At 46.8% G+C, this 141,821-nt stretch overlaps 5 protein-coding genes and 1 long non-coding RNA gene across 11 annotated transcripts; 2 read left to right on the top strand and 4 right to left on the bottom strand.

Moving 5' to 3' along the window:
* The first annotated feature begins 20,471 nt into the window (after positions 1–20,471).
* On the top strand, positions 20,472–81,086 carry DNMT1 (DNA methyltransferase 1). The gene is made up of 34 exons (XM_044443512.1): positions 20,472–20,588; positions 27,096–27,138; positions 27,269–27,376; positions 29,742–30,015; positions 31,873–31,945; positions 34,404–34,503; positions 35,900–35,940; positions 39,209–39,260; positions 40,949–41,032; positions 41,124–41,233; positions 41,964–42,082; positions 47,170–47,262; positions 47,766–47,917; positions 49,050–49,237; positions 54,402–54,591; positions 55,972–56,069; positions 57,352–57,499; positions 57,992–58,107; positions 58,904–59,108; positions 59,780–59,913; positions 60,142–60,315; positions 61,274–61,495; positions 63,416–63,608; positions 64,244–64,334; positions 65,034–65,168; positions 65,713–65,995; positions 66,259–66,400; positions 67,601–67,767; positions 68,931–69,108; positions 72,897–73,092; positions 77,244–77,407; positions 77,962–78,078; positions 79,001–79,091; positions 80,548–81,086. Exons 1-34 carry the CDS (start codon positions 20,542–20,544, stop codon positions 80,583–80,585), a joined length of 4,566 nt encoding a protein of 1,521 aa, XP_044299447.1. The 5' UTR covers positions 20,472–20,541; the 3' UTR covers positions 80,586–81,086.
* LOC123030010 lies at positions 66,964–83,156 on the bottom strand. 4 transcript variants are annotated; one of them, XR_006416024.1, is made up of 5 exons: positions 83,051–83,156; positions 75,275–75,386; positions 74,939–75,085; positions 69,555–69,614; positions 66,964–67,821 (listed from the first exon to the last, which is right to left on the bottom strand). It is a non-coding gene; the product is annotated as an uncharacterized LOC123030010 (long non-coding RNA). The 4 variants fall into 4 exon arrangements; XR_006416022.1 differs by lacking the exon at positions 74,939–75,085; XR_006416025.1 differs by lacking the exon at positions 74,939–75,085 and having other exon boundaries at positions 83,081–83,156.
* Positions 83,157–83,205: 49 nt separating this feature from the next.
* Positions 83,206–91,351, top strand: EIF3G (eukaryotic translation initiation factor 3 subunit G). The gene is made up of 11 exons (XM_044443513.1): positions 83,206–83,340; positions 85,225–85,271; positions 87,280–87,402; positions 87,493–87,581; positions 88,041–88,100; positions 88,998–89,102; positions 89,367–89,556; positions 89,673–89,780; positions 89,966–90,102; positions 90,199–90,305; positions 91,250–91,351. Exons 1-11 carry the CDS (start codon positions 83,321–83,323, stop codon positions 91,263–91,265), a joined length of 1,002 nt encoding a protein of 333 aa, XP_044299448.1. The 5' UTR covers positions 83,206–83,320; the 3' UTR covers positions 91,266–91,351.
* Positions 91,352–94,103: 2,752 nt separating this feature from the next.
* LOC123029963 (P2Y purinoceptor 11-like) lies at positions 94,104–95,096 on the bottom strand. Its single transcript, XM_044443432.1, has one exon. It carries the CDS (start codon positions 95,094–95,096, stop codon positions 94,104–94,106), a length of 993 nt encoding a protein of 330 aa, XP_044299367.1.
* A 19,170-nt stretch (positions 95,097–114,266) lies between these two features.
* LOC123030095 (P2Y purinoceptor 11-like) lies at positions 114,267–122,526 on the bottom strand. Of its 2 annotated transcripts, XM_044443706.1 has the most exons (3): positions 122,048–122,526; positions 121,535–121,913; positions 114,267–115,606 (listed from the first exon to the last, which is right to left on the bottom strand). In XM_044443706.1, coding segments are annotated over exons 2-3 (993 nt in total). In that variant the 5' UTR covers positions 121,537–121,913; positions 122,048–122,526; the 3' UTR covers positions 114,267–114,615. The 2 variants fall into 2 exon arrangements, with proteins under 2 accessions (XP_044299641.1, XP_044299642.1); XM_044443707.1 differs by lacking the exon at positions 121,535–121,913.
* A 733-nt stretch (positions 122,527–123,259) lies between these two features.
* PPAN (peter pan homolog) lies at positions 123,260–139,938 on the bottom strand. Of its 2 annotated transcripts, none has more exons than XM_044443704.1 (12): positions 139,836–139,938; positions 138,969–139,139; positions 138,077–138,178; positions 136,557–136,607; positions 135,025–135,195; positions 134,418–134,494; positions 133,037–133,144; positions 132,114–132,237; positions 131,860–131,938; positions 127,326–127,455; positions 125,958–126,121; positions 123,260–125,342 (listed from the first exon to the last, which is right to left on the bottom strand). In XM_044443704.1, exons 1-12 carry the CDS (start codon positions 139,851–139,853, stop codon positions 124,909–124,911), a joined length of 1,629 nt encoding a protein of 542 aa, XP_044299639.1. In that variant the 5' UTR covers positions 139,854–139,938; the 3' UTR covers positions 123,260–124,908. The 2 variants fall into 2 exon arrangements, with proteins under 2 accessions (XP_044299639.1, XP_044299640.1); XM_044443705.1 differs by lacking the exon at positions 139,836–139,938 and adding an exon at positions 139,223–139,238.
* Positions 139,939–141,821: the final 1,883 nt, after the last annotated feature.

Genomic DNA, 141,821 nt, shown 5'->3' with positions numbered 1-141,821 from the left:
ATTTAAAGAGATATTCAACCATGGTGATGAAGACAGACCGGGAGACCAGTGTCTGCTGTCAGTCTGCTGTCAGCTCTGCTGTCAGCTCAGTCTGCTGTCAGGTGTGAACTGAGGAAGGGTGACTTCAGTCCTCTCTTCCTTCTCCCCCTTCTTTTGGGGCTCTTCGACCATAAACCAGCAGAGGACTAGGCAGCCCCTCACACAGAGGATGCCCTCAAACAGCGGGCTGTCCTCAGTAAACACCTGGACATCCAATCCCTGGCAGTAAAAATATAACCCTAATGAATGCTAAGGAATTATAACATGAGATGACTGACAATCTGTTGCCCTTTAATAACACCCCAAATCAGAGCTCTGCCCGGTGGTCGGCCCCGGCTACCAAAGAGCACAGCTTTGCACCCTGCACTGATTTATGGGAAGTAGAGTGCCTTCTGGATTTTTAAATTCTGATAACAGCATGTCTTGGGCTTAGAGTGGCCATTTGTGAATCACCTAAACAGAGAACATGCTGCACCAAAAAAGACCACTGAGGATACCTATTTGCACAAAATCTGCATATGTTGATTTATATGTTTAACTGTGAGCTAAGAACTATTTATTTATGATAATTTAAACAGAAATACACTGTTTCATCACAGTGTGGAAGAATGTGACCAGGTGACATCCATGCCTCATTCAATGAGCTGCCCTTGTGCTAACTGTTGATAGGCAGCTTCAAGGCACAGCTCTTCCTTCTGATGGTTCTTGATCTTTATAGCAGAGTTGGATTGAACAGTCCTTCATACAGAGGATTCCTCTAAAACAGAGGGGCGCCCCTTCAATGAGACTGTAAAAGAGGGCATATGGCCTCACCACTTGAGTATCTCCTCTGTAAACCCCTGTTGCTTGCTTTGTGTCTCCTGAAGGAACCACGTTGAGAATTAATCATCCAGGCCCTTGTTACCGTCTGAGGTCTATGAAAGCAGCCATGGCCAATCCCTGCCAGAGCCTGAACTGGAAGGCAAGGGGGCTCCCCCTTGAGATCGGCAGCAGATGCCCTTCTCCGGGAACCCTCTGTGAATGATATTAGGAGGGTGAGTACCCGGAGGAGGGCTTTCTCTGCAGTGGCGCCCCATCTATGGAATGCGCTCCCAGAGAGGTCTGCCTGGCGCCGTCGCTATTTGTTTTTCTGCACCAGGCTAAGACCTTTTTATTTAAAACTTATTTTAATTGTTAATTTATTGTATTTATAGGATTTTAAACTTTTTAAGCTGAGATGTCACCGGGGTTTTTAATTTAATTGTATGATTGTTATATTTATATGTTTTATTTATGTTGTGAGCCACCCAGAGGCTTTGTTGCGATGGGGGCGGCATAGAAGTGTTTTAAATAAATACATAAATAAATAAATAAAGCTGGTCAGCCTTAATAAGCCACCACAACTACAATATTAGGGGCCAACTGGGGAATAGAGGTATTCTGAATGGGAGACATGTGGTGAGACAGAGGCCTTCTTTAAGGCTGCTTACAGAGAAATAAAACAGCAGCTGGCTGCTGCCCAGAGAAGAGAGAATCCTGCAGCAGCTCTAAGAGAGCTACTAACCTCCTAAAGGTGCTGCTTGAGAAACCAGACATACCTTAGACCACAACCACATCCCACCAAGTCACTTTACTGAGGCAACATGCATTTTTTTCTCAGGAAAGAAACAACCAGTTGATAAAACACAGCTGTCTGCAGCCATTATTCACTGCCATTGGCTGGGCCTCTCAAAACAGCTCAGCGGGGACTTATAAAGGCTATTCATGCGCACACGTGCACATCCGCTGCGGCGTCGGCTGCCGTCTCCATTCTCCTCATCCTAATTAGGGAATAGCTCCTGAAAAGCAGTTAGTCTTATTTCTGCTAAAAGCATCACAGATGGGTTCCGCACTGCTTTGCTGGTGTTGGGGAGCTTAGAAAATCCAAACCTGGACACAGTCAAAGCTCTTTTTAAGAGGCAATGCCTCCTTCCTTTGCTGAATCCAGTGTAACATTTTAAAAAAGAGGCTGAGCTGTTTCTTCCTCAAGCTATGCACCCCTCACTCTAGAAATGCCACGTTACCAGGCATGTATTGAATGCTCCTGTTGTATTGGATGCAATCTGGAAGGGCCACAGTAAGAGTTATTTATTTATTTATTTATTCATTCATTCATTCATTCAGAGAACTTCTATGCCACCCCATTCGCTGAAGCCTCAGGGCGGCTCACAATCATAAATAAATAACATAATATAAAACAATATAATTTAACAGTGTAACAATAAAATTACTCTCCAGAGAGCCCAGTCAGGACTCTGCGGCCTAATTTCAACCCCCTGGAAACAGCCCCCAGGCTGCACCCCACTGCATACCATTGGACTGTGGCAGAACAATCAATGGTTTGCCTTAACATTTGTCCCCTAACCATGGCAGTGGTCTAGAAAAGTCAAATATAGCCACTAATTTTGGCCTTCTTGGCCACTCGTGTAGTTTAGTGCCACATTTCAGTGACAAACCACTGATAGTTTTGCCACTGCTGCTGCTGTGACAAGTTTAGGGCTGGAAGGGGGTCACATGTTGCCCATCTCTGATTTTGAGGCAGGGGGTCGAATGGATAGTAGCACTAGCCTGGGAAAAGATGTTTATTTCTAGCTAGGATGCTGTCCGGCCTGGAAGTAAGTCCCTCTGCCTTGATAGATGCCACAACCGCGCATTTCACTGTCCTGATATAGCAGCACTTCTTGAGCAAAGACAGGCATTGCTAAGGGAAGCAGAAGCTGCATTCCGATGCCCTTGTTTTCTAGGTGCTTTACACCACTTCCCAACATGCTTAAATTTCTCATGCCTTCCCCCTTGCCTATCAGGGCATTAGCACTTGACAATTTGCTCAGTGCCTCCACAGCAGGTGATTGAAACTTGCCCATCCCTGCTGATTATAAGCAAGCAGCCACAGGTTATGTGCCTGTCAAAGCAGATCCTGCAGCAGGGGTGGGCAAGTTGTGGCCCTCCACATGCTTCAGCTTACAACTCCCATCAGCCCTTGCCAGACAGCCAGTGATAAGGGACCTGAGAGTTGCAGGCCAAATTTCTGAAAGTCTGCTCATCTCCCTCTCCTGCCCTAACCTTTGCACCTGCTTCTCATTTCTGCTGGGCTACTACTTGTTTGCTGGAGGAGAGCTCTGCAAGTACCCTGCACCAACAGAAGGACAAACAAGTGGGTTCTCCGTGGAGGCAAACATGACAAAACTGAGGCTGTTGTGCTTTGGACTCATCATGAGAGGGCAGGGCTCACTGAGGAAGACAGCTGTGCCAGGGAGGGTCAAAGGCAGAGGAGGAAGGGGAGGACCAAATGGGAGATGGATGGACTCAATGAAAGAAGCCACAGCCTTGAATTTGGAAGAACTAAGCGAGGATGTCATGGATAGGCCATAGAGTCACTTCAAGCCATCTTCCACTGCAAGCCACTTTCTGTTCCTCTCTTTAGGTGAATTCTTCAGTTAACAACGCTCCCTACAAATAATGTGACATGTTACAGCAAAATGGCAAGGAACCCTTATGAGAAGCATAAAACTTAAAGCAGTTTTAAAGGAAATTTAATTTATTAAAGGAAATAAATCATACTAGATAAAACAAGAAACATAAATCATGAAGATACTGAGCAATATCTGTAGCAAGACTGACTATTAAGCGAATTCTTATTTCCCCGGCCACAGTTGTTTATAGGTGCCCAAGAAGTTACCCTCTGTTGGCTCAGAACTGATTATCTGAGCACTCGGAGTTTCTCTACACAAGTCCTTGATTGTGCACTTGTGCTCTTCACTCATGAAAGTTTGCATGTCTTCGTCACATCCTCTTCCTCCTCCAGGGCTCTCCCATGTTTCCCAGCTATTTTTGTGGCTTTATTTTAGAGTGAGGAAAGTCTGGTATTTTCCTAGATGGTGCAGTTATTTGCTACAGAGGTCTGGTATAATTTTGTAATTCTGCTCTATACTGCAGCATCACACTGCATATTATGCAATGGAACATATAGGAATGTATAGAAAAGCAGAAGAAAATCTCAGGGGCGGGAGGGGGGGAGAGATCTTGTATGAAGGATGTTCTATTCCTCCTTTAAAGAAAATGAAAGAAGCCTCAGAAAAGTGCTGTGTTGCATGCCTCATGTAGCAAGCCTTCACTTTTATTTAAATTCAGTGGCGGGCAACCCGCAGCCCTTGCTGTCTGCATGCAGTCAGTTCAGAACACCGGCAAAAGCAATCTGTCCCTTGCCTGACAGCAAGCTAAGGGCTCCTCTTACTAGCCATGTGACACCTCCCTAATGCTGGGTCTACCAGCCTGTTGCCACCACTTCCTCTACTGTCCAGGACCCTTATCCTGATGTATGTGGGAAATGTGGGTTGCATCTCTCAGGAAGACAGTCCATCCTGTGAATTTTTTTCACTTGGAGAACAACCTTGCCCTGCCTGAACTGTTCAGAGCCACACATTATAAGATCCTTACATTGTCAGCCAAGCCACTTGGCTTGAGAGCCTGTGCCTGGCCCAAAGGTTAACAAAAGGCAGGTTAACAAAAGACAAATACAGCAGGCCAAGCTCTGACTTCTAGCCAATTTCTATGCTACAGTATTTCCCCTGAGTCAACACAGACTTCATACTCCAGTGGACCAGGGCTGGGCAACTTGTGGCCCTCCAGAAGTGCAGACCTGCAACTTCCATCATGCCTCAATAACTGGCCATGCTGCCTAAGGCTAATGGGAGCCATCAGCCAAAACATCTGGAGGTCCACAAGTCGCCCAGCCCTGCTGGATCAGCCTTCCAGATGTGTTGGACTACAATCCCCATCCACTCCAACTGGGGTCCCGATAGCTATGGTGGCTGGGGATTGTGGGGCTTGTAGTCCAACACAGATGGAGGACACCAGATTGGGAAAGAATATAACAGGCATTTGCTTAGGCAGCACCTTTCATCAGACAGCCAGATGCAGTTGTGCTTATGCCCATGGAATAGATCTCCATGCGGGTGGTCTCAAAGATGTTCTATCCACCTTCCCTCCTGGCCACACCATTGCAGCGTCTCCTAAAAGTTCCACCTTCGGTCATGGACCATATATATAGTGGCTTCCTGGAGCCTGTTGTATGTTTCAGTAGAGTGGTGAACAGAACGCCACCTCCTGCCTATTGAGAAAATTCAAGCATGAATGCAGTTTGGTGGACAGACTTGGTAAATAGCCCCATCTTCTGCTCAGCAAGCAGCATGGCTCGATACTTGCTGAATTTGTTCAGACACCTGTAACAGTTCACTGACTCCATCTAGTACAAATATAATCTTCAGCATGCAACATACCCACTGGGTTGGCTTTATTTCATTCATGTATGCACATGGTTATGCCATCCAATAGCCATTGTGTTCCAAACAGTTCACAACAGTTAAAACCATAAAATACAAAATGATTGAATTCAATGCAGAAGTGTGTGGCAGTGGTTAAGAGTACAGGACTGGGACTCTGGCAATCTGGGTTCTGGTGCCTCTCAGTCTGAAGCTCGCTGAGAGATTGTGCCACTCACAGTCTCTCAGCCCAACCTACCTCACAGGTCTCTTGTAAGAATAAAATGGAGAAGAAACTTGTAAACCCTCTTCAGTTCTTTGCAAGAGGAAGAAAGGTGGCATATAAATGCATTATAAAATAATGAAAATAGTTTAAAACTGCAATATAAAATCAAAACCAAAACTGATATAAAATCTAGTAGCCATGGAAAGATTTAAAATACAGCAACGGATTTAAAACAACAGAAACTGAAAGCCTAAAATTCCTGGGAGGATAAGGAGGCCAAAAAGAGCACAATGTACCAAGGGAGTCTCTTTGGGGAGCCCATTCCTCAACCCAGGTGTGGCAAGAGAAAAAGCCCTTGAGTGGCTACCTGCCTTACCTCAGTTGGCGGGGCTCCCAGAGAAGGAATCCTGTGCCCCGGCAGGTATCTATGGGAGGAGGTGACCCTTATGCAGTTTTCCCGCTTTTATGCTGAATTTAGAAAATGTTCTCAGCAAGCATCGCAACAGGCATGCTAGAGGTCCCCTTTCCACATTCACGGGTTGCCCAATAGCCAAAGCCTTCAGCTGTTGGTCAGGGCTGGTGCCACCACTGGGCAGAGGGAACCAGCTGCCTTACATGGTACATGGAAGCAGGAAGCAGTGGTGATGGGCTGGAGGACGGGGAGGGGGGGTGGCATACGGTCTGCGTCCTGTGCTGCTTTCACACAGATGTTCACAACCAAAAGCTGGGCCTGGGTATGGTGGAGGATGCTCTCCTGTCGCCAGCATGGGAAGAAAGAGTGGAATGCCAACCCAGTCGCACCAGATGGAGGTGCCATCTTGTCCTTAGCCACAGGGAACAACCCTGACATTGATTTTAATGGGTCCTGCAGATAAAAGAGCACTGGGCTGTGGGTTTTGTAATTACCCATAGCAAATTTTACATTCCCTGGGTTTGAATGTATGAAAAGTTTGGGGAAGGGTACAAAAACACAAACTGAACCCCGGCCAAAAGCTGATGTTGGAATCAAACCTGGCAATATTTCTGCAGCATGGAGCAGAGTTATAAAAGCTTCAGACCAACTGTTGGACAGTTTGCCGCTGTGCTGTTGCTGCTAGACATTTCAGTCCTGTTGCCTGCATGAAGTGACCAGGAGAGAAAGAGACGGATGGGCATCTGCCTGACAGCACCTACTTCCTCCCACATCTGGTGAATCTTACCCTGGAGGTAAGATCCTTCGCCCTTCCCTGATCCTGCTTGAGGAAAGACACATGCCACTGGCTGTCCTCCAGCCATGCTAACTCCAGTGGACTCCAGACTGTGCTTGCCCAAATTAACCCGCATGCAACACTACCAGATGAGTACAAACCTTGCCCCGTCTCTCTTTCTGGTAACTAGTTTGGTTTACTTTTAAACCAAAGTAAAGAGCCTTCCAGGTCCTGACAGATCACACAGCAAACAGCCTGGCAGTTGAATAAGGGCAGCATCCAATGTGGGTGCCCGTAATCCTCTCAACTCAATGATTATGGATATCCAGTGGAAGGTGGGAGGCGCACAGACACTAGGATTGCCTTTGTGCACCCCTTGCCCTCCAAAAGATTGAGACAGTGAATTCAGCCAGCTCAATGCTTTTCCTCTCCTTGCAAGGAAAAGTAGCTGAGCACTGCCAGGATTCCTGAGGGGACAGCAGTGCCTTGCTCATCCTGGAATAGCCCCACATCAGCTCTAAAGATGGCTTTCTGTCTTTGGAGCCCAGCCAAGGAAGAAGGAGCTGTGTTGGCTGCAAGGGTGGAGGGGGCCCCTCCAAGGTTGGAGTTCCAGTGCCAACCTTGGAGAGTTTTTCTGAGATTGCAGGTGGGACCCAAACTGCCCTATACTTCTCCGGTCAATGCTGGGGAGGGGGCATAGAATTGCACCCTTCATGATTATGGTGTCTCCCCTACCATGTAAGTATGGACTGCACCCTAAATGAGTAATTGTTATTGTTGTTGCTAGTCACGAAGTCGTGTCCAACCCATCACGACCCCACGGACAACATTCCTCCAGGCCTTCCTGTCCTCCACCATCCCCTGGAGTCCACTTAAGCTCACACCAACTGCTTCAGTGACTCCATCTAGCCACCTCATTCTCTGCTGTCCCCTTCTTCTTTTGCTGTCAATTGTTCCCAGCATTAAGCTCTTCTCCAGGGAGTCCTTCCTTCTCAATAAGTGGCCAAAGTATTTGAGTTTCATCTTCAGTATCTGGCCTTCTAAAGAGCAGTCAGGATTGATCTCCTCTAGGACTGACTGGTCTGATCACCTTGCTGTCCAAGGGACTCGCAGGAGTCTTCTCCAGCACCACAATTCAAAAGCCTCAATTCTTCGGCACTCAGCCTTCCTTCCTTCCTTCCTTCCTTCCTTCCTTCCTTCCTTCCTTCCTTCCTTCCTTCCTTCCTTATTTATCGATTTATATCCTGCCTTTTTCCTACAAAGGGCTCAAGGCAGGTTACATCACTCTCCTCCATCTTATCCCCACAACAACAATCCTGTGAGGTATGTTGGGCTGAGAGTCTGTGACTGGCCCAAAGTCACCCAGTTGGTTCCATGGTGGCGTGGGGACTAGAACCCACATCATCTGAGTCCCAGTCCCATGCTCTTAACCACTACACCACACTGGCTCTCTCTGGTCCAACTTTCACAGCCATACATTGCAACTGGGAAAACCATAGCCTTGACTATACGCACTTTTGTTGGCAGGGTGATGTCTCTGCTTTTTAGTATGCTGTCTAGATTTGCCATAGCTTTCCTCCCAAGGAGCAAGCATCTTTTAATTTCTTGGCTGCAGTCCCCGTCTGCAGTGATCTTGGAGCCCAGGAAAATAAAACCTATCACTACCTCCATTCCTTCCCCATCTATTTGCCAGGAAGTGATGGGACCGGACGCCATGATCGTAGTTGTCTTAATGTTGAGTTTCAAGCAAACTTTTGCGCTCTCCTCCTTCACCCACATCAAGAGGCTCTTTAGTTCCTCTTCACTTTCTGCTATTAGAATGGTATCATCTGCATATCTGAGGTTGTTGATCTTTCTCCCCTCAATCTTAATTTCAACTGGTGATTCATCCAGCCCCGCCTTTCTCATGATGTGCTCTGCATATAAGTTAAATAGGCAGGGCAACAGTATACAGCCTTGCCAAACTGCTTTCTCAATTTTGAACCCATCTGTGGTTCTGTGTCCAGTTCTCACTGTTGCTTCTTGACCTGCATATAGGTTTCTCAAGAGACAAATAAGATGGTCTGGTACTCCCATCTCTTTAAGAACTTGCCACAATTTGTTGTGATCCACACAATCAAAGGCTTTAGCATAGTCAATGAAGCAGAAGTAGATGTTTTTCTGGAACTCCCTAGCTTTCTCCATGATCCAGCGTATGTTGGCAATTTGATCTCTAGTTCCTTTCCCTCTTCAAAATCCTGCCTGTACTTCTGGTAGTTCTCCATCCACATACTGCTGGAGCCTAGCTTGTAGGATTTTGAGCATAACTTTGCTAGCATGTGAAATGAGTGCAATGGTGCGGTAGTTTGAACATTCTTTGGCATTGCTCTTCTTTGGGATCCGAATGTAAGCTGACCTTTTCCAATCCTGTGGCCACTGTTGAGTTTTCCAAATTTGTTGGCATATTGAGTGTAGCACTTTAACTGCATCATCTTTTAGGATTTTGAATAGCTCAGCTGGAATACTGTTGCCTCCACAAGCTTTGTTGTTGCTCAGACTTTCTAAGGCCCATTTGACTTTACATTCCAGGAGGTCTGGCTCAAGGTCAGTGACCACCCCATCGTGGTTATCAGGGACGTTAAGCTCTTTGTTGTATAGTTCTTCTGTGTAATCTTGCCATCTCTTCTTAATCTCTTCTGCCTCTGTTAGGTCCCTGCCATTTTGGTCCTTTATCATGCCCATCTTTGCATGAAACGTTCGCTTCATATTTCCAATTTTCTTGAAGAGCTCTCTGGCCCTCCCTATTCTATTGTTTTCATCTATTTCTTTGCACTGTTCATTTAAGAAAGCATTCTTACCTCTTCTAGCTATTCTCTGGAATTCTGCATTCCATTGGGTGTATCTTTCTCTTTCTCTCTTGCCTTTCGCTTCTCTTCTTTCCTCAGCTATTTGTAAAGCTTCCTCAGACAGCCATTTTGCTTTCTTGCATTTCTTTTTCTTTGGGATGATTTTAGTTGCTACCTCTTGTACAATGTTGCAAACCTCCATCCATAGTTCTTCAGGCACTCTGTCTATCAGATCTAATTCCTTAAATCTATTTGTCACCTCTACTATATATTCATCAGGGATATGACTTCGGTCGTACCTGAGTGGCCTAATGCTTTTCCCTACTTTCTGCTATTTAAGCCTAAATTTTGCAACAAGAAGCTCATGATCTGAGCCACAGTCAGCTCCTGGTCTTGTTTTTACTTACTGTACAGACTGTATAGACATGGGTCGTCAAACTACGGCCTGTGGGATGGATCTGGCCCGCCATGGCCATCCATCCGGCCCGCGCTGCTGTTTGCCGCCCGCACAAGCACTTGCTGCGCAGGTGAGGAGGTGGCGGCTTGCTTTCTTGGAGATTGTTTTGGACTTACTGGGAGATCTCTGAGTGAGCAAGCCACTGCCGCGCGTGCCCGACGGCACCTCACCGGCCTGTACCCCCAGGCACCCCCACAACGCTCACCACAGCCTTTCAACTGGCCCCCTATTCAAAAAGTTTGAGTACCACTGGTATAGAGCTTCTCCATCTTTGGCTGCAGAGCACGTAGTCAATCTGATTCCTCTGTTGACCATATGGTGATGTCCATGTGTAGCGTCGTCTTTTGGGTTGTTGCTATGACCATTGTATACTCTTGACAAAATTCTGCCAGCCTTTGCCCTGCTTCATTTTGTACTCCAAGGCCAAACTTGCTTGTTATTCCAGTTATCTTTTGGCTTCCTACTTTAGCATTCCCATTCCCCATGATGATACAGACATCATTTGTTGGTGTTAATTCTAGAAGGTGTTGTAGGCCTTCACAGAACCGGTCAACTTCAGCCTCTTCATCATCAGTGGTTGGGTAATAAGCTTCCATAAATAATCTGCTGTGCGATTAACTGTGTTCATTTGGTATCCTGTGATTCAGTGGCACCTATTTACATGAAACAGTAATAATTTTGTGTTATCTAACCTGCTTTGTCTTGATTTGTTGGGCGTGTCTCTTAAAAAGGGTGGTCATGCATGTGGATAAAACTGTCCATGTTCAGGCTGCAGTCCCTTACCTGGGTTTCTAGGAAGTTAAGGCTGCAGTCTTATACATACAAACTTGGAGAATTATGCCATTGAACTCTATGCAGTTTACTTCTCAGGACTGAGAGAAGAAAGGTTTAAACAGTACTGAAGAACTCAAGGGGTCTGGACTTGACACACTTTGCCCAATCAAGCATGACATGAGCAAGACTGTATTTTATTCTCAAGAATAAGTTTGTTTGCTAGCAAAAGGACAATTGACTCAGAGCATATGTTGGAGTCCCCTTTCATACTGATGCTGACCAGGTAGTGATGTCAGATGTCCGTTGGTTCGAAATTCCTGCCACAAGTACTGATTCTTTGCTACGGCTAAAATGAAAATCCCCAGCTAACAACAGCCAGAGTGGGGTGAATTTGATGGGAAAGGGAAGAGTTAGACCCCCTAATCCAGGGGTCCTCGAACTTTTTAAGCGGGGGCCAGTTCACTGTCTCTCGGACTGTTGGGGGGCCGGACTATAGTTTGAAATTTTATAATTAAAATAAATTGAAAAATAATTAAAATAAAAATAAATTGAAAAAATAAAAATAATGAAAAATAATGAAAATTTAAAAATAATGAAAATTAATGAAAGTTTAAAAATAATTAACAATAATGAAAGTTTAAAAATAAATTACAAATTAAAAAATTTTGCTCTGCTCACTTAGGCTGAAGCAGAAGCCCAAGATGACGCCACACCACCTGCTGAAAGGGAGAGAACAACACAAGCGGGAGCCATGAGGGCACACTCCCCTTAGTCAAGGCCTTCCTGGCTCTTTGCCGCCACCCCGCTTCCAAGCCAGAAGAGGGTCCTCTCGCAGGCACTCGCTCGACTCCAGGAGGGGGAGCGGGAGGTCAGAGAGGCGAGCACAGGGCGGCTCCCAGTGAAGAAGGAGGTAAGGGCTTCTTTGCAAGGTGAGGGATGGGGCCATGGCTGGCCAAGCGGAGCACCTCCCACCTCTCCCCACCATTGGGGGAAGAAGCATGGTGGCTGCTTGACAGTGGTGGCGGCTTTCCCAGAGAAGGCCATGGCTCCCACGCCTCCATCGCGGCCTTCTCTGGGCAAGCCGCCACCGCCGCCACTGCTGCTGTTGAGTGGCTGCCCCTGGGCTCAGCAAGGCAGCCGCGGCTCACATAATTAAAAATAGATTTAAAAAGTTATATTTTTCTTAACTTCAGTCCTTTTTTAGCATGTTTGTCTCTCTCTCTCTCTCTCTCTCTCTCTCTCTCTCTCTCTCTCTCTCTCTCTTCCACCCTCTCTCCTGTTTCCCACTCCATATTCCCACTCTGTATATGCATGGGTGGGGGGAGCCGGCACATGTGCAGTTGAGCTGTTGCAATTTGGCGCATGTGCCAGCTCTCTGCTCAGTTTCAAAGAACTCCTGCGCCAACTTAGAGCTTTTGGACTCACTCAGAGATCATTTTCTCTGAGCTAGTCCAAAATCTGAGGCAGGCCAGATAAATGAGCATGGCAGGACATATGCAGCCCACGGGCCATAGTTTGAGGACCCATGCCCTAAACTATACTTTTAAACAAAAAATAATAATCATTATTTATTCAAGGATAATATTGAAACTCGGGAACTGTTGCTCTGCTAAACATTCTTTAAGATGTCTGCAGAAGGAAGTGCTGTTTCAAAGAAATGAAAAAATGCAGATGAGCACCATGTCTATAATGACAAATGGACTACTGAGCACTTCTTCATTTTAAACAAGAATAAAGTAGTTTGTCTGATATATCTTGAAACTGTCTCAGTATTAAAGGAGTACAATGTTGAAAGGTAATTTGAATCCTGTCACAAGAGCTACTCAGTACACCAAGGAGAGGTGCAAGTGAACAAGACGAATTCTCTTTTAAAAATCAATGGTTTTGCTGCAGAATAGTCTTCGAAAGCATGTTAAGGAGAACTTGCCAACTGTGCGGGCCAGCTATCATGTTGCTAAATGTATGGCTGAGTGGTAGGCCATTCTCTGATGGTGAATTTGTTAAGTGCACAGTTAAGGGAATGGAGAAAATGTGCCCTGATATGGTATCTTGTGTTAGTTGTGACAGTTTTATCTGCATCATGAGTTTTGAAGAACTAGGAGAAGAGCTGCAAATGTCACTGATTGTCAAGGCAAAAGTTTTGATTCTTTCTTTGGCATTAAATGAGAGCAATGACATTACAGACACTGCAAATTTATGAGGTATAGAGTCCAACTTCAGAATTACAGAAGAACTGTATGCACTGCCGAGTTTGAAAGGCACTACAACTGCAGAAAACATTCTTCAAGGTGTGTGAATCAGTAAAAAATCTCGGTCTGAGTTGGGATAAACTGAAAAGCATCACAACAGATGGTGTAAGAAATATGGTGGGAAGAAAAACTAGTTTAGCTGCAAGGACCCGTGAGGAAACATTGAGATTAAAGGGTCCGCTTCCCATACAATGTCAAGGCATCATCCACAAGCAAGCCTTGTGTTGTAAGTGGGAAAGGGTGTGCGTATTGTTGTATCCAGCATTAATTACATCAGGCATCATGGCCTTATTCATCATCAGTTTCAAAATTTTCTCTCGGAGACAGAGGCAGAATATGGAGATGTGTTGTGCCATGCAGACGTCAGGTGGCTTAGCAGATGCAAAGCCCTTCAATGTTTTTTCAGTCTTCATCATGAAACTGATGTCTTTCTCAAGCAGAAGGGAAAATGTCAAGAACCTCTTTCTGACCCTGGATGGATTTTTGATTTGTCTTTCGTAACTGATGCCACAGAGCATCTGAACACAATGAATCTGAGGTTGCAGGGAAAAGGAAAGCTTGTGGTGACATGAATTCTCAGTTGAAGGCTTTTGAGGCAAAACTAAACATTTTTGTGAAACAAGTTAGTGAAAGTAAATTTTCAAGCTTCTCATGTTGCATTTTACTAAAATTTGGACAGGAATTTACAATTCAACGTTGAAAGGCACATCAAAGCACTGAACCTGTTGCAGGTGGAATTCCAGAACAGATTCAATGATTGCCATAAGCATGGAAAGGAATTAAGAATGTTTCAGAATCCATTTGAGGTAGCACCAGAAGATACAATTATTTTTTTCAGTTGGAACTGATTGATTTGCAAACCAGTGATCATCTCAGAGATATTTAGAAAGAAAATAGTCTATTAGATTTCTAGTGTGGGCTACCTGATATATTTATCATGCTAAAGAAACTTGCTACCTGCGTGTTCACAGTCTTTGACGCCACATACATCTGTGAACAAACTTTTTCCAAGATGAAACTTGTGAAATCCAAGTGTAGGTCAAGACTTACAGATGAACATTTAGATGATGTTTTAAGGGTGTCTGTCACAGTCCTTGACTGGGACATCAATGCCTAACAGGAAACAGCCACAAAAATCACACTTACTAGGTAAGCATATGAAGCTAGATAAAAAGATTCCACAGTAAAATATTGTCCCAAAATGGATCACATTCAAGTTAACATTACTTCATTCACCTCTGAAGGTTTACTTTCGATCTAAATTGGCAGGTTAATAATGTTATTTGTTTTAATTTAAGATATGGCCCTCTTTTGGCATTGGACATTCTAATGTGGCCCCCATGTCCCAGAAGGCTGACCCCCGCTTGAAGGCTCTTTCCCATTCTTGGGCAAAACTGGAGGGGCTTTTCCTCACAAACAAACTTCTACTATCTCTGGACTCAGCCTTAGCTCTGTCCTCATCCTGCATAGCAAATCTTGACCCAAAAAGGAGATGGGGCATTTGGGCAAGGACAGAAACTGGTGGTTCTCCTGCACCTCTCTCTTTTCCAGGGTTACTTCAAGTAGGGGGCCTGGTCTCCTGGGAGCCCCTCCAGTCCCCACAAAAGTGGTAGTCTGGTTGGTTGGCGGTGGGGAGGGGCGCAAATTCATTACAGAGTGAGCTGTGCTGGTGTCCACCAGGAATAGGTACACCTCTCTTCCCACCATGAGTTCAACCAGGGGATTTGTGGGAGATACTTTTACAGTTTTCCCCAGCTCTTGTCAGTCTGACCAGACAAGGGCTGATCTCTCTGGGCACTCATTCTTCCAATGCCCTTTCCTTTTCAAACAGCACACTGATCCTTCTCCAACCTTCCTTCTCTTCTCCAGTCCTTCATCCACTTCACACCTCCCTTCCACTTGAGGTCCCAACGATCCCCAGCTCTCAGGTAAGCACCTGTCACCCTTGCAATGCCATCATCTGCGCTTTGTGTGTTCTCTCCACTTTCCTCTCCCTCTCTTGCTCTCTGCTTGTATATACTCAATGGGCAATTTCAACCAGCTTAGGAGCTGGCTCAGCCAGACCATCTTCAATCTTTTGCAACTTCCTTCTTATATCATCCACACTCTGTCCCATGAACATATTCCAACAGCCTTCTATTCCCTTCGCCTTCAGTGTCCAAATCAGCAAACAGGTAAATAGCATCCTTCATTCTCTCTAAAAACTCAGGTGGTGACTCATCTGCCCTTTGAGACACTTGGTACAACTTGACCAAATTCTTCTATTTCAGAACCCTGCAGCTAATTGCATCTATTAACAGTTCACAATATTGGATCAGACTCTGGTCATTAGGGTCCCAACTAGGAGGCCCATTGGTAGGAAAAACATGATCTGCTTGCCCAATTCGCTCTGGCCTTGGCCCTTGCAACCAGTCTTCAGCCAGTTTAAGACCTATTTGCTTTACCAGGCTTAGCTCTTCAGAAGTCAGGAAGGCACTCAGCATATTCTGGCAATCTCCCCATGGGCTAGGCACAGGGAGTTTATGGCTTCTGCCAGCCCATGTGGGTCTCCCCCCAACCTCTGCCTGAGGAAGTGGTGCTTCCAATTGCACAGATCAGAAGAGGTAAATGGGACATCTGCCTGCTGGGGTGCCTCATGCCCATGCGGGACCTGGCAGAGGGGTGCCTGGACTGTCCCCAGAAATACCTCTGAGCCAGTAGTCACATTGCTAGCCCCCATGCTACTTGAGGCAATCCTATCTGGCAAAACTGGGGTTGGGGTGGCTGAGCCACATGCAGAGGGGGTTCCAGGTCACAAGACCCATAACAGAGTGTTCAGGGGTGCTTGCTTCCTCAAAAAGGAGAGCAGAAGGGGAGTCAAGTGAAACATGTTGGGGGCAGCAGGTTAAGGCAGCGGGGTGGGGTGGGGCTCTGCATAAGGTTCATCCTGCTCATTATCACTGTGATGCGCATACCAGGTCTGCATTTTCAGTGCTGTGTTGGCACATTTATTAATGTTATATTGTTGATTTTATTGTAATCTCATTCAAATTTTCTGCAAAACGCAAATAGAAATTTAATAAAGCAATTATGTATTACATTTGCTCACTTTACCAATTCAGACATTTCCCCAAAACTCCACATTCATTTCAAATCTGGATATAATTTTTGAGTTTTCCCATTTCTGATCATGCTACCATTAAAATATTTGCAGTTCAGCCCTATGCATTGAACTGTAAATCCCTGCATGTCTATTCAGAACTAAGGGCCAGTGAGTTCAACAGGTCATATTGCCAGATAAGAACAAAGGGTCTTATGGTACCCTAAAAACTAAAATTTATTTTGGCATAAGCTTTTGTAGCATATAGCCCACTTCTTCAGATGCCTGGAATATTATGAAGAACATATATAGCGATGGAAGAATTGTAAACAGTGAGGTCAGAAGGAAATTAAATGGAGAAGTACTGATAGAGATGATTATACTCTTAAGCATGGCCATCCACAGTTAAACTGCTGCTGAAAACATCTTGGCGGTATATGACCAACTCATATATGCAGTGTGGTTAAAGCAAACTTTATCCTGATGCAAGCTTCTAGTGATGGAATTAAACAAGTTGATGAAGTGTGACTCAGCAGTCTCTTGCTCTAATTTTTCTTTGTCGTGCCTTTCCCCTACAATGGCCACTTTAACATCAGTCGGTCTTGCTGTGAATTGTAGGCCTTCCTTCTGTCTAAACATGCACAGGATTATGGTTTGAAGTGTCCTGGGAGGATGAAATGTTCTCCCACCCATTTTTGAATATTGCCATTTCTAACCTCTGATATTGTCCACGTATTCTTTTTCTGTACAGACTGGCCTGTTTGCCTCATGTAGAAAGTTTAGTAGTGGAGAAGTAATACTCACTGGCAACTGCTGGAAGGTGGGACAGCCTTTCATTTCCATCATTACCACCCAGTGAACCCTAGATTAGAGAAGGCAGAGAAGGGAAATTTAATTTCAACCTTTACTCCACTGAGAGGTGTGTGTTTGTGCATGTTCGAGCACACATGGCCCCCACCACTCCAGCCAACATCAAATGCATGCAGCCCCCTGGAAAGCCCCCTTCCAAGGCTGCAGAGAGCAGCTGGCACAGTTCTCTTTGTGAGATGCGGGGAAGGGGGGGGGGGAGAATGCGACTCCCAGTTGTGAAGTTGAATAGCAGTCTCTAACTTTGAAACTGGAAATCCAAAAATCCTGCAACCCTTCAGATTCTAGGGACCAGATCACTCCCTAAATCAATTTCAAAAAAGGATCAACTAATCTGGCTTGTTCTGCAGCTGGTGAAAATAGTTACCTAGTTTTATGAAACAGGAAGGTAATTTAACACCTTCTAATTCAACTGTGGCTCTCAGCAAAGGGAGGAGGGTCAGGGCTGCACTTGCAGGCAAGATCCTTGAACATCTGTCAGTTTACTAGCTGGAGATTGAATTATCAAATCATGGTCACTGTCTAGAGTTTTAGTCTGCCAATACTTAACTCCTTAGTTGCTTCCCTTTTCGGTTCCTTAGCAGAAAATGTTCCCATTTTCCTTCCTTGTACAATTGTGGATCTTCCATGCTTGGCTTATATGTTTTTGCTTTCTTTTGTACGGTGTTAGCTATCTTATATTGCTCAGGCAATTATTTCCCTTCAGTCACAGAAATGTGGCTATCCTTTTGTCAATAACTGCCCTTTATTTCACAAAGTCGACACCAGATGTGAACAGTTAGTTACCCAACAAAATGCACAACTATTAATACCAAATGCTACTCTCTCAATGGATTAGGTTGCTTCCTGTTGAGGTTTTATGGCTCCATCACCTTGCTTCAGTTACAGGGTATCTAGAAAAATGTTGTACTTGTGCTTTCTTATGTTTTTTCCTTATCGCAGAAAAACTGTTAAGGAGAAAGAACAGCTGTACAATGCATTTTAATTGCTAGCATCAGGATGGCTCAGCCTGGAATCCCCCTTATTTGTGCTAACATAGTCCAAATTCTCTCCCACTTCCTTTATTTTCTGTTCTGGTCATGTCCTTATGTATCCGTCCTCTTTTTTCAATCCAGTCAATTTCATTTATCGTTTAGTGCATTGTAACAGACTGAGACATGGACACTCCACATTTTCAGTAATATAAATCCCCTCTTTTAAAAATGATATAAAGCTTCAGGTTATATAACCACAGGACAGTCTGATTGGCATGGACTATGTGGCTACATTCAGACACCACAATACACCTTGTTTCCTCATGACAGAAATAAGGGTAGGCAAGCTGTAGGCTAATGAACCTCTTCTGTTCTCCCACACTAGAGTACAGAACCTATTTTGTTCAGAGGGGCCCAGTTGTTTCAAAGAAGCTCTCAGGGGCTGCATTCCAGTGGCAGGCAGGGTGAAATTCAATAAAGACAAAAGCATGTTTTAGCTTAAAGCTCTTTAATACCAGCAAAGAGCTATTTTGAACTTAAACACAGGGGGACATTGCAAAAAGGCTGAGAAAACACAAAGGACTGGTGGTTGGGAGAAGAGGATAGTGCCAGGGAAAGGGGAAGTGGCCTTCTGAGGAATTTGGACCCTTTGCCTTGCACCCCCGTTTCACAACATGATCACATCAAAGCACCACAATATAAAAGGATACTATAAATGGATGGGGATATCCTACATCAGTGGTTTGTGCTCTCATAACCTCTAAGATTACTGCAAGGTGTTTTACATTGGCCTACCTTTGAAAACAGCTTGGAAATGGCAGATAGTATTGAATTTGCCACTCAGGTTGCTGATAGGAACTAGTCATCTTGAACATATAAGCCCAGTCCTCGCTTGTCTGTTTGCCAGTTGTCTGCCAATTTATTTCTGAGCCAAATTCAAAGTGCCCAGGACCCCAGTACTTTAAGGACCATATAAACCTACTCACTTCCTGAGGTCAGCTTCAGAGATTCTTCTCTGTGTCTCAGTCCCATCTAAGAGAAGCTGGGAATGGGCTTTGTCTATGATAGCTCACATTTATGGAACTTTCTCTCCAAGGAAGCTAGTCCAGTACTGACTCTGTCATCTGCTCAGTGCCAGGCAAACACATATGCATTTTCCAAGATACTTGGATATTTGTTAACATCCACTTATGGGGAGCTTTTGTGATGTTGTTCTACACTGTGATCAGGGGGCAATTTTGTCTATTTGCAGATAAATGCTTCTCATTTTAAAAAACAGATTGTGATTTCTTGGTCTTTATTTTTATTTGCATTTTTGTACTGATTATTATTTATATAGATTTGGGATTTTCCATTATTACATTGAGTATGAATTTCTGCAGTGTGTATGTAAATTGCACTGAGACTACTTTTTCAGTGCAAAGTAATGTATAAATTTAATAAATAATAAAAGGCAGCAGAAATAAAGCAAATATAGGACAGCAGTAAAGAAATTAGTAAAGAATTAAAACATAAAAAGACATTTGTCTGATGCTAAAATGACATCAAAGTAGAAGCAAACGAACCTGCCAGAGTAAGGCCTTCTACGTTTGGAGTGCCACCCTTTCTGCTGTGGCCTGTCATGGCTGTCAACTACAGAGGAACCCACAGGAGATCTTACCAGACGGGTAGAAAAAGATATAGGGAGAAGTAATTCTTCAGGTATCCTGTCCCCAAGCTTAGGGGGGCTTTAAAGGTCAACAGCACCGCTTAAAATTGAGGTCAGCAATTAGCGGGAGCCAGTACAGTGCGCACGCACAGTTGCAACGAGAGATCTGAAGATGTCATGATGCAAGCTGACGGCCCTGCCTAATGCCCTGCTACGCTGAACTTCCCGGGGTGCGCGCGGGGGAGAGGGAAGCCCCTCCGGCTGACCGCCAGGAATCGGGCTGATGAACGGCAAGCGACGGTCCAGCGAGGCTCTGATTGGCCGAGTTCGCCAGGCATGGAACCTCCACGAACGGAGGCCGTCTACCGCTGGACGCGGAGCCCGGAGGCGAGGAGCTGCCGCTGTCATCCCCCTGCTTCTCTGAGCCTCTCGGGAGCGCCAGGCTGACGGCTGCTGGAAGCGAGCAATGCTGGGGCATTTCGCGGTTCAGGCCCGAAGCCCCCCCCACAACGGACATTGCTGCTGCCGCTCTCACAAATTCTCTCGCTGTCTCGATATATATACATGCACACACATATACACATGTGTTTGTGCGCGCATCATAGTTCCTCCCTGTGTGTGTGTGTGTGTTTGTGTGTTTAAGCACACAGCCAATTAGCCTGGCTCCGCCTTAGCGCCCCCCGCCCCCGCCGGTCTCTGCTTAGCCTCTCTCCCCCCCTCCGTCCCTTGCTTTCTCTCCCCCCATTGGCTATTTGGTTTCTCCCTCTCCATAAATGGCATCTTGATAAGTCCCACCCTTTCCTAACCCCCTTCTGTAATCGCGGATGGTCTGTCCCGAAGCCTGCTCCGCCTCCTGCCTGCTCTTCCCCACCCCTCCCTGCCCGGTGCGCGCGAAATCGCCTCCCGTCGCCTCCTTGCCTGCTGTCTTGCGGTCCCGATGCCCGCCCGGGCCACCCCGCTGACCCCAGAGGAGCTGCGCAGGCGGTGAGTGGGTTCCCCGCTTTGAGCTGGGGACGGAGGGTGGCGGGAGAGGGAGGAGCTAGCCCCTCTTAATTCTGCGAAGAGAGAAGGGTACTGACCTCCCCCCACCCCGATTTTAGCTCGAGGGCACGTCGACCTCCCCTCCTGCACCCTTCCTATGGGGGGGGGTTCTCTCTCATTCTGCGGCTCCCCCTTCTCGCATCCCTGTGATTAGAACCTGGTGCAATAGAAAGGGGTGCCTTAGCGCCGTCCTCCCGTTTCACGCTGGATTATGAATCTGCCCTCTTTCTCCTAACCTATCCTCCCGTTGTTGTTGTTTTTTTTAAATTATTATTCTACCTTCGCCAAAGATGCTGAGTGCCCGCACCCCACTCACCACCAAAGTTCCCAAACAGGGAGTGAAGGAGGGGACCCGGAGGTCAGGGAGAAAGAAGGCACCTCAAGAAGGGAGGGGGGAGCTTCCCCCATCTCATTTTTATAGCCAATATTGCGATTCGTGCCTACCTGTGTGGGTTCCCTTTAAGAGTGGAATGTCCTCTGTACTTCCTTATGGGCACTGATTCCCTTGTGGGATGGGGGCAGGTTTTTCTGGTGGGTTTCAACTCCATTGCTCCCCTAATTGGGGGCCTGTATACTTCTTGGGGGGAAGGTTTGGGACGGCTCAGGGTTCCATGGCGCTTGGATTTCTCTCAAATAGAAATGCCTTTTCCTCCAAGGCAGAACACTGTTCTCTAAGGCGGGAGGGGGACCCTCTTTTATGCTTACTGTCTCTATCTTCCTCCCCCCTGCTTTCTCCTCATGGTCCTGCGTGCCTGTCAAGGAACAAAAGTTGTCAGCAGTCTCCAAATCATTCAAACAACGAAAAGATCAAGTTTTAGGCTCCTCTGATTTCATCCCTTTTGGAACAGGGCTGAAGCTCCCCCATCAGGATTGATTTATTTTGGTTAGAAATAAAAGGGGAATAAAGAAGTAAGGTGAGATTATTGCAGTTGCTTGCTAAAAAAAAAAAAAAATCAAAGGCAGGAAGGATGCAATGAAGAGTCACCATTTTCCTACTTTTGCATCCAACCCGCTTTTTATTAAGGATGTGTGTAGGTTTAATAAAGTCTCAGAAATCATGCTTTCTGCATCTTTAGGACGCTGTCCTTTCCTCTCATCTAGCCGATGTTTTTCTCTGCTTATGCCACGGCTTGCCATCTGGGACAGGAAGTGAAAACGAATTTCTTATCCAGTTGAAAGCGCGGCTTGGCGGGAACATTTGTTTGTGTGTGCTTAGGACAGGGCTTAATGCACATGCAGCTAAGGAAGCAATGGTTAACATGTCCTGACTTCTGCATATATATAAGCGGGGTGTTCCATGGGTTGGGTTCACTGGCAACCACGAGCTTGCAGGGCGGGCTGGTTGGTTGGTTGGTTCTCTGCTTTCTGGCGCCTCCAGGAGTGCGCTGCATTTCAATGGAGCCCGTCCCTTCCCTTGGGAGGCGTTTTTGTGGCCTCTTTCCTGGGCCATTCTCTCCTGACAGTCACTCCAAATGGTCAGATCTGTACGCTTTCTTCTATCCGTTCAGAACAAATTGTCTTTGTCTTTGAATGCCCTGACTTAGTTGCCGCCTCTGGAACAGAGAACCCTCCTCTGTCACAGAAGCATGTTGGCAGTTGAGAGTGAAGTGAGGCACTGCTCTCTCCCCCGCTCCCCCTCCCCTGGCCTGCTCACCCCAGCAGAGCCTGTCCTCCACCAACTTTTTCTGTGTGCTAAAGTGACATCATGGCTCTTACTGTCCCTCCAGCTTAATATTTTTGAGATTCTGCTCCACTCTCTGCAATTGCAGGTAAATCCTTCGCAGTGACTGGAAAACAAAAGACAACAATAACAAACTTTTCCTTTTCTTCCTCAGAAAGAAAATTAAACTTGGAGGCACTAATCACTGCTTTATTTCCCCCACTTCTTTAGTCTTCTTATTTCTGTGTTCCTGCTCTCGTGTCCAGAATACATGGTCCTTCAGGCCCAATGGCAAAATGGAGTCCAGAAAGGTGTGCTTATTGAAATGAACTGGCTGCTGTACAGCCGTTGAGAGAAAGAAGGAAAGTGTTCTCTTTTTTTTAAGCTTCTCACTAAATTGCATGAATGCTGGCCTTCCACCACAGTTACCGCCATGAGCCATTGTGAATGCTGCCACTGTAGCATAGGCCACATGGTATGTCCTGTTTACATCTTTCTGCTTCCTCTGAGAGCGGCGCAGGCAGGCAGCGTCTCCACTGCTATTGTCCGGAGTCTGCAGTCTGGGAGGGACTTGCTCACCATTCCTTCATGAGAGCCTGGGCTGCTCCACAACTTCAGCTCATGGATTTTCCCAGACTTTTTACCACAGTGTGGGGGAGTCGTTCCCTGTTTTTAGGCCATTGACCTTCATCTTGGATGGGCTTTGTGGTGGAATCTCATTCCGTCTAGCTGCAAATGTGTGAGAGAACACAATCTCTTCACCTTCTTTTAACTTTCATCTCTTTATGGTTGCTGCACATGTGTTTAGGCCTAGTTTGTGGTTGCAAGACGAGAGCCACCCAGCGGCAACTTCCTCAAAACCATTCTCATACCTTAAAAGCACCTCTTAGCCCCATGCTGCTTATTATTAGGAGGGTGGGAAATGCCATCAGTTGCACTGCTCCGAGGAACTACTACTAGAGACTAAAATGTGTACTGTTTTAGTCCAAATGCTATTGCAGCCTTCCCCTATCTGCCACTTTTCAGGAGTTGTGTTCTTACATATTTGGAGGATGCCAGGCTGAGGATAGTTGTCCTTCCTTCCACTTTAAAGTGAATCTTTTGTTTAGCTATTTTGCTTTCTCAAGATGGAAGTTTACTGCCAAGTTAAAATATTATTTAGCTAAGAAGACAAGTCAAAGTTAACTTCAGTAGTTAATGTGAAAGGTCAATGGCCCAGTGGGGGACTGCCACTTAAAAATGTAAATTTTGTTTGGAAGGTAGGGGAAGAAAGGGAGCAAAAGTAGTTACCCATCTTGTACAATTGATAGAGCAATAAGCTTGTTAGGAATGTGGTATTTGGGTTCTGTGAAGTGGGAGCAGCCAGTTGCCAGGTATGTGAATTGCTTTTCATGGAGGATTTATTTTGGGAGCTGAGTTAGAGATGGTCTGCCAGCAGTTCACCCCAGATGCCCTAACGTGAGTTTTCCATGGGTGTTATTGTCACAAATTCACTTCAGTGACAGCACTTTTACATATTTTGGAGGAGGGGATTGACTGCAAACGCCAACTGACCAATTGGTGGACTTAAGGTTTGAGGATGTCCTTGCAAGGTGAGGCTGAACAGCCAAGTAGTAGTACTAATATACACAATGTAAATTAAAAGGCGATCCAGACGGAAGACTAAAAGATTCAATCAGAATGGATGGGACCTATTCCCAGTTGGTGAAAAACTGGCAAGCAGAATGAATAGTGCATGTGAAACACCTAAACAGTGGCAAGTCTTTCCTGTTGCGTAGTTGGCAGCTTCCGTGGAGCCCAAGTCTGGTATTGTGAGGCTCTCACTAGAAGCCTTAAAGAGATCCCAAGGAGAATAAGCATTGCTATGCTAATAACAAGGTATTTTGCTTAAAAGAAATGTCTATGCTGCATAGAGATGTGAAGGCTTGTGGCAGATGGGGAGACTGGGAGAAAAGCAGAAAAAGTTGGTTTCCTGGAAAACCTGTTTTCCTTCAAACTTTTCACAAAACCCTGGGTGGAGAAAGCAGTCTCCTCCCCTTCTGGGTGTTTTCTGGCCCTTTCCCCACTTTTTCTAGTTTTCCAAGCTTTTCCATCTCTAGCCTTATACTCTGCTAAAGCTGGCTGAAGCATGCTGGGAGTTTAGACAGAAAAAAGCCTTACATGTATAGGATTGCGTCCAGAATCATAAAACTGAAATGTAAACTACAGGGCTTGAGGAAGTGTGTATACATATGATGGGTGGTGGTAGCCTCCTTAGATTTCGGGAAGGCAAAAAAAAGAAAAAGAAAAAAAAAGATGGATAGAAAAAAATAGAGAGAGATCCCACATGTAGTGGAAGCGTTCTGCATCATGGTGTCCCAGAACAGACCAGGAATTAAGCATGCAAAGTGCAAGTAGATGGTACCTCATTTGCTTGGCCTGTGTGTCTTGGAGTAGCAGAAGAGTGAGTCTTTTTCCCTCTCTCTCCTTCATTCTTGGTCAGTCTTTCTTTTTTGGTTGAGGGTTGGTTCCCTAGTACACATCCAAAGGAAACATTTGGCCTTAGTATGGTTAGAGAATTACTCAACTCTCCTAACACCAACTTGGTTGCATTCTTGCATGAACACATGCATGTGTGCATAGTAGAAACGGACATGACAGGAAAGAAGATTTTCAAGTGCTTTTTGGGAGCCTAATGCTGCATTTGTGTAACTGGGCCCATGGTGGTTGCCATGCCTTGATAGAAAAGATTCTTCTCTTTTTTGATAACCTGCAGTAAGAGCTTCTAGCCAGAAATGCTTGTCTCCCTTTCTTTCTTTTTTCAGAGTGGGAGGTAAGTCCATAGCTCATGGTCTACCCATGAGTTCCTTTAGATCTGCACACCAGCCTGTCCCTGAACATGCACAGAAAACAGCAGCAATGAGAGTGGTATGGGTTACACAGGCAGCCCTGCAGAAGTGTTGCTTGGGGCCGTGGAAAAAGAACTCCTGTTCCCCATGCTTGCAATTCAAGCTAGACTAAGAAGTGCAGGACAGCTCTCCTGTCATGCACCCTTGATTTTTAAGTTCAGTAGCAAACCAGCTGGCACTGCAGGAGGGTGCTGGTCACAGGAAGACATGTTGATTGCATAGCTCTGGTAGTTGCCCACTCATGAGAATGCATTGAAACCCTTTGCAAGATTTGATGGAGAGGGTTTGATGTCTCTCTGCCCCGCACTATGCTGGCCTTTGGCAACTGAACTGATCCTTCCAACTTTTGCAGTTGTGAGCCTCTACTTGAAAAAGGCAAGTTTGGCTTTACAGCCACCCCCAACCCACTCTTAATGGAAGGTAAATGAAGCACCCACACTCCCCAGTTAGAAATGATTTTTGCTAGCTAGAGCCATCTTCAAAGTGTGCATTTAGGTCTATGCACTACTGTTACCCACTACTTTTGTTTCCCATCCATGCTTGCTTGCTTGCCCTAACTTTCATTCCATCCATGTGAATATTTGAAGTCTTTCTCCAACCTGATGCTGTCCACTTATGTTAAACTACAATTCTCTTCATTCCCAGTCAGCAGGCATGCTGGTCTTCTTGCCTGTCTCTTTCCCTTTCCTGGTCTTGGATGATCAAACTTAGCTGACAAACTTTTCTACTTATTTCTGTGTCTTAACTTGTTGCTGGGGGACCATTCCCAGCTGTGACCTAACAGGCACGGGGACTAAAGGAGTCAGAAGCAACTCTCTTTCTCTCCCAGGCAGCTTGAGCAAAAGCAGGCATAGCTGCTTCCCTCTGCTGGTTCTTCCACGCTTTCAAAAAAGGAAACTGCAGACCAAAGAGGTATCCAAGGCACATGGGCTGGAGCCTGGAGGGTTGCAGGGCCTGAAAGAGAAACGAAGCAAAACTTTGTATACCTTGGGCATCCCTGATGAGTGACTCTTCAGATTCTTAATAACAACATTGGGTAGAAAGAACACCTGCTACATGTTTGTCAATGGGTGGAGGACAACTGGCTATTCATCAATAATGGCCAGTCATTGATACTTTGATTATGATCAGGGCAAGTGCTTGATCCAACTGTATTTTCCAAAAAGAGCGATTCAGATTCTCTGTCCCTTCCCCACCTGAAATGTCATCTCCCAAAGATGGCATTGTCATAGCATGATACAAAATCAAACTCAGCAGTAATTATGTGCATTAGCATGTGATACAGTTGTTACCTCCAGCCAGGGAATGTTCTCACTGAAGTTACTGACCTTTGAGGCTGCACCCCATCCTCTTCAGTACATCATAGCAAAGGGAATACATGTGGGTTTGTTGCTGCAGCTTCAGGAGGCCACGTCAGCTGCTATTCTATTTCTGTAATTCTACCTGCAAGGTGAGGAAAGAGCAAGGACAGGTTTTAGGCTTGTGGGCTCCCTCCTGTACTCCTCCCTGCCTCCTTCCTCAGCATGTAGAGCAATGAACAAATGAAAAGCTGAGACTGTTTCTTTTTATTTGGATGCAAGTTCTCCCTTGATTAAACGGAGGGAGCAACTTTTGAGTTTCTACATTTCAAAACATGCTGGATCCCCTTGGTCAACTTTAGCCTGTTGTAGTGTCAGTTAAGGGAGGTCTGTTCTTGGAGGCTGCAAAGGCTGCAGTTGTTCAACCCATAGGCCACTCCTGCCATTTGATTATCCAGGGGCATCTAGATTCTCTCTCCCATCCTGGGACCACCCAGACAGAGAAATTTCACCTGTCTGTCTGAAACTTGGGGGAAAAGAAGAGGATGCTTTCTATTGAGGAAGTGTTGTTGGATTTTTTCTGTTTTGTTTTGATTTAAAACAGGCTAAAAGACCTGGAGAGGGATGAAGATGGACTTAGTGAAAGAGTAAGTTTATTAGTCTTTCTTTCTCTCCACCCCTGTCCCTTAATGGAGAACTGTGCCTCTTTAGTTATTCCCCAAGAAGCTTGTGCAGGTCTGGGTTGCCAGCTGTATTATTCTCTTTCTTTCCCCCCAGGAGTGTGTTAAGGAGAAGCTGAGTCTAATCCATGGCTTCTTACAAGCAGATGTTCAGAATCAGCTGAAAGACCTGGAGTCCAAGTTTTGCAAAGAGGAGCTTTCTGAGGTGGGTAATTACTAGAGATTAACAGATTCCTACTGTTTCTTTCTTGATGTTCTGAGTGTTCGCTCTGCCTGTCTTTTCAGTGTTACTTGGAGAATTTCTAAAATTAATTTTTAAATGAATGCTTGTACAGTTTGCCACAATTTTCAGTACCTTGCTGTGCAAGTTACCACTTACATGCATTTGGTCAAATCATGTTGCAAAAGGGTATTTTGATGCCATCTTATTTATTTTATTTATTTAAAACATTTCTGTGCTGCCCCATTGCAACAAAGCCTCAGGGCAGCTCACAACATTCATAAAAACTACAATTAATAATTTAAAAACTGGTACCATCTCAGCTATATATATTAAAATCTATAAATACAATAATAATAAATTAACAGTTAAAATAACTTTTAAATAAAAAGGTCTTCGCCTGGCGCCGAAAAGCAAATAATGACGGCGCCAGGCGGACCTCTCCAGGGAGCACATTCCATAGGTGGGGCGCCACCACAGAGAAGACCCTCCTTCGGGTACTCACCCTCCTAATCTCTTTCACAGAGGGTGCCCAGAGAAGGGCATCCACTGCTGATTGTAGGGGTTGGGAGGGCATATATGGACGCAGACGTTCCTTTAGGTAACCAGGTCCCAAGCACTTAAGGTTTTATAGGTCATAACCAACACTTTGAATTGGACCCGGACTTCAATAGGAAGCCAGTGAAGCTGACGGAGAACTGGGGTTATTTGAGAACAATGCCCAGTCCCCGTCAGCAACCTGGCAGCTCTATTTTGCACCAATTGAAGTATCCGGACCGTCATCAAGGGTAGCCCCACGTAGAGTGCATTACAGAAGTCTAATCGGGAAGTTACCAACGCATGTGTCACAGTCACCAGGCAGTCGTTCTCCAGGAAGGGACGCAGCTGATGGATCAGCCAAAGCTGAAGGAAGGCGCTTCTCGCCACCACTGTCAACTGAGCTTCCAGTGACAGCTCAGGGTCAAGGAGCACTCCCAAGCTGCGAACCCTGTCTCTCAGAGGGAGTGCAACCCCATTCAGAACAAAGTCCAAGTCACCTACCCAGGAGCTCGAACCACCCACCAACAGGACCTCTGTCTTGTCTGGATTGAGCTTCAGTTTATTGGCCCTCATCCAGCCCATTACCTCGGCCAGGCACCGGTTCAGCACAGCCACTGCCTCACCTGGATTGGTGGAAAATGAGAGGTAGAGCTGGGTATCATCAGCATACTGATGATTCCGCAGCCCAAACCTCCTGATGACCTCTCCCAGCGGTTTCATGTAGATGTTAAATAGCAAGGGGGAAAGAATGGACCCCTGTGGAACTCCATGGCATAACTGCCATGGCGCAGAGGTAAATTCCCCCAGCACCACCTTCTAGAATCGGCTGTCGAGGTAGGAGTGGAACCACTGCCAAGCAGTGCTTCCTACTCCCAATCCCACCAGCCTATCCAGAAGGATACCATGGTCGATGGTATCGAAAGCCGCTGAGAGGTCCAGGAGAACCAACAGGGACGCACTCCCCCTGTCCTTCTCCCTGCACAGGTCATCGTACAGGGTGACCAAGGCAGATTCAGTACCGTACCCGGGTCTGAAGCCGGACTGAAATGGGTCCAGATGCTGTCTTCTGCAGCGTGATTTCATAATTGGTTCAGATCTCTGGTGTGTACCAGCAGCCTGTAAGAAAAAAATACTTGAACTAAGGACCTGTAGGAAACTGCATATATGAGGTTTCAACAAGATGTGGAAATGAAAAATGGAAGAATTTTGATGCAAGAACAGGGATTGAGGACACTCAATATGTTCCCCCAGCTTTTTTCACAACATTCCCTCTTGTCTCCTTATTGGGAAGAACTGCTAAGACTCAACATTCTGAATAGTAAATTTTGTCTATAATGTAGTTGCCATCTGGTATGAATGCAGGCATCTGTTACTCTGTCCTATGTGGGGTGGTGATTGGTGTGAATCTGAGTCTCACACGTGGCATATAGCACTTGTGTACTCAGAGCTTAAATCAAATCGGGCTTGGATTGTTAGTGGCAATCAGGAAAAATAGATGCCCCTATTCCTTGTTATGTAAAACTCTGCATATTCATAATTGGAGAGCTGAAAATGGCAGAGCTTAAATGTGCAAGCTCACCCAAATGAGCCTATTGGATGATAATCTGGAGCCTATTGGATGATAGGCAGGAGCTGGATCCCAACAACTGTGATCCACTGACATCGCTCATGCGATGGGGCGGCATATAAGTTGTCTAAATAAATAAAATCTGTTTGAATGCTGCCTGCCCACCCCCAGTGCCAAATCTCCATTAGCAGGCTGAAAGTATACATGCTCAACCTGTTTGTTGACCTTTGCTTCCTGCTGCAGGAACGGTACTTGGCCAAAGTCAAAGCCCTGCTCCATGAAGAACTCTCTTTGGAAAATGGAGATAACCTGGAGCTCACCCAGAAAACCAATGGCTGCACAGAGAATGGCACCTATGGCAGTGATGAAGAATCTGAGAGAGCAGGTGGCAGGGAGGAAGAGGACAGTTCCATGGAGATCGAAGAGTCCACCTCAGTGTCTTCGACGCTGTTGGCCTCACCATCAGTGCCAAAAGCCCGTAGGGGCAGAAAGAGCAAGTCCAACAGTGAGAACAGAAGTAAGAAGTGATTTGGGAGCTGCTTACAAGGCACGTGGGAGGCTCCATTGCTTTGACTCTGGGCGTGCACCTTGAACCAGGGGCCTCAGAAGTTGGTACCTGGGGGCAGCTGACTCCCATCCATGCTTTTGCAAGTCAGATGGCAACAGAGGGTGGAGCTTCACCCCCATGGCATGCGGTCCTCTGTTAGAAATACTGGTGTAAGCTGCTCCAAGGGCCTGGCTTTAATGTGCAGGAATTTTCCCAGGCAGGGGAGGCCCGTCTGCAGAGAAGCTGCCCCAGGCAAAGCCACCCATCAGGGAAGATCTGCTGGGTTCACTTCAGCTGGTTCAGATTTGCCCTGCCTGGGTTGTCCTTAGGTGAGGAAAGTCCAGGTGGGATGATGCAGTCCCCTGTCCACCCAGCTTGGGTGTGTGTGCTTTCCCTGGCCTGATAAAACCCACATGCCCCAAACCCCTCCTGGCTACCCAGTGTCTCAACTGGGGCCCTTTTGCTTGCCCCACACTATGTTCCATTGGGTAAAATTTAGAGCAGGTGAGGCCAAAGGAGTTGCCTAGCACATAGAGGAACAGTTCTTTGGTGCACTAGCTGAGTTGGGAAGCAACTTTTTCTCCCCACAGGGGCAGTGCACAGCACCAAATAAACTGGACACTTCACGGGCCACTTGGTATGCCATGGGGATGGCATGTGTAGGGAAGTCCCGGATGTCATCCACAATAAAAAGGCCATCTGGGATTCCTCTCAGGAGGTGGCAGCGCATGGAGATAACACCCTGGGCTTGATTTGAACATCTGGCAGGCCAGATGAAGCCCTTGGGGCAGGGGGTGACACCCTCTCTTTAAATGGGCAGCATCTTAAAATTGCCTCCAGGAACAGAAGCTGAAACTTCCTGGAAGTTGGAGCTGTGGATCTCAAACAGCTGATATAAATATGTATGTGATTGTTGTATAGCAGTGTCTGTGAATTTAGTTGCTAAACTGGAATAGAGAGTCTGCAGACTTTTTCTTAGCAAAGTTTTGTGGATTCTTACTGATATTCAGCTTGGACTGAGTAGGCCACCTTTTCATGGCACATGTTTGTGAATTGGCTTACTCTCTGTTTATCCACAAATATATCATTGTCTGTCTTTGTGAGCTTCAAATTATGTTGTTTGGGCATTTTGAGGGGGAGGTGTTAAAGAAAATGGATAAGCTTCCTGGGTTTTTAATTTCTTTTCTAAAATTGAGCTATCCTTATTATTATAGCTCATCTGCAATTGCTCACAAAAAATTGCCTGGGAATGCAAGTGTTCTGTCATTGTTTTCTTTCTTCCCTTTGGCTCAGTGTGATATGAAAACAGCAGTGCTAAAACACTTTCTGTGTAGTTTTGTGGATATTGATTTTCACTGGGGTGCAAAATTATTTGAAACACAGACACAAAAGCAGAGAGAGCTCTTACTGAGAGTAGTACCAGTAAGATAAGGAAATCCTGTCCTTGCTGGTGTGTTGTTGTCTACCCCCTTCACTCCTGCCATTCTGCCAGGCAGGAGAGAATAGCCAAGACTCAGGTCTTGATGAATATTTCGACCCCACTGCTCTCACACCTCTGGAGGGCACCAGGTTGCAGGAGGCTGCTGTAGTCAGGGATAGCAAACTCTGCATGTGCATGCAAGGAAACCTGGTCCTCAAGCCGCTTGGAAATGAAGATAATACAGTCAGTGATGGAAAACAGCCCTGTTGAGGGATGGGATTGGAGACTAGTTAGGGAAGAGCATCCTCTGCTTTTAAGCATTTGGGAAACTGCAGCAACAATTCATCCCTGGCAACAGCACCTATTGTTTCTTCCCCCCCGCACCCCCACTCCTGATTAATCTGCAGAAACCCCAAGCAGCTCAAGGATCACCCGTAGTTCCGGCAGGCAGCCCACCATTGTGGCGATGTTTTCCAAAGGGTGAGTAGGTTGCCTGTAAGCTTGGTGTCTGTGGCTTTTGATTTTCTGCATTTTGTGCCTCTTTGGCTTCATATTGATTGGCTGATTGTCTCATAACTGGTTATATAAGGGATAAGTTGAAGAGTAGACAGGTGGTGGGTGGGGTGTGGGTTGCCTATGGTGTTCAGAGGAGGGACAGGCAGTCCCAGGGAGAGAAGTGGTGGCAAAGGGAGCTCTCACAGGAGTTCTGCTTCTCAGCTGAAGCTTTTCGCATCAGTGCCCTCTGCCCTTTCCCAGCCTGAATGCAAGAGCCCTGCTAGACCAGTCCAAAGGCCTATCTAGTCCAGCATTGTGTTCACATGGGGGCCAACTAACTGCCTGTGGGAAGCTCACAAACAACTCCTGCCTGAGTTCCCCAGCAACTGGTATACAAAGATACCTGAATGGCTTGGGACCAGGATTCCTGAAGGAATGCCTCCTTTCCTATATGCCCTTGTGCCTCCTAAGATCTGCACTGGAGGCCCTGCTCCAGGAATCCTCCCTGAAGGAGGTAAAGAAGGTCTCTACGCAGAGGAGGCCTTCTCTGCCGTGGCACCCAGATTCTGGAATGCGCTCCCAGGAGAGGTTTGCTTTAATATTCCTTCCGGCACCAGGTGGAAACCTTTCTATTTACCCATCATTTTAAGAATTAGATATTTTAATTGGTTTTAACTTCCACAGTCGCTTTTTGTTTTTAATTTTGATTTTGTTTCTGATTTTGTTTCACATTTTGATTTGGACTTCTGCTGATATTATGTTTTTGTTGTTTACACTGGTTATTTGCACATCATCTATGTGCCCCAATACTGGAGATAATCTAGATACCAGGATTAAAACCATTGTTTCTCCAAATGAATTCTTCCCGAACTTGAGAGTCAGTGTGGCACGGTGGTTAGGGTTAGGGACAGGGATTTCAGAGACCTGCATTCTAGTCCCCACCTGGCAGTGAGGCTCACTGGGTGGCTTTAGCCCAGTCACTGACTCTCAGGCTAACCTACCTTACAGGGTTGTTGTGAAAATAAAACAGGGAAAGCAGGAGGGAACTATGCACATCATCTTGGACTCCTTGCAGGAAATGCAGGGTACAAATATAATGTAACAGCTTAAATGAAAACTTAATATAGACAGTGTGGTATAGTAGTTAAGAACACAGATCTGGGACTCAGGCAATCTGAGTCCCCGCTCAGCCATGGAGCCATCTGGGTGACCTGCCTCACAGGGTTGTTGTTGTGGGATAAGATTGAAAGCAGGAAGAGAATAAGCTGCTTTGATTTCTCTGTAAGAAAAAAAGGCAGGGTATTAATCTAATATTTAAAAGTGTGTCTAATCCACCATAGCACTTGATGGCAATCACTATATTTCTGGTAGTGAATTCCACTGTTTAACTGAGTACTCTGTGAAGGAGTCCTGGGACAGTAATGGCTGAAAATAGGCCTTGATTGATGGTGTGTTGGACTTAACAAGGAGAACCTTTTTCACATCTTCACTTAGTCATGATGCTTCAGGACAAGCTCTGTGCTCCATGCAAGGATGTGTAATGCAGCCTGGACAGCTTTTGTTCTAAAAAAGAAGCTGCTTTGGGGAGAAGGAATGCCAAGTGCAGACTTTGGGGGATGAGGTTGCTATGTAATCTTTTCCCTGCCTGTGGTTTCTCTGCTGTAGCTCTCTCTTGGCTGCTTCCCCAGCATGGCCCTGTGGGGTTCTGTGTATATTTGCATGTAATATAAACTTAGCCCATCATGGCTGAACTTGGGCTTCTTCGTCGTGGTCTCTGTGCATCACACATATATGGGTGCTGTGCCTGCTCAGTGCCTGTCGCTGGCAAGATTTCGTAGCTTTAACGGTTTTTGGCAGGAACTCCGCACCCCCTCCCCCCCAAAAAATAAATGAGCTGACTCCCTGCCTTCTCAGCCTAATCTACCTTGCAGAGTTGTTGAGAGGATAAAAGGTGTGGGGGTGGGGGCGGAGGACTCGGAGGGATGTGCGTGCTGCTCTGAGTAGAATAGGAGTGTGTGCAGTTCCTGGTGCGAAGGAAAGAGACAGATCCAAGCCCCTGAGTGATCTCTTCTACTTCTGGCAAGGTCAGGGCAGAGAGCTTGTGGGGGAGCCCTCAATGGCATTTCATCTGCTTCCAGACAAAGGCCTAGTTCAAAGCCATTCTTTGGGTCTTGCAATTTCACTTGTAAGTCCTCCAATTAGACTTGGACTTTGACCTGGTCTTGAGAGTAAAAATCCTTTACCCTGCCCAGCCCCCAAAAAAGGATATCCCAAAAGCTCAAATAGACTATCCAGATATTCACAGCTGCCCAGTACATCCTGCTTAACAAGAGTATGCGTTGCAAAATTAAAACACATTTAGTTTTTCCTGCTTTCATTAATAAGTATAGCAAATAAGTTGTGGCTTTCTGTATCTAGTCCAGTTTATGCTTTATTGCAATAGGTCCAATAAACGCAAATCAGAGGAAGTTAATGGAGAGCTGAAACAAGAAAATAATGCAGAAAACAGGGAAGAGGAAGAGGAGGAGCAGTTTGGAGAGAAGGTATGCATGTGAGATTCTGGGCCAGTCTAATAATGCATGAGGAATCCAGTTTGGCGGTGGGCATCCATTGAATTTTCTTGAATCGACTGCTCAGAACCCACTTTCCCTCTGACCCAAACCTGCCTCAGGCCAAGTATTTGCATGGGCCTCCGGCAGGAAGCAAGTCTAAGCGAGTCAGTGAGGGCGGTTTGCTCATATGCCCCCTGCATACCATTGTTCGAGTGGAGTTCTGCTTCCACGCACTTGATTCGTGAGCTTTGTGTAGTTTGTCCAAAGAAGCAGCTTGCATTCATTGCAGGCAGGGAAGGAAGTCCTGCAAGCACAAGAGAGCCAAATTCCAGCTGGATCTTTGCATCCCTAGGCCAGTCTTCACTTGCATTTGATCTTGGTACTGTGATCTCTGGCTCACCTGTGGGACACACTCTGAACTCTCTGGCTTGTTGCCCAGACACTATTTCTGCCTCAGTAGTTTGGTTTTCCATGTCACTTTTATGATGTTTGCTTCACTGATTGCAGTTTCTAGTCTCTACCAAGCCATATGAGTTCCATTCTAGTGGGATTATTACACTTACCAGTGGGAGTAGCTTCTGAGCTGTAGAACCTGTTCTGTGACATTTTTCCTCACCTTCACCTTGTAGGGAGGAAGTCCATAAATTGTCCTTTATTTATGTATGTATTTATTGGATTTCTGTCCTGCATCTTGAGCCTCTCTTTCCATAGCCAGGGTGGTTGGTTAGCCATTATAATTTGGGGTAGGAGCAGCTATTTTTCAAAGTGCACCTATACAACTGTGTAGTTGTGAATAACCATCCAAAATGCATTTTGAAAACTGCATTCCTACACAGCGGTGCAGGCCTGCCTTGCTTTGGGGTTAAAAAGAAGAAATGTGAAACAGCAGCACAGATTTCCGTTTCTCCCACATTCACAGCACTCTGTCGTGGCTTATGGCATGTGCTTACACTATAAATGCAAATACCAAAGCACCCATGTCCTTTCATGCTCCTCTTCCAGCAGTCGCAACTCTGCGCATGGGCATGTGCAGCTGGAATTGTGTCATAACACAGCCAGTGCTGCCTCTTTTCATTAGCAGATGCCCACAGAACAGCAATTGCATTTGAAATATATATTGGCAGAGCAGTGCCTCAGAACAGAAGGGACTTCTCTTGAGATTTATGAAATCCTTTGTAACCATATAGATTTTTTATCTGCAAAGTGCTTGAAATGTATGCATAAAACTCAGAATTATTCTGGGTGGCGCAAATTGCATTTGGATTTAATATTGCTCCAGGGGACAAGGGAATTTATTGACTGTAGATGATGTGTACATTGTAGCTGCTAGAATCAAGCTTGCAGTTTATTTTTAAGTGGGCTGTTTGTCTTCTGCTTCCCTCTTAAGGAACAAGATGAGAAAAGAATCAAAATAGAAACCAAAGAAGGGTAAGTGCTGTCAGTGGGGCAGTCATGATCTGATCAGCTTTCTTCTTTCTGCATTTTTAACAAGGAATGTAGCCATTTAAAGGAACTCATAAAAACACAAACTTGTATAAAGAGTGTTTTCCTCTTATTTTCAGGAGCATATGTGAGGTCGGACTAAGCATTAGTGATAGGTCTGCCACAGAATACAGCAGCCATCTAGGATGAGGAGATGCCAAAGCTGGTAGGGTTTCTGTACCTTTAATAGTTGTGTAAGAGAAGGAACTTCAGCAGATGTAGCTTGTCATGCAAATAATAGCTCTCTTCAGCCAGTATTAACATGTGTGGCAACACACACAGACATTCACTTGCACACATTTGCCCTGAAGCTTGACATTTGGAACTTTTATTCTCCATAAGGCAATTTCGGGGTTGCACAATGTCTCCTTTGCATGGTGAATGCTCTTGGGACCTTTGGTCTGCATTGAGCAAGGCATGACATTTTGGTGCCAGCATTCAAAACTCCCGATCATAGACTTCATTGTGCAGTGCAGCCATTGTCTGCTTTCTTGCCTACCTTTCTGTTTTTTAAGTTTGCTTTGTCTTCTGTAGAGATAGGAATGTTTAGGAAACCTTGCTTCCCGCCATTGTTGCACTGGAAAGGAGAACCCAGCTGAGCTCTCCCTTCTGTTTTGAGCGTGGAGGGACCCCACTAGCCACTTTTTGTGCTAGAGAAGGATCAACAGTAATTTACCATGACACTTAACAGCTAGTGCGGTAGAAACTCTTGGGCAAGCTGTGTATATTTACGAAGAAGTAAATCCCATTGAGTTTTACTCCTAAACAGTGGTGTACAAAATTGCAGCCCTAAAATATCATTTATTAGTGTGGCTTGAGGCAGCAATACAACTGAGTATTTTCAAATGTCCACCAAAACAGAAGCCTCTGTCTAAAGAAAGGAGACACAGAGAAAATTCCAAAATAGTCATGTTAATTAATTTTATACTGCCCAACAGCTGAAGCTCTTTATTAACATGCCAGCCCTGTTGATTTCAATACATTGGCTCCAAGACATTGCATTGTAGCCCTGAGGTGCTCTTGATTAGCTGACTGAAAAGTGGCTGAATCTGAGATAATTATCTGTGCAGGAGCAGGGCAAGAAAAAGGAAGAAGCCGCAGCTCCCTTGTTGGCTTCACACTTTCCACCACCATACTGGAAGGAAGAATACCAAAGAGTCAAGAGTGGCAATGCTGGGGAAGTGGTGTTGTGGGGGTGGGCGGCGGAATGATGGCATACATGCAGTAGCAAAAGGAAAATGTGTTTAAGTTTACTGGCTTGGCCCACTGTTTTGGGACTTTGCTTTTTCTTCTCTTCTTTACTTCCAATTCCTCCCCACACCAGCTTCAAGAAGATAAATTGTGCAGGTGAAATGGGACATTCTCATATAAATTCCACTTTTTGCTGGAACTCTCACTCTTACAGAAAGTAAACTCAGAGAACTCTTCTGTGAAGAGTCACAACAGTGCTAACACAGTCAATAAATGCTCCTGAAACTATTACATGTTAGTGGTGACTGGGCATGGTTTACTGGGATTGTACCCAGCTTCTTGAAGCATTCCCAGTTATTGCAGCAGCTGGCTTTGCCCAGCACACAAGCAACTGAATGTATGTGTGATTGTACAGGAGCACAGGGTATGTTGCATGTGTGTACACAGACATGTGTGCGTACTAGTTTGCCACGTTTACATGAACACCTGAACAGGGCTTATGGCTGCTGAAGCTACTTTTTTTACAGCACTGTGAAAAGTGCAGGAGCTTCTCTTAACCTGGCAACTCTATAGCCACCTACCCGTGCAGTTTTGCTAATACTTAGGCTAATATCTCTCAGGAGTCAAGTGATTGTTTTGTTAATTGCAGGTCAGATTTCCTGGCTGTTTTGTAAAGCCATAGGTAAAAAGAACTTTGGCATTCTCCTGATGTTTTGAACTATAACTCTCATAATCTTGAACGTTGGCTGGGGCTGATGGAAATTTATATATTTGTGATAATTATATTGGGGTTTTTTCCTTCTTTCAAGGAACCCTGAGTGACTGACATGATCCCCCCCCCCATTTTACTGGAGCTACAGTTCAAAACATTGGGGGGGCACCGCAGTGCCTTGCCTGTTCCTGCCCCATGCTGTCCCTCAGTAAGAGCAATGACAGTGGCAGCTGCTTAGAAAACAGTGGAGCAAGTCCTGATCTTCACAGTGCTTTGGCAGTAGCATGTTCCTTTTCCCCCCTGTCTCAAAAGCAGGGAGGGCTGGGGGGCACAAACCTTTGTCTTGTCTGAGGAAAAGTGCACCTAGGTTGGTTTCAGCTACACTGTACCAAAATAGCTCTGAGAAGGAGAGGGGAATTTGCATATGGAAGAGCAGGGAATGTGTGATCTCACCTCCTGGAGAAGATTGTAGCCTCGCTAGGTCTGAAAAGGCCATGGGTGTGATAGAAAGCCCTCCCTTCTAAGGCAGGGTTTGGAAGAAAGTAGGGATCCAGATGCTTTGTCAACATGCCTGGGAGTTGAAGTCAAAAACATCTGAAGATTTACTTTCTTCCTACCCTGTTTTAAGGTGTGTTTACCTTGAGTATAGATTTAGTAGTATGCATCAACTGTTATGTTCCCCAGTACCTTTTTATCCCTTAGACCATATTTAAAACACAACAGCATAACAGGGTAGTACATTACCCTCTTAGTCTCTGCCCCATTTGTGAAAACTATAGTGCAGGATATAAAATTGCCAGAAAATTCAGTTTATTTGTTGTACCTGGGCATGTGTATTTGTTTTGAAGTTTTGTATGCTGCCTCTTGTTTACAGGAGCCCCAAAAAGGCTTACTGTATGGATGAGAAACATAGAAACAGAGCGAGTCAGAAGGGGCCTCCCGGGCCATCCAGTCTGACCCCCGGCTCCAGCCGGCTCTGCTCACGATATGCCCACCATGTGCATGTCTAGCCTATCCTTGGACACCCACACCAATGGGGCCTCAACCAGCTCCCGTGGAAGCCCATTCCACACCCTCAGGGTCCTAACTGTGAGGAAGTGCTTCCTGGAATCCAAGTTGAACCTTGGTTCCCTTAAGAAGCACATGCCAAGAAAAAAAGAGGAGGAAATCCCAAAAAATCAGAATACAGTGTTGCTGTTGGGTAATAGAATTTGAGTACTTGTTTTTTCAGAATACCATTCTTGTGATAGTTACTATTGCTCAGTTTGACTTATTGCGTGTGGGTGTATGTTTGTTTTTGCTTTTACCCAGGTTGGAGATCAAAGATGATGCAACCCAGGTTAAAACTGTGCCACTTGCTAAAGTAAGTAGGAATTTGCATTTTTTAAAAAATAGCTGATTATGCTATGTTGTGAGTGTTTCTGGGCAGCCCCGTCCCCAAATTATCTGAAGTACCATCAGTTATGGAAAAGACGGTTCTCTGACTTCCGAAACACAGATGCATCCAAAATGCAGAACAAACGTTAGGGCAGAGTTTTTACGTTAGAGGAAATTGAGCTCAAATATTCCTTGGTGGTTTTGCCCATAATTGCCATCACTTGGTCTTTGTTTCCAGTCTTTGAAAGCAGCATTATTGCAGGGTCATGAATAAGAAAGATGGCTAAGGGCACAATCCTGTAGACGTTTGGGCCTTACAGGAAAAAGACTGCAATTTTTAGCATTCCACAACTAGAAAGGACACTTCACAGCTTTCACAAAGTGAGCATGGCTAGCTAGGGAATGCTGGGAGTTGTAGGATTTTTTTCTTTCTGAATGTAAGTAACATTATGCCATAATTAATTTTGTACTGAAAGTACTTTATCAGTTCTGATTACTAAAGTGAACTAGAGCTTAAGAACTGGATTGGTGCAGTTGTTCCTTTCCCTCTCAAATAGGAAGCCATATTGCAGGACAGTTTTAGCTGTCAAATGTGTTTTAATTACCTAGTTCTGCCAGTTACTACAAATGCCACTTTTGCAAAAGCTGTCAGATTTCTGGCTAGATTTCCGTGATTCATAGAAAGTACATGGTAGCAGCCTCCAAAACTTGTCCCAGAGGACCTTATAACCACATGGAACATGGTCCTCCCTAGCATCAGGCCTTCATAGAAAGCTTCTTAGAAATGTAAAGAAGTGATAGAGGAGGAAACAACCGTATGAACAACAACCCATGTTTCTGCTTATTCATGTGGCTATTTAAAATTATTTTTGTTTGCAACTTTTCAAAGCTGCCCTGAAACTTTTTTCTTTTTTTGTTGAAGGACAGGTTATTATGTCGTGAAATAATGCAACTCCTTATGCCACAGAGTCAGGTGGCTGCCAATTTGGCTTCTGGAGATCTGAATTCACCCACTGAATGAAGGCCTGGTTTTATGCTTTTTGGGAAACCTTTTCTAAGAAGGCTGTTGCTGTTCTTCCATTCTTTAAAAAAAAAAACCTTATGGCACTGTGGTACTTGGTGGTTTTTTGTCCTGTCCCTCTTCCCTAGCAAAAAATTACTAGCTCCATCCAGGTCTTAGAATTGGCAAGTCTTTGAAAGACTCACCTAAACAGTGGGCATTTGAGGCTTCAATTCAATTAAAATGTTTTGTTTTGTTGAAATTTATAATAACAGAAAAGAAAAGAAAATTACAGTTGGTCATGTTGCTCTGGAATAAGGGTTTTTAAGCCTCTTTCTGCATCAAAGGGCAGCAACTACTGAAAAAGCACAATATTCCTCCTGCTCTGTAGCTTTGCAGAGCCTTCTGTAAGCTGACGACGTGGGATGTGTTTGACTACAACTCCTGTTTTCCCCCAGACAACTAATGGCCATGTGAGTTGTAGTCTAGCACATCCGGAGGGCTAGCTTACATAGGATCTGCTCCACACTTGTAAATACTGGTATTACCAGTCGTGTGCAAGCAGAAGTATTTTAGCTGCCGGTTTCCTAGTTGGCCTGACATTTCAGAAGCAATCCTTCCTTGAAGACAAATGACATGAGCTGATATAGTCCTGTTGCACCTTTTCTTGCCAGACCACCCCTCCCAAGTGTGTCGAGTGCAGGCAATACCTAGATGACCCTGATCTCAAGTTCTTCCAAGGAGATCCTGATGATGCAGTAAGTCAGTGCACATTTTGCAGCTGAAAGACAAGGATGCTGCCTTGCTGGAGTGCCTCCAGAGTAAATGCAGAACCTTGTATCTTCTCAGCTGGATGAACCAGAGATGCTGACCGATGAACGGTTGTCCATTTTTGATGCCAATGAAGATGGGTTTGAAAGTTATGAGGACCTGCCCCAACACAAAGTAACCTCCTTCAGGTGAGGCCTGGTGCTTATTCACTGTAGAGCAAGGTACAGGGTGGTGGGTAGATCGTCCATGAATCATCTCAGTCGGCCAGGTGACTTGCGCGGATGTGGGTACAGCCACTGTGTCATCAGCCCAGCTGTCCTGCATCACTTCATGCTGGGACAGGCACTGAGTTCTGTGCCTCTTCCAGCACAGAGAGGTCAGAACTGGCCAGCACCAGGGGGAGCAGCTCCTCCTCCTGGTGCTGGGTGAGTCCCTTCCCACCTGCCTGCATCTCCACTGGGGGATTCAATCACTGGGAAGTCTTGGAGGCCATTGAAACTTGACCAGTCAGAGTCTGTTGGGGAGCTGGCTGTAGAACATCAGGCGCCTCTGCAGGCTGCATGTGGAATCTCTGCAGGCTGGACGTTTCTCGTCCTTACTGTAAAGTCTAGTTTGACTGGAGGCAGTCATCAGTGTCAGAACCCTGGGAGCCATCTGCTGCCTCTCTTTGATACACATCATGTGGCAGAAAACCACAGCAGTGAGTTATGTCTTGAATCTCCACTCCAAATCTGTTTTTTGTTGGATGACAGTATAGTGGTATTACGAGCCTGGGAGGGAAAACATCCATGTGTTAACTTGCAGTGTGTCGACAGTTCTGTGTAGCTTAAAGGCACACTGGTGTTATGGATCTGGCTGTAATACAGGGCAAGGAAGCCATTGATCTGTAACTCTGCAGTTTTTCCCTTCTCTGTACAGTGTTTACGATCGGAAAGGTCACCTATGCCCGTTTGATACTGGTCTCATAGAAAGGAATGTTGAACTCTACTTCAGCGGTGCTGTGAAGCCAATATATGATGATAATCCTTGTCTAGATGGTGAGTACGACCTTGTACATGGGCTTTCTCTGTGGCAAAGGTGCACAGCCTGCAGCCCCTCAAGAGTGCTGTGACCACCACCACCAGCTGCTTCCCCACTGGCTGCACCCTTCCCCATCTACACATGGATCCTTCCTAGCAATTGTTAGCAGCAAGGAAAAAGCTCTCTGTACTGGGGCTGCCTGTGGAGGAGGGGTGTTTGCATGCATACATGCAGCCCTCAGCCCAGCATCACATGATGGCCTTGAGGCTGAAAAGGTTGTGCACCCCTGCAAAAGGGCCTCCTTGTTTCAAGGTTCAGGCAGCATTAACTTTACTCTGGTGCTTATTGCTCCTTTTTTTGGCAGCTTGAGATGTGCATTACAAGCTGGGTGCCTAGACTTGCAGTATGCTAAATTTGCTCAGCTGTTAGTTCTGATTCTTGCAGAGACTTCCAGATGGCTGAATTAACAGATGGAGCCTTTTAAGCAATTGTATTCTGATCTTCAGCTGTACTGAAAGTATTCATCTTAAGTAGTGATCGCAGTTACGTACAGTGAAGGCCAAATAGTGCCAGTTCTAACTTGGTAACCCTTTGTGTCTGCTTGACATGAACTGAGTGCCTGATGTAGGGCTTGGAAGCCATGCTGGCTGAAAATGAGGAGAGTGGTAGTCCAACTTGACCAAGGGCATCAGGTTAGAGTAGGCTTTTCTGGATAGTCTGGTCTGCCTGACTTGTAGGGGCATCTGCACCATGACTGCTCCTGAGCATTGCCCAGAAGGACTCAGCCTGGCCCCCCGGATCTTTTGCCTCTGGGAACCCCAGAGACTGCTTAAGCTTTTTAGTGTTGCAGCATATTTGCCACCAGTCACATTGGCTGGGGATTAAGAGAGTTGCCACCCAACACATCTGGGCAGCCCCAGCCGGAGAAAAGGCTGTACTAACAAGCAGCAGAAGGTTGGTTTGGGAAGTGTTCTTCCATCTACTTGCTGAAATGTCAAGCAGAGACTTAACACTGTGCTTCCTGGTTCCTTCCTGAGAAGAGATGGCATTTGCTTTTAAAGTGGGAAAGTGCTGTTTTCTTTAGTACGGGGATTTCAAAGTTTGGTCTTACTTGGTGAACAAAATATTTGAGGCTTTCTGAGGACAAAGACGAATCAGCTGGTAGAGTACACTCAGGGCTAATTTGTTTTACTGGGAAAGGAAGGAATTTCCCAGGGAGCCCATGCATGCTCTGGTGCCAGTAAAGATGCCTGAGGGAAAAAAAGCGGGTGGTTGAACTGTTCCTCTGGCTTGATTTTTTTCTACTTGACAGAGATACTAGAAGGGATGTCATCTTTCCCTATTGGTATTCAATTTATGTTTGAAAGTGCTGGCATGTGCTGTCAGACAAAACTCTAATATCTGTAGATTTGTGCATAACGTGTTAGAATATAAATTTATTCTGTGTGCTGATGATCTTCAACTGCTTATTTTGGAACTCTTGACATCAATTCTGGCCTTGATGCAGGTGACTAACCAGATACGTGTCCAAAATCATTATTCTGTTTACTGGTCAAAGCCAGAACTTGGAAGGAATACACCCCATACTGTGTTATCCAGTTGGCACATCAGATTGTTATGCTGAATTTATTACTGCAAATTCTTGTCCCAAGAGGCATGTCACAAATGATTAAGTTAAATTTGTATAAGTTGGTTAATGAGATCTCAAGGGACATTGACTGGAAAGCATCTATAAAGTTCAGTTTATGGAGTAAGGTAAATACACTTAAAATGAATGTAATACCTAGAATTGTTTGTGTTATATGTGGCATTCCTTTATATCTTGCAAGTATTTTCAGAAGTTTGTCTGTTTTGCAAATTATTATGGGGTGCCACTCGGAATATCCTTGAAAAGGAAGTAACTTTAGATCAAAGAGGGTGGGTTTGGCCTGAGTTTCCTTTATATCATGGGGCCTATTTGTTGACTTGTACTAGATTTTGGTGTTTTCCCTTTAGATTCCTCTCTCTGATCTGTTTTGAAATCTTCATCTTGGAGCCTTTGCACAAGTGGATTGCTTGGGCTGTCACCATAGATAATGTCCCTCATTCAGTTGTGGTGGCCAGAGAGCAACAGGCATATGCTTTCATATCAATTGCACTTAACATATTTTCACATGCAAAATTAACCTTAAGGGGAAATTCAGATTTGGGCATTGGCGAGAAAGTTTGGCAGACCTGGGCAGATATGCTGATTTTTTTCTTTGGATCAGCTTGCCAGTCCTGATGATAATTTTTTTGCCATCCCCTGCTTTGCAGACTAATATAAACCCTCAGATATGACCTCATGGCAATACATTACATTTGTTAGAATCTAGCTTTCGTCTCGTTGCTTTTACAGCTTCAGAATTGCTTGTGTTATTGGAGGTATTGATTGGAGCTGGAAAAATACATCAGCCTACCATTTATGTTTATAAGTATTTAATGTCAGTGAATCAATATGACACCTGAAGTCTCAAGCAGGAACAGAATAATGAACTGAAACATCTCCCACTGCCCAGACAGTGGAGTTTTTCATTATTACATCTCACAAGGGAATACAGATCTCAGGCTACACTTAGCAAAAATTAATCTTTCAAGGATATTGATGCTACAATGTGTCTTTAATAAGGGTTTGCTGAAATAGGCCAATTGTCGGAGGTATAATGCTGCTAATGCTTGTCTTCTTTATATGTTTTGGCAATGCCAAATGGCAGGTTCCTTTTGGGAGGAGGTAATAATCCAGATAAACCTTGTGATAGACAGTTCTTTAATATTTAATGATATGCATGTTTTTTTGAATTACCTACCTGTCTCTTGGAATCAAACACAAGGCCAATGTAAATGGATTTCCCGTACCCTTTTGAAAGCTAAAAGACTAATACTGCAATATTGGAAAGATAAACAATTGCCTATTTAAAAATGGGTGGAGGATGTAATGAAATTTTCTGGTTTTGAACAAGTGACTTTTAGGCATAATGAACAAATGGATAACTACATGGATATGCAGTGCCTTTCTCGAAGTATTTGCATAATATTAATGACAATAGTATATCCTATTACAGGACGGTCTAACTTTTTGTACCTCAAGGGCCACATGAGGACTTCAACACTGAACCCGGGAACTGCACAATGAATTACATTACCATATAGTAAATTAAAGTGTTCCCAATATATTTAATTTAATAGACACAATTAATATATCTAACCATTAAACAAGGGAGAAAACCAATATGAAGTCTCAGAGTTGGCTTGAGAATGCTTTGTGGGCCAGTGATCCCTGCATAGTTCACAGGCAGCTCCTCCCCCAACCACAGCCCAAGCACAATGACCGCTTCTCTGGGGTGGTCTGTCCTTTCCTTCCTTGCTTCTCTTGTCCAGAAGCTCTACCATGTGACCCCATCCTTCCTTCTTGGAATTGGTGTGCTGAGCCTCTTGTACTTGAGCTGAGAAATTCCCCAGCGTGCCCTCCCACTCTTGCCGATGAGCGCAGAGCTGCTCGGCTCCTGGGCACCTTTGCACTCATTAGCTGGACTGACGAGGGACCTGCTGGGGTGCGCTCTCTTGAGGCCGCCTGCCTGTCCCGCTCTCTTCCTGAGGGAGCTGCTCCAATGAGTGAGTGGGGCACTTTGAAAGGGCAGCTCAAGGCCCTCCACATGGGGACTGGGCAGCCAAAAACAGCTTGGTGTTGCAGCAGAGAAGCGAGGAGCCTGTGCCAGCCACTCCCAAGTGCTGCTTGGGCACGCCTGGGACGCGTGCCAGTGGCCAAGGACAGCACAGCAGAGGGGGTGCTTGCCACTTTTGCAGAGTGGAATACTGGCTGTGGGACTTCATGTGATCTGTCACCCAGGTTCAGGTGTCACAACAACCCACTACGCTCAAAATAGAACCCCAAACAGCCCATGGATTCTCAGCATGGCTGGTCTGCAAAACGCTACCCACAGTGGGTACCCTGCACTTGTGTTTGTATGACACAACAACCAGCTGCTGATTATCATCACTGATTAACCAGTCAGTGCCATGTGAACCCAATTGATGACCTAGTTGGGACAACATGAGAACACCCCCCTTGTTTGTGATCATAGATGGGTTGTTGTGTGGTGTGTGACTGAGGGCAGCTTCACCAAGCATGGCTTCTTGTGTCAAACGTAGTACCCTCCAGTGCTCATGGCTTGTGCTAGGGTTGTTGTTACCCATGTGAGGTTATCATGGTCATTCTTGCTGGCAGCCTGAAAGGAGACCTCTCAAGCCACTGGCCAAGATGGTCGGGATCCACCACTTCTTGACAAAGGGTCCTTGGCCCACTCAGCATGGCAGAGCAGACACTAGTTGTGGCTGCTGGAGAGGTCTACTCTTGGGCATGAGGTGGGAGGAGGTGAGGGTGCTGGGTTCATTCAGTGGCCACAGCATGACCTCGGGGACAGGCAGCAGTGCCAGGGGATTGGGCATGCCTGCCTCCTGCCCAGTGATCCCCTTGGCAGTGCTGCCCCATGTCCTGCTGATGAGCACAAGGGCGCTCAGCTCCTGGGCTTAGTGCTTTGTGCTTCAGCTGGAGTTGTGCAGGGCCACCAGATCAGCTGGGGAGAGATTGTCAGGCTGGTGGCCCCGTGCTGCTCCAGCTGATTAACATGAAAGTGCTCAGGACTTTTGTGCTCATCAGCAGGAATGGGCAGGACATACTGGCACGAGTTCTCTCAGGGCCACCAGCCCAAGCCAAAGAGAGCAGGACAGGTCGGTGGCCTTGAGAGAGCTTGCTGCAATCGTGCCCATTCCATTGATGGGATCTGGACTTGGGGTGGGGCAGTGGTGGGGTCCAAGTGGCAAGAGGGCTGTGGGACAAGGCCTCGGGGGCTGCAAGCGGGCCACGTGTTGGTCCGCCCCATTTTATAATATGCTGATAAATAAGGATATGTAATGTATATGTAACCAGTACTATGAGTCTTTTTTCTTAAATAATACTCAAATGTTGCGGTGGGTGTTTTTGTATTTGCATTTATGGTATGGTTTCATTGTTTTTGTTATTTTTCATAACAAAAATAAATATTAAAATAAATACTAAAAAACATCCCCATTCTCCTCACTGATTCAGGAGGTGTTCGGGCCAGAAAGATGGGCCCCATCAATGCATGGTGGATCACTGGCTTTGATGGAGGGGAGAAAGCCTTGATTGGTTTCACCACAGGTAAGTTGAACAAGGACATGCTGGAGAAACCAGTGGCATTGATCGAGTTGCCAGGTTGGCCAGACCCATTCCCCTTGCATCAGGACTGTTAAACCTCAGGCCTGTGGACCAAATCTGTAAGAGGCTAGTGCCCCATGTTGGTCGTCTGGATTTCCCCAGATGGCCATGCCCTTTCCCTTTTGCTACTCATTTGGAGGTTTCCTAGCTTTTGCACGCTTCCCCTCCCCCCAGTGTGTCTCCTAACTGGCAGCCAGAGTTATAAGTTAAAATATACTGGTGTTATTTGTTCTTCTCTTTTTACCTCTGGCTCCCACTCTCTGCTGGAGCATGTCCCACAGGGGCTTCTCCAAAATGGGATTTGGCCCTCAGGTTGAGAGGTTTGACATGCATGGTTTCGGTGGTCACACTTAAGTTCCTAATCAGTCAGCTCACGCCTAGTTGTGTGTATGCATCCATAGCTCAAGTCACATGCTCCAGACCACATACTTGCGTTTGTATTCTAGCGTTTGCGGATTACATCCTAATGGAACCGAGTGAGGAATATGCCCCCATCTTTGCACTGATGCAGGAGAAGATCTACATGAGCAAGATTGTAGTTGAATTCTTGCAAAATAATCCTGATGTCAGCTACGAGGACTTGCTGAACAAGATAGAGGTTAGTTAGATGCATCAGAGGAGCTATGTTTTGTGTTTGTATGTAAGAAGAGGAGGAATGCCAGCTTCTCGTACTATAATCATGGTTTTCAAAATGGATGTTGCAGTCCTGAGGAGCTGCAAAAGCAATACTGAATACTGGGTTCATCAGACCTTCAGCGATGCAAAACTGTGGTTTAGCTGGGAATGGAAGTCAAAGGTCTTTACATCCTGTTGTTACCTTGGAGAAGTTGCATTGTTCCGTAGTGGAGAATGGGGTTTGTGTGCGTGATGTCCCAGGCTCCATTCCTAGCATCTCTTGCCAAAGGTTCCCATGTAGCTTAATGGAGACTTCATGCATCATATCCCTGAAAACAGCAGCCAGCCTTTGAGTAAACGAAAACAAACTGGTGGAATAGCTTCCTTTGAAACCATGAAACTGCTCCTGCATTCCATAGAGATACTTGCAGAAAATGGTTCATTGCTATCTTTCCCAATAGAAATGTTATATGACTTAAAACTCATTTTGATTTTATTATATTTCTATCTTGCCTTTTCCTGCAAAGAATCCTCTCCTCATCAGACTGGGAATTGACAGCTGTTCTAAAGTCATCCATTTAACTTCATGGATGCATGGCAATGAGAACCCAGGTCTCCTGAGTCCCAGTCCAACACTAACAGTGGCTCTCATAACCTGTTCATAAAATAAATTGGTAGCACAAATTGGTCGGCTTCAAATTTGTGATTAGCCCTATTTAAGGGAGTTGTGATAGGAATACTATATAGATAATATATGTAAAGTTTTTTTGCTGTGCTAAATTTACAATGAGCTTGTCTGTCCTTCTCCCACTGCCTCCTCTTCCTTAAAACATATTTATTATTTCAGTTTATATTAGCCCACAAGTGGACTCTCTGAGCAGCCTATAAATATCTTATGAGGAGGGTTATTCTGAGAGCAAGAACCACCCTGTGAGCAGCAAGGTTGAGCAAGAGTTTGCGCCTGGGTCTCTCCACTGCTAGTCCTGGCCCACTAGTCCTGCCACTCCACTAGGCTGCCTTTCCAGCTGGCTGAACAGCTGCCATTGCAGTGACTTTTCTTTCTTGCTTTTCTGCTTGGAAACAACAGAATGGTTACATCCTGTAATTCTTTCCAGACCACAGTCCCACCTGCCGGGCTGAACTTCAACCGCTTCACAGAAGATTCCCTCCTCCGACATGCCCAGTTTGTGGTGGAACAAGTGGAAAGCTATGACGAAGCAGGAGACAGCGATGAGCCTCCTGTTCTCATCACACCCTGCATGAGAGACTTGATAAAGCTGGCTGGAGTCACACTGGGAAAGAGGTACAGCAGCAGCAGCAGGTTGCACCCTGGACCAGAGACAGGTTTCCTGAAAAGGAAAGGCCAGCAGCTTCTTATGAGAAATTGTTCTTACTTTGCTAGGGATTAAAGAGGACTTTGCATTCTCTGCTTTTAAAATGAGCAACAAAAGCGGTCTTGGGGAGGCACAGGTTGTTATGCACAGCACTTACCCCCTGCCCCAAATCCAGCCATTCCAGTGGCTTTTTGTATTTCAGTCCATGTTGCCTGACAGGCCATTGGCGCATATCCAATGGCACATATCCATTAGCCTTTTACAGGGCTAAAAGCTTTCTGTAAAAAAGGAAGGTTCCATGGAAACAGAATTCTGCATCCCCTAGCATGTTCTGGCCCATATATTCCTACCGGTAGTCATGTAGAACTAAGTCGGACTGTCCTGTCTGAAGATGAGGATGTAGCTGAGCAGTTTCTAGGTAACTAGGGTTCCCTGCTCGTGCCTCTATCCAAATGGATCTTCTTTCTAGCCTGGGCCAGTTTGCGCAGAAGTGGCAGGCAAGTGTGTGGGGATGCAGAGGGATGCAGAGACCCCAGTTGTTCTCCATGCCTGTAAGCAGTGAAAGATTCCACTGAGGCAGTTCACTTGGGGTGGTGGTGTGCGGCTTTAGGTTTTCTTAGCACAGAATGCCCTTGATACTCTCTCTGAGCTTACCTGGTTCCCACTTAGAATCAAGGCCTGGACCCTTTTCCCCAGAACTGTGCTCTCCTGATCTGTTGGACTAAAGAGCCCATCATCCTGACCAGTTCTGCTTGTCTGGCTCCCATGTGAAATTAAGACCTAGGTCAGCATTTCTTAACCTGTGTCCTCTTGTAACGCTGGTCTACAAGGAGAAAGCCTCAGAAATGAAAGTAGCTACATTTTACCAGAATTGGGACACTAATAAAGGAAAAGTAAGTCCCGAGTATTAATTGGCTCCCGTTTCCAAGATACAGCTTCAGGTACATATTGCATCAAAATAATTCAAAATTACAAGGGGGATGTGTGATTGTGCTCCATAACTTTTCTGCAAAATGTGATACAGCAATGAGAATGGTCATTTAGTTCACTCTGTGAAATTAGATGTGGTTCAGGAGGAGCATATGGTGGGCTAAAGTTTGGGTCCACTGACATCGACAGCCCCGGATCAGTTGCATCCTGCTCATCGTCTTTATCATCATCGGAGTCTAGAGAGTAGGATTCTGGTGGATCTGGAATTGGCAAGTCCTCACCATGGGGTACAGGACGCAGTGCGGATGGAATGTTTGCATGTTCCACGGTCCACTTTTTCTTTCTTGAGATCCCTTTTGCAATTGGGGGAACCATGCAAAAATAGCAGTCACTACTATGATTGGTGGGTTCCCTCCACACCATTGGGACCACAAAAAGCATGGACTTTTTCTTCTTCATTTTTTAAAAATAAGTTTTATTTGAATTATAATCCTAAAAAACAACAAACTACAAAAAACATCCATCATCAAAAAAACATCGAGCCTGCTGGGTCAACCCCCACACCCTTCTTTTCCCATTTATAATAACTTTAAAAACATATTTAAATCTATGCAAAGTCCCGTTTCTCTAGCCAATAATAAAAAGAGTCCCAAATTTGATAGAAGTCAATATCTTCCTTCTCCTTCAATGATAAAGTCAATCTATTTCTGCACAGTCCAGGATTTTTTTTTTTTTTTTTTTAGAATCAATTCATCGATGGGTAGTTCTTCACTTTTCCAGTATTCTGTGAATACAATCATCACCACAGTGATTACATATAAAATCGAATACATTTCTTGTTTACTAATATCCTCCAGTATAATGCCTAATAAAAAAAACTTCAGGTTTAAAAGCTAAGGATTTTTATAACATTTCCACAGGCCATTTATGTATTTTAATCCAATAGTTTTTCACATTATCACAAATCCACCACATATAGTAAAAGTACCCAATTTATATTTATACTTCCAACATCCATTTAACATATTTGGAAACATCTTAGCTAATCTATTTGGCGACAGATATCATCTATAAAACATTTTGTACAAGTTTTTTTATACAAAGTTGCCAATATTACCTTGATATTTCTCTCCTTCAGCTATTACCACTTTTCTAATTCAATATTATATCCAAAATTTTGTGCCCACATTATCATAGTTTCCTTAATCTATTCGTCTCTCATTTTCCTATCAAGTTTATACAATTTTATCTTTAATTTTTCCCCCACCGATGTTAATGATTTTCTAATATAGTGACTTAAAAAAGAACCATGTGACTGAGCCTTCTCATACCACATATAAACGTGCCAATCCAATTGCAAATCATTTCCTTTAAAATACAAAATTCTCTTATTTCTTCTTTACACCCCTACCTCTTCTCTCTTCCTCCGTTTTCAGTATCTGTACTTGTTGTAAATCAGTGTCCACTTCCAGTGTCTGTACTTCTTGTTGTAAGTCAGAATGATATGTTGTTAATTTCATTGGTTCAACATTTATCCCCCCTCCTTTTGAGGCACCCGGTTCTTCCTCTTGAAGCATACTTCTAAGTTTATCATAAAACTCTTGTGCCTTAAAAGTCGAGTCCAATTTATATCTTGTAAAGTTCCAGATGAAAAATATTCCTTCTGTCATTCTCCACCAAAGCATAATCTTGCTCAAATAGTTAGGTACCTTCTTCATCTCTAGTATAACAGGCAAATCCCATAGTGACTTGTTTGTTTGCTTTATTAATTGTGTCTCTTTATCTACAGTTTCAAGTTTCTCATGTGCTTGTATTTTTTGGGCATTCTGTTATCAACCCACCAATCGGGTTGATACCTCCTTAATAGAATTATCCAGTTTGTCAGGACGTTCTCTTTGTTCAATTAAAATGCTTTCCTGTCGTGTTGACATCGCCTCTTGGGATACTTGCAAAGCTGTTAAGGATGTCTGTATCTCCAAAAGCATCATTTGTAGCTCTTTTTGATATTTTTCAACATCTGCCGCTTTAGGCTGATGAGTAGGACTCTGAGCAGCTGATGTAGGAGCCGAAGAGGAGGAAGAATATATTTTTTTCATGATGATAAGAGTTTGTTTGTTTGTTTTTTTTTTTTTTTTTGGCAAAAATTACCAGACAACAACAGAGAAATAGAGAAGAGAAAAAAGAAAAAGAAAAAAAAAGTAGAAACTTGCTATAAATCCAATAACTACAGGGTGGCAGCAAAGGGCTATTTTTGCCTTCAGAATGACGTCACAAGTTCTTGGCATGAAAGTTATTGTGAGGAAGGATCAAAATGGCCAATCAAAGGAAGTTTTATCTTCTATCATTCATTCCACAGTAATTATTTATTCTAATTCTTCGCCCTTGGGGAGGTTAGAATAAAAAAAAAGATCTTTCTCTCTAGCCTCAAACTTTCCAAAAGAGCCTTGGTTCCTCTCCCCCAGATCAGTCACCACTTGAAACTCCGTGGGGGGAGGAAGAATTCGTCCCTCCGTCAAAGGGCTTATCTTTTCTTCTTTATGCCAATTAACAACTGGAGCAGATCTTCACGGGTAGTATTGAGAAGGGGAAAAAAAATAGAAATGCTCACCCAGCAGGTCCGATGAACTTCTAGATATTATTCTGATGCTTTTATACCCGGTCGTCTCTGGCTTGTAGGGAGCTGCTCTCTCCCCTGTGTTGTTTGAACATATAAAGCAACAATAATGAGGGCCCAACTCTTGTCCTAATCCCCTATTTTGCATCCAAAATATAGGTGGTATGGCTTTTTTACCACTGCCGTCATACTGCACTTTTGAGATGCAAGTGTAATCTCGCCACAAATGTAGCGGAAGTTACCTGTGGCATTGTTTACACAGTTTCGAGGCAGCTTGGCTTATGAGGAAAAATATCATGCAACTGTTCCTTGGAAATGTTAGGCAATGACACTTTCACAAGCCACCAGATGTAACTGTATGATGCGTAGATCTGACCAAGACAAATGTACCTTGCAATAAAAGAACAATAAATTACAGTTAGGTAATAATCTTTAGTCTCAAAGTGAAGATAAATTATACACTTCCATGTGGTACCATTTTCATTGTTCTACTGTACTTTGCTGAAAAGTTACGAGGCATCATGATCATCAGACACCTCCCTCCCTTGTAGGCAAATATACGTGCCTATGTATAAATCTTTATTGTGAAATATCTTGAAAACTTTAGCCAAGCAGCACCTTTATCACCTGTTTTCTAATTCATCTAATCAAAATATGTAAGAATTAGCACATTTTATATTGGAGGTCAATGATTTCCCAAAATTTGTAGACCAGTGTAATCTTGAACTTCAACCCCCACCATCTGGAAGGTACCAGGCTGGGAAAAGCTGACTTAGTTCATGAGTGAGGTAGTAAACTTTCCTCCATGCTGTAGTCCAAGAGATCAGGAGGGAACCAGGTTGGAGAAGACTGAGCTGGTTCTTGGTTGAAGTGGTAAACCTGCTTCTAGCTTAGAGGTGAGGGCCATATCTGATGGGACACTCTCCTGTGCCAGCTATTCCATGCTGTCCATGCTGGAGAGAAGCGCTTTTCTCTCTGACACGATAGCCTTCCCTCCGCAAGGACAATATTCAGTCACTTTGCAGTTTGAAGGAATGCAGCCTGGCTGAAGGTCTGGCACCTCAACAAGGATCGACTCTAAGTTACTATCTGTTCAAAAGGGCTAGGAAGGCAGGACATTGGCTTATATTGAGTGAGAACACCAATCTACCTAGTTCTACGTGGTTTCAGGTGAGACTGTTTCTCAGCATTACATGGGAATTTAACCTGGAACCTGTGATGCAGGACGCATGTTTTGCTCCTGAGCTACAGCCACTTATAGTTAAGCACTTTGCTATCTGAAGAGCAACTCAGATGAATGAACATTTCTCCTGTCCACAGGAGGACAGACTCCTAGAAATGGGACTATATGTAGAGCTGAAACATATATTAATTGTAATAAGAATAAGATATTAACCCAGCATGCCCGATGTCTCTGGAATAATTGTTGTTTTTAAATTAGTAGAGAAAATAATTAAAACATTAAAAAAGGAAGACAGACTCCTGTAGTCACTTTGAGAGAAAGAAGGGGAAATCCATTTTGTTCCAGGTTATTGTGGATCCAGCTGAATGCTGCTGGTGTGTATTTTCTCATGGTTGTTCTCTTCCAGGCGAGCTGCCAGAAGGCAGGCCATCAGGCACCCCACAAAAATCGATAAGGAGAAAGGGCCCACCAAAGCCACCACCACCAAGCTGGTCTATTTGATCTTTGACACTTTCTTCTCAGAGCAAATAGAGAAGAATGAGAAGGAGGAGGACAAGGAGAATGTGATGAAGCGCAGGCGCTGTGGCGTCTGTGAGGTAACTATGCAGTGAGGCTGTCTTGCTGGTCCAAACCTTGCTTTGCCTGCATAAGGCCAGTGGTTGCATGCATGGGGGACAAAAGGTTCTAGCATTCAGGGAGCAAAGCTTCCGTGTCTTTGGTAATTCACTGGTCTCTATTTTACTGAAACCTTCCCTTTGCTTTTCTGCCACTGCATTGCTCCTAGGCGAGCCTTCTCAAATTCTGCCAACACAGAGCTGCCTGTTTCACAACAAAGTATGCAGATTAAGCTCAACCTCTCATGGGGTTTGCATGACGTGGTCTTTCCTAACCCCATGTCTTTGATATGTGTTGGACTGCAGTTGCCATCATGCCTTCCAGCATGGTAGTAGGCAGGCTTAACAGAGTGCTTTTATTTGAAGCAGGAAAGGCAGACAGAAGCTAGGCTATGCACTGCTGCACTCTTCCCTGACCCTGAGTTTCTATCACTAAAGGACAGCAGGGGAGAGTTCCTAATTCTGAGGAAGAATTTCTAGATATGCTTGCAGATTTCTGTAAATAGCGGCTAGAGAAGGCCACTATGATGTGCACCAAAATTGGTGGGACACACTCTGACCAGGTGCTGTTAACTCTCAGCTCCATCAAAGAGAACAGGACGGAAACTGAAGAAGAATAAAACGTGTTTGTGATCTGCGAATTGAGTCTCATTGCTAGGTCCTTCCTGACAGGTTCTTAAGATATGCCCTTTTTTGGGTGGCAGTGGGTGGAGGGGAGGAACATTCTGCTCTGTTAAGTAGAATTCAGGAGTGGGGAACCTCAGGCATGGGGACCAAGTCTGGCTTTCCAGTGCTCTGCAGGGGGCCCTGCCCTCTTTCCCTGGCCACACCCCCTTTTCCTGTACAGTGGATTGTTCAGTGGCTTCCCAGCTTTTTGCTGCTGCTAAGACTTAATTATTCACCACAGGAACTTTAAACTGCAATAAATTGGTATTTTGGCCTCACCCCTTTTGTGTTTGACTCCATTCCTTTGCCTCTTGTCCTCCCACCACTGGATTGCAGTCCCTTCCCAAGCTTCTCCAAAGTAGAATTTGGACCTTGGGTAGAAGGTGGCTTACAAAAAAAATGTTTAATGCCATTTATGCCATAGTGGATGATTCCCTCATTTTACTGAGGATCTGTCCCTCATTTCAGAGATCATGTTTTTGAGGTTGCTAGTAATTACCACTGATGGACAGATGGGTCAGTATTTCCTTTTCCTATTGGTTAACAGTCTCCTGTTTGTGCATCAGTTCACACTGGATTGTGAAATGTCTGTCCAGCACTCAAAGATGCAGGTAGCACTAGTGTGAGGGCTCATTGGGCAACAGAAGGGTCATGTTGTCTGTGTTGACTGAACTCTTTACTTTTTTCTCTATCCAGGTTTGCCAGCAGCCAGAGTGTGGCAAATGCAAAGCTTGCCAGGATATGATTAAGTTTGGTGGCAGTGGGAAGTCAAAACAGGCCTGCCAACAGCGAAGGTAGCTACATGACCCTTGTCTTGATGTGCCAGGTGCTAAATGTTTGGGATGGGCAAGCCAGTGACTGACCTGAACTGTGAATTAGCTAATTCATTTGTTGGTTTGTTTAGTATCCTGCCTTTCTGCCAAAGAAAGGCACTCAAGATCACTAACAATAACTCCCAGGTTAAAAACAAAACCTTAATTAAGACTTACAGGAAAACAAAGAAATTAAAGAGAAACTAAATGCACAAGAGTAAATAAGCCAACCAGTTAAAGGTCTGCTTAGTAGCAGACCAGTTTGAATGCCAAAGTCCTGTCTGAGTCAAAAAGGTTTTGCCTGCCAGCAGAAGGATCACAGGTAAACCACCATCATGTACACTCTTGCTTTGTCAGCTTAAACTGTCCCACTGCAGCATGGGGATTGTAGGCTTTGGAGAGCAGCAAAGAGCCTAACCTGCTGATGTGACTCTCAGCCTAACTTTCCTCTCAGGTTGTTGAGAGGACAAAAGGAAGGAGGAGGACAATGTAAAAGGCAGGACAGACATACATCCTACATTCTACAAAGGCAGGATAGAATACATAAAACTCTTTTCAGATAAGATCTTTATCTTTTCAGATAAGAGGCTGAAAACCTCTCATCCTTAAACAAAATACATGAAAAGTGGTACATATGTAAGCTGCTTAGGGATTTTATTACGTTAAGCGGTATATAAGTGCTAATGGATAATCATGTTGGCTCTTGAAATATAAGGCCATAAAAATTTGAAATTAATGATAACTGAACAATTACAAATGTAAGCTTTATTGCTTACATCCTTGTTTTCTGTCTCTGAGCGGATGCATTTCTCTTCATTCCCATGTCTACAATAACAAGAGCTAGTTTAATTTTCAATGAAAAATAAGACTGATTGTCTCATGAGCTGTACCATCCTGGTACCCTCCAAATGTTTTGGGCTACAATACCGCCTGTCCTTTCTAGCCATTGGCAGTGCTGGCTGGGCCAACAGGAGCTGGATTCCAAAACATCTGGAGGGTGCCAGGTTGAGACAGACTGTCCCATTTGAAAGATCTCCAGAAGGTGTTCAATATTGCCAAGTGTCCAGAATTGTAATGATGGGGGGAAATGCAGTGTAAAACTTTTAAAGGTGCAGTAGATGAATATAGTATTTTGGTTGTGGAAATTTGCATGAAACATTTGGAATTGGGTGTTTTTGGTGGGTGGAGGCAGGCAAGAAGCTGGATTGGTAAAGCTTCATTTCTTAACTGCACATGTGCTGTGCTTGTTTTTGACTTGTTCTAGGTGCCCCAACCTGGCTGTGAAAGAAGCGGATGAAGATGAAGAGGTGGATGACAACATTCCTGAAGTGCCCTCCCCCAAAAAGATGCTGCAAGGAAGGAAGAAAAAGCAAAGCAAGAACCGAATTTCCTGGGTGGGAGACCCTGTCAAGGTATCTCCCTGCCTGAGAAAGGCCATGCATTAAGGCAGCTTGAAAAACAAGTAGCTTTGGGTTCCCCTCTTGACCTGTGTGTGAGTTGAGCTGCTGTAGGTTTTGTTGGATTTTGTCTGTCATGCTCCACTTGACATTGTGTGGATTGCTAGATCACTATAGTATCAGACAGTGTGCAAAAAGGCCTGATATCCTATTTAAATCACTTGTGATTCAGAAACATCATTTGGCCCTTTATTATTTTCTGCATGATGTCTAGAATTTGCTTCTTAAAAAAAGAAGTCATTCAGGGAACTAAAGATGCAGTAGTTCCACGCTGTGAGCCTGATTTCTTTTGTCCATGATGTAATCTCCCTTTTGTCAAGAAAAAAAATTCTGAGATGGTGTGATGGCAGTGCAATTAGGAACCCTGTGTACTTGTTGTGTAGGCTTCAAGACCCCTGTTTCAACACTTGTCCTGTTAGTAGCATGTCTCCCTTTCTCTGCCTACAGAGTGATGGTAAGAAGAACTACTACCAGAAGGTGTGCATTGACTCAGAGACCCTGCAAGTTGGCGACTGTGTTTCTGTCAGCCCAGATGACCCCACGAAGCCCCTCTATCTGGCAAGGTCAGTCAGCCTGGAAATAAACATGCTGTTCAGAGCCAGCAAGCACTCAAACTTAAAGTGCTACCACAACATGGATAAAGGCTATCTAGGAATCTTACATCAGTTTTTTTATCTGGACATAACAGTTGCATGATGGACTGATGAGGAGGATAAAAGGCCTGTATGCTTTTACCTAGGAGAAAGCTCCATTGAACACAATGGACCTGGCTTCTGAGAAAGCATGTAAAAGATGGCTACACACACGCAAAGGCATGTGTGTGCCGAGCATGGTAACAAGTAAAAAGATGATCTGCTGACTATTATAGTGCTTCTTGATCATCAGAGGTGTGTATCCACATGTTCTGAATGCATGTGTGTCTCTTTCTGGGAACTATTCGAGTGTAGTCTCAGTGAAGCTGATTTTTTAACCTGAGACTGAAATCCCACCTCAATCAAGAACTCGCTTGAGGGGGCCTCGTGTGATCTCCCCTCTCCCAGCCTTAGCCCATCATGCCCTGACCTACAGTATGTGCAGGTGGGAATGTCACTGACCCTCCTTCGCAGAGCTGCCTGGAAGGATCCCAGCTAACCTTTGGAGAATCCCATCACTCTTGGACTTGCACAAAATTAGAACAGAGGATGCCTCTTCCTTCCCTCCCCCAAGTGCTCTTCCATGCCTTCTTGCCAGCTGGGCCTCCTTCCCTGGGAGCACTTGGGACAGAGAGAAAAGGGGATTTCAAGCAGTGGGAGAACTTTGTAGCGAGTTTGTTTTGGATCTCATTCTTTCCCCTTCCTGCCTCCTCTCTGCACCCCCCAGAATCACAGCCATGTGGGAAGATGCTAACAACGAGCCGATGTTTCATGTCCATTGGTTCTGCCGTGGTACGGACACCGTCCTGGGAGCAACCTCTGACCCACTGGAGCTCTTCTTGGTGGATGAGTGTGAAGACATGCAGCTGGCTTACATTCATGGCAAAGTCAATGTCATTTATAAGGCTCCCTCAGAAAACTGGTCCCTACAGGTACATTCTTCAATGCTGCTGTCCCTCTCTGGGAAGGTAGACTCCAGGCTAACAGCAGTTCACGAGCTAAGAGAATGCCCTGATTTTCCTGATTCTCCGGCTTTGGGAGAACCCTGGGAAAGCTGCCCTTGGGATGCCCCTGCTCTGCAGAAGAAAAACCACTGGGCAGTTTTCCATTCCTCTCCTCCCTTTCAACCAGGCATGGGCAACCTTTTTCTCTCAAGAGTTGACTGAACCCAGACTTAAAGTGGGCGAGTGTTTTCATTTCCTGCCACCTCGTTGCTTCTCTTTTTCCCTCTCCCCTTCTCCTTCTACCAAGCAAGCTGTTATGGATGGGACACATTGTTTTCTGTAAGAGAAAAATGTGTGAGAAAGAGAACTGTGTCTTAGTTCACTTCCCATCTTTGAAGGACTATCTTGAACATCCTTCTTACTTCCCCACTCTGAGATAATTTTGAAGTTTGTCCTGCCCATGTGCTACCATTGAGAACATTCTGCAGTCAGGAATTCCTCATGGATAGGACATCTGTCCTGGTAGCTTCTGTGATGTGCTTGTGCATGCGCACTTGTGAGCAAGAGTGTACTAGAACCGATGGCAGGCATTTCTTGTCTTGCTGTGATGCTCTGCTTGTTCTCTCTCCACCACCCAAACTTTCACCTTCTTCCCCTAGGGAGGACTTGATGTGGAGATCAAAATGGTGGAAGACGATGGCAGAACCTATTTCTATCAAATGTGGTATGATCAGGAGTATGCCAGGTTCGAGACTCCACCAAAAATCCAGCCCACGGAAGACAACAAACACAAGTTAGTGCATGGCAGTGGATGGCTAAGGGGTGGGGTCCAGGGAAGCTTTCAACCAGAATATATGGAAAGTGGAGGGAAGGGCCAGTCAGCAGGTGCTATTCTGTGTAATGCAGCTTTATAGCAATGCTTTGAGTGCTCTGACCTGCTTCTAGAGTCCCATTCTTGGGGAGCAGGTGAGAGGTTGGTTGGTTGTTCCTGCAGGTCATACCAGGCCTCTTTTTTCCCTAGGTTCTGCATGAGTTGTATTCGTTTGGACGAAGTGAGGCAGAAGGAAATCCCCAAAGTCATTGAGCCGCAAGAGGAGTCAGAAGGGAAGTTGTTCTATGGTGTGGCAATGAAAAATGGGGTGCAGTATCGTGTGGGCGATGGCGTTTTCCTCTTGCCAGATGCCTTCTCATTCAGGTGGGTTCTTGAACTAGCTCTGGGTGAGGCAAGGCTAATTGGGTGAGGTGACTAATTCCTTAGGCAATAAGACAGGAATTGCAGAATGGATCAGAAATGCATGTTGAGCTGAGCACTTAAAACATACTGTATATTTTTTAGTGTTTAACAGAAACAAATTCAAAAGAAAGACCCATTTCCCATTGTGTTTAAGAGCCACCTGAAAAGGATTGGGGTTTTTCTAGATCCCCACTACGAAAAGAGAGCGGGAGGGTAAGAACCAAATGACCTGGGTAGCAGATTTATGGGGATGAACAGGGCAAACCTGGACCAGTCCATCTGTCCTTCCTTCCTTCCTTATACTGCCTAATAGCCAGAGCTCTCTGCGTGGTTCACAACAATTTGAGCAGCACTAAAGGTCAGGAATGCAGAGACACGATTGGTCTGTACTTGACCTTACTGAGCAGTATGTAAAAGGAAGATAAGATAGAGTTAAAGGGTTTAATAAGGGAGTAAGATCTTAGCATACAATTGTGGCAATGTGAAGCTCCCGGACACTTTCTATAGTGTGTAACAGGGCAGTACTTCAACATCTAGATTAAGGAACTAAAATGTAATTGATTCGTATAATCACTTTCAATATCTCAGTGTAACTGAGCTAAGGGCACAAACTTTTGTGGGGGGACAGATTTTGTTGGTTAGAAAGTAAAACATGCAAATATACAAGCTATGCCATCTCATGCATATCCTAGATATGCAAATACTGTCACATTTTAATAAGATGCCGGAAATCAACACAAGTTACTGGGCCAGAAACATTTTTGCTAGTCTGTCTGCCCATACCCATTCCACTGTTAAGTTGTTTAGTTGCTCATCAACAGCCTGAAAGGTGGCTGGGAAGGGCACAATTTCCTGCACTGCAAATAAATGCCAACTTTGGTCCTCATTTGTCCTGGCTCTTAATTTTTTATTTGTTTAGCCTCAAATTGGCTAGCCCTGTTAAACGCCAGAAGAAGGAAGCCGTCAATGAGGAACTGTATCCTGAGCATTACCGCAAATACTCTGAATACATCAAGGGAAGCAATCAAGATGCTCCTGAACCATACCGCATTGGCCGGATCAAAGCCATCTTCTGCAACATCCGCAGCAATGGCAAACCCAACGAAGCAGAAATCAAGCTGCGAGTCTACAAACTGTACAGGTAAACAACAGCTCACCTGGTTTTGTTGCTGGGATGAAAACACGAAAAACTATTGGTGAATTCGATTACCCTTCCCATAGCCAAAATTGACATAGCACACTAGTCCAGCAAGGGATGCAATGCATGACTTGAAGTGGGTGCATAACTGGATGCAAATATCTAGTGGCCAAGATCCTTCAAGCAGAGGCCTTTCTTAAAAGAAAACCAAGCAAAGCAGCAACAAACTTGAGAACTTGCTTTTCAGAGAAAAGCTGGCCAAAAATAGATGTGGCTCTAAATATGCATTACCTTTTATGTGTACATTTTTAGAATGCAGACAGCAGTGGAGGGAGGGAGGGAGGGAATGATCATGATCAGCACCTCAGCAGGCAGAGGAAGGGAATTTTGAAGGAAGAATTACTCCTCCAAAGCCAGGATTTCCCAAGTGGTGCCTTCAGCACTTCCAAAGGAAGTTAGGATACCCTCCACTCCCTAGCCCTTCTACACATTTCTTTTTAATAAAACATTTAGAAAAATACTGGGATTCTAGGTATTCCTGAACCTACTGCTGATCAGCTGTTCAGCAGACCAGAAGAAAAGAGTAAACATACCAAATCTTCTTCCATACACTCAGACCTTTCCTTTTTGCTCTCTCCTGTCTCTCCAACTTCTGGCCTTACTGCTTCTCTCCCTTCACTGTTTGTCTCCTTTTCCCATCCCTAGCCTTCTTCCTGGACATTCCTAGCCCCTGTTCTTGCTCTTTCTCTTCCCTTCCACCTCTTTCGAGACGCCATTTTGTGGGGGTGCCCACAGAAGTTTCTCAAATTTCCAAATGTGCATACAAGTCCAAAAGGTTGGGGGTCCCTGTTCTATTGGCACTGGAAAGAACAGCCCCCCCCCCCCACTTGAAGTCCTGCATCTCCCACTTTCTTTGTTCCCACTGCACACTTGAGCACCTGCAGGGGTGGGGGAAGGCTGGCATTTAATAACTTGCAGGATCAGAGTGCTGGAGTGAAGTGTAATATTTGCTAAGCCCTTGCAAATGGACTGGGCACCCTTTAATTATAAAAAGGAGACAACCCCCGTTTTTCAGTTTACTGTTCAAGAAAAAGATATGAGATGCAAGGAACAACCTTTGTGAATTTATTTATTTATTTTTATTAAAACATTTCTGTGCCGCCCCATTCACCGAAGCCTCGGGGCGGCTCACAACATAAAGTGTAAAGTCTATGTCCTTTTTTGAGTCTCTTTAGCACAGTCTCAAGAAGAAAATGTTTGGGTTGCTGAAGGTGTAGAGAACAAATGAGAGGGGGAAGGCCTAAGCAAAAAGATAAGTCTGAAATGCTGCATGCTTAGTATGATGGATGGATGGTTTGAGGCAGATGTTGGGAGTCTCAAAGCATTCCAGTGATAAAGTATGGCTAGGAAAATGCACAGAGGTTGCAGGTGATTCAGGTGGAAACTGATTGGTGGGCAAGTTGGGAAGGTAAATAAAGCAAATCAATAGAAGATACAGAAGAAGAAAAGGAGAGACCATTCAGGGTAAGTTACAAACATGCTGAACTGATGACAATAGGGTAGAGGAAACCAGGGTTAGAACATTTAAGTAACACTGCAGTGTGTTCTTCTGGGCATTTTTTACTATTTATGGACACAGTCTATAGTGTCTCCTAGGGAAAAAAATTCTCACATGGTGGCTTTTCTCGAAATTAAGACAGAATTTTTAAAAAATGCCTAAAAACAAGATAAGTCAGTATATGCGAAAGTTAATCATAAAAGGCCTTTCAAGAGATCTTGAAAATATAAAAAACTCTCTCCAGGCCTGTACGTTTATTAAAGTTTCTGCAAGTGGCATTTCCATTCAGTTCTGATTTTGTGGTTTTCCTTGTTTCTAGTATCCTCATATCCCCATGTGTGTTTGTGTGTGTGTTGTCTCTCCAGGCCAGAGAACACGCACAAGTCTGTGAAAGCCAGCTACCACGCAGATATCAACTTGCTATACTGGAGTGATGAAGAAGCCACAGTGGAGTTCAAAGATGTGCAGGGCCGTTGTACTGTGGTATATGGGGAGGATTTGACAGAGAACATCCAGGACTATTCTGCGAGTGGCTCTGATCGTTTCTACTTCCTAGAGGTGACTTTTCCCACTACATCAGTGGGATTTTGCAGCAGTGCATGGATACATTGGCTGCTAGGTCATATGTAGGCAGCTGCTTCTGAAACCCCAACTAGGCCAAGGCATTTGGGTGCCTGAGGTGGAATGTGCAGGTTTATACACATGTGCCAGCCAGTCTAGTGGTGGCTTCTCCTGTGCCACCTCCTTAAAATAGAGCTACGTAAGAAGGGAGGCAGACCCTCAGTCCTTCTAGATCCAGGAGTGTCAACACTGAGTGGCAGCTGTGGGTTCCTGTCTGGCTCACTACTGTCAGTGCTGACGGACAGGCACGGTTCACAGGGAGTCAGGCCAGAGTAATTCCAGCCCTACTGGAGATGCTGAAGATCAAAACTGAGGCCTTCTGGCTGCAAAACAAGTGTTCTGTCACAGAGCCATGGTTCTTCCCCTTCCTATTCCCTTCAGTGGGACTTGCATTGAAGAAATTCCTGGGAGGTTGTGCAGGGGGATTGAAGCATCCTTGGGAGATTGTGCAAGATCCTCAGAAACCCAAGGAACTTGCACAATTCATTTTGTGTGTGTATCAGTCTGGATTGGTTTGGAGGCCAAAAATGTTTTCCTTGAGCTTTTTGTTCACATGCATGTTTTTTCCCCAGGCATATAACGCAAAAACAAAGAGCTTTGAAGACCCCCCTTATCATGCTCGTAGCTCTGGAAATAAAGGGAAAGGGAAAGGAAAAGGGAAAGGTAAGTGCTTAACTACCATCATCACTCTGGGTTTAGAACTCACAGTCTGTAAGAAGTGGAAAGCAAAGGCATGTAAGTGCCAGGCTTTAGAAAAATCAGAATTTTGCACCAGGTTAATTAAAATCTAAGGCTGGGTGCATGCAGCACAACAGGAGCCTTAAGGCTGTGCAGTGGGCTGTCTCATCGCAGAGCTGAATGCTTTTGTACATGAAATATGGCCTGCATGTAGAAAGTTAGCAGAGCAGGAAGTAGGTTCAGCCAGCACCTTTTCCCTGATGCACTCACTTTTAATTTGCAGGGAGTTCTTTTTAATAGCAGGAAATATTTTTAAAATGGCATGTCCTCTTCACCACCATCAGCCTCAAGTGGTAGAATCCACTCTACCCTCTTGTTCCACTGTGATACCCTGCTCTGACCTAGAGGGAAGAATATTTGTGCCTTACAAGAAAATAACTGGAAATGGTGGGTGGCACACTTCCAGTTCTGCACTGGCAAAAGGAGGTAGGGGAAGCAATGCATCCAGATCCCCACAGAAAGCCAGCTGTGGGCCTTCCCATTTGCTATGTGTAAATCTCCCTGTACACTACAGTGCACCACTTTTTAGTTCGCTTCTACAGTTTCTTTAAAAGTCCCAGGGTGGTTATAAATGGGAATGACAGGCTCTGTCACTTTCTGTTCTGTGTTTTTTTTCTGCTGTAGGTAAAAGCAAAGGGAAATCTTCAGGAGCAGCTGAGCACAATGAGGTTGAAGCAACTGAGTTAAAGCCCCCAAAGTTGCGCAGTTTGGATGTCTTTTCTGGCTGTGGAGGCTTGTCGGAGGGGTTCCACCAAGCAGGCAAGGCAACTTGGAAAACATTTTTCTGGATGGGTGGGGAGCACCGGATTAGCAGCTACACTGTGTCTGTGCTAGCTGCTAGCCAAGATGATGGAGCCCATTGTGGCTTCAGCTTTGTGCCAGGATGGGGAACCTCTTTCACTCTCAGAGTCCATTTCTGAGCAGCTCTCCAGGGCTACATCCCTGTGGTGATTGAGCTACTGGGGGAAAGAAGCAGGACCAAAATACTAAAAATCACAATCATGTTCTAGCTTAAGGATCTTACTGCCAGTAACCAAGCCTTAGGAAAGGCATTGCAGTCTTTTAGATTGTGGAAGCCACTGCACAAACACTTGGAGGAAAGGAGGTGGGGTCCCGCAGAAGGAGCAGGGCCAGATTTGCAGGGATGGGATTTGGCCACTTGGCCAGAGGTGTTATACCCCTGGGTTTATGGAATGAGAAGCATTTTTCCTAATTCCGCATGGTTTTTAGAAATCAGTCACTTACGAGTACAATGCTCTCGTTCTTTGTTTTTGTGTTTGGTGGTTTGTTTTCCCAATACCAGAAGTCTCAGAGACTCTGTGGGCCATCGAGATGTGGGAACCGGCTGCACAGGCGTTCCGCCTCAACAACCCTGGCACCACGGTGTTCACGGAGGACTGCAACATCCTGCTGAAGCTGGTGATGTCTGGCGAGAAGACCAACTCCCTGGGCCAGAAGCTTCCCCAGAAGGGCGATGTGGAGATGCTGTGTGGTGGGCCGCCTTGCCAAGGCTTTAGTGGAATGAACCGCTTCAATTCCCGCACGTACTCAAAGTTCAAGAACTCCCTGGTGGTCTCCTTCCTCAGGTGACTGCTCTCCACACTCAGACTCTTGTCCAGCTAGCCAGGCACCTTTCCACATGTGTTGGACCAGAGTTCCCATCCCACCCAGCCAGCATAACCAAACGCCAGTCGCCATGCAGACCACAGATAGCAGGAATCATTGTCCACACAGAATTTGGAAAGGCACCCAGCGGGGGAAGGTCCCTGAGGAAACCTTTCTGCTGTTTAGGGCTGGCAGAGGGAGAGTGCACACAACTGACCCTGCCTTTACTCTTATCGTTCTCCAGCTACTGCGACTACTACAGACCAAGGTTCTTCCTGCTTGAGAACGTGAGGAACTTTGTCTCCTTCAAGCGCTCCATGGTGTTAAAACTCACCCTGCGGTGCCTTGTCCGGATGGGATACCAGTGCACTTTCGGGGTACTGCAGGTAGGGTGGTCAGGTAGAGACATGAGGAGTGAGTGCATTCCTTTCCAGACTCCCTCCCCATGAGATTTGGAATTGAATCAAAGAATCGAGAGCCATACCTTATCCTGTTGTGTTTCTGCCCAATCTCCTTCCCTGCCTCCTCAGTACAGGGAGTATTGGATAGCACAAGTTGCTTTAAAGAAGACCTAAACAAATTCCTGGTGTGCTACAGATTTATCGGTGGCTGTTGGCTGTAATAGCTAGAATTGGACCTCAGAGGCAGTATGCTCCAATATTACAGGTGGTTGGGATAAACAAAGGACATCCTTCTGCTTATGCCCTGTATTTGTACTTTTCTGGGGCATCAAGTTAGTTTCTGCTGAAGACCAGTGAAACGCTCAAGCAAAGTCATTCTATTTTTGGATTTCCAACTCTGCCCTTTTTGGTGAAGAGGCTAGAAATATGCCTGGAAATGTCTGTTCTTCAAACCTGGCTTAGTTGCAGATTACAGCCCTTATAGCCCACACAAGTCTTCTTTCTTAACCATCACCTGCTTCACTAGGTCTTACATATGGAGCCCCACATCGAGGATATCTTTAATGACCTCTTTTAGGTTTGAATTTGACATAAAGCTGACATAAAGAATAAATCTTAACAAACATTATTCAATAATGGAAGAAAATGCAATAAATTCTAAATGGGAATTATACTTTAAGGCCAAAAAAAATGAAAGCTTTTCTTCTTGTTCCACAAGGTGAGAAAAGGAGACATGATAGAGGTGTCCAAAATTCGTGTGGTGTGGAGAAAGTGGGATAGAATACTTGAACTCAGGGCCATAGAATGACACTGAATGTTGGGAGATTCGGGGCAGACAAAAGGAAATCCTTCACACTGTGTGTGGTTTTGGTATTTGCTGTCACAACTTGGATGGCATTAAGAGGGTTTAGAGATGTTCATGGAGGAATAAGGCAATCTCTGGCTGCTAGTCTTAGTGGTTAGTATTACCTCCAGGGTTATAGGTAGTCTGCCTCTTCATACCAGTCACTGGGAACTGAGGGTGGAAGGATGCTACCATGCTTATGTCCTGCTTGTGGGCTTCCATGGGAGTCTCCAGTTGCCCACGGTGCAACCAGGATGCTGGCCTAGGTAGGCCTTTGGTGTGATCCAGCGTGGCTCTTGTGTCCATAACCCAGGTGTTTCCCATCTTCTCCCTCCTCCTAGGCTGGCCAGTATGGTGTGGCCCAGACACGCAGGAGAGCGATTGTGCTGGCTGCAGCTCCTGGAGAGAAACTGCCCTTGTTCCCAGAACCCCTCCACGTCTTTGCTCCCCGGGTCTGCCAGCTCAGTGTGGTGGTAGATGATAAGAAGTTTGTTAGCAATATAACAAGGTAATGGCTACCTCCCAGATGTTAGCTGCTGCCAATATCATGTTGGGGTGAGGCCTGCAAAGACAAGTCAGAGATGACCCCTATCCCCACCTTGTAAACAGGCTGTTCATTCTGATTGGAACAAGGCTACAGTCCTGAGCTTCCATGTGCAGTACCAGGCATTGGCTAACTTTGGGCATTGATCGTTTTGGTCTCTTGCCTAAATTGTGTGGTTTCACCTGCACGTTCACTCTGCTTTGCACACAAGCTCCTTTGTATCTGCAGAGTGTCTCATTACCCTGGTGATGCATGTTTTGAGCTGACCCACACATTACAAATGAACTCTTGCACCTGAGTCACACAACACTTATGTATTGGTTCTGTGGACTGAGAGGAGAAGAATCCCTTCCACCAGGAGGGCTCAAGATAGGTGTGGGGAGGACAAGAGAGGCTCAAAGAAGCCATTGTGTCTACCCCATGCCCTGCTCCATGTTGAGCAAGAAAGATTCCTGTGACTGCCACCTGTGCATCTTCTTGTCCAGCAGCCATTACTTTATGGTTCAGAAAGCAGCTAAGCCTTTCTTATTAGGGGAGGATCTTCTGTTCCCTCGCATAGTTTGCAAATTAAGGCAGCAATCTGATGGCCCATAGGAGGGAATTCCAGGGCCCAGAAGATACATTGGATCTCTCTGAAGGCAGAAAGAGCAATCTGTCCTTGTAAGAGGAAATCCCTACCCTGAACCCACACAGCCTACAGTTGCCACGGAGACTGTGCTACTCTGTTGGAGATGGGTGGTGAGGGCATGTTCGGAGAGGATGCACAGCTCTACCAGTCCCAGCCCCTGCTACAGCCAGATGCCCTGGAGCTGCTCTCAATTAATTCCCTTCCTTTTGTTTATTTTTTTAAAGTGAAAGGGGCCAAACATATACCTCCAAAGATACCCATGGCAGGACTTCAGATTTTTTGGAGCCTCTGAGATCAAATCTCTTCCCTGCATGGTTTTTTTTTATTACTCAGTGGAAACTGGATTCAGTCTTGGAACGGACAGCTTTTCCGTTCAAGATTTATTATCCAGGGATGCTGCTAAGCAAGTATCCTGGGTATGGTGCAGCTGTGTCTTGCTCGAAGGTGAGGATCCTGGCAAGAGTCATCTGGTGAACTCACTTCTTTTGACATGTTCTAGGACCTACTCGGGCCCCTTCCGAACCATCACCGTCCGCGACACTATGTCGGATCTCCCTGAAATCAGGAATGGGGCATCAGCACTTGAAATCTCCTATAATGGGGAACCACAGTCCTGGTTCCAGAGGCAAATTCGAGGCTCCCAATATCAGCCCATCCTCAGGGATCATATCTGTAAGGTGAAGAACTTTTTTTCTTTTCTCATGAGACTGGTGGGAAGGGTCAGGTTTATTATAGTGGGAAGGGTCAGGTTTATTATAGTGATGCATCAAGGCCAAAGGAACCAGGATAGCTGAGAGAGCTGATTTTCTAATGTACAAACCAATGGCTTTCATATCATCCCTAGAGAAAGGAAGGGTTTCTAATCCCTAGGATGCTGAAGAAAAATATAGGAGGTGATCAGGTTTGAAGTTCTGTTATTCTTCGTGGTCTCTGCATATCGCACATATGGGCTCTTCGTGCATGCATGGAGCGGTTTTTCGGGAAGATTCTAAAGCTGACTATTTAGTATTCGGCAGGAGCCCGGCCCCCTACGCAGCTAGCGTGAGGGCAGGGCTCCTGCCAAGACCTCAATTCTTCTTCAACTGCCATCATGAGTGCATCAGGAGGTTCTTCTCCAACTTACCCCTCGAGCTATACGTAAGAGTTCCTGCTGGTCAGGTTTCCTTTTCTCTATGTCTTCTCCCTATTGCTCAAAGCAGAAGAGGAAAAAGAAGAAGAAAATAAAAGTTATTCGTAGCCCTCGGCATTTGCCACTGGGGGCCTGTGGAGCACCCTGCCGGCATCCTGCTTTCTGCAACTGTACCTCATGCGGCAGTAAGCTCCCACCAACCAACGGCCACTCCCTTTGTTTGTTTTGCCTGGGAGAGTCTCACATCGTCAAGTTTTGTCATCGCTGCCAAACTTTTACAAAGCAGGCAAGGAAGCACTGGGCTGACCATTTAAAAGTGGAACTTTGGAGCTGCACTTCACACGCCGAAGACCCTCTGCCGTCTACTTCTGTGGGTTCAGCTCAAAACCCAGACAACTCATCACCTCCCCCACTGGTGAAAATGCCCAAAGTGGCAAAACAAAAGAAGGCAGAAAAGAAAGCAAAACGTCCAAAGTCGCCTACCCTTATTAAAGAGAAGGGAAGTGTAAAAAGCATCCATTCATGCTCTGAGTTGTCGATACCTACCGGCCTCCCATGTGCTGGAGACGTGGCGCCCCCCCAAAGCCAGGGGGACCAGGGACAATCCCTACAACCCTTCCAACCTCCAAGGAGCGCTTCGGTCTCCGAAGGAGAGATTCAGGAGTCGCCAGCTCAGACTCCTCAGTTAGCCCAGCCTCTGGTACAGAGCCAAGCCTCATCTTCATCCTCGGTACCGAGTGTGTTTCTCCAGCCCGAGAGACAAAGAGCCAAAGGACGCTCTCGATCTCCTCCGGCTTAGACTCTGCTTAAAAGACATCAATCTCCCACAAGGCGCCATGGGGATTTCGATTCCGAGTTCTATGTGGAACGCTGAGGATCCATCAGATCAAGCCAAGGGTCCCACTGGAGCCCGTCAGGTTCAGAACATGACCCCTTGCCCCGTCCCAGCTTTTGTGGTACATTCCAGCAGCAAACTCAAGATCCTGCCAATTTTGACCCTGATCACTGCTCTATGTGTAGCAGGCAAAACCATGTTCTAGCAGACCTCTTGAGTAGGATATTTACCACACACCACGAGTGGGAACTGAATCCTGCAGTTCTCCAAACCTTATGGAACTGTTGGGGCATGGCCCAGGTGTACTTGTCCGCTGCTGAACGCAACAGAGTCTGCCCCCAGTACTGCTCGAGAGCCAGTCTCAGCAGGCACTCTGTGGGAGATGCCTTTCACCAATCCTGGAGAAGGAATCTGTTTCTCCTATTTCCCCCCTTCCTCCTGATTCCAAAGGTCTTGACGAAGATCTTGTGAGATCATACGAATGCGATCCGCATCACTCCTTGATGGCCCAGGCAACACCAGTTTCCTTTCCTGCTCGATCTGTTCAAATGGACATTCTGCCATCTACTTCACAGGGACAACTTGCTCTTCCAAGATCAAAGCAGAACTCCCCATCCTCCTTGGTTGAGGATTTGTCAGACTTAGTTCCTTCTGACCTCCAGTCTGTGCTAGATGCATCTCTTAAACCGTCCACTCGCAAATCTTACAATGCGAAATGGGCAACCTTTCAGGCCTTTGCATACCAGCATAACTTTGCTCCAGCCGCAGCCTCTTCAGTTCAAATCCTCTCATTTTTGAACTCTTTATACAAAAGAGGCCTCTCCTATTCGTCGATAAAGGTCTACATGGCTGCCATATCGGCCAACCATGATCCAATTCAGGGGCAAACAGCTTTCTCTCATCCCCTCATACGCAAGTTTCTCAAAGGGATCTGGAATTTAACTCCTCCCCTCAGACAACCACCTTCATCATGGAGCCTGTCTGTTGTCCTCCACACACTTACCAAGTCTCCCTTCGAGCCTGTATACTCATGCAATCTCCACCTCCTGTCATGGAGAACAGCCTTCCTCGTAGCCATCACCTCTGTCCGTCAAGCAGCGGAACTAGCATCCCTCTGGATTGACACCCCATATACAGTCTTTCATAAAGACAAAGTCATCCTCCATCCAGATCCTACCTTCCTGCCTAAGGTAGTGTCATATTTTCACATGAATCTGATAATCCTGCCCTCATTCTTCCAGAGTCCATCTGCTATAGAGACTGCATTGCATATTACCTCTGCCTTTTATAAATCAAGAATGCAATCCCTAAGACAGACTCAAAGGCTGTTCATCCTTTACAGTGAGCCTCACAGAGAACACCCAATATCTCCTCAAAGACTCTCTGGGTGGATCGTCCATACCATTCGTCTGGCCTATGACCTCTCTGGCCTTCAACTTTCTGGACCTGTCAAGGGTCACTCAACTAGACCCACATCCACCTCTACTGCACTCTATGCTGGAGTGCCCCTGACTAAGGCAGCCACATGATCTAATCCGTCAACCTTCGTTAAACACTACGTCAGGTCAAGAGAGGACTGTGTCTTTGGCAGATCCATTCTCTCTGCTCTGCTGCACTGAGTGACACCACCCTCCTTGAGCTAAGCTCGCCAGTTGCCCATATGTGTGATGCACAGAGACCATGAAGAATAAAGACAAGTTTCCTTACCTCTAACTGTTGTTCTTTGAGTGGTCATCTGTGCATTCACACATACCCACCCGCCGTCCCCTCTGGTGTCTCTCTTGGACACGTGGGTTATTCTGCATCATTCACACAATGATGATGGCGGTCTCAGCTTTGAACTGAGGTCTTGGCCGGAGCCCCACCCTCACACTAGCTGTGTAGGGGGCCTGACTCCCACCAAATACTATTTAGTCAGCTTTAGAATCTTCCAGAAAAATGGCTCCACGCATGCACGAAGAGCCCATATGTGTGAATGCACAGATGACCACTCGAAGAACTACAGTTACAGGTAAAGAAACCTGTCTTTCTGGAGAAAACTCAGGCCTGGGGTGGCAACAGATGTCTAGAATTGGGCCTTTGGGCACATGTCACAATGAACAGCCCCTCTAGGATGGTTCCAGTGTCTGCCTTACCAAATGTGTGTAGTGCCTTTCCTACCCTAATCATGAACAAACATTGGAGGAAACTTTCATATGTGTCCCTTCAGCTGGATTATAACTAGAAGAGGGGCAGGCAGCTTCCATTTGCCATAGAATGAGTCCTCCTGCTAATGTATTTCTTCCCTCCCCTCCCATCTGCCCCACACCATCATATACAGCCTCAGTTTGGGCAGTTCTGCTGCCCCTGTGAGAGCATTTGTGCCACTTTGGGAAACCCCTTCTCAAGCCTGAACGTACCTTTTGTACGCTGGGTGATGCATGCATTCCTGATGGGGGTGGATGGGCAGGCCTGCCTGGGGCAAGTGGTGCTGAGGATAACTGCAGGCCTTTTCTCACCAGGATATGAGCGCGTTGGTAGCTGCTAGGATGAGACACATTCCACTGGCTCCAGGCTCAGACTGGCGTGACTTGCCCAACTTTGAAGTGCGCCTATCAGATGGCACAATGACCCGCAAGCTACGTTACACCCACCACGATAAGAAGAATGGGCGGAGCAGCACGGGGGCCCTGCGGGGCGTCTGTTCCTGCGCTGAAGGTACCTGGTGTGGGTCTGCTGGCTGGAGAGGACCACTCTGCCAAGCCACCCAGAGGATGCTCTGCCTGGCCTGTTCCCTCTCAAACATAATGGCTGGGTGCTTTCTGGGGCCCTTCGTCAGGTCTTCTGCTTCAAATGTTATATCTGTTTCTTACATATATAAATGTCTGCCTCGCGTGGTTTTCAAGGTGGCCAGTGGCAAGAATATACACACAAGAAAGACAGCATGGTGTGGTGGTGAGAGTGCAGGGGATTTAGGTATTTGGGCTTTGGGGACTTAAGTAGTTTTTAGTCTCTGCATCACATACATGGGCTCTGTGTGCACGCATGGAGCTTATTTGGGAAGATCCCAACGCTGATTGATTATTATTCAGCAGGAGCCTGACCCCTAGGTATGCCCAGCGTGCAGGGAGGGGCTCCCACTAAGACCTCACCTCTTCTTCGGCTGCCATTGTGAGTGCATCAGGAAGTTCTTCATGTGCTTACATACCTTATCTAGATGTTGCCTCTTCAGCCCTCTCAGATCTCTTGTCTCCTTCATTTTTATCTAATCCTACACTCCCCCGCCAAAAATACTACTTTCCTCACTTCTCCCCAGCTTGCTTTACCTCACCTGTCTGCCTCCCATTCAAGACAATGACGCTTAGGGCTCCATTTCAGAAGTGTGCAAAACGTGGCAGCAAACTACTGCCTACGGACAGCCACTCTCTGTTCCTTTTTTGCCTGGGGGAGACCCATGTAGTTGACTCCTGTTACCACAGCCAGGCATCTATGAAACAGACCAGGAAACATCAAGCCATGCAGGCAGAATTAAAGTGGAACTCTGGAGCGGGGCCCTCCATGCAAGCAGCTCCCCTCAGCCAATCCCCAAGGAAGTAAAATCAAAAGGGTGGCAAAGAAAAGCAAGTCCTCAAAAATGCCAGGTCTGGTTTAAAGGGCAAGATGGCAGCAAGTGAACCAAGAAACGCTGTGACATTCCACCCTCTGCCAGCCTCCCGTGCACCAAAGACACAGCGGCAGAGCCTGAACCACCAAGGCACTCCTCTCTCGTTTCCAGACTGGCACAGGAGCTCCTGATGACATCTCCTAGCCGATGTCATCAGCTCCAAGTGCTTCGTTCTTGGAAGGCAAGATTCAAGAACCGTTGTCTCCAGTGAGCCACCAAACCCGCCCTGGGACCAAGGTGTAATTCCTTGCCACTGTCAATCCCAAGCATGTGCCTTTCTGTCGAATCCAACACACATTGTTACTGATCTCACTCCCACGTTGTGGACTGGGACATCAGACTTGGGTGGCTGTCATCTCCCTACAAGAGGGAATTTGAGGCTAACTTTTACAAAGAACACTTGGACAACTTTCAGTTCCAGATGTGAAAGGCAACATTGAAGCCCTCTCTGATTCGATCAGTTCCCCATCCATACTAATCCTCTCTTACTGATACCAATCCCCAGACCATCAAGGGATGCTAGGAAGATGGCAGCCCAGTGCTCCCCACTATCCCGCACCTGACCATCACATGCCAAGTTGCCTGAACACCAACATGTGACTTTCACTGAACCCATGGAATCCAACCCTGAACCCTGTAATTCAGACTTGGAACTGTCTTCTCCAGACTGGTGTCCCAGCTTCCCACCTGGCCTGGCCAGACTTCCATGCAAACTTCCCCATTCTTCTGAGGACCCTGGACAATTTTCCAATCAGGTCCTTCATATGGCCCACAGCCTAGGGCTCAGTCCTCACCGAGACCCAGGCAGAGCAAAAGGCCTTGTCTTTAAGGCAGTCTATGCTGAAACCATACCTCTCCTGCTGACCCTATTTGACATGATACAGCAAGAGTGGAAATCACCTGCATCCGTGGCTCCTCCACCTTGAAGACTGGAAAATAGGTACCAGGTACAGGAAAGAGACGCAGAATTTCTTTTTTCAAGATCCGCGCCCCAACTCTATTATTGTGTGGTCCTCTCAAGGCCCATCAAGAAGAGAACACTCCACTCTAGCCAATAGAGAAAGTAGATGCCTTGATATGGTTGGTTGCTGTTTCCATTAATCTGCTGCCCTCTCAATTAAGATGGTGAATTACCAGGTATCACTTAATGCCGGCCACAGGATGGCCCTGCCATGCTCATCCCTCTTGAAAAAAACCCAAGACCCGGTCAAAGAAATCAGGACTGAGGCCGCTCACCTTGTGTGTCAGGAGGTCCATACTGCCAGGCGTCAAGCAGAACGCAGTGCCAGGAACATGGCAGGTTCAGTAGGTCTCCGTCGCTTCGCCTGGCTTTGATCCTCCAGACTGTCTATGAAAGCAAAAGCCAGAATTGAGGGCATGCCTTTTGACAGTGCCAGCCTATTCCATGAAGGAATGGACAACTGCATGAGGGTGCTCAACCTCATGACTGCCTCAGTCATAATGGTAGCGTTGCCTGGCTGCACATGTGACTACTCCAGCTTTTTTTTTTTTTTTGGCTTCATTCAGTAACAGAACATAGCCCTGCACAACTAGGCTTCCAATCTCACCTTGGATCCAACGGGACCTCAGGTGATGGACCAATACTACCATCAGAGTCACGTTCTCCCCTTCAGAACCGACCTTGGTCATCAAAACAGATGCCTCATTCTCTGAATGAGGAGTTCACTGTGGTTGCTTGACAGTTCCAGGCATTGGAAGATACCTCACGCCATATGAACTATCTGGAGGTCCCTGTTATACAGAAGGCTCTCCTCAGATCCTGGATCAGCATAGTCAAATTTTGACAACACCACCGTTGTCACATATATAAACAAGCAAAGAGGAACATGGGGGGGGGCATCCTGCTAGCAATTCTTGCCACCAAGATTTGGAAGTGGTGCACCACTTGACACTCCACCCTGTTGGCAATCCATGTTGCCAGTACCAACAATGTGGTGGCAGACACACTCAGCCACACTTTCATGGCGTGTCACAAATGGAACTTCCCTGCTGCAGGATGCAGTCCCTATGGAACCCATCGGGACATCCTCACATAGACTTATTTGCCTTGCAGGACAATGCCACTCGCAACCACTTCTGTTCCAGGGCCAGCACTGGCATGGGATTGATGGGAGATGCTGTCCTCCTGGTATGGAACGGGAGCCTCTTCTACCTGTTCTCCCCATTTCCTCTCCTCCCAAAAGTCCTAGCAAAGATCAAGGACTGAGATTGAATAGACTGTATCCTTATCATCCCCGTTAGCATTGCACTTTGTGGCACACAGCTCACTCTTCCCATCCTTGGGTCAGGGGACATATTTGGATGGTGATCTTGGTGGGAGCCCCTCTCCACACTCTGGGCATTCCTAGGGGTTTGGACTCTTGCCGAGTAAGAGAGAATGAACCAGCTTTGGAATCTTGCCAGATAAGCGCCATGCTTGTGCACAGAGCCCATGTATGCGAATGCACAGAGGACCACTCAAAGTGCAACAGTTACAGGTAGGCAACTTGGTTTCCTCATACCCACTCAGCTATGACGTTCACTGGGTGACTTTGGGCCAGTCATGCACTTTCAACTGAATCTACGTCACAGGGGTGTTGTGAGAGCAAAATGGAGGGGAGGGAGGATCATGTGTACTGCCTTGGAGGAAAAGACAGCATTTAAATGTAACAAATAAACCAAACAAATAGTACAATGCAAAGTAAAAAGAAAAGAGCCAGACAAATGGGTAGGTAAACAGCAATAAAAGGAACAATTTAAAAAATCCAAAACACTTACCTTTTAACTAGCAAGTTCAGAGTACATAATCCCCATGGCCTTAGATGTACCCTCCTTTTGGTGCTCTCAAGTCCTCTGCTGCTGAATCACCCTCCCATTTTCCTGTCTACCCGTTTTCTGCACTTTTTCTCTCTCCATCCAATGCTTCTATGATTGTTTCTCCCAGGATCCAGCACTCTTAGCACCAGTGGCCTTCAACAATGTTTTCTTGGTGGAAAGACAGGGCACCAATCAATTAAATACCTTCTTCAAACCTAGTTTCACCTGGGTATTCTTCATTTTGGTTAGAGAACAGGTAGTGGGGAGGGATGAAACAAAACTCTCCTCTGCCAGTTTTGTGGTGGGAGGTGTTTTCCTGTGCTACTCTCCTTGTCTCTGCTTCATTTTGAGTAACCTAAGGGTGTCTGAACTCTGTTTTGCCCTCTAGGCAAGCAGTGTGACCCTGCAGACCGGCAGTTTAACACCCTGATCCCTTGGTGTCTGCCCCACACGGGCAACCGGCACAACCACTGGGCTGGCTTGTACGGAAGGTTAGAATGGGACGGCTTCTTCAGCACAACAGTCACCAACCCCGAGCCCATGGGGAAACAGGTAAGGGAATCGTGCCGATCGTGGTACTGGCCCATCACTGTCCCCTAGCAGGCACAGACTCATTTTGTGTGTTCAGCTGGATTGCCTGCTAGCCTGTTTTTTTAGCCTCGCAGCAGGGCTGGACTGCCCGTCCCGCCTTAGGATATGACTTGCCCACAGAATCCAGCTCTGCCCAACATTGTGAATAATGAGGAAAAAAGAAAAAGCCTTTCTTTTTGGCTTCCTTCTGCTTCTGCAATTAGTCACAGAACCCTCTACAAAGACTTTCTCAGCGTTCTGTCACTCTGGACTATAAAATCTTTTGAAAGAAAAATACCAAATAAGTTTACTCTGAATGCAGAGCTAGATGCACCACTGGTCTGATTCAGCATGGCTTTTCTTAGGTTTTCAAGCTGTGTGGTAGATTGGAAGGGGAAATATCCCTGTGATGGGCCAGCAGCCCCTTCACTCAGGGGAGGAACTTGCTCCTAGCCTGAAGCATGGTGATTGGTTGGGCCCTGATACCTAGGTAGGGAAGGCTACTTGTCAGTGTCTCTTGCTCTCTTTCACTGTAGGGCCGCGTGCTGCATCCCGAACAGCACCGGGTGGTGAGCGTGCGGGAGTGTGCACGGTCCCAGGGATTCCCAGACACCTACAGACTGTTTGGAAATGTGCTTGACAAGCACCGACAGGTAGGTTGCTGCGCCGCCTCCTTGTGGGGGACATTTAGGGGTCAACTGCTCTGGGACAGCTTTTTTTTAATGCTCAGGGCTGCAATCCTATGCACACAGAGCTGGGAATAAGCCCCGATGAGTTCACTGGGCTTAAAGATGTGTAGGATTGTGTTCTGTGAGGCTGAGTGCATAGTTGCTGTGTAACCCCGGCTCAGGAACCCCGATGATGCCTTTAAAATGAGTGATGATGTCCAGCAAAGGTAATTGGCCCATGTGGCAGCAACCTGCTGTTTTGAGAGTGCCTTGCTGCTAGTTTTTATTTCACTAAGGGAACAAACTTGTGCAAGTTTGGACAGCTGGTGCGTAATGGGAGTTAGGGGACTTTTTTCCTGACTAAACATGCACAGGATTGTCCCCTGAGTTGCTTGCTGGCACACAAACCCACCCTGATATTAAACAATAAAACAAAGCAAATTTAAACAATAAAACAAATTGTTTTCCCCTTTAAAAACTATTCAAGGTTATCAAAATTGACTTTACCAGAATCAGATTATAAAATCTGCTGGAACCTCTAAGGCTTGCACGTCTTCCCAGCATAGTAAATGTATGACTTAGGTTATTGAGTTAATTGAGAAGGATGGTGATGGAAGCAGCTCTTTGGAAGTAATCTGCAAGTAGATTACCCATGAGGGGAAGGAGAGTGAGTAGCAGAAACAGGAGACTGTGATCTGTTATATTTGTTAAATTTGAGCCCTGATGAAGGCTACATCCAACATTAGTCTAACTGAAATCCCACTCATTTGGTGGGTCTTGGCTAAGTAAAATTAACATTAGCTATCGATTCCAGATTTTGGCCTAATGCAAGGAAAACGGTGTTGGTGGAAAATCATTGGCAAGGGCCATGCTATGCTGACCCATTGCTGTCTTTTACTTTTTGCAGGTGGGTAATGCAGTGCCTCCTCCTCTAGCAAAAGCCATTGGTCTAGAGATCAAATTGTGTGTGCTGGCCAAAATGAAAGAGGACGCTTCAGGTATGTTACTGTTTGTCAGCAATTTCATTTTAAAGGGGCTGATTGTGTTTACATTGCAGCTGCTCCAGCAAACACTTCATGAAACAAGTAGCACCACAGCACGGGTTCCTTAAATGTGCATTCACACCTGGACTGGGTTAGGGTTCTAGGTTCATTCAGCAAGGCAGTAACTTTCCCATTCACTGGCTGGGCCAGTTGCTACCCCACTGCATAATCTACTCATACTGGAAGTAATGCAAAGTGTGGGTCAGCTCTTCCTCTGCCTCCTTGTCCCGTAGCAGGGATATCAGGGAGATCAGAGCTCTCAGGGAATACTGGTAGTGGGAGGGGCTCAAGGCAAACCAAGTTGAAGTTTAAAAGGGTAAAATACCATGATATTTTAGTTTAAAGCTCTTGATAGCTAAACTTTAAGAGAATTTTACCTCTTTAGAATGACAGAAACAGGGGAAGCATGACAAAGCCAGGAAACCACCCAACAGTTCATTGGAGGGAAGGGGTTCTGGCTGCATGGGGACCCTCTGAGGGCTAGAGCTGTGGGACCTTGGGCATGCACACTGCCCACCACTTGAAACTCTTCCGGGACTTGAAAGAGCATGTGGAGTTCCACAGTGTAGGGTGCACCGCACAATATTGTGTCAGCAAAGTGTGAGAGAGTGGTAGGCATTCTGCCTTTGTGCAGATGTCCATGTGCCTGTTGGACACTCCATCCATTAGGTTTAGAGACAAACACTCCTTCCCAGAGTCATAACAGAACTAGTGAAGGAACTCTCAGGACGGAAAAAGAAAAGGACGTTGGAATTATTGTGGACAACAGGCTGAATATGAGCCAACAATGCAATGCAGCTGCAAAAAGGGCAAATGACATTTTGGGATGCATTAATAAAAGTATAACTTTCAAATCATGAGAAATATTAGTTTCCTTCTACTTTTCACTAGTTGGATTGCATCTAGAATACTGTGTTAATTCTGGGCACCAAGATTCAAGAAAGATGCAGAAAAATTAGAAAGGGCCCAGAGGAGGGCAACAAAAATGACCCCGGGTTTGGAAACATGGCCCTGTGCGGAGAGACTGAGATAACTGGGTATGTTCAGCCTTGAGAAGAGAAGATCCTATAAGTACCTCAAAGGCTGTCACAAATAGGAAGGACAAGATCTCTTCTCACTGATACTAGAGTGTAGGACACAGAATAATCAAATCAAGTTGCAACAACTCAGATTCAGGAAGTTCCCTCGCTGTCACGGCAATAGACAGTGGAACCAGCTGCCTAGAGAGGTGGTGGGCTCTGCCACACTAGAGGCATTCAAAGCAGAACTAGACAGTCATCTGAGTGGGATGGTACAAATTGGTGCCCTGTAGCAGCAGGGGGTTGGACCTGATGGCCTTCTTGGCCCCTTCCAATTCTTCTATGTTCACCTTTTGCAATATATATTTCTGATCCATTTTGTTTCTCTGCAGAAACCATCAAACAGGAAAAGATGGACACTTCAGATTAATTTGTAATTTGCTGATCTCCTGCTACACTTCGGTTCCAGCACCTGAACACCCAAACATGCACTGATAATTTTAAAAAAATTCTTTCTTTTCATTTCTAGTTTATTTTCTTACTTCTGGACTTGCTGAAAATTGTTGGAGGTTTCTGTTTGTTTGGCTGCAGCGGGGAGGGGGGATTATTTTATGTTCTCTCTCTCTCTCTCTCAATCTCTTTTTTCCTCTTCAAGCCTGTATTTGTGAGCAGTGTTTGTCTATTTGGCTGGCATTCTGAAGCTGTTTCGATGTTTTAAATAACCATTCTCAAGTGATCAATTGTGCAGTGCCTCCCATTTCATGCGTGTGTGTATGTATGTGTTTTTATCAGGGGGGAGAGGGGATTAAGGATGTTTTTATTATGCATTGTATTGAAAATTAATCAACCACTTTGTACAAGTGGAAATTAATACTTTATGTAGTTTTTATATGTTGTAATATTTCTTCAAATAAATCTCTCCTATAAATTATGGAAAGAACTGCTCCTGACTTTCTTCAGATGATCCACCCCTACCCTGGTTGCCCCTACTTTGGATAGTATGTAAACTAACATGCATGTGTCTCTGGGGCCCAGGCACTGGAATGCCAGTTCACACATCCCTACCAAGCCCCTTGATTACTCCATACTTGATGACCTGCTCTGTCAGCAGTGGTGGTGACCTGAAGTGGAACTCAGCAGAACCCAAGCTGGACTAGCAGAATTGGCTTTCAGATGGTATCAGTGAGAGCATCAAAAGAAGTGAATGGTTTTGCTTTGCTCATCTAGAGCCCCTTTTTGTTTTTGTTTGAAAGGTGTTGTTGAGTGAAAGCATCAGCCTATACAAAATGGATTTTCCAAACCTCCCAGGTGAGGACTTGCGTAATAACTATAGATAACTGGCTTGTTTACTACATTTATATCCCACCTTTTTCCTGCAAAGAACCCAAGGTGACTTACATAATATTCCTCCTCTCCATTTTATCCTGACAACAACCTATTTTGTAATATTACAGAATCACTTATCAGAATGGTAGGGAAAGCTTCATTGCAAATACGGGGTCAGTTAATATGAATCATCAAGTGGATGGGGGGGAGAGGCTGAGAAAAGGATGCATCATATTTTCAGGACACAACAAAATTTCTTTTTCCAGCCTGTGCATGGGAATAATTAATCTTTAGACAGAACTGTTTGCTGTTTCAGCTATAGGGAACATGTGCTATTTATCTGGAAGCGTAGAAAGGATTGCTGCCTTACCTATTTCATGTTCACCATGTCCTTTTTCCAAGGAGCTTGAAGTGACAGAGTTTCCCCTGCCAGTTGATCTGTGAAATGGGACCCCCAACATTTTTGAGCCAGTGGGCACATTTGAAATTTTAAGAGTGCTACAGGCATGCCTATAAAATGGCTGCCAATGGGGGAAAGTTGGTTCTATCATAAAAATGCAGCATAGTGAGCATGGTTGGTCACAAAATGCTGAGACTAAAAGAAAATTATCCTTGCCTAAGAACATTAGTACAAGGCAGAGGTGGGGTCTGAGCTCTGAAACAAACATGATAAAGTTTTCAGCCAAAATAAAGATGGTCCTGGAGGGTGGCATTTGCTTTGTGGCATACATGCCACCTTCCCACTTAAAAACAAAACAGATAAATAAAACTAGGAGAAGCAGGGAGCCTAAGTAAGCCCCAAGACAGGGTTCTGTGGACACATGGGTACCACATTAGACCAAGAAATCAGAACTTGCACAAGAATCCACTGGGCTTCAAGACAGAGCAAGGGGGTGAACCCAGCTCTTCCCAGTCCAAGTCCAGTACATCAGTGGATACTTAAAGGAAAGCTTGCAACCAAATGTTCTGCAGTCTTTGAAACGTGTAAGGCTGTTAAAATAAATGTGCTTTGGCATGTCTAACTTTGCACAAAATTGGACTGTGATTGTGATTCCTGTTAATGATTACTTTTCTACTGAAAGGTAACTTTCAGGTTTTCTCCAAAGATTTTTGTGTACTTCATCGAATGCAAATCAAAGCTGTAATTCCATGTTACTCTGGAATCAGTTCCATTCAGTTGAACTGTACTTATTTCCATGCAAATTTGCATTAGAGCTGTAACTCAGTTGTAACACAATTATTCAGCAATAAAAAACCTATAAAATTAATTGTACACAGCCATTTAAAAAAACTGAATGTAAAATGTGGGCAAAGTACCATCTGCAAAGGAAAGAGAATGAGTACATAAGAAATACACTCATGCCAGGAGGAGGTTTTGGGCCTGATTTGCACGTGTAGGAGAATAAGAAAAACCAGAGTGGACTATACCCCTTCAAGACTGCAGTGGGGATGTCACTTTTAAATATGGCAGGAGTTCCATTTCTTCGGGGGAAAAAACCACTCTAGCACATCAGGCGGAAGCCTGTAAATTCACAAGTGTTCTTTTAGGAAATGAGTCTTTTTTCTTACATAGAGGACGATTCAAGCGCACGCCACTACCTTGGGCCCTCTCATTGGATAGCCTTCTTCTCTCAGCGGGCGCCGAAGCGACGAGTCGGACTCGCTTCCAGGCCCGAGGAGCCTCAGCAGGCTGAACAACTACACCTCCCAAGATGCTTAGCGCTCTCGGAAGTTTCTGGCTGACTCACACTCCATGGGCCTTGGACTCTTGCTGCTTCCTGCCTCCATTTGAGGCCTGCATTTGTCCGCTCGCGCAGTTTGCCCCTTCTGCGGGGAGCGATGCCGACCGGCGATTATGAGTGAGAAGAGGGGGGTCAAGGTGGGAGGGAAGGCCGGGAAGGCGCTGTTGGAGGCGGGAGGGATTCGCCGATGCCAGCTGGGCGAAACGGGGGAAACCGGGGGGTTGTCGGGGTGGCTGGCGGAAGAGGAGATACGAGTGTGTGCTTGCACGTTCAGACTTGGGCATGCCCAAAAGTAGACCTAGTGAAACCATGTGGACTCACGTGTGATGGTTAAGAGCATGGGACTGTGACTCGGACGATCTGCGTTCTAGTCCCCGCTCGGCCATGGAGCCAACTGGGTGACTTTGGGCCAGTCACAGACTCAGCGCAACCCACCTCACAGGGTTGTTATTGTGGGGATAAGATTGAGAGCAGCAGCAGCAGGAGAATGATGTAAACTGCTTTGCGTTAATTGTAAGAAAAAAGCGGATAGAAATCTAATAACTTGCATCTGTTTCAATGGGTCTGCGTATGATACAGCCCTCTCCCTGTGCGCGAGTCGATGCGTGCAGCGGAGGAATTCTAGTTCGTGATGGGGAAGGTAAGCCTCGCTGCCCGAGGGCCATCACTCAGCCTTATGCAAGCAGACCAAAGGGCGTAGCCTTGTTCTCACTTGGAGGTGGTAAACATGTGTTTGAGCTGTATCATCTGGCAAATGGGGGGGGGGGGGTCCCTGTGCCAGCACAACAACAAACGAGCAAACACGAAAACCAGGATTAGATGTTAAGAGTCATGGGAAAAGTTTCCCTCCTTGGTTTTCATGCAAAGATGGCTTTGTATGGAGCATAGAAAAGCTTTCAGTTGCATCGCACCCCCCCCCATAGCCCAAGGTTGTACAGCCCAGCCACCGTTCTACTATCTCAGTGTGAACTAGATATTTAGAGAATATTAAATATTTGGGCAGGACAGGAGAGCTTTGGAAGGTGTGATGGTGCTGTTGGAATGGGAGGTGAAACTTTTGGTCTGCAGAGGACACTTAGGTTGGAGGTTGTGGGAGCAGGTGCTTTGTGAATGGTTCTGTGTGGGTGGAGTGAGAAGGAAGATGAGGCCTTTAGCTTAGCTGCCATCTTTCCTGGTGGGGTCTCTCCTTTATCTTCTTTATGATATGTCAGCCTTTTCAGTTGGTCCAGTGTGTCTCTCCCCACCTCCTCCCTAGAAATCTACAAAAGGGAAGGGGTGATCAGACTGGCAACTCGCTTAGGGACATGGAGAGTGAGAGGGAGGATACCTTAAGGAGGAGATAAGCTGACAGAGTGAGCAAACTTTGGGAGTATGGAGAACAGGAACATACTTGGGATAAGTTCAGTGTGGTAGGAAGGAAAGTCTGAGTCTTTTAGTGGCTGAAGTCCCAGGTCTTTGGCTTGAAAGGTTAGAGGGATGGGGAACCTCTGGCGCACAGACCTCATAAAGCCCATGGGGTGCTCTATCCATCCTGGCATTATTTTCTCCTGACTCTGTCTGTTCTGCCACAGAGGGAAAAACTAAACATTTGTGAGAACCTTGGTCTTATGAGCCAGTGCCAGCTGACAGGTGGACTGTTTCCCTTTGGTATGAGGAGGGAGCAGGAGGGTTAGAAAAGAGCAGCTACTGACCAAAAGGGAAGTGTTAATGGCAGCATACTTGAAAAAGAATTCAGGGGTGGAGTTACCATTATGGAGTGTTCTTTCTTTGTTTATTATTTTGAAGGCACAAATATGTATTTTGAGGGGGATGGAGAATGTAAAATGAATTGGAATGGAGAATGTAAAATGCAGAGGTGAGGGTAATGGGCTGATAAAAGGTAGGTAGGTACTGGATGTGGGAAGATCAGCTACTGGGATTAGAGGCTCCAGGGTGGACACATAATATGTTTAAGACAGCTGAGATCAGACCCTCGACTCAATGTGTTTATCTCTGTTTTAGCTCCAAGCCCAGTTGGGCAGATCAAGTGGAAGAGGAAGGAGATGATGGTAAGACATTTCACATGTCACTGAATTAGATGTACACCAAACCAAAAATAGTAGCAAACCTCTGGGGCTTCTACCCCATCTGCAGTGCATCTTGCCTTGCAGAAACTCTCTAGAGGGCACTTTTTGTGATGCTCCTCAGACCTTGGCCAACAACAATGTCAAGAAAACTCCCTCAGCATGAATGTCTCTTAGAGGCCTCATTTTTGTATGAAGGAACATCAGTGACAAAACCGTTTTGGCCAGCCCTTATGCCAGAGGTTCTGGTCCACTGCAAGACTCCACTGCTCTCTGCTGTAGCAGATAGAAACCTACAGTCACATGTCACATCCCCAGCTAGGATCTGGTATTGGAAACTGCCCCAGCTCCTCCTGGCCTATCCTCTCTCACTGTTTTCAGGCAAGTTTATGGGCCATTCAAGTGCTGCCCTACAATTGAATCGCACCCTCATGTTGCCCAGCCTTGTCTCCTAATTGCTCCTGCTGCACTCTGGGAAATAACAGTGCAGTCCGCTTTGTCAAAGCAATCTGACCCAAATGAAGTGTTGAAAGTGAAATTCCAAAAAAGGAATTTGAAGTAAAAGTTTTAAGAGGTGGCTGTATGACAGGGTGTGCTACTTGGACAACAATATTTTCTTTCCTGGGAGCCAGGCTGAGAAGCAGCAGGTCCAGTGAATGGTGCTGGATTTGGACTTGGGATTTCATGGTTCAAATCACAGTTCACCCATAGTCTGAATTATTCTGCCCAACTCACCCAGCCATAGCTTTCTGTGATGGGGGTTTTTTTAACCATGGAAATAACTTTACAGAGGTGTTAAAGAAAATAAAAATTATCTGTATTGTAAGCAGGAGCCTGGAGAAAAATGTTTAATTGTATCCACATCAGCTAGCAGTGGTGTACAGACTTAAGGGGCAGGTTTGCAAGGCATGACAATTATGTGGTTTTCTGCCTTGAAAGGTCTGTTACCTCTTTCTTACCCTGTCGTATTTCAGCACAATACATTTGGATTTTAGAAATCCAGATCCGGCATTGTGGTTTCCATAGTCCCGGTGCAGCTACCAGAGTCCCCTGGAAAGAGCAGCAGCTGTTCCAGCTATTCAGTATGGGACTGAATTTCAGGCACAGTGGCTGATGGCATATGTGCCAACAGTGGGATGACTGAGCAAGGAGGGTAGAAAACATGCTAGCAAAGAAATCACATGACCACTTGTCAGGCATACCCAGGGAAAAGAAACTGCCCCAGAGAAACCACACAGGGTTGCTCGTCATGACATGCAAATCCAGCCAATACTGGGCCTCTCTTCATTGTGACTGGGCTGCTGTGTGCTTCTCTCTGCCATCAGCACTGATAGTGCAAGTGTGCCTATGCACACACAGTGGCCATAAAGCAGAAGCTCCTATCTTTTATCACTCGGTGTAAATGTAGAACATGGGTCCTCAAACTAAGGCCCGTGGGCTGGATCTGGCCCGCCATGCCGATTTAACCAGCCCACCCCAGAGGTTTTCTGCTTGCCATGCACGTGTGTGGCTTGCTCACAAGGAGGTCATTTTGGACTCGCTCGGAGAAAACGATCTCCTTGCAAGCAAGCTGGCGCCTCACCCCCCCCGCGCCCCCCCCGCCTTGCCTCATGTGCACATGTGCATACGCCCCACCTCTTCACTGGCACGCACCTCCCCACCAGCACCGCCTTGGCGGCCCACATGCCCTGCTGGCACCTGTCAACTGGTCCCCTGTGGAAAAAGTTTGAGGACCCCTGGTGTAGAAGATAGTGAGATAAGTCAACCTGCACATCCATCTCTCTTCATGCTAAACACAGATCCAGGAAGATCCCAGGTTTTAATGAACTTCTGTGTACCTAGGGAATCTCTCAGTTGCGCAGCTTGTTATTGGTTGACCCTGTTTCACTTCCAAACTGACAGTCAATTCCCCGTCTGAGTTTGTAGTTGTGGAAGGTGCTGGTCTCCTTTGTGGGGATGCTGCAGCTAATGACCCGGTGCTTCCTCAACACAGATAAGTGCATCACCAGTGATCTGCTCAAGGACATCCCTCTGAGTGGGGTGCTGAGCGGGAGCGGAGGTGAAACTGGAGGCGGGAGCGCAAGTGTAACCATCGAGCCAGAGCTTGTAAAAGGAGGTAAATGCTGGGTGCATTTTTCAGAAAGGAGCCGGGTGCTGGGTGTTTGGAAGATGCAGCTCTCCAGAGTATCCCTTCCTTCTTTTGCAGGACCCCTACCATCTCCCAAAGAGATTGTGAATGGGAATATTAAAACAGTGACTGAGTACAGAGAAGAGGAGGATGGCCGCAAAGTCAAGGTGAGTGGTGGTCTGTGGCCCAGCCATGTCTCCCCTTCTGCTCACCCCCACCCACAATTGTCAGGGTGACTCCATGTCAGCCCCCTGTTTTACTGTGGTGCTGTGAGAGAGCAGGCCCTACCTTTGCATTGGGAGAGAAGTTTGGCTCCACGGGCACCCTGTCGTTGGACTGTGGTGGGACAGAATGAGCTTTCCATGACAGAACTGTGTCCTGGTCTGAAGGTGATGATCCTGCTGGGCCTTTTCCTCTGATCTTCCCTAGTGTGGATACACAAACAGACAGGGAGCTGGGGGGGGCCTTGTGTAGAGGTTGGCCCTGACTTGAGCGCAGCAGCTGCACACTCAAAAACAAGCCATAGCTACATGCAGAATTATGGCTGTCATCTGTGGGGAATCCCGATTTCCTTTTCTGTTAATTCCTCCCTGAGCACAGTGTGATATGTGGTTGTCCTTCGGCAGATTATCCGAACCTTTCGAATTGAGACTCGGAAGGCCTCCAAGGCTGTGGCAAGGCGAAAGGTGAGTCATCTGGGCAAGGGGTGTCGCTTGAGGGTGAAGGTTCTCTCCTTGGGTCTTTTTCCTCACCCCCTAGGCATGCAGGCATCCTTTCTACTGTTTTTACCACCCTCTTCAAATCTGACCTAATGGTACGAGGACCAGAGCTCTCTGAAGCCAGGAAAGCATAGACCCTTGGAGCTCAGGCTAAGATTCCAGCCATGATAAAATGTGTTCTGGCTTGGCTGAAGATTAGGATGTTATCCCTGCTCTTGCCAGCACCCACTGAAGAGAAGATTCCTATCCGTTGTGCTGTTTGCAAGTACACTGCTTCAGCATCCCTCTTCCTTGAAATGCTTTGTGAAACCAGCCTTCTGTCCTGTACCATGGAAGCCAGGCTCTGGTTTTGAGTGAAGATGATAATGGGCATGTGTTCCTCACAGCTGCCTGTCTCTTTGTTGTGGCTGTGGGTGTGAAGAAGAGGCAGGTGCTAACCAGTATTCCCGCTTTGTTCACACACAAACCATTTAGAGGCAGCTGCAATGCTGGCTCCCAGCATTTTGGGGGCCCTTAGGCATGGCATATTTTGGGGGGGAAGGGGAGGAGCTAACCTGAAAGGGGGAGAACATACAAACTGAAAAATCTCTTTGCCTGCATCTAATCTTGGGTCCTGTATGAAGCGAAAATGGAAGCACAGTCAGGTTGCTGTGCCCTCTGCTGGTTTTAGAGCCTTGACAGAAGCCCATCCTTACCACCCTCTGGAGTTGGCCCTGAGCAGTTGTTTGACATTTACTTTGAGTTTGTGGCCCAAAATCACTTAACTGGTTCTGGGCCATCAGACTCCTAAGCTACAGTACCTTTCCCCTGGACTTTTCAGGGACATAAGTGCGGTCAAAAGATTTGTTTAATTCTTTTCCTCAGAACTGGAAGAAATTTGGCAACTCAGAGTTTGATGCTCCTGGCCCAAATGTAGCCACCACCACTGTGAGCGACGATGTCTTCATGACATTCATCACCAGCAAAGAGGTGAGCAGCAATGTACAGAAAGTGGGACGTACTGGGGATAATAAGAAGGTCTAAAGCTGGCCAGGTGGGTCAGTCCAAGACTGATACCTCCCTTTTTGCTCTGTGGTGCAGAGGCCCACTGCTGCTTGACCTTCTGCTGGCGCCTCTTCACAGTCAGGCCCACCTTAAGATATGCTGATCAGAGGTTTGACTGGGGCAACATGGCTGGATGCTGCACAAACAGGTGCCTGTTTAAACCATACACTGTGTCGCCCCCTTTGCCAGGATTTGAACTGCCCAGAGGAGGAGGACCCCATGAACAAGTTGAAAGGTCAGAAGATTGTGTCGTGCCGGATCTGCAAGGGGGACCACTGGACCACACGCTGCCCTTACAAGGACACGCTGGGGCCCATGCAGAAGGAGCTGGCCGAACAGCTGGGGCTCTCCACTGGCGAGAAGGACAAATTGCCTGGAGGTGAGGCCTGGAGATCTGGAGATGCCCAGCACCGTACCTTGCGCATGGGTTTCTTCATCCCATGTTTGGGGAAGGGGATAGTTGTACCTCCACTAAAACAGAGCCTTCTTCTGCAGAACCAGAACCTGTTCAAGCCCAGCAGAGCAAGACCGGGAAATACGTTCCACCCAGCTTGAGAGATGGAGCCAGCCGCAGAGGGGAATCCATGCAGCCTAACCGCAGAGGTAGGTGGCCTGCATGGCACAGCTGGGTCGGGATTTCCTGTGTGCAGGCAGAGCAGGAGCTAATGGCACCAGTGTGGCTTTGGGTGCCTTACCAGTCTCGCACTGCTTGAAAGATGTCCTGGCTGACCTGTCCTTGCAACCCGGGTCCAACAGTCCTCTTTCTGCCTTTCCATCCACATCATTAGCTGATGATAATGCCACCATTCGTGTCACCAATCTGTCTGAGGACACCCGAGAGACTGACTTGCAGGAGCTCTTCCGTCCTTTCGGGTCCATATCCCGAATCTACTTGGCCAAGGACAAAACCACTGGCCAGTCCAAGGTGAGGAAGGGGACTGATGATCAGGGTGGGTGGGTGCTGGCTGGGGAAAGTGCCATGCCACAAGACCTAGTTCTGCTTACCATTGCTTCCCTTCAGGGGTTTGCCTTCATCAGCTTCCACCGCCGGGAAGATGCTGCCAGGGCCATTGCAGGGGTGTCTGGCTTTGGCTACGATCACCTGATCCTAAACGTGGAATGGGCCAAGTAAGTAGGGCTCTGATGCTTCTGGCAACAGATGCACTGTTTCCAGTTTGGAATGTTTTTGGAAGAAACCCATGTCTTTTACGTGTATGCAAAGGCAGATTATTAGATTTCTGCAGTTATCCCCATGCAGAGCATGAGATGCCTGTGGTCCTATGCCACACAGACTATGACCATGTCAGCTCTGTATCCCTCATCACGAGGTTCAGAATTCCCTCACTTAAAATGTCAAATTCTGCTATTAGTTTGAATTTCAGTTTCTGGCCCATACTCAGATGGGATGTAAACCTACATCTGGGTTGTACCAGCAAGTCAAAGGTCTGGCTTTACATGATGAATGATCTTCTGAAAAAAGCCCTTCCCTCACACATTTGTAGTGTTTGAGGGAAAGAGGCTAGACTGGAACCCTGTTGACTGAAGTGGTAGAGCCATCTCTTTAGCAAAAAGCGGGCCTCAAGGTTGTGCTCCACAATTTAGCACTATAAGAAGAGATATGGGGGGGTGCCTCTTGTAAGGCCCCACAGTGGATCCTCTTACGGTGGAAGAATCAGGCTCTGCAACCCCAGAGTTCTCTCTCACTGCCTCTAACAACAGAGGATGCTGCAAGCATTGTGAAGCTTGGTGTTGCTTCAGCTTTGGACAGCCTGCGGCTGAGTTTTGAATTCTAGGCAAATCATCAGCATGGCATCAGCAGTATTTACAGTGTTGAACAGCAAAAGTCACATAATGACTTACGGGGGCAATCTCAGTTAAATCCAGTTTCCAAGTCTTAGACAGAAGCTACCTATATAAGTTCAGGTTTCTTCCACAAACCATGAGGCCTAGAAACAGTTTTATTTTTAAACTTCCATGTCTGTATTAGCTATCAAACATTTACCCACTGGAAGGTTACTAGTTCTATCTGCCTGTTAAGATATTAATGGCTTCTTTCTTTCTCCCTCCTGCAGACCCTCCACCAACTGAGACTAGCTGCCCAGCATTTGTCTTTGGAAATTGCCTGGTTCTGTTCCTAACTGGACTATTCTCAAATAAAGTTTCATTCCAGTCTCTCCTGTGACTATGTGATATGTCTCTCTCACATAATCAAAACAGCCTTGTTCCTGGCAGAGCTACCCAGACTGAACTTAAAGATGTTCCACTTCCTTTTACCAAATGGTCTTCTTTCTTCCTGCTTTGGAAGTCCAGGTCTGCCACCTTTTTGGCAGAGGTGTTGGCTTTAATTTCCAATGTTGGTGCCCTCAGGTGTAAAGGAGAACCCACCCCTTTAGACTAGCATTGATCCATTTCATTGGTCTAGCCTGGAGAAAAGGAAGAAATATAGTGAGAAGGTATTCTGTAAAACTTGTTGCTTTTTATTAGCCTCTTTAAAACAAAAAGCAAGCCTTAAAATTGCTGCTGCTTAGTTAGCTACTTGTTCCGTTGTGGGTATGGTGACTTGATGCTTGTTTCTACTGATTCTTGTTCTCTGCAGTACCAGTGTAGGGTGATTTATTCCATCTTCTGCAGCTATGCCAGGCAAAAGACAGAGCATCTGCTCCTCTGGCAGATTGTTGACCCATCTTTCTATGCATTCTCACTGTTGGAATCAGAACAGTGAAGGTGGGACTAGATAGATGCTGTTAAGCAAGAACAAGTGCCCAATGGCTCTGGTCTCCTGCCTTTTCCAGCTCATTTGCATCCATGGACAGTCGCAGGTGCTGGAATCCACATTCGTTCACTGTAGAGAAGGATATCCTGAGAAAGGTCACTCTTTCCTTTTGCTCCACAAGTGGAGAAGGATCACTTGTGGTTGGAGGCAGTTGGGTTTCAGGTAACAAATAGAGGTTCAAGTCACTTCCAAGCCTGCAATTCTTTCTAAAGCAAAACTGGTTTTTGCCTAGTACAACAAACCAAACAAAGCATTGTGTGGTCTTGAATGTCAACATTTATTGTAGCACGATCTGGTGTGAATCAGCAGATACACACATGCCCATAAACAAAGGGCTACAGTGTGCACAGGGAGAGTATTCTAAGCAGTGGGGTGAAAGGCCCATTCTGCACACCAGGGCCATCTGTACTACTTCAGTGCAAAGCTCATCCTAAGTGCAAGTTAAGTGCAGTAACTATGCTTAACAAGAGTTGCTGGCAATAACTATAACTAACTGGTGAGAGACGGTGAGGTCTGGTGCTCGGAGTGCTGGACTGGGGCCTGGGAAATCAAGGCCCTAGTGCACACTTGGGCATGGAGCTCACTGGGTGACTTTGGGCCAATCACCCATTCTCAGCCCAACCTATCTCACAAGGTTGCTTTTGTGAGGATAAAATAGAGCTCTGGAAGCCACCTTGGGTTTTTCTCAAGAGTCAAAACAGTGGGATATAAACGCAATGTAATATCCCAACAATTGGTAGCTTTGCTGTGCTAGTTTAACACCCATTGTAGGGGAGAAACACTTAAGGCTTAAATGAACAGAATCAAATGTGCTGATTCAAATTCTAGTGTGGCAATTTCATTCTTGAATCTCTGATCTTTTGTTGAAGATGGGAATCAGCAACAGAATTTGTAGCTTACTGGCTTAGCTTTTTAAATCACTGAACTTGAAAATGTCCTCTGCCAGTTTATAACTATAAAATACCAAAGAACAAGAAACTGACCAAACAAAATAAGCATTAATTATTAATTTGGAGTGGATTGCTCTTCAAACAGAGGACACCTTCATAATGGAGGACAGTCCTCTGGCACCTTTTCAAACAGTGGACTGAGCTCTAGAAAAGGGAACACCTGGCCATCCTCACATGGAGCACACCTGGTCTTGTGCATTCAGCCTGTTGCTTAATTCTTGACACCCAGAGAATGATCTACTGCAGCAGGGACAAGGGCAACCTGATGGTTGAAAAGGGCAGAGCCTGGTGCAAAACGGTGATGCAGGGATGAAGCTGATGACCTGCTGCCTGATGAGCCCACATATGCAAATACAATCTTCCTCCCTCCATTGCAGACCAGGGAGTTTTTGAAGGTCAAGTTCTAAAACTGACCAGCAGACCTACCCACAGGACCTAGCAAAGGCAACCCTAGAACAAGGCAGTGCCCAGGATTGCCTGCTTTGTATATCTTGGGTAGCAGTTAGAGGAACCTCCTAGGGGTTGTCTGCAGATTTGCCTGAAATACCTTCAATGGAATGTACAATTCTTGCAGGTATCCTGCAAGTTCTGTGGAACAGCAGCTCAACTACATGAAAGTAACACATGAACAGAGGCCAGAGGCTTTTAAAAAAAATCAAACTGGCAGTTGATAATGGAGAACTGAAGCTCTTTTATGCATAAAATTTGCATATGGAGTTACATGTACAGCTGCATATTTAGAAATAAATACTCTCATTTAAACAACAATACAAGACATCTGATGATGGGGAAAAGTGTGTCCAGGTGACCTCTGGGTACCTGTAGTCCAGGGGTGAACTGTCATTGATGAATGACTTCAAGCTCACGTTCTTACAGTTTATCTTGAACTGAACAACCCTTCAAAAAGAAGATAACTGCCTCTGTAACTGATCTCTCAGACCTGTGGTCCATCTGGCCCAGTACTGTCCACACTGACCTGCTCTCCAGGTCCTGGACAGGGTTCTCTCTGAATTCCCCGCTCCCCCAACACACACACCTGAAGATGGGAGGGAGTGAACCTGAGACCAGCATGCTTAGCAGCCCCTCCAGCACTAAGCTGCAGCCCCTCGAGAAGCTTCACCACATGGTCGTGAAGGGTCTGTCAGTAAACACCCCTAGGCCTGCTAGCAGCAAAGGGTGCCATCATCCCTGGTCCTAGGGGCCTTAAGAAGGGAGCCGGTCTTGCAGCCTCAGTTCCACATTGTTCCCTTCCCCAGGCACATTGTTCCACCGCTGAAAACATCTGCTGAAATATTTCTGCATGCTGTTGGCTTGGGAAGTGTAGACCAAGGGGTGGATGCAAATATGAAAGTGGACCAAAATCTTGGCTACCTGGAAGGATGTGGGTATAAGCGCTCCACAGTCCTCTTTCGTCCTCATGCGGTGACTGAGGTACAGATTTTGTAGGATATGAAAGGGTAGGTAGAAAATGATGTAGAGGATGACGACCACGGAAACAAGCGCTTTCACTTTGCACTTGTTCATTGCCGTGACGTTGTGATTATGATGAATTGTATAAATGATGCCTCCACAGGAGATGCTGGTGAGGACAAAGGGCAGACCAAATCCAAAGGCCAGCAGGAACAAGCTGTAAGGCCAGTATTTTGGCAGCTGCTCAGAAGAGGCACTTCCTAAGCACTGTGTTATGTTGTATTCAGAGACATAGTTCAGTGTGGAAAAACTGAGGACAGGCGTGGAAATGGCCGCAACCAGCAACCATACTGCTCCACTGAGGAGCTTAGCGTGGTAGGACTTCATGCGGCCGTGGGCGAAGATGGGGTGGACAATCGCAACCCAGCGATTCAGGCTGATGCATGCAATGAAAAAGGTACTACCATAAAGATTGCAGAAGAAGAAGAAACGGTCCAGTGAGCAAAGAGCATGGCCATATATCCAGTCCTTGGGTGGAAAGTAGTAAAGTATTATGGGGAGCAGGGAGAACGCATAAAGCAGGTCACTGACAGCCAAGTTGAAGGAATAGACCATGTTGATGTTCCACTTCTGCTTGTAAGTCAAGAAGCGGTAGATAGCAAAGCCATTCCCAACGATGGCCAGAAGGAATTGCAGCAATAAAATGGGCCATATTTGCTCTTGGAAGAAGCTGCTCAAGTCATCTCTGCAGCTTCTGGTTATGTTCCCATGCCCTGCCAAACTCATGGTATCCTGTGGAAACAAGAAGAACAGCTCTTAGAATCTCTCAGTCTGGAAATGTCTCAGGTGTAAAGGAGCCCCATATTTTTAACAGGTTTGAACAGCTGCTTCATAGAACTTCCTCCAGCTATTAGGATATCTCATAAACCACTAAACCACCCATTTCCATTTCAATTCCACAGTGGCCATGGACCATAACAGAATGTAAAAATGTCATTGTCTAAAAGCATTAATGGTAGAAGCAGATGTCGCAGATGCTTCCATCACAGTGGTCATACTAATAACATTTCCAGGGAGCGACAGCAGACGGGAGCTATTGCCCTTGTGCGGCCCCAGGTATTTAGTAGACCCATGATGAACTAGTCGGACCTCTCTTCCAATCCAGCAGGACTCTTCCTATACTCTTAGTTTATCACACTGGAGGAATACAAAAGGACACACAGACTTCAGGAATGTCTCAAGCCCAGAAGCAAGATCCAACCACCAGCCCACTCTCTGTGCAGAATGGGGTGCTGGCCATTTTCTCCTCTTGGGTCATCCCTACCTTGCCCACTCCCTCTGAAGCAAATGAGCTGTGCAGAAAAACCTTCTACAAGGGGGACTTTCCAATTTATGCTGAGGCATCAGCCTTTCAGCCTTATATTAGGGTTAGTGTTAGGGATGAGGGATGAGGCCCAGGTTAGGGTTAGTGTTAGAAAAGCCAGGTTCTACCTGCTGCAATTTGGGCCTGTGACGTGCTTCCCTTGGCTGGAAAAAAATTGGTTGTGTGGAAAAACCTCCTACAAGGTGGACCTTCATTTCATGCTGAAGCATGAGCCTTTCACCCCAATATTAATATTAGGGTTGAAGCTTGTTTTAGGACTAGGATTAGACAAACCAGGTTATGCCGGCTGTATCTGGGCTTGCAACATGTTTACCTTCTTAGGGTTATAAAAACCTGGTTCCACAAGAATGATTTAGGACATGCAATGTTCTTAGAACGGGCATACAGAATGAGCTTTGCAGAAAAAAATCCAGAAAGCTGGATTATTTGACTTCTGTGGTGATTCATGGGTATTTCATCCAGATATGCTTACAGTTAGCACAATCAGTTTCTACCCGCTGTACTTTCAGCTTGCAACATGCTTATGTTGCACAGATAAAAATGAACTGAGCAGAAAAACCTTCAGCAAGGTGGCTCATTGGAATTCTATTGCGAGGCATGGCAATTTCAGCCTGATATTAGGATTAGGGTTAAGGTTCGGGTTAGGGTTATTGTTAAGAATGAACAAATGACCGAACGAACAAACAGGGTTCATGTGAAGTATTCAGTACTTGCAGCTTCCTTATTATGATTGTAAGAATGAGTAAGCTGACATTTTGGAATACATTCCTGAAACATCCATTTTCCACCGTTTATTCAGATTAGAGCTAAGACCCTGTTTGGTTTAAAAAAAAATTAGGTTCCCTCTTAGGGTTCTGGGGACTGGGTCACGTTTGGAACAGGTCAAAAAAATTAGCTGCTCAGAAAAATTTGGAAAATTCTTTCATGTTGGAATTCAGTCTTGAAGGTTGGGAATTTGATGCCTCTTTTAGGGTTATGGTTAAAGGCCAGGTTTGGGTTAAGGTTAGAAAAAGCAAGGTCCCCATGCAGCTGCCTAGATTCTTATTGTGGTGAGGGTTAGGTTTCCCAGCTCGGAGAGTGGACCACTCCCTCCAGTCTCACACTGGGGAATCCCAAATATCCGGTGTCCCCTCAGATGCCATATTTCTTCACATCTCCATCCCTTAGGCAACACAGCTACCCTCTTTCTACTTCTCGCTACAAAGTGTATGGAACCTGCCCAACTCATTCAGCAGTAATCACTGCCCACTGACCATTTTGTGCTCTCCCCTTCTACTATTGGCTTGTACCAAGAGCATTTCTTTGTCTCTTACAGACTGCCTCTACCCCTCCTTCCACTCACTCCACCCCGCCCCCAAACCCCTGCCCCATACTTGACCCAGAGGGCTAAGGTAACTTTTTCAGGGCTGCAGTAAGAAGAGGGAGAAAGGCAGCATCCTCAGGTGCATCCCATACAGCCCTTTCTCTTTGATCCATTAAGAAAATCTGGCACCTTGCAGATTGCCTTTTAAATAAATTGAGAGTTTCCTACTAAGGCTACATAAAATACTAGGACATCTCATTTTTTTCATACCCTTTCCCATTTGCTCTTCTTATTAGGATGGAGCTATCTCAGGATGCAGAGTTGGCTTTTTCTTTTGCTCTTTACGATGCTTTTTGTGTCATCTGCTGCTGGGATCTTGATAACTACAGAGCTAGAAGATTTTGTGATTAGTTTTTCATTGCAAAACATTTCCAAGCCACAACCTGGCATTCTTCCATTTTCTCAGCCTGAACGAAAATGCAGACATCCTTTGGTATTCATGTGCCCCCAAATGCGTACAGAGATTCATTTATCATGTGCAAGTGTGCACAAATGCTTCCATTCATGAAAATAATGTGCAAGATGCGAAGTATGAGACAGTGCAGTTTACGGTAGAGCTGAGTGCCTTCCGCATACATTTGGCACCTTATGCCAAGGCCCCCGTTCAGTCTCCCCCAAACGGTAATCTGCCTTATTCCCAGCCAGTATCTGAGGGAATTCTAGGAGTCTTTCCTATCTGAGCATCCCTCTGCTTGTGCCCTTACATGGCCAGTGAGAGCCCCTCTTGGCTGTGGCACACTTTCTAGATTGCATATGAAGCTTCACGTGACATCCCTAAAAATACAGCTACTCCCAAGTGACAGTGCAGGCTGCTTTTCTAGGGAAAAAGGGTGCATTCAGTTTATTTATCCGAAGTCCAGAAGCCACAATTTAACAAAATGTAGTGAAATATCCTAAGAATGCAAGGGGTAGCTTAGCAACCATGCTGTCCATATGGGGAAAGTATGAGTGAGAAATTCCCTTTTAGAACAACACAGCCAAGCATTAAGATACACAAGAGCTTACTTTGGGAAACCAAAAAAAGAAGAGGAAGACCAGGATACAGAACTTCAGATAAAAATCAGTCAAGTCCACTGACAGCCGGCATGACTTGGTGGTTCAGAGGGCAGGCCTGGGACTCAGGAGATCTGGGTTCTACTCTCCCCTCAGCCAGGGAGCTCAATGGGTGACTTTGAGAGAGTCACAGACTCTCAGCTCAATCCACCTTACAGGGTTGTTGTGAGAATAAGACTGAGAGCAGGAGAAGGGAATTGTGTAAGCTGCTTTGAGCTCCTGAAAAGTCAAAAAGGAGGGATATCAACTTAATACATAAATGCATATTTACATGTTACTGTCACTGTATTGTAGGTTTCAGAGCATATACAAAGTTCTGTGCAGAAAAGTTAGTCTGAGAGAGACCAACTTTGGACTCATGATTTGGTTGTTTCAAAGAGACTAAGTCTGAGGATGAAATTTTATAGGTAATTTGTAATTAGAATCTCAGCCCAGTGGAAGTGAGCCCTTGGCAGGGGCAGTTGTTTTATCCCATAGTGAAAAAGGTATGTTTCCCGAAAGCTAATAACCAATAAAAATTATTTTGTGGCTAAACCCACCATCCTCATAATTCTAAACTTAGATGTCAGAAAGATAAACTAGTAGAAACTCATTGCAGCGCTCTGAAAAAGAGCTTAGTTTTTTTGCTTGTATACGCAGAGGCAAAGCTGAGGATTTTTCCTGCTGAGGAATCCCAGGGAGTGGGTAATGAAGCACAAGTGCTCCAAGGCACCCTGCTGAGCTACCTCTGTTGCAGAAATGCTCTCCGTCCTTTTCCTGGAGGGTCTCAATTATCAGGAAAAAGGGAAGCAACACCCAGCAGAGGCTTAAACCATTCATTTTGCCTGCAAAAGAGGTCAGCAGCGTGGCTCATGCCCAAACGCGGAGCTAACAAAAAGCTATGGTTTGGGCATGGTCTTTACAGGTTACAGATTGGGAAACAGTTCGGACCGCGCATGTCCAGGTGCTCTCCAACTCCAGGCTGACCAATCCTGGCCTCCCTTTAGAGAGAGGCATTAGTGGGGTCTTGTGGCTAGGTGTTTCACCGGTACTTCCTGAGAACGGTTTCTTGAGGCATTTGAGGTCTAGCTGGATGTCTCCCAGACCTAGTTTGTGGTTAGAATTAGTGAAGGTTTTCTGATAACTGCTGCTCCTTAACACTTGTGGTCATACCAGGTGTTACTTTCCAAGCGTCTAGGCATCTTGATTTAGCTTCTAACTGACTAACTGATCTGCAGCCTTAGGCATGTAAAACTTTCACTGATTAATTGATCTCCATCTTTAAATACACAGAGCCTAAATCAGGAGCTGCTGTCAGCCGCCCCAAAGCTGTTGCTAAGGCTGCCCAGAGGCCTTTGGCCCATGGCCTGGCCCAGGCCAACCTCACGGGCTGAGTCACAGAAATGGTCTGGGTAGGGTCCCCTTGCAAGTTACAGCAAGCAAGCATCATTGCAGAATGGCTGGCCTTTTCTGACAATTCCCCCCTTTAAGGCCTTCTAAGATCTTATCTTGGATTACCCTCGAAATATTCACCATGCATACAAGCAATGCAAAGCCACTGAGTATCGGGGTCCCATACCCATGGGAGGTGAAGGCACTTTCCCATGGAGCCAAGCAATACCAGGGTACTGCTGGGTCTTTCCTGGTGCTTTTAATTCCTTAAATGCTGTTTCTGGCCTGAGCATTGCTTGGGGCAATAAGCAAGGGAGTAAACACAAAATTAGCATGATCAGGCAGGAAATGAGGAACCCATTCTTAAGCCAGCTCCAGTTGGGACCTGGTTATCTAAAGGAAGGCTTGCGTCCATATATGCCCTCCCGCCCCTTGAGATCAGCAGCAGATGCCCTTCTCCGGGAACCCTCTGTGAAGGATATTAGGAGGGTGAGTACCCGGAGGAGGGCCTTCTCTGCAGTGGCGCCCCACCTATGGAATGCGCTCCCCAGAGAGGTCCGCCTGGTGCCGTCGTTATTTGTTTTTTGGCGCCAGGCTAAGACCTTTTTATTTAAAACTTATTTTAATTGTTAACTTATTATATATTTATAGGATTTTAAATTTTAGCCGAGATGCTACCGGGCTTTTTAATCTTTAAGTGTATTATTTGTTATTTATATGTTTTAATTGCATTGTGAGCCACCCCGAGGCTTTGTTGCGATGGGGGCGGCATAGAACTGTTTTAAATAAATAAATAAATAAATAAATAAAATTTGGAAGCCAGCAAGTTAGCCAATCAAAGTCTTAACCTTTCCACATTTGCGTTGGGACATGGGCAATTTTCACTTATTTTCTACCAGACCCTTTATAGCCTTTCCTTTGTTGTCTATTCTCAGACAGCAGTCTGTTCAATTAAACTTTGGGCGTACCCCTCCCTCTTCAGCCAGCAGGTAGTCCAGAGCCATGCTTGGCTGTCACATAGCTTCTTGCTCCTACGTGCAGTTCCTCCCCTTTGTCCTTGTCCCATCTATTCCATGTCCCATTCTCCCAACAATTCCCTATTTCAAGATCCAAGTATCTATACTGCCAAAACTTTCCACCCGCAAGCTTCACTTCAGTACAATTCTGGTGGAGGGAACTTTTGGGTATGGCTCTGCAAAGTTGTCGGGGACTGGCTCAGCGGGAGCAATAGGTGGGATCCCTGGTGTGATTGTTTCTCCATTCACCCTTCAAGGCCACGTGGTGGCAGCCCTGACCGCTACAGTGGAAGTGGCTGACTCATTGCAGGAGAAACACCACTCCCTAATTTTACAAACTCCTTCTTCTCAAGGGGTCCCAGTGTGCATCCTGACCAGGAATACAAGTGGGGAAATTAAGATCATGTCGACATGCATGGTGAAGGATCTTGCTTAAACAAGAGCTCTAGCCCTGCCAGTGAGGTAACTTTCCAATGGTGATTCTCTGTGGTCAATCATCTTTCTGGGAGGGGTCCCCCTTCCATGATGGAGTCTTCTTCCATGGGAGAGCCTGCATCCAGAGAGGCCTCACCCAGGGATGTGGGCAGATGGACTTCTTCGCCTTGAAATGGTGGGTCTACTTTATCTTGGCCTTGGACTTTGACCACTGTATGGGTTGTCAGGACCATGGTGTGTAGACCAGTCCAGCTTTCTGTTAATGGCTCCTTTCCCACTTTCTGATCAGGACTTGGCCACCAGGCTGGAATAGATGGACTGGGGCATCCAACAGCTGCCTCAGGAAGGGACAGCGTACCTGTGCAAGCAGGACAGAGCAAACTAGAGGGCAGTGACGTGTTCTCACAAAAGGGATTTTCCCACACTCATGTTTACAGGTACCCTTTGGCCACTGAGAGGGATTTCAGGAGGGAAGCCAAAATGTAATTTGAAAGGTGACAATTTAGTCCCTTCAGGGCATGAATCTTATCTGAGACAAGACTAAAGGCAGAGCCTGGGGCCACTTGACCCACATCTCTGTGCAAACCTTGGCTAGAATAGTTTTCAGGCTCCAGTTCATTCTTTCTACCTGTCTGGAGGGTTCTGGTCTCCATAGTGTGCTAGTCCCACTAAACTCCTAAAGCCCTAGCCACCTGCTGAACAACCTGAGAGGTGAAGTGACTTCCTTGAGAGTTCCTGTGGGAGCCGATATCAAGGGATGACTTCACCAAGGAGCTTCTTCGCGACCTCCTGAGCCATCCATGTACCGGTGGGGTGGGCCTCCACCCACCTGCTAAGCTGGTCCACTAGTACCAGGAGGTACCAGTATCCTTGCTGGGATGGCAGCTCTGCAAAGTCCATGTGGATTCTCTGAAATGGGAATTGGGTCCAGGGTCTTCCTCCCATAGCAGCAGGCAGTGTTCTCCTTCAGCTGCCTTCTTTGAGGCTTCATCGGCCAGTTGGTTGCCTTGTCTATGCTCAGGGTCTGGGCATCTTCCATGTGCATCACTGCCACCTCCTTGGGAAGTTGTATTGCCTCGAGCAGGGCCAGGATCTGATGCCCATTTGCAGTCTTTGGTCCTGGCGCTGTGATGAAGCCCCTCTCCCTCCACAGGAAAGGATGAGCATGTCCAGGAGAGAAGGCATACCTGGAGTCTGTGTGCACATTCACCCTCTGTCCAGCCACCCGGTCCAGGGCCTGGGTTAACGCAATCAGTTCAGCTGCCTGTGCTGACAGTCTGCTTGTTCAGGAGCTTCTCCTTCCACAGTGTCCCAGTCAGGGTTCCTACAGCACATCCGGTGGTTTGCTGGCCATTCTCAATGAAGCTGACCCCGTCTACCTGGAGGGAGAGATCTGGATCCTCGAGTGGGGTGTCTGTCAGATCTCCCCTTGCTGCCGTCTCCTGCTGGATAACCTCAGGACAATCATGTGCTGGCACCTGGCCCTGCCTGTCCGGAGCTGGTGGCAGCATTGCTGGATGGAGGCTGGAGAGGCTTGGGCTTGACAAAAGGGCAATTCCATGCCGATATTGACGGGAGGCATTTAGCAGCTCATTTCCCTTGCATCCCAGGATCTGAGGTTCTCCGTGGGATGCTCCCACATCCATCTCAGCTGCCCAAGTCAGTTTCTAAGCTTCCTCCACCAGGAGTGCAACTGCAGCCACTGCTCTCGTACATGCCAGCCACCCTTTAGCTACTGAGTCCAGAGTCTTTGAGTAATAGCCTGCTGGTCTCCATGAGGGACCCCATCGTTGGACCAGGGTTCCTGATGCCACACCCTTATTTTCCCATGGACAAACAGTTGGGGCAGTTTCTGTGGATTTGGTAGTGCTAAGGTTGGAGGAGTCATTGGGGCCCATGTAAGGTCTTTGAAGGCCCTATTCATTGGTCTAGTCCAGGGATCGGCAACCCGTGGCTCCGGAGCTGCACGTGGCTCTTGAATCCCTGTGCTGCGGCTCAGTGCTCAAAACGCACGCCGGCACAGCCGCCGATGTGACTGAGACTCCGAGTTACAAAATACCGATAGGTGATAATGAGGCATCCACTCAGGAACACCCCCCCCCCCCGCTAGCTGGTTAAGTAAATTGCTACATTCCTCTGCTATTGTGCAGGGAAAGAGTGGAACAAGCTTCCTGCAGGAGTGGACAGGTCTGCACAGAGAACCATCTCTCACTCTGCCTTCCCTGTTTAAGCTGAGCTCCTTCCCCAAGTCCATCTGACTGGCATCCAGAGATCCATAATTGGGTACATGCTGGCAGCTCAGTATGCAAGGATGGGATGTTTAAACTGGTTCCTCCATGCATACAGAAATGGGCAAGCACAAGGTGTGGGAAGGGGTGGCCTCACCCACCTACCTACAAGAACAGACTTCAAAGGTTCCCCTGCCAGCCCCCACCCTAAAAGCTGCCCCTGGTTAATGCAGGGGTCCATCACATGGCCAAACCTGTGCAGCCCAGATTCTGAGAGGGAGCAGAATATCGATTGGCAAAGACTGAAAACCAGCAGGGACCAGAGTAGCTTGTGGCAGTGCCAGAGGACTAGAAACAGGTATGCAGGTGGGGAAGCTAAGGGGCAGACAGCGCAGCAGCCGAGGAAAGGATGGCCATTGGGTTAGGAACAGGAATCTGAGGCTTGTTTGTAGCATCACCAAACCAGAAAAAAATTCAGAGTGAACCTCCTGGTTATCCTATGCAGGAGCCTGGAACGGTTCTGCCTTTCCCTTGTAAGTCCTTGCATTGCTTCCCTCAACAGTTTGCAAGAGGCATCCTCCCACGCTTCAGAGATCAGCTTCAACATTAGAGGCCATGCAGACAGTGCAGAATAAAAGAAAGGAAACGGTGCATACATCTTTTTTAGATAAGAGGAATGCAAGGTCTTAGCAGAAAGTCCATGTAGTAACTAGGCAGCAAAAGTAGCCCCATGGTACATACATACTCCCGGTCCAACATCCAGTTTTTCTTTCGCTGTAGAGCTGTGCCACTGGGATTTGGCTGTCATTCTCAGAGAAGCTGCAAGCCGCCTAATTAAACACAATCATGCACAGTGCAGGAGACCACACGGGGAATTCCTCAAGACAACGGGGTTATTTTTATAAAGTTGTGGGGCAAGCTAGGCTGACTCCAGCGATGGAGCATACGAAGCCCAGATGGTCAGTGCACTGTAAGCGCAACTGGCATGTTGATAAGCACTGCAAGGAGCAGATAAAGGCGCAGGGGACGAGTGACAGCAATGGGAGGGCCTACGTGGAGCTGGTGTGAGCCACTTGGTACCCACTGCGGAGCAGGGCACATTGCCTGGGGCAGAGCAGCGAGGGCACAGGGTGGACATTTTGCTTGCAAAGACATGCTTACCTTGAAACCTCTTCTGGGCCCTCACAGTTCTTTGAGTGGGGAGAAACTATTTGAGGAGGAGGAATGTAGAGTCCTGCTGGATCCAACCATAAGAGCATAATCAGAGCCACGCTGGATCAGACCAAAGGTCCATCTAGTCCAGCACTCTCTTCACACGGTGGCAAACCAGCTGCCCGCAGGGTCCCTCCAGCAGGATGGGGGCAACATCTCTGCCTGCCAAAGATCCTCAGCAACTGGTGTATACAAACATGCCACCTCTGATGTTTATTTATTATTTAAAACTTTTGTATACCATCTTATGTCAATGAAATCTCTAGACAGCCTCCTTTGCACACAGGCAGCAAAGTTAGTAGCCACTGATAGCCTTCTCCCTTGTGAATCCATGCAATCCCCTTTTAAAGCCATCCACACTGGTGGCCATCATGACTCGCTCTGGCAGGGCGAATTGCTTTGCTTAGCTGTGCAGCACTGTGAGAGAAGGAAATGCACTGTGTGAAGGGGCTCGCTGGCCCACTCGGTTTGCACAGTGCCCTCCGAGATGCCTGCAGGGAGTCCCACACGTGGGAGATGAGCGTGGCAGCAACCTCCCACCCACATTTCCCAGTACATGGCTGGCTGGGGAATGCGGGGAGTTGAAGGACTTTCCTTATCTAAAGGTATATAGACTGCAGCCCACCAGATGCAATGGCACGATGGACACAGAAGCTACGTTGGCTTTGTTCGAGCGCTGCCAGGCCTCCCCCCTGCTGCTGCTGCTGCTGCCTCCTCTGGCCCTAACCCAGGACTCTCCACAGCAGGCACTGCAAGGAACGAGCACATTTGCCCCGGACGACTTGCATGGCATGGACAGCCGTCGTGGGTACTAGCAGTGCTCGGCTGCAACGTCATGGCAATCAGGACCACCCACAGAGCGGTTCGTTCCTCCCCCGAGTCAGCCTAACAAGCTGTGGTTTGTTTTAGAGGTTATCTGTCCTGTGCTGTGTTCTCATGTTGTTGGATCCGAGATGACTGACGCCATCATAGGTCAGAGGAAATTTCTGCTGCCGCTGCTGCCGCTGCCGCTACTCCTCACTGGCATTTTGTGCTGAAATGGTGAGTGGTCAGTTCAGCAAGGGCAGCAAAACCCCCTTGCCACTCTCTCTGAGCTTTTCCGCACCACCACCAGCGACAAACGGCACTTTGGAGCAACTGTCACTGGCTTGCTCTCTTCTGCTCTGCTTCATTCCACTCTGCTCACTTCTTCCTTTGCAGTCAGCACAGCCTTTCCCCCTTAACCTGCCTGCACTTTTTGGGAGATCACTTTTTCTAATCTCTGAAGTAACAGTTTCTATAAAATGCCCAAGCACACATTGGAGCAAGCAGCACTGGCTTGTCACCTATTATTTGCACCCCAAATACATGCAAATACTTTCAGTGATATGAGGGGAGGGGTGGTAGTTTGGCATTGCACAAGTGCACAACTCCAGTGACCAGAAATGTGAGGCTCACCTGGTCAATGCCCTGGCTAATGTTTACTGTCAAAGCAGGTGGGCACTATCAACAGATATTGACAAAGTCAGGTTGCAAAAAGGTTACTTCCTGTTCACTTGGCAGCTGTCAAATGGCAAGCTGTCGAGTGTTTGACAGCATCCTGGGCTGTTCAGACTCAGAGAAACAGCAGCCCGGTGGCATCAGCTCTGCTGGGGGAGTCTGAAGAGAGAGCAAAGAGGCCTGAAGCCATGCACAGCTACTTGGCCGGCAGTCCCACCACCCACCTTAGTGAGATTTTTGCAGGCCTGCGAAATGGATTGCTGGGTGCAGAATTCACCTTTGTGACCATCTCTGCTTTCTTTCCCTTTTTTTCTTTTTAAAGAAAGCTACTAGCCCTTACAAACATAAGGTGGGCTTGGAAGCTTGAAGATGACATCACAGAGGCAAGAGGCATTCGTTGTTTTTCAAAACATTCCACAGTCAGGACACATTGATGCTCAAGCAGAATGCAATAATAATGGAAAGGAATAATAAAGGAAAGGAAAGGACTGAGTAAATCACATGGCTTTTGCAGGTTAAAGAATCAGCCAGGCACAATCCATCCAAAGAGTTTAAAATATTTTCCTGTCCCAGTGTTCTTCTTTGTGGTCTCTGTGCATCACAAATATGGGTGCTCCACCTCTACAGTGCCTCTGTTGAGAATATTCCTGTGGCTAGAAATTTTGGCGGAAGCCCCCCCCCCCCCGTTATACAAATAGGTGGGCTCCTGCCATTTCCTCAATTCAATTTCACCAGCCACTTGCACTGCCTCAGGATTTCTAGCTCTTATCTTAGTCCTTTACCTCAGACTTGTTTCCTCACTTCTACAACTTTAGTTCTTTATTTCCTGCCTCTTCTCAGTCTTCTAACACCAGTGCTTTTTTTGTCATAGAATGCACCAGAACAGAGTTCTAGCACCTTTTTTCGATGGATTTCCCAAGTTTTAAAAGTAACTTGAAAATTTGATGTTTGATCCACGTGGATTTGAATCACCCTGTCGAGCATAGTAGGTTGGTGGCAAAATCATTAAAACAGTGCATGCGGGCTGCTTGTCTGTCGAGTCCGATGCGTGCGTACTTCATCCTCGCTGGTTGCGATGGCGCTGCTCGGCTTGTGATTGGTCATGTGGTCGTGTGCTGAGTGCTTACTGTGGGCAGTGACCGTTATGTTTTGTTGCACAACTGACATGTGTGGGTGTGTGTACAGCGATTGACTATGTGCAAAAGGTAAATAATTTCTTTCTTTTAAAAAAACATTGGTGAATTAAAAATCTTTTTTTTATTTTTAGTGTAAAAGTGTAACCCCAAATTTAAAAATGAAAAAAATTACTAATTACTTCTCAACCACTGGTCCTGCTAATAAAAAGGCCAGACCATTAACAGACACAACGACAGAACACATAGATACGAACAGCAGGGAAAGGGTCGAGAAGATTTGTCGGACGAGAATTGGACAAAACTTGGGAATTTACTATGAACATTTGCCTTAAATACAATAAATTCAATTTATGTTAAGAATGGAATATATAATTTTTTAAATAAAAAATTAACACGATGTGAGTTCCGGCACCTTTTTTCTTACAAAAAAAGCACTGTCTAAGACCCTTTCACCTTTCTTATTCGCTTATTTCCCATTTTCATGCTCCCTCTCCCCACCTTATTACCTCACATTTTTTAAACCCTTCCATTGTCTCTCCCCTTGATATTTTTACTCTACTTGTCTCTTTTTCTCCCTCAGTGGCACTTAAGCTGGTGTTTGCAAGTGCACAGAGTGTGGAGTGAAAATGCTGTCAACTGACAGCCAATCCTTGAGCCTCTTCTGCTTGGGAGGGACATCATGTGGACGACTGCCCACACTGCCAGGCCTTTGCCAAGCAGGACTGGAAAAACAGGTCTGTCTCCTCAGAATGGAAATGTGGAAGCGTCCTCCTCTCCATGAAGGATGTTGCTAGTGATGAGAACAACAGTCCTTCAACTGTGAAAGAGGCTGTGGAAAAGGCTCTATCTACTGCTGCTCCAGGCATGCCAAAGCTGACCTCAGTGGCTTCAAAGCAATCAGCTGCCTCTGACGTGCCTAAGAAGCACAAGGAGAAATGAAAGCACCTTGAGACCAAGGGCTATAGGGAGGTTAAAAGGCTTGGAAGCCTAAGCGGGTAAAGAGAGCAGGACACTGCTCTCCCACTCATTCTGAGAATCGGGCTCGCCAGTCCATGCAGCCGCTCTGGCCACCTCGTCTGCACCTACCACCCGCCTCTCCATCCCGCTGAGCCTCTCCATCCCGCTGTTCTCCAGCTCCAGCTCGACTGGACTGGACTGGGGTCTAATACGAGCCAATGGGACCGACTTCCTTCTCTGAAGGGGAGATACGTGACTCACTGGTCCAGGCTCCAACCGCTCCAACCTCCCCAACCAACCGGTGCACACAGAAGTGGGCATTGGATTCCTCGTCCATTTGGTCCTGCTTCAACCAACCCATCACCACTCTCTCTCCACCACTCCATTTGAGGTTTCAAACTGATGGCACGAACATACAAGAGGAATCTGTACTGGGATGCATACCCCTTCCCAGGAATTTACTTCTTTGGATGCTGATGGGAATGTGTTGTGGACCTCTGCAAAATGTGTGGCCACCAGCTTGAGCCAGGTCCTTGGAACACTGTTCCCCACCATGATCACTCCAGTGACCTGAACATGAGCCGAACACTTCTCAGACCCTCAACGGGCCAGTCAGCAACATCCTGGAGGTGTCCAAAGATCGCCTTCTCCGTTGTCCAGATCTACTTCCTTGGATCCAATGCATGACTGTTTGGAGTCAGACACACATGCAGAGTCTGCAGAACCTGTCTCTATATCCCCAGATAACATCGTCTCCTCACACGGCCTGGGATCCCCAGGGAAGGCCTTGGTCGCTTCTCCAAGCAAGTCCTCTGGATGGCCACATTGTCAGGCATCCAGATTCAACAAATTACAGAGCCTAACGAAGACCTTGTCTACAATGTGACCCAGACAGTGGATTTGGTTCTGGTAGCACTACTGTTCATACTGACTCTAGCCAGAGCAATGAAAGAACCTTGACAACAGCCAAACCAGCCACCTCCCACCTTCCGCTGACTGGAAGGGAAGTACCGGGTACAGGAGAGAGACATTCCCTACATTTTACACTATCTGCACATGAATTCCATCATCGTCAAATCCATGCAAGGAAGGCCACACAAAAAGCTCTCCACACCAACTGAAAGAGGGGGTCACCTCTTGGATGTGATGGCACAGCAAATACACACCATGATGGACCCGGGCCTCCGCATCTTGAATTATGAAGCCATGATGGGGAGGTATCAGGTCTTTTTGTGGCAGAAGGAGGTTCTGGCAGCCTTTCTCCCAGATCAATGATGAGAGCTTGCCAGAGTCTTCCTTGCTGAAGCCCTCCAGCTCTCAAAACACAATGGGCCCACTCCAACCAAGGGCATCTAAGTGGCCATGGGCCTGATCCTTCCAGGACCAGCCCTTTTACTCCAGGTTCCTAGCCAGGCATCCTCAATATGGACAGCAATCACTGAAACTCCTGCTCAAACATATATCTCCAGCTTGCACCTAGCCATTGCCAAAGCAGGAACTGAGGTACAAATCAACAAGCATCTGTTTCCAGTAGAATAACTTCTGTTTGACTCATTTAAGGACAACCCCTTGATATCTGATGGGCAATTTGATTATGATCTCCACAAATTATCTCGCAGCCACACCTGCCTTACACTCTGGGAATGATCTGTGTAGTGCTGAATGGACCTCAAAGGAATATGTCATAAAAACTCAGAGATTACAAATGTATTATAGACAATAAAAATGGTTCTTTGCGACCTGGTTTGGTACCCCAGGACACAAGACTTACCTCTGTCTCCACGCTTGACGTCCTCAGTCCATCCCACCTCAGCAGTACGACAACATGGACTGTGGTCTGCACCACAGGGAGGGGAGCAAACTGGCCGACTAGCCTCTCCTAAGGTCCTCACGCCTACCACCATGGGAAAAAAGATGTTCCCACTTCCTGGCTGCTTCCACTAAAACCTCCCTGTGGCTCAGTAGCGTACTTACTGACGCAACCAACTCACTCACTGAGTCAGGTGTTGCAGCGATCAGGGAAAAGGTGAAAATCCAGACATTGGACCGGGTTGCAAATCAATGTATCAGACAACAAATCTAAATTTTACTAAAGGTTTGGAAAAACATCAAACAGGTTTTATAACTGAGTGTCTAAAAAGGTAGGGTTTAATGCAGTTTTAGAGTTAACCATAACAACAGTGAAGTAACATGGAAAAGCACAGCCATCTAAGCCTAGTCTAAACTGTTTCTCTACTGAAGCCTCAATTGATCAGTGAAGTCATCTTTGCTCACCCTAGTCCACTGGCAGTACCACTTCCAGCTTTGAGCTTGGCTTATTTTGCCCTTGTGTCTAGATCCTCTGCCACCCTTTTCATGTATGCTTTGTCTGATTTCTAACTCTTTTTTATGTCTCCACTTTCCCATCTGTTTACTAGATGTATTAATATATATTCTTTTAATTCCCACACCAAAACTCTTGACCAATCAGAAGGACAGTAATAGTTCATAACATTTCAGTTACTAAAATAAGGAGGTTCCTTCTCTCTCCGCTCCTCCATGCCTCGTTGTGCCTGTTTCTTGGACTGACCCTCTTAACCACTTGGCAATACCTAAACAAAACGCTAAAGTGAGCATTTTCTAGGTAAAAGTGAAAGCAAAATGGCCAAACAGTTTTGTTCCTTCACATTGACCACAACTGACAAGTAATTTGAAGAGACAGGGGGTTGGAATTAATAGCTTTGGTCACGGAATTATATTTTCCTAGACTGCATAGTTCTGCTAGAGCTGATTTTTTTTTTTTCCATTTTCCCGTGCGCGTGTCGATCAGTTTCTTCTGCCTCTCCCACAGTCAGTCTGGCCAGCCATCAGTTCAAGTTGGCTGGCTCCTCTGGCCAGCCCCACGGAGACGCAGGGTCACTCGGGCTCTGCAAAGCAATGGAGAAGGTGCGAGCCCCATGAAAGGGGCAGGCAGCCCAGAGCGTGACGCATTCCACAAACAGCTGAGACTATACAAGGGCCAAGTGAGAGAGTGCGGGCTTTTTCTTCCTAAAATGTCCAAGCCTCCCAAAAGCTCCCTGTCCTATCTGTGTCTCCTTCTGTCCTAGTCCAGATGTGCCCTGCCCCTGCCATCTGGAAAGTGCCCCATAAACCCTGCGGCCCTGAAGCATGGAGTCACTTCCACTGGGAGTTGTGTCGCCCTCCATGCTGTTTGAATTGGGAGTGTCATTTGGCTGCCGTCACGGGGCCCCTGCATGCCGGCGGGTGGACAGCTTCTTTGCTCTTGGCAGATCTCGGCATCTTCCTTCACGTCCAAGCACAGCTCAGTTTACCAGCCTAATGACTGCATCTGTGCTTTTCCAGTCCTGCAGGGCTGACTGGGCCACCCTCCCTTAGTAACTTCCGGCAACAAAGCTTGTGAGAGCGGGACACAATGAGGAGAGCGAGTTGGCACAGGGAAGACTTTTTTTCCCAGTGGGAGGTGTAATGTCTATGCTACCTTATAGCACAAAGATCTCTCTACACCAGTGAAGAACACACATTTTTCCTGCTGACCAAAAGCAAGGTTGCATAGGGTTCTCCACACAACAGGGTTGAATATATAAAATAAACCTCCGGCAAGAAGGTCAACGTTTGTAAAGATAAGCCTGAAGTCAGATGCTTCGGCACCAACTGTTCTAAAAGGAAGTGTAGGTCAAGATAACTGAATCATAACTGAATGTTTCCGGCTGATTGGTTGCCCTTTTCAATGGGTGTGCCCTGCTTTTATTAACATTTCCTTCTATGAGGTTTTCTGTTCCTTATTGTTACAAAAAATCAATGTATAAAATTTGCTGTGCATGATGACTGTGGCGGCCGGTCCCAACAGGAGATGGGCTTGCTCTACATGGTTTGTGTGCACCTATAGTAAAGACCCCTTTAATATCTAAAAAACAACTTGTTGGTGTTGCCTGTCTCTCTGACATCAGACAACAAACAAGAGGGACTCCTTTTGTGCGCAACACCAGTAGCTCTCCAGATGTTTTGGACTTCAACGCCCAACATTCCTGACCACTGGCCTTGCTGGCAGGGGCTTCTGTGAGGTGATCCTTTAAGCCTCAAATGGGCTGCATTACTGGCATGTTCACCAAGTTGTGTTTAACATGTCCCTCGTAAGACTGTCAGGAACTAGGTTTCACCCTGCTCTCTTTCAAAACAACCAACCATTCTTTGGCAAAAGCTCTTTATTCTCCAGAGCATATCCAGCAAACTATAGCCAGCAAAGAAAGCATCTCTGAGCCTGCACAGAGTGGTTTGTTGAACCCATACTACAAACTACTTTCAAGGATCCCTCCTTTTGAGTAACCCTGGCCCCCACCCATCTGGGAGTGCCCTTCTGGAGCTGGGCAAGCCCCTGGCTGCATGCAGCCCCTCCCATTAGCTAGCTCGTTCCTCCCTCCCAATGCTGCATCACAGGGTCCAGGATCATACCAAGCGCTTGTGGTTCCTCTCCTCTCATGTGGCAACAGCTGACCCACAAAAAACCTAACCTTAACTTAGAGCAGCACCTCTCATTCCGACTAAGCAGCAGGTGCCTGCCTACTCAGAATACAAGTGACGGGTGACCCGCCTGTGCCAGGAATGCCTGCTGGAGGGTCTCCTGGGACGTGCAACGGCAGAGCTGTCACTTTGAGAAAGCAGATGCTGCTCTTCCATGACTGCACCCAAGTCTGGAATCTCCTGCACAGGGAGATCTGCCTGGATGTTCTCTGCAGGTCTTCTGCTGCCATGGAAGAATTTTTCCCTTTAGCTTTTGTGTTGTTGATGGTGTGAGCGAGCTCTGGCTGATGAGGTTTTCTTAGCATTCCTAGGGTTTATTTTTTCCTTTCTTATGTTGCACCATTTCTTCTCTCAAGTAATCATGTTTCCTATTATTGTAGTTTGATTTTGTGTGCATGTGCGTGCACGCACGTGTGCTCTTCTTCCAAGTGAGAAGCAATATGTGAATATTGTTAATAATGTGTAATATGGCTGGGGACATTGCTTGCATGTTTTGTGTATGTATGTGATTTGCACAGACAGTGGGGATGATCTGTGGCCCATACTGAGCCAGGAGAGGGCATTAATTAAGTCAGTGTGCTGTTTCACAGAAAACTCCCCATTTGGACTTCAGTCGAAGCCACACACTCCTCCTTCCTTCTAAGGGATGAATTCCCCCTTCCTCTGGGTCCCACTCTTGAGAAGCCCCAGGGACTGCCCAGGAGGGGCCCAGTGGCTCCTCTAGTGGCGTGCAGTCATCTGCAGTCACAACCTCTGTGTCTGATTATGGTTGAGGCCACTGCCCTGGCACTCTTCATTGATTTATTAGTGTTCATTTATTAAAAGCTGTTTTAATCCCAGCCTATCAAAAAGTCTCAGGACGGTAGCACAATACGAAAGCATCTGAGGAATCTTCCTCCAGGTAGGACATGACATTTGGGCCACAGCTGAGGCGACTGCTGCTGAAGACACCGACGAAATGGCAATGCCACCAGAATAACCTCTCAACAGTACCACCGGCTTTGCCACCGGGAGCAGTGGAGGAGGCAGAGCTGCCAGGGCGCCGTTGTGTTTGTCAGCAGGAGCAGGCAGTGCATGCTGTGCTGAGCTCTCTTGAGGCTGCCAGTCCAAACTGCTTCCCTCCTGAGTGGGGTGGGACTTGAGAGTTTTCTGCAATCATGCCTGTGCCATCTCTGAGATCTGGACTGTGTGTAGCGGGGGGGGGGTGGAATGGGGGGATGCTCTGAACCCTTTGCAAGCCACAAAACAGAGCCGCATGCAGCCCGTGAGCCTCTGTTTGGCCACCTCTGGTATAGAGGGAGGTTTTGGCGTCAAGAAGTGGTGGGCAGGGAAAAGAGCAGATGCTCCCTTCTGGCCATTTCTCTTCTCCATTTCAACTTTCTGTTCTCTCAAACCTGGACTTTTGTATTTTCAAAAACCAATTGGAGCCTTGTCATGCAACGTTGCATCTAACAAAAGCTTCCTCTACGTTTACTAATTACAACATGAACTTGAATTTAAAACAGTCTGTACATCACACCAACCCATACAGACCACAGGGAGCCTGTCATCTAAGGAATACGGGGTGCCGAGGGCTGGTCTCGCCTGAACAAAAGACAAAACAGAATCTGAGTTTTGTCTCGAGAGTACGTCTTGTGATGCAGTCACAACCCTGCCATTCTTCAGAGGACTTCTCAGGTCGATACCTCACAGATAATGCGAGATAATTGATGTTTTAGTTATTTGTTTCAATTTTATACCACCCAATAGTTGAAGCTATCTGGACAGTTAACAAAGTTAAAAAAACAACAAAAAAGGCATCAGACAATAGGACAATAAAACCACAGCGATTGCAACCAAATCTGCACAGAGGTATAGCAGCAGCACGTGATTATAATATAAAAACTAAAGTACAAAAAAAAGCAGTTGAAATACAGGGAAAGGTTTTCACCTGGTGCCAAAAAGAATAAAGAGTAGCTTGGTGATGTTGCCAAGATGGGCTTAGGAACTGTCAGTGGCTAGAAGCTAAGTGTGAGTCAAATGAAAGCAACTTTCATCCATCTTAAGACACAGGTCTCATATCCTGTCCCAACTCCCATCATTACAAAGCCTCACCACATAGTAGCAGATGGATTGTCAGTGAACAGCCAGGTCTGCCAGAGCAAAAGACAACTTCAGCCCTGGACCTTGCAGTCCGAAGAAAGGCGCATTTTCACTTCCACGTTCTCTTCTTGCATACTTCTCTGCTGTTGAAAACATCTGCCACAGTATTCTTGCATGCTGTTAGCCAGGGCAGCATAGAACATTGGATGGACACAAATGTGAAAGTTGACCAGGATCTTGGCCATCTGGTACAAGTCATAGATAGTCTTATCATCGTGATTCCGCATGCGGCGGTTGAGGTTCATGTTACGTAAGACATGGAAGGGCAGGTAGAAAATTGCATAGAGGACCACCACCATGGAAACCAGTGTTTTCACTTTCCTTTTCTCCTCCGGTCTGATGTTAGGATTGCGGACGACTGTGCAGGTGATGGCCACACAGGAGAAGCTGGTCAGGAAGAACGGCAACCCACACCCAAAAGCTGCGAGAAACAAGCTGTAAGGGAAGTACTGGAATAGGACTTCATCTCGGGCACTTCCTAGACATTCCATTGTACCCTTCTGCTTTTCACGCAGGCTGGAAAAGTGGAAAACAGGGGCTGAGATGCCCACCACCAGCAACCACACCACCCCACTAAAAAGCTTGGCATGTCGGGGTTTGATGTGGGCGTGGGCAAAGAAGGGGTAGACAATGGCGACATAGCGATTCAGGCTGATGCAGGCCACGAAGAAGGTGCTGCCATAAAGGTTGCAAAAGAAGAGATACCGGTCCAGCAAACAGAAAACCAAGCCAAACTTCCAGTCCTTGGGTGGGTGATGATAGAACGCCAAGGGCAGCAAGGAAAAAGCATAAAGCAGGTCACTGATGGCCAGATTGAAGGCGTAGATGATGCCAGTATGCCAGGGTCTTTCCCGCACCACAAAGCGGTAGATGGCAAGGCCATTCCCAGCAATGGCCAGGATAGACTGAATAATCGGGAGGAACCATATCGCTGCCTGGATGTTTTCCAAGCTTTCGCTGACGTTTCTGACAGGGGACCCTTCCTGCCCCATTGGAACAGTCCTGGGGAAGCAAAAACAATGAGATTAGAACCATCTAGGACATTATTTGGTAAAAAAGGCACTTGGCAGTGATACAATACAGCTAGGAAGTTCCCATAAAGGCCTAATTTCAGAATTAATGTTAAATGAGCCTGAAAAAAAATGCTCCCCTCCCCACAGACAGAATGAAACACAGGCTAAACCACAGGAATGGAGCCCCTTTTGGCCTGAGGGCCAAATTCCACTTTTGAAAAAGCTTGGGGAGCACATTCAAGTGGTGAGTGGGGCTGCAGGCAAAAGGGGCAGAGCCGAAATATCCAAAATACCTGAATGCTCTTACTGCCAGTCGCTAAGCGGTGTGGGGCCGTGTGGTCACTAATGCCATAGGAGAGGCGTTTGAAACTTCTGGGATGGGGGCAAAGGCAGACAAAAGGCCACAAAGGACTCAGCAGTTGGGGAAGAAAGTACGGCCATATGGGAAAACGCGAGCGGGGGCAGACCGTGATCCCAGCAGGGTCACACGCAGTCCCTGTGCCTGAGATTCTGCCCCGCTGCGCCAAGCAAGCATCGGCATGTCTTGTGTGCTTTTGGACCATTGTCACAGGCTGCATCCCACAGAGAGAGCACACCATTCTTTCCTACAACACAAGCCACAAACCACATCCCAGACCTGTTTTCGTCATAGTGCCTACCCACTCAAAACAGATGTAGCCTTCTGCTGCTAAGCAGACATTCAGGTTAACGGGGAGGTCATAATCTCTACAGATCTCTTGGCCACATGGGCCATTCTTGGGACGGGAGGAGAGTCACAGCAGGACCAAACCCCGTCAGCAGACAGTGTGCGCGACCACCTCAGCAAGGGCGAATGGAAGCTGTGGGTGCGTGTGCCGTGCAGTCACTGTACTGAGAGCCCGAAGGCTTTGCCCACAACTTCCCGCACCCCTTGAGTCGAACTCTGTCAGACTCGCTGACTGCATTGTGTATGTTCACCCAAACCTGTCCTTCTACAGGAGCTATTTGCTCTTCTGTCAAGATGCGAATCTTTTGTTCTTGGATGGAGACACACTTAGTTGCCCTTTTTCATGCAGCATGACAAACACCCGCACACTATCTGACCCCAGCCAACAGCAGCAAAAGAAGGAAAGCCTGACCAAGGCCCACTTCACCCATCCTGCCCCATTTGGGACTCAGCTGGTGAGCCATCCAAACCATTCATCTGACATGTCATTTTTCCATTGAGTAAGATCACTGGCTTTCTTAGCATGCACAATGGCATCATTTGCTTGTGCAGCAGCTACTTCATCCATTGAATTCATGTGCATGCAGCACTCAGATGTAATTGCTGCACATGCACCAACACACCCTTCGCTGTTAGGAGGCTATCTAAAGCCTGGCAGCTGAGATGGTCATGTATGTGTGCATGTATGTATTGAGCCTGGGCTATCTTAACAATGGCTTTCCCCAGCCCAGTTAACACTTGCTCTTGCTTATCTGCCACGGCTTCAGTGAGCCACTGCAGTCTCATCACATATCTCCTGGGGCAACCAGTGCAAACCCCAGGCAGCTAGCCAGCTCTGCTGCACCCTGTGAACTTTCCTGTAGTGAGTGATCCTCATAATTCCCTGCTAGCATTTCTTTTGCTTTAGCCTGGTCTGCCTGGAGAAATTGAGTGAAGGGTTTGCATTCCAAGCACCAACCACGCCAAGTGGCAGGAGCCCCACCATCCAGCAGGCAGAACCCTATAAGCTCTTTCGCCACAAACCATGTGGTGCCCATCAAGAGACCCCACCCTTTGTTTGAACTCAGGGTGAAACAGTGACCTCCATGAGGGATGGGGAAACCTGCTTGGCACTCTTTGTTTGGGACACGCCACCTATGGAAAAGAGCTTCTTTTGCTGTTACCAAGGAAGCATCCCCACACTGTGTGGTTGAGTCCTCTGCCTATGCACCCTGCCTCATCCATGGGAGTTGTTAGTTTGATTATATTCTCAAGGGATATGGGTGAACAGGCTGCACTGGAAGCCAGTTTCCTAGCTGCTTAGAGGGATTTATAGTAATGCATTCTCTGCTCCTTGCTTTTATCAAACTCTCTGCACCACTCCCTTCGTACTTCAGTCACTGAAAAAATAGTTGTAGAGTTTGGTGTGTTTTTCCTGGGAACCCCAAGTGAGGTTCCATATGTTTTGAGCCATATGGATTGTGAAAATGAGATCAATGGGATCCCTTGCTTGACCATTTGGGGCACATGGGTGCATATCCAACTGTAATTCTGATTGTTGAGGCTGGACATGCACTGGACTTGCACATCCAGGTTATTTGAATATGCATGGCTTAGAAAGGGAAGTATTATGACAGGGAACAAGTAAGCTAAGACACAAGCGGGCCTGCCAATCTTTTGGTCCCCTGGTGTTGGTTAACCCAACAAACCAGGGAACTAGCAGTAATACTGCAAGTGTGAGAACATTTGGACTGCTAAAATGAGTTAAGCTCATTGAGCTAGAGGGTGGAGTTTAGCTTCTCTTCCCAGGCACTGTTCAAGATTTCATTTTCACGAACTTCTCTTAAGGACTTGGGATGTGCTGTCTACCTCATGCAGTTGCCTGTTCCTGGGGCAAGTCTTGAAGCGAGCCCTGGTGATCTAAGGGGTGAATGGTCCAGCTTCTTGGGCTGCTTCCAGTCAAAGCTGCTAGCAGGTGCCCCTGTGGCTCAGCAGGCCCAGCTGGCCCTCTTGCAGTGAGTGATGCAGATCTAGGTGCTGTTTCCTTGAACTTCTACTGTGGTTAGGATTCAGTGTGCCTTGTGAGGACTTGTCCTTTCCTGGATTCCACGGGATGCCCCCTTTTGGTGGCTTTTTGGTAGGGGATAGTTATTAGGACCATTGGGACACAATGTTATTTTCTTGCCCAGAGGGCTTTAAGGCCTGGTGTTATTCTTTCTACAGCTTCCTGGCTTGGGGGATAGCTGGGAACTGGAGGAGGGATGCTCCGGGCTCCAGTCTGATTTCTGCACTGAGCATCCTCCCCACATCATTTTTTCAGTGTAGCCCATAAGCTGCACCCTTGCAAGGACAGTGTATTGGCAATGATTGTGGCACCCTGGCAGCAAGTTTATCTTCCTCTGGAGTAAAGACTAGGTAAGGGCTCTGGGAACAAGAACTGTAGCATGTTCTGGCCGGCAGAGAATGGTGCAGTTTAACTTACTGAGAGCAATGTCTAATAAGCTTGTTTGCATTGTGGGGATAGCTAAGGCAGGTTGTAAAAGGGTGATGTCCTCAGGGAGGCCTCAAGGGGTCCTGACAGTGGCCAGCTGGCAGGAACGCCGCCTGAGCCCGGTGGTCGACAGAGGAACATCAAGTGATGCATGGGGGATACAGTACGTAGTTCCACGTCTCTTAAAAATCAACTGCGTACTTTTCATGGGACTTTGGAGGGATTATTGAGGGCACACAGGACAGGTAAATTCCACTTATCAGGGTCCATTAGCCATTCATCTTCCTGGGCCCAGGCTTTGTCAGGACTGCGTGGAGCAAAGCATTGGGTTACTATGTCATCATCGTCACTGAGTTGGAATCAGGGAACAGCCACTGGGTGGCCTCCAAGGAGGCACAGGGACCCTCGCGGTTCCAGCGTCCTCTCTGGCCACAATGATAACTCTCTCCTTGTGGTTGCTGGTGGTGTGCAACATGCTTGAGACTACTCTGATTCTGACTCAACTGTTTGGCATTAGGACCAGTGCGTTTCATAAATGATCTGGAATTAGGAGCAAGTTGTGAAGTGACCAAGTTTGCTGATGGCACTGCACTTTTTAGGGTGATTATAACCAAAAGGGGTTGTGAGGAGCTCCAAAGGGATCTCTCCAAGCTGGGAGAATGGGCACCAAAAAGGCAAGTGTAGAGTAATGCATGTTGGAGCAAAAACGCACAGTTTCACAGAAACATAGAAACAGAGTGAATCAGAAGGGCCTCCTGGGCCATCCAGTCTGACCCCTGGCTCTAGCCAGCTCCACTCATGACATCTACCATGTGCATGTCTAGCCTGTCCTTGAACACCCTCTCTGATGGGGCCTCAACCACCTCCCGTGGAAGCCCATTTCACACCCCCAGGGTCCTAACTGTCAGGAAGTGCTTCCTGGCATCCAAATGGAACCTTGGCTCCCTGAGCTTGGATCTGTCCTGCCCTCTTCTGCAGGGGAAAACCAGTCTCTACCCACCTCTGTGTGACACCCCATCATGTACCTTTATGTCACTAACAGTTTCCTCCAGGCTGAAGAGACCCAGTTCCCTCAGTCTCGCCTCATACGGCATCCCCTGCAAACCAGCCACCAACCTTGTGGCCCTACGCTGCACTGACTCCAACCTGGCTATATCTTTCTGTAATGAGAGGCCCAGAACTGAACACAATTTCAAGTATACATTGCTGGGACTTGAGTTAGCAGTGATTAAACAAGAAAGGGATCCTGGGTTAGCAGTGGACAGTTAGATGAAAATATCAGCCCAGTGCTCTGAAAAAGGAAAACTCCATGCTAGGCATAATTAGGAATGGAATAGAAATTAGAACTGCCGAAATCTTACTTCCCTTATACAAAACTTTATTGCTACCACACTTGGAATAGTCTGTTCAGTTCTGATCACCTTACTTGCAAAAGGTCAGAGAAGGGCAACAAAAATGATCAGGGGGCTGGAATAGCCCCCCGAGGAGCAGCAGCTGCTGCACATGGTATGATTCTGCTTAGAAAAAGGGCAAACAAGGGGAGACATGGCAGAGGTGCGTAAAATAATGCATAATGTGGAGAAAGTACGGGGAGACACTTTTCTCCCTCTCCTGTAACAAACATTCCATGAAGCTGATGATAGGAGTTTTAAGCGAGATACAAGGAAGTACTTCTTCACACAATGCAGTTAAACTATGGAATTTGCTACCACAGAAAGTGGAGGACAGCCAATATGGGTGGCTTTCAAAGGGGACTGGACAGATTCATGAGGGAGGAGGCTGTCAGTTGCGGGCCATGTGCTCACCCCTTTTACCAGAGGTGGCCTGCCCACATGCACCAGTTGCAGAGGAGTTGGGCAGTTTGAGGACTTGCATCCATCCTGCTCATGGGATCCTGTGATTTACCATCATGTGTACTGAGTGCTGAACTACATAGACCATGGGACATCAAACTAAGACCTGGGGGCCAGATCCGGCCCACCATGCCCATTTGGACCCGCCGCGCCTACGCCCATGCATGCACCCCCCACCACCCACCTCGCCCCATGCGCAGGGAGGCAGCAGTTTGCTCGGAGAAAACAATCTCCAAGCAAGCAAGCCGCTGCCCGCCCGTGCCTTGCCTTGCCTTGCCACGTGCCCCACCCCCACCTCAGCACATGCGCCTGCCCGCACGCCCCCCTTCGCCCCCTCACCGGCCCATGTGCACCGCCAGCACCACCTTTCCGGCCCGCGGCCAGCACCGGCATCTTTCAACTGGCCCCCTGGTGGAAAAGTTTGAGGACCCCTGGCCTAGACCCTTGGTCTGATCCAGCATGGCTTTTCTTATGTTCTTAACTTTCAGCATGCCCAGAGCATCAGGCTGGTGAAACTTGGTTTAAATAGTGGGCCAGTGGATACAGTAAATAACTTCTCTTCCTCTTTTTCCAGCTTTTATCTGTGGCTTCCACCAAACATACAATGTTCCTCATGCTTGCTCTCACACAGGTGTGGGTGACTGGAACAAGCTCTGCCATTCCCTTACAGTCCTTCCTTACCTCCCTGAGCTCTTTGCAAAAGATGTCCCCTCCATACTTCAGATACCAGGCTTGACATGAGAAGACACACAGATGGAACAAGATATAGAAAGATGTGCATGCATCTTATGTAGCCAGGAGGAAAGGAAGGGTGGTGCTTTTAATTGCAGATGCAGAAATGCAATGCACTAACTTTGCTACTAAAAAAAGTTGCCCCATAGTACTTACATCCAGTGTCCAAGTCTTCTTTTGTCGTAGAGCTGAAAGTGGAGTATTCTTGTTGCTGTAGCAGCTGCAAAGTCCCTACTGGACTGAAATAGTGCGATGCCCTGCCATGTGGGGAACTTCAGAAGTTAAAAAATAAAGCTTGGAGGAAAGCTGGCTTGCACCACCTCTTATGCTTCTTAGCGTGCAAATTCAGACTTTTCGGAAGTCAGTGCTTAGCCCTTGCACTTTATTCAGCCATGGTGAAACATGGTGAAGCCCATGGGAGGGGTGATTGCAATCCACGTGATCAGAAGAAAAAAAGAGCAAAGAACTTCCCAGGGAGGGCGAGCGGGACCAGAGGTGAGCTGCCAACATCCTATTGAGGAACGGGGAGCTCCAGCTGCAATTAAGGGGTGAAAGTGCTACCAGTTAGGATTTTATTAGCAAGATCTGCAACCGCAAGTCCAGCTTTAAAACTTTCTTGAAGAACTCTCAATTGAAACAGAGATGGAAGTAAACTGCTGCAGAACCTACCTTGAGTAGTAAAAACCTGATCATACTGAAGGAACGTCTAGCTGCTTCATTCCTCACATCATCACAGCCCTGGACCCGAGGCAGGTGCCTGGGGCTAATAGCGAGGGCAGATGGCAGCTTCCTGTCCTGCTGCTGCCAAAACTCCAAACTACATCCACCACAAAGGGACAAAGTTGGCAACCTAGTTTTGAGCCTTTCCGCCCCCACCCTGCACTACTCCCACGGCCAGCACTTAAGCAATGTCCCTGCAGACTCAACTGGCATGTAAGAAGTGCGCATTGGGGTGTCACAGACAGTTGCTGCAGCAAAAGGGGAAGCACATTTTGCCCTTGACCACATCCTCCATCTAGTCAGCAGAGAGATCAGCTCTGGTGCAATGGAATGGGGTGGGGTGGGGTGGGGGTAAGAGGAGTCAGGTCACACCACAGACTCAGTGCTGCTTGTAGAGCCTTTGCCATGTCTCGTTCTGCAACCTTGGCATGCCACAGCTTCGTTGGAAGGGCAGCACAGGAACAGAGCGCAGGGTGGAAAGTTCAGCTTGCCCACTCGCGTTTTTATAATATTCTACCCCTTCGTGTTGCAAAGCACACCAAAACACATCAGAATAATGGTTACTGACCGCTTGGGTTTTGCTGAAGCAATTTTTTATCCTTTTTTTTAAAGCAGGAAAAAAGTTATAATGGAAAGAGTACGGAAGGCACAAGCCTATGTAGAAAAAGTCCTACAATTCCCAGTATTCTGAAATGAATAGGGCTGGTTGGGGAATACTGCAAGTCGTAGTTTTTCCTGTCTAAAGGTGTACAGAGTGGCACCCTCAGTTTACTTGAATCATGTAAATTATACAACTTGCTGAAATGTGAAGGTACAATCCAGTCAGTGTTAGACATGCCAAACCTCACTCAGTTTTACAGGAATAAGTTAAATATGTTCAATTCCATTGAAATCAATGGTGCTTGAGCATGCTCATTTTTGCCCCTTATGTTTTGCATACAGCAAAGCACATGTACTTTTGTTCAGTATCTCCAACTTAAGGAAAACTCTGTCTATACTCTGCAACCCTAATGGATGCAGTCCTTTGGCTACATTGCTTTGCTAGGAATAAAAATGAAACGTATAGGATTGATCACCTGGGGAGCTGCAACACCATAAACAGATAACTCCACCATATATTTTCAATTTCCAGGTTAAGAACTGTAGGACAGAAGACACAGGGCCATCTAAACTTGAATGTTCTGTAAATAGCTTTCCAATTAGGACAATACACATAAATGGACCACTCAATAAATAAACTTTTAAAATATTATCTCAAGCAAATTCTCCAGCCTGGACTCAGCAGCTACCTGAGGAACTTTAATTCCTACCTAAGCAGGAATTAAGGAAAAGCTGAAAGGTGCCCATATCTAACAGGTGGGATGCAACTCAAGATAGCAAATTTCCTGGCTTCTCCCGTTCTTCCCCTCCCCCAGGAATGCTCCCTTTTCCCATCTCAGAGGTTGATTTTCCAACCTCAGAAGCCAGTGAATGCAGTTCTCTCCACCTCTGACAACCCTTCTGAGGCTGCAGCACTGTCTCCAACTGTGCAGTGGAGCATCCCTACTATCCTTCGGCTCCTCAGACATTGCACACCCAAAAGGATGTTCTTTAAAAACTATTTTAGGGTCCCTTTATCCAAAGGGCAAAGTAGACTCCACAAGTAGATGCTTAATCCAAAATTACAAAAGTGGTATTTTTAATATGTAGATCGTGAGAAGCAGGTGAGATGTACCCGAGAAAGCAGTAATTTTTGTCCAGAAAGACTACTTATATTCTCTACAGTAAACCATTTTAAAAATGCCTAGCAATTGTTAAGTCAAGCTCTGTCAAGAATGGTCTAGTTTGATGTGTGGACTGAGCTTCTTGAATCCCTTCTAAAGCTTCTTTCAGGCACAAAGAACTGCACTAAAAAGTATTTCAAAAGTCAAGGTTCTCAGAATCCCACACATAGTTGCAACAAGGGCAATTTGTAATGCCATCGACCCTAAGCAACCTTTGCCTGCATGGATGCTAAATTTACCTTACATTGAGAAACTCAATATAACTCAGACATCTTCCTGGAATCTTGCCATCAGATTTGCATAATGAGATTCAAACCAATCCTGCAGGAACCCAGTGTGTGCCCCTAGCACAGGAAAAGTGCTACTTTCAAAAGAGCATGTCCAGCCTCTCTGTTGTGTCTGAAAATATTAAAACAAGTAATTCCACTGAACACAGTTGACAAATGTTCAACCGTAACCCTCTACAGGACCTGAAAGGCTGTCACAGAGGGAAAGGACAAGATCTCTTCTTGTCCATTCCAGAAGTCAGGACATGGAGCTACAGACATTAAGCTAAAAGAAACTGGTTTTAGACTAGACACCAGGGAGAATTTGCTCACTGTTAGAACAGTATGAAAACTGAAAGTATTACTTGGGGAAGTTGTGGGCTTTCCCTTGCTGGAGGCATTCAAAAATGTCTGAATAGTCACCCTGAGTGCACTGGTGTAACAGCGCCATACAATAGCAGGAGGCTGGATCCGATGGCCTTCTGACCCCTTCAAACTCTGCTATTCTGAGATTCTGTGAAATACCCCTAAATCCATCTTTGTTTCCCCCCACAGTTCCATCTGTATGCTGGTCTTTCTGTTTCCCCTATCCAGCAGCGAGCCTGGCCAGCTGCCACGCACCTCTGGCGAGCCCGAGGTGGTCAGCTGCCCTCTGCTAAATGAAGAGGAAGGTACCAGCCCCCCACCCTGCCCCCCAGACACAAAGGCAGGCAGCTCAGCGAATCAATATATTCCGCAAACTGCCAAGACAGCAAGCGCCAAGTGAGTGAGTCCGAGGGCACTATGCTGGCTTTTTCTTCCCAGAATGCCCCCGCTTCTTGCAGGCTCCTTTTTTCTTCTGCGTTTGCTTCTGCCTCAGTCCAGATTTGCCCTGCCAGCGTGATGCTGCGGGTCTCAAGAAAGGCTGCCTCTTAGCTCTGGGCTGCCCTGCGGCCTGGGGGCGCTTCGGCTTGGCACTGTGTGGCCCTCTGTGCTGCCTGGAGCGGTTATGAGGGCCCCTCCGCAGCTGGCTCGGGACTCCCTTCTGTTGCTGTGTGGCGTTCCTTGGCCGGTGGTGCTGCTGAAGGCCAGGCCATGAGGTCTTCCTGTGCTCTGTCTTGGAGCTGGTCCCAAGGGATGGGCTCTGATCCTCTGCAGAGAGGGTGCGTTTGCGCCTTTTCCCAGACTTGGACTGGCTGGGTGCTCTTTTCCTCTTTGCACTTTGTGGGAAGAGATCTAGAGAGAGTGGGATACAGGCAGGCAGAACAAGTCAGCTGGAGCAGGGAAGGGAAGAACACGGACACTGTGAGCCCAACACAGGAGAGTGCTCCGGAAAGCCCATGGGGTTTCAAGCCGTCGGTCTGGTCCCTCAGAAGGACAGGAAGAGCAGCTGCCAATGGAGGACACAGCATGGCACTGCCTGCAGCAAAAAGGAACTCTGTCCTGCAAGGCTAGGAACAGCTGCTCCACTGCGCTACCACTGAAGAATCAGAAGCCCACTCTTACGTCCTTCCTATCTGGTCACCCCGAAGAGAGGAGAAAGATGGGGTCAAACGTTTGGGACAGGGCCCAAAAGTAGGCCTCAGCTTTGAAAAGCCCAGACCCTGCTGCTTCTGAGCAGTCACCCACCAAACAGCACAGCCGGGACTAGTGGCCCATGTGAAAGCTGGGAGGCAGCATGTGCTGCGCCCCCCTCTGGCCCCAACATGGATGCATCAGAGCGTTTACTTTGGAAGCATCACAACTCATGCTCAGGAGAACAATTATTTTCATCAACTGCATCCAGCAGGTGGTGGGATTACACAGTCCCTTCCCATTTTATAATCAAACACGATCCCATCAGGCACCAACCTTCATCAGGTTCTTCTCCCACCTCCTGCCGGTAATACTCCATGTCATCATCTGAGGGCTCATTAGTGTTCTGGTCCTCCTGCATCCCAGGATCCTCTGCATCACTGTCACCTTCCTTTGCCTGTTGCTGCTGCTTCTTTTTTATTCCCTCCAGGCTCTTCTTCCTATAGTCCCCCAAACCAGGGACATTTAACATAAGTATTTAGTCCAGCCCTCCATATAGAAGAAACTATGTATTGCTCCCAGCATATTACACTGGTCTACAAATTTTGGGAAATTATCAGCCTCTGGGATAAAATGTGCTAATTCTTACATATTTTGATTAGATGAATTAGAATACAGGTGATAAAGGTGCTGCTTGGCTAAAGTTTTCAAGATATTTCACAATAAAGATTTATACACAGGCAAGTATATTTGTCTATAATTGTCATTGTTTTAATGTATTTGGTATTCGATGTTGTAAGCCGCCCCGAGGCCTTGGCAAGGGGCGGCATAGAAATGTTTTAATAAATAAATAAATAAATATAAGGGAGGGAGGTGTCTGATGATCATGATGCCTCGTAACTTTTCGGCAAAGTATGACAGAACAATGAAAATGGTACCACATGGTACCACATGGAAGTGTATAAATTTATCTTCACTTTGAGACTAAAGATTACCTAACTGTAATTTATTGTTCTTTTATTGCAAGGTACATTTGTCTTGGTCAGATCTATGCATCATACAGTTACATCTGGTGGCTTGTGAAAGTGTCATTGCTTAACATTTCCAAGGAACTGTTGCATGGTATTTTCTCTCAGAAGCCAAGCTGCCTCGAAACTGTGTAAACAATGCTGCAGGTAACTTCCGCTACATTTGTGGCGAGATTACATTTGCATCTCAAAAGTGCAGTATGACGGCAGTGCTAAAAAAGCCATACCACCTATATTTTGGATGCAAAATAGGGGATCAGGACAAGAGTTGGGCCCCTCATTATTGTTGCTTTATATGTGCATCTTATCTGTGACATCGGCTACACAAGAAGAAAAAGTCCATGCCTTTCGCAGTTCCAATGGTGTGGAGGGAACCCACCAATCATAGTAGCGACTGCTATTTTTGCATAGTTCCCCCAGTTGCGCTGTTTGTCATGTCATCTGAACACAGGCAGCATGGTTTATTGGAAGGGGAACCAATGCTTAGGGAGCCGCCAAACAGCCCCTATGTTATTTGAGTAACGTCATACCACTCAGGTCCAGAAAACACAACAAACCACACCCAGGGAAACAATTAGTCAAATCTCGCTGAGGATGTGCTAAAGCTTTAAAAGCTCCTGTGGCTTATTTAGCCCACAGTGGCTGTGTGCACTGGCCCCTCTTGTCTCTCCCTCACCTGTGCGCCTGCTTCAGCTCCAGCTTCCGCTGCACATCTGCCTCCTGCTTGCAGCGCCGTTCAGCCTTGAGCTGAAGTTTTGCCTCTTTTCTGGCCAGAGCTTGCTGGATCTCCTCCTCAGTCTTGTGAACTGGAGGGCAGAAGCAAGAAAGGAATGAGCAGCCACTGCTGTGAAGCCCCACAGGGCAAATATCAGAAAAATCCAAGCAAAGATTTATGCCCCTGCCCCTGCTGTGCAGTCATTTCTGGGAGCCCAGTGGCACGGCTGAAGGAAGGGCTGGAACAGAGGTAGCCCTCTCTCAGTGTCAAAGCCAGCAGCTCCACAGCAGTGCGCAAGAAGCCATGGGATTCGATTCTGGCTCAGACAAGCAGGGGGCTGAAACTGCAGGTTTGTGGATGAGGGGGCCGACCTGGCTTGCATAACAGAGACCTGGGTGGGGGGGGGGATGTCTCCCTCTCTCAACTGTGCCCGCCCGGGTATCTGGTCCAGCACCGACTATGCCTGGAGGGGAGGGGGGTCACATTAGTTTACCAAGCTTCCATCTCCCTCACGGGGCTTCCTGTCCTCTCGAGGCCAGGTCTAGAGTGCCTCTACTTGTTGTTGGGCGACCGAGACAGACTGGGGATTCTGTTGGTGTACCGTGCACCCTTCTGCCCAACAGACTCCCTGCCTGAGCTGACAGAGATTGTCTCGGACCTGGTGTTGGAAGACTCCCAGGATGCTGGTCCTGGGGGACTTCAATCTCCATGCCGACACTGTTCTGACCAGGGCTGCTCAGGACTTCATGGCCTCCATGGGGCTGTCTCAACATGTCATTGGCCCGACCCATGAATATGGACACACTCTGGACCTGGTTTTCTCAACGGGGCAGGAAGAGGGGGATCCGAGGGTGAAGAATTTATGTCTGACTCCCCTGTCCTGGTCAGATCACTTCCTCCTAAGGTTTGAGCTCGAGAGCGGCTTATCCCTCTGTAAGGGTGCAGATCAGATTGTGTTGGTCCGCTCCCAGAGCTGGATGGATTCCTAAAGGCCCTGGGGGAATTTCCGGTTGATAAGGCTGGTGCTCCTGTCAATGTTCTGGTCAAACTATGGAATGGAGAAATGACCAGGGCTATTGACACGATCGCTCCTAAGTGTCATCTCCTGCCGGGCAGAGCGCGTTCATCCCCCTGGTACACACCTGAATTATGGGCGATGAAGCGGGTTGGGAGACGTCTAGAGCGTAGGTGGAGGAAATCACGGGATGAATCTGACCGAACACACTTGAGAGCTCATTATCGAGCCTATTCTGTGGCAGTGAGGGCGGCGAAAAAGAAATTCTTCTCCGCTTCCATTGCCTCCTCACAATGCTATCCAGCGGAGCTCTTTCGGGTGGTACAAGGGCTGGTTCATCCTGGCCCTAAGAAAGACCCTGTACCGTCCTCGACGGCCTGCTGTGACAACTTTGCCAAGCATTTTAAAATTTTAAAATTCGCTCAGATTCATCACGAGCTGGATTCCACTAGCAACTCAGAGCCTTCAGGGGAGGTGCCAATGTTGCCGTCTGGTCCAAAATTGATGGATGAATTTCAGTTATTGCGGCCTGATGATGTGGACAAGGTGCTTGGACAAGTATGTCCCACCACCTGCTTATTGGACCCTTGCCCATCTTGGCTACTTAACAAAGCCAAGCACGGGATAGGGACCTGGATCCTGGAGGTTGTCAACGCCTCTGAGGGATGGCCGGGTACCCGCCCCTTTAAAGGAGGCGGTAGTCCGGCCAGTCCTAAAGAAGGCATCCCTGGATCCAGAGATGGCCCCCAGTTATAGACCAGTGGCCAACATCCCGTTTCTGGGCAAGGTGTTAGAGCGGGTGGTGGCAGGACGACTCCAAGTACTCTTGGATGAGACTGATTATCTGGACCCATTTCAGTCCGGCTTCAGACCCGGGTACGGTACTGAATCTGCCTTGGTCACCCTGTACGATGACCTGTGCAGGGAGAGAGACTGGGGGAGTGCATCCCTGTTGGTCCTCCTGGACCTCTCAGCAGCTTTTGACCATGGTATCCTTCTGGAAAGGCTAGTGGGATTGGGAGTTGGAGGCACTGCTTGGCAGTGATTCCGCTCCTATCTCAATGGCTGATTCCAGGTGGTGGTGCTGGGGGACTATGGCTCTGCGCCATGGCAGCTATGCCATGGAGTACCGCAAGGATCCATTTTGTCCCCTCTACTATTTAACATCTACATGAAACTGCTGGGAGAGGTCATTAGGAGGTGTGGGCTGCGGAATCATCAGTATGCTGATGATACCCAGCTCTACCTCTCTTTTTCAACCAATCCAGGTGGGGCAGTAGCTGTACTGAACCGGTGCCTGGCTGAGGTAATGGGCTGGATGAGGGCCAATAAACTGAAGCTCAATTCAGACAAGACGGAGGTCCTGTTGGTAGGCGGGTTGGGCTTTGGGGTGGGGGACTGTGACCTTGTCCTGAATGGGGTTGCACTCCACTCTTAAGAACAGGGTCCACAGCTTGGGAGTGCTCCTCGACCTTGAGCTATCACTGGAAGCTCAAGTAACATCGGTGGCGAGGAGCGCTTTCCTTCAGCTTCGGCTGATCCATCAGCGGTGTCCCTACCTGGAGAACGATCGCCTGGCGACAGACACACACGCATTGGTTACTTCCTGATTAGACTTCTGTAACGCGCTTTATGTGGGGCTGCCCTTGAAGACGGTCCGGATACTTCAGATAGTGCAAAATAAAGCTGCCAGGTTGCTGACGGGGACTGGGCATTGTGCTCACATGACTCCCGTCCTCAGTCAGCTTCACTGGCTCCCCATTGAGGTCCGGGCCCAATTCAAGGTGCTGGTTATCACTTACAAAGCCCTTAATGGCTTGGGACCTGGTTACCTAAAGGAGCGTTTACGTCCATATGTGCCGTTCCACCCCTTGAGATCAGCGGTAGAGGCCCTTCTCCGGGAGCCCTCCGTGAAAGAGATTAGGAGGGTGAGTACCCGGAGGAGGGCTTTCTCTGTGGTGGCGCCCAACTTATGGAACGCACTCCCCAGAGAGGTCCGCCTGGCACCGTCGTTATTTGCTTTTCGGCACCAGGCCAAGACCTTTTTATTTAAACGTTATTTTAATTGTTGATTTTATTTATTGATTTTAACAATTTTTGCCAGGATGTCTCCAATATTTTACGTATTTGTATAGATTGTATTTATTTATGGATTGGAAGCCGCCCCAAGGCTTATGCAAATGGGGCGGCATATAAGTTCTCCAAATAAATAAATAAATGAGCAGGGAGAGGCGGGCTGGTAGAAGAGAAGACCTGCTGCCCTCGCAACTCCCCCAGTCAAGGAACAGCCTGAATTGCAGGGTGCGTTTACTGTGATTCAGCTCAACGGGAGGGCTGCAACCATTTCCCAATCTTCTAGTACCAACTTTCCTTTTGTGGGCTTCATCTACAGAAGCTACCTAGTCACTGTTTAGAAGACCACCTACTGCCTAACCTGAAGCAAGACTGCAGTTATTTGCACCAATATTGTCAGCTATTTCAAATCGCAACTGAGAGATTTAACTGCGACAGCAGCCCCTGGTGCTACCTGTCCCTGAAAGCATCAATTGCGCTATGTGGCTCACACTTGTGCAGTCCAACTGGCAAGCAAGGGCCTTCCTCTGCCCTGCCTGGAGGTATCTGCCAGGGGTTGAACTGAAGGCTTGTTTAGTCGCAAAGTCCTGTCCAACTCTTTGTGACCCCATGGACAACATTTCTCCATGTTCTCCTGTCCTGTACCACTACCTGGAGTCCACCCAACCCCACACCCACCTCCCCAGTGACCCCATCCAGCCACCTCAACTTCTGCTGTCCCCTTCTCCTTTTGCCTTCAATCGTTCCCAGCATCAGGGTCTTTTCCAATGAGTCCTTCCTTCGCATTAGGTGGCCAAAGCTTTTGAGCTTCAAAACTGGAGAGTACCTGCATGCAAAGCAGGTGCACTCCCATTGAGTGATGGCCCTTTCCTAAAGTGCAGCCCTGTTCTCTCCACTTACAAGTCTAGGTACAAGGTTTCTACGAGCTCTAAACAGAGGAGAGAGAGTGAAGTTTGTGAGGCTGCCAACCTCCTTCTCTGATGTTTGTGTTATTAAGTGGTAACCATACTGTGAACAACCACTGTCAAGCAGCTGAGAGCCACTGCCTCCAGTTAACTTCTTTCTAAGCTCACAATTTACCATTCTTCCTCTTCCTCAGTATGTACACACCCAAAACTCTCCCTAACAAGCCATGCGACTGCTGCAATGGGCTTCAGTCCACAAAACCTCATGCCAGAATAAAGACACTGCTCTTTTAAGATTATTTGTCTACAACAGACTGACACAGCCACCCACTGGAAGAAAGTGTTCTGTTCCCTTGCTTGTTTTGACTGTTTCAACCTCATGCTCTGACAGCAGGGCAGGCTTCGCACTTAGGGCTGCTCTCAGCAACAGGGGTCCTACAGTCAAGTCCAGGCCTGGGCTCCTCCCTGGAAGGCATTTCTGCTGGACAGCCAAGATACTCACTGAAGCTGTGATACAGCACGTTGCCCTGGCCGAGACCTTCCTCCACCTTGATGAGCTGCAGTGTCATTCGAGGGCCAATCTGGAGAGAGAAGAGACAGAGGACCCTAGGCCCTAAGTAAAGCTGCTTGAGCTGGGGAGTTTCCCAATTCTGGAACATTTAATTTTGAAGATCACAGCTGCCTCCAGATGCAGTGGGCCAGCCCTATGCGCTCTTCCCCATCCCCCCATTTCATGCACAGGGCCCCATGGCTGACCTCAGTAAGCCGGACTGCACTCTGCTGGGCCTTCATGTTCCCACGGCCAGCGTAGGCCTGAGGCAGCTCCGTGATGTTGTGACTGCCGTCCTGCTCGGCTTCACTCTCGGAGAGGTTAATGTCTCTGCGTGCCACAGCAGGGAAGGGAACAAGACAGAGCACCATCACTGTCATTGTCATCCTCCTCCTCCTCTCCTCTAGCGTGCTTAGAACCAGGCAACACACATGAACCGAAGCACAAAGCCCAGGCCCTGCCCCTCAGCAAGACATTCCAAGCAAGACAAACCCTGGGATGGAATCAGAATGGTAAGAAAGGAAAGGGGGAGGAATAGAGGCGAGGCAGAAAGTGTAAACAAAAGGGGCAGAGGCATGTGAAGCACAATTGCCGCTTGACCAGAGTAAGAGAAGCCAAAACAAGCCATGGGAAAGGTCAGAAAGGAGGACTGTTATGATCATGAGGCAGGGTACAAGGCCTCCTTCTTCCATCCCACCTTATCACAAAGAGGCTACAAAGTCTCTGCTTCTTACACTGCCCGTTTTCCCTTTGAAGGAACTCAAGGTGGCTTAAATAATTTTCCTCCTCCTCTCTTAGCTTCTCATCACAACCACCTTGTGAGATAGGTTGGGCTGAGAGTCTGCAACCTGGCCCCATTGAGCTCCAAGGTTGAGCAGAGACTAGAACCCAAATCGCCTGAGTCCCAGGTCTCTGCTCTTAACCACAACACTGCACTGGCTTCCTTTTCAGAACTACCTGCCCTGCACTCTGGATCAACCTTCCCTATGCAGATGCTCTCCAGATGTATTGGACAATTCCCAGGATCCTTAACTGGGGCTGATGGGAGTGGCAAGTCCAAAACATCTGCAACACGCCAGATTGAGGAAACCTGTTATGAGCTGAGCGGTGGAATCTGCCTGCCTCTCACCTGGCCAACAGTTCACTGATGTCCTCCAGGCGGCTCATATTGGGAAACTTCTCCTGCAGCAGTTTCTTCAGCCCTTTGCTCATTCCCACTGGCACCACTTTCAGGCTGCTGCAAGAAAACAGAAGACCACAGAGGTGCATGTGGGAGTCTGTCAGGCAGACAGGAACAGGTCACTACAACCATTTTCAGGGGAGGGGATGTGGCTGCAGGGCATGTACCAGGTCATGAATTCAGCCACTGGCACCCCACCTAAAGGCTGTTGCTGGCAGCCCTGGAAAGATACCCTTCTGCCTGAGGCTTTGAACAGCCACTGTGAGCTGGAGCAGAGCAGCCTCCCCCAAACTGGTTCCCCCCGCCCCAAGATGTGCTGGATTACAAAACCCATATTCCCCTCTGCTTCAGTTTGGGAAAGCCTGGTGTAGACAATACTCAAGATGTGCTTGCACCTTAGGAGGAAAGGGGCCATCCTATTCTAATGTCTCCTGAAATAAATTTGGCCTATCAGCCAAAGGCGTGGAACACCTTCAAGAAATGCTGGTGATCCAGGTGGGGCCAGGGGAGAAGAGAATCTGAACAGGGCGTTGGAGGCACCCACAGCCCACTGGTCTGCCAGGGAATCACCCCCACCCTGCTCTTATTTCAGTCCAGCCTGGATGCATCAGAGCGTTTACTTCAAGTAAGATCAGAGACATCAGCAGACTATACTCTCATCACGTGCATCCATGAGCACAAGGGCACCCCGTCAATGTGCCAATGACAAAGCCGTATAGCGGATAGTGCAGGATTTAGGCCAAGGTTCAAACTGAGACTCTTGCAAGGATAAAATGGGATAGTCCTCAAGTAGACAACATGCATGTCATCTTTACCACAAAATGCAAAACCAAATGCATGAATGCATTCCTTCCCAGAAAAACGGTGCACTGGAAAACAGTGAGCGGTCTGACGGGCATAAAAGCACTCACTGAAGATCGTGTAATGCAAGTCAGCATGCCTACCATTAACTGCTGGCACAGAAGCAAAGGTATACAGCTCTTCCAAAAGTGTCTTTAGAGATCCACAGAGTGTGTGTGCACATTCACGCACACACGTGCATCAAGACCACCCGAAGACATCTTCTTGCCTGAGGCCACAGATAAGCCCGTCTTCTCACATGCCATGAACCCAATGGGACTGGCAGCAGTTTGTTAATACTGGCGATAGGTAATGCGCTTTGTCATGGCTGGGGAGTTCAGGAGAAACAGGCATTTGCTGTGGTTGCTTGACTCTGCCTAATGGGAGGCCAACTTGGTATGCTGTGCGTCTTTCACAGGCACTCTACTGGGGGTCCACCTTCAACCCACCAATGCTGCAGGGGCCACGGCATAAACTGGGTGACACTTACTAGTGACGGAATTCAAGGACCTGAGCGTCTGCATTGTAGTTGATCAGGACGCAACGCTTGATAGCATTGAGGTTCACCTGGAAGCAGAGAGCAACAGACACCCTGGCTGGGTTCACGCATCAAGACAAGCAGCCCTGCAGGGCTACCACGGTCTGCAGATTTTACAGGGGATCAGGCTAACTGAGGCTCGTGCTTTGAAGCACAGTGGAGGAAATGAGCAGGCTCCAGAGGGGGAAGGCAGCTAGGGAATGCTGTGCAAAAAAATAGTGCTGCCCAGCAGATTCCCCCTCTGCCACCATTCTTGCAGGCATGGAGGGGGGGAAATCAGCTGGGCCCTGGTGCCTGGTGGCAGGCTGCATGCCTCAGCAGATTCCCCTGCTGACCCCCATTCTTGCTCCAGCTTGCTGGAAAGGAGCAGGGGTGGCCACTGGGTGCGGACAAACCCCGAGGTATGCTGCCCTGAGTTCCTCCGATGAAGGGTAGGATGCAAATGCGATAAATAAGGGCATGCTTTTGTGAGAAGCTGGCCTCCATGGGCTGCAGCACTCAGGCCCAGAGGCACCTGAGCAGCAGAACGTGACCATCAATCCCCCGAAGCGACACTCACCCGGTGAACATTGATGGATGGAAACATGTTTTGGAACATGCTGGCCATGACCTTAATGTGCATGCCCTGAATGCCGAAGTTATTGAGCACCAGGAGCGGGTGGTAGGTGAACTGCTGCTCGTGCATCCGGTGGCGCTTCAAGGATGACACAATGTCTTTGATGAGCGAATACTGAAGTGAAAGAACAAAACAGAAGAGTGAAGGCCCAGCAGAAGGCAAGGGGCACACCATGCACCTATAAAACCTCAAACCCAGGAGGCCTTTTCAGAGGGCAGACTCATGCCTCTATGGATGCCAAAATGCAGAAAAAGGCCAAAAATGGAGTACTGGGTTTAAGCTTCCTTAAAGTGAGCTTTTTATTTCTGTTTTTAGAACTCCCTATTTCTAGTCCCCATAGCAGCAAAGTTATGCTTTAAAATATATAGAATATTCCCTCTTAAATTTCAGATCCAAGAGTGCTGCTGAATAAGATGCCCTGTGATCTATAGCAGTGGTTTTCAACCACCAGTTCATGGACCGGTGCCACTCTGTGCGAGATTTCTGCAGTCCATGGTGGGGGGGCACATCCCGCTCACTGTGGACAGTGCAGGGGCTGGCTGTGCTCCACCACCTTTCCTTGATTGGCATGGGGGGTGCTGGTGCTGCTGCGGGGGAGGGGGCAGGGGCAGGGAGGGGAGAGACGACTCAGTGAGAGCTGGCTGGGAGCCATGTTGCACCAATTTCAGTATTTTGTTCTTTTGTTGGCATGTTTATTGCACGATTTCTAGCTGTTTTGGAGAATTTTCAATTTTTTGATATTGTTTAGATACTAATACACAAAATACTATATTATTGTGCTTTTTGTTTCTGCCTCAGTGGTCCCCAAGGTGTTTTTTCTGTTTTTGCCAGTACCCAGCTGTAGAAACACTGAAAATCCTGAAAAGCCAGAATGTTATGCAAAAATAGAGAAGTTTAGTATTGGTCCAATTTGAATTGCTTATACAGATAACAGAATTCAGGTTTCCTTGGTGGAATTAAGATTGCACTAAACCATGGTCCTCAAACTACGGCCTGCAGGACGGGTCCAGCCTGCCATGCCCATTTATCCGGCCCGCACCGCCGTCCACCACCAGTGCTTGCCACATGGGTGGGGAGGCGGTGGCTTGCTCGCTCAGAGATGGTTTTGGACTCGCTGGGAGATCTCCGAGCGAGCCGCTGCCGCGCGTGCCCGACGACGCCACCTCACCGGCCTGCGCACCCAGGCACCCCCGCCTCACCGGCCCGCGCCAGTTGCCGTCACCCTTCAGCTGGCCCCCTGTTGAAAAAGTTTGAGGACCCTTGCACTAAACAAACAAGAGAAAGACATCTGCACCCATGAAGGGAGCACACAATGGGCAAAGCATCAGCGATCTGTATAAAGCACATCAGAAAGAACGTCATGAAAACCAGACAGAGCCCTTTCTGCCTTCAACAAACTACAAGCAGGCCTTTCAGAGGAAGCTCCAGCCTCATCCAGCCGAACTCACTGCAGTCAACAGCATCCCATTTGGTACCTGAGTGACTTTGAAGGTCAAGGTTGGTCCACCAGGGAGTCGGAAGAATTTCTAAAAGAGAGAAAAGTCAGCAGTAAGAAGCCAGGAGAAATAATACAATAAAGCTCAGCGGTTCAGAACAGGTCCTACCACAAGCAGACTGCCCACTGTAATTTATATCACACTTTTAACATGCTGCACAATTGCATCCAGATGCATCAGTGCGTTTACTTTGAAGTGAAAATCACAGGATTCACTCAGCAAAAGCACATTTTCATCATTTGCATCAGGTCATCAGGCAGAACTATAGGGCAAGGCAGTTGGGAAAACAAAGAGAATGGTATGTGTTCAGGGAAGAAATGGAACCACAGCATTCCGAACACATGCACACTCATCTACAGCAGTAGAGTTCAGACTGTGCTCTGGAGAAAGAAAATGCTAAGAACGTAAGAGCCATGCTGGGTGGACCAAAGGCCCATCTAATCCAGCATTCTGTTCCCAGTCACCAAGCAGATGCCACAGTTGTGGTGCTGAGGAGGCAGCAGATTGCTATAATGACTTGTAGCTACTGGCAGGCTTCTCCTCCATCAATTTGTTTTATGCCCTCTTGAAGCCATCCAAGTCAATGGCAATCAATACCACTTGTGGCAGGGTGTGCCACAGCTTAACTTGGCCTTATGGAAGAAGTACTCCCTTTTCTCAGTCCTGATTTTCCAACCAGTAGGTTCACTGGTTGACTATTCTAGCATTACTACAACATGCATAATCCTGTACATCTGTCATGTCCAAGTGTATTCACACTTTTTCTAAGCAAAGGGGCCCCACCTTTCTTCATAGGGGAGCAGTTCCAACTCCTGCCTTTTCCTACATGCTTTACAGCTCAATAGCCTGCTGACCAAAGTTGTACACAGAACTGCAGTTCTGCTCACACTAGATTTGAATAAAGGCATTATATTGGCAGTATTATTTTTGATCACCCATCCCATGAAGTCTGACTTTCTCACAAATACCACACACTAGGTTAATGTTTTAATAAATATTTTTACCACCCTGCCACCACAGCAAGATGGGCTTTCTTGATTGGTCACCACTCGATGCTCATCAGGACTTCCCCAGTGAAAAATTAGCAGCAGAGCAGCTTTCCTTAAAAGATGGCTTTGGTGCGTAGCACTATGGCTACGCACTGCCGGGAGGAATCAGCAGTGGTGGAGAAGCACAGCAAAGGCCGTATGTTAGGCTTGGTCAGTGCTATGCCTTAGATCAGAACCTGCTCCCTGAAGGCATGCAGCGGTCGAGCAGCAGCTTATGGTGGTAAGACAAGTGTTCTTCATTGATATCCATATGAAAATAGGAGTCACTGGAAAGACAGAACTTTTGGAAACATGGATTGAGCTATCGAGAAAGGAATTCAGCTGCAGGCGGGCCCAGAGGCATTGGAACAAAAGTTGGAACAACAGAGCTGGATCATTCTAATAGAGAACACCAGGATTGTTAGACAGACCATCTTGGGGCCACTAGACCAGAAATATGTCATCACTTACAAGATTAATACTGGTGGAGGTTTTTGTGAACACTAGGAAATGCGTCACACCCAAGGGACCAGCTACTGCCACAAAATCTTTCAGAGAGTTCTTCTTCCTCACCTGAAAAAGACAGACTTGTGATCAGGGAACTCTGTAGTCTTTGACACCCATGGAACAAAATCTAGAAGACAGAAACTTCCATTTCAATTCTTATTAATGAGACAAAAGCAAATTGCTTTGGTGTTGAACCTGGGTTTTAAAGATCAGCTTTAAAAAAAAATGTCAGCATTTGGAAAAGCACCGTGATGAGTCTCAATGTCTCTTTCTCAGAGTCTCCAGCCATGTTCTCCTACCTGCCCTCTTGCAGGTCCTCACAACTCACAGTGCACTTCTGTTGGTGCAGAACTCTTGTACAATAACAGACTTGCATAACTGACACATGTTGATTTTCCTGACAATAAGCAGCTTTTTATTTTGCTGTAGAATTTATTTAGTGCCAATACTTCTAAATGCCTGCAGTTTCAGAGCTGGGCAGGGGTGTGCAAATGAGAAAGGAAGAGATATTGCCAACTATAGTAATCTGTCTTTAGCGCTGCACATAAATGGTCCAAGATCACTTTTAAACAGCTAGAGCTCCACTACCATGTAATGACTGAGAAATAAAACAGTGGTTAATTCCCCAACCTGGTATGCAGCCCATTAGCTCACATTCCTCTCAGAATTAGGCTCCCTGATCTCCTTCCTGTCCTAAATCCTTGGATCACTTGCAGAAGACTGAGGAAATCCACCAAAGTTATGACTTCTAAACATTTATTTCTAATGACTGGTTTGCCCTGCGTTTATATCTTTTCCCTTTGTAATACTACTGCTGTTAGCTGCAGTAGAATGCCATGGCACTCAATAGCCTCACCTTGAGGCTAGTAGCAGTGTAGGGTTCCATCACACGCCGAACATCCAAAATAAGTTGCTGCACATTCTTGCCAACACGACCTCGGTGAAACACAAAGGAGTGAGGCACAGACCCATACTCTTCCTGAGACCGATGCTGGGCAATTCCCCGAAGCTTCTTCTGGTTCTTAGTCTGTCAGGAAGAAATAAATTGTATGATGAATGGCATGAGTGTGTGTGGGGGAGGGGCGGGGGGGAGATAAGAAAGCAAAGTACCTTCTCCCAAATCCAGTATCCCACTGCTGCCTATTCTCCCTACATAATTCAAGGAAATTCCTCATAAAGCAACTCTCCTCCCAACTGATGCCTAAAATGTGTCCACTGATGCTTAGGTAAGAGATGATTAAAAAAAAAAACCATCTACCTATTTGAACATACAATTATGGAATTAGAACTAGAATACCCACTCCTGCAGCAGTCACGACAGCCAAGAATCTCATTGATTTCAAAACAGAGCGATACACAGACTGTTTTACAAACATTATCTGCAATCCATTCAGAATTCAAGGAGGCCAGAAAAGTTACAGAATAAACGGTGCTGGCTGAAAACAGGTGTTATCGTGAGAGTCGGCAAATTATTTTAGGAATTTACAAAGGCGACAGAGCTACATCATAATCTGGCCTGACAGATTACATTTGAGGATGAAAAAAGAATTTTCCTCCAACATGCAATCTTGCATTATTCTCAGAGGTAGAAGGAACAACTCTTGCTGCACCTGGTTCCGCAACCCAAATCGTTTTTAGCAAGCTAGAAAATGGCTCCCCAGGAATGGAGGTCCCTTAAATTTCAGATGCGCCCCAATCTCGTTCCCTATTCCCGCTTCCTCACTTTGCTCGGCCTTCCCATGCTGGCTGGGAGCGACGCCGACAGGCTCCCCTCACTGCAGCCACGCGGTGCTCAGCCACTTCCGGCCTCGCGTGTCCCACGTGAGCTTGCCGATCTTCTCCTTCCTCTTCTTTCTGCAGCCTGCACATTTCCGACTTCACCGGAACTCTTCCTGTGCTACCGAATTAAAAGTCCGGAGTGTCTTTTCTGGATTGCAGGGTAAAATGGCTTAAAGACCTCAGCTTCTGGGTAGACTTCTCGCTCAGGGAAGCGGCCATTACGTCTCATTCCTGACAAATTCGAGGTTTTAAGGTGCAGTTCTTTACACGTTCAGACAGAAAAAATCCTCTTCCCGCACAGTGTAGTAAAAAACCTGCATTGATGGGATCTTTGCTGCTTGCAGTCTCGCGGATGGGAAAGATGGGCAACCCAAGCTACAATCCGAGGCTACACTTTAATACCATTCAGGCAATTGCCTAGTTCTCCAGCCCACCCTAAAGAAGAAATGATACCCTGGATGTAAGTTTATGTCTAATAAATGGCTTAGTCTCTAAAGCTGCTTTCATCAACTTAGATGTGTTGCATTACAAACCCCAACATGCCTCAGACGAGCACACCGGCTGAGATTTGAAGTCCAAACGGCAACGGGATGGCAAAGGCTGCATTCAGGTGTCACAGGACCATGTCTAAAGGGGGTGGGGAGAGAACAGAGTCCAGTAATACCCTGAAAGATACTTAAGCACTTACTCATTTATATGCATATTCCACCTTTTTTCTCTTGTAAGGGACCCAAAGCTGCACACACTATCCTCTCCTCCCTTTTATTTTCACAGCAGTTCTATGAGGTAGGTTAGGCTTACAGTGAGTGACTGGCCCAAAGTCACCCAATGAGCTTCATGGCCAAATGGGGGCTAGAACCCGGGTCTCGACCCTCACTCCAGTACTTTAATCGTTATGCCCCACTCGCTTTCAAAATATAAAATAGTTTTACTACGTATATATTGTTTGCATATGTACACACATCTGCCGTTCTTGTGGAGAAAAGTTTCTGCCAATCTGGCAGTTTATTCGTGGTGAGATCGAGGCTTGGGCGTATTGCGGTTTCGCTCGCTCGCTCGCTCTTTTTTCCTCCCGACAACAAGCTCGGTAATTGCGCGACGCTGCCTGCTCGTGCCCGCCATCCAGCCGAGTGACGCTCCCTGGTAGCCCTGGGCAACGGGGACGCCGCGGCAAGCACCTGCCGCAGGCTGGAGCAGCAGCAGCAACAGGGCGGTGGCGAGGCAGGCAGGTCGGCCGGGCAGCACCGCCTCGAGGGGACGGTGAGAGACGCCCCCATGTGGCAGCTCCTGAGGCACTGGCCCCGTCCTTAGTCCTCCCCTGGCGCGACTGCCCCGCGCTCTCCCCCCAGGAACACCCCACAGCCCCGCTCCCGCCCAGGTACACAGACTGCCCGCCCGCCACCTTGCTGGATAACCCCCCTCCCGATCCTTCTCTGTGCTAGTCAGATTTAAAGCGGGTTGCCCTTGTGCCTCCCCCGTCAGTCATAGTGCCCTTTTCCATTCGCGGGGGTAGGTGAAGTGTTTATGTGTGCATGTGGGGGACTTCCAGCCCATGCCACTTCCAGTCCATGCCAGTTGCTCTCAACCTGGCTGCCCTCAACCACATGCAACACAGACACGTATTGCCAGGTACTCCTGTCCAGGCACAGCCACTCCTGTCTTTCCCATCTGATGCCATTTTTGCTACCCCTCATCAGGCTGGTGTGAGGATCACTGCTCACCCACTGGAGGATCTGCTTCCAATGCCAGGCCCCACCTGGGCTGCATGAATCGTTCAAAAAGGCCTTCCCACCCTCCCAATTCCCAGGCACAACTCTTAGCAGCTCTTCTTCAGGAAGAGAGGCCTCAGCTCCTGTGCCAAGCTGATCAGTATCCCCATTTTAACTACCCCTGTCACATGCTCGCTGTTAAATCTCTGTAGCAGGTCTAT

This window comes from Varanus komodoensis, unplaced genomic scaffold, assembly GCF_004798865.1.
Source record: "Varanus komodoensis strain SLA01 unplaced genomic scaffold, ASM479886v1 scaffold42, whole genome shotgun sequence".
NCBI lineage: Eukaryota > Metazoa > Chordata > Lepidosauria > Squamata > Varanidae > Varanus > Varanus komodoensis.
The sequence above is the reverse complement of the archived record's forward strand: the minus strand, read 5'-3'. Positions and strand labels throughout refer to the sequence as shown.

What these genes read in the sequence shown, in the direction of transcription:
- DNMT1 (XM_044443512.1), top strand. Translation starts at nt 20,542, where the DNA reads ATGCCCGCCCGGGCCACCCCGCTGACCCCAGAGGAGCTGCGCAGGCG. An exon ending in GTGGCGATGTTTTCCAAAGG is followed by an intron (nt 31,946 to 34,403) that starts GTGAGTAGGTTG and finishes TTATTGCAATAG; the next exon opens with GTCCAATAAACGCAAATCAG. An exon ending in AGGAGCAGTTTGGAGAGAAG is followed by an intron (nt 34,504 to 35,899) that starts GTATGCATGTGA and finishes TTCCCTCTTAAG; the next exon opens with GAACAAGATGAGAAAAGAAT.
- EIF3G (XM_044443513.1), top strand. Translation starts at nt 83,321, where the DNA reads ATGCCGACCGGCGATTATGA. An exon ending in ATGCCGACCGGCGATTATGA is followed by an intron (nt 83,341 to 85,224) that starts GTGAGAAGAGGG and finishes TCTCTGTTTTAG; the next exon opens with CTCCAAGCCCAGTTGGGCAG. An exon ending in AGGATGGCCGCAAAGTCAAG is followed by an intron (nt 87,582 to 88,040) that starts GTGAGTGGTGGT and finishes GTCCTTCGGCAG; the next exon opens with ATTATCCGAACCTTTCGAAT.
- PPAN (XM_044443704.1), bottom strand. An exon ending in ATCAGTGAACTGTTGGCCAG is followed by an intron (nt 132,238 to 133,036) that starts GTGAGAGGCAGG and finishes TGTGGCACGCAG; the next exon opens with AGACATTAACCTCTCCGAGA. An exon ending in CGTGCTGTATCACAGCTTCA is followed by an intron (nt 127,456 to 131,859) that starts GTGAGTATCTTG and finishes TCTGCCCTCCAG; the next exon opens with TTCACAAGACTGAGGAGGAG.
- LOC123029963 (XM_044443432.1), bottom strand. Translation starts at nt 95,096, where the DNA reads ATGAGTTTGGCAGGGCATGGGAACATAACCAGAAGCTGCAGAGATGAC.